This window comes from Elgaria multicarinata, chromosome 7 (genome assembly GCF_023053635.1).
Source record: "Elgaria multicarinata webbii isolate HBS135686 ecotype San Diego chromosome 7, rElgMul1.1.pri, whole genome shotgun sequence".
NCBI lineage: Eukaryota > Metazoa > Chordata > Lepidosauria > Squamata > Anguidae > Elgaria > Elgaria multicarinata.
In genome coordinates, this window is record NC_086177.1 from 35665733 (window position 1) to 35809911 (window position 144179).

The 144179-nt window shown below is 41.3% G+C and overlaps 2 protein-coding genes and 1 long non-coding RNA gene across 6 annotated transcripts; all 3 read right to left on the minus strand.

Annotated features, from left to right (window-relative positions):
• Positions 1-1401: 1401 nt before the first annotated feature.
• On the minus strand, positions 1402-62292 carry CAP2 (cyclase associated actin cytoskeleton regulatory protein 2). Of its 4 annotated transcripts, XR_010025656.1 has the most exons (15): positions 62215-62292; positions 49448-49577; positions 46523-46623; positions 36295-36372; positions 28243-28386; positions 27661-27746; positions 24030-24135; positions 18301-18502; positions 17188-17363; positions 15319-15442; positions 15067-15149; positions 10782-10922; positions 8612-8702; positions 6457-6531; positions 5870-6218 (listed from the first exon to the last, which is right to left on the minus strand). XR_010025656.1 is itself a non-coding variant. In XM_063130403.1 (13 exons), the coding sequence occupies exons 2-13, from the start codon at positions 49566-49568 to the stop codon at positions 1601-1603; spliced, it is 1446 nt and encodes a 481-aa protein (XP_062986473.1). In that variant the 5' UTR covers position 49569; positions 62215-62292; the 3' UTR covers positions 1402-1600. The 4 variants fall into 4 exon arrangements, 3 of the variants coding, with proteins under 3 accessions (XP_062986473.1, XP_062986472.1, XP_062986475.1); XM_063130403.1 differs by lacking the exons at positions 5870-6218; positions 6457-6531; positions 8612-8702 and adding an exon at positions 1402-1684 and having other exon boundaries at positions 49448-49569; XM_063130402.1 differs by lacking the exons at positions 5870-6218; positions 6457-6531; positions 8612-8702 and adding an exon at positions 1402-1684.
• Positions 62293-80089: 17797 nt separating this feature from the next.
• Positions 80090-98071, minus strand: RBM24 (RNA binding motif protein 24). The gene is made up of 4 exons (XM_063130408.1): positions 97544-98071; positions 96351-96474; positions 93030-93084; positions 80090-82621 (listed from the first exon to the last, which is right to left on the minus strand). The coding sequence occupies exons 1-4, from the start codon at positions 97709-97711 to the stop codon at positions 82279-82281; spliced, it is 690 nt and encodes a 229-aa protein (XP_062986478.1). The 5' UTR covers positions 97712-98071; the 3' UTR covers positions 80090-82278.
• A 30446-nt stretch (positions 98072-128517) lies between these two features.
• On the minus strand, positions 128518-138533 carry LOC134401065 (uncharacterized). Its single transcript, XR_010025636.1, has 4 exons — positions 138448-138533; positions 133373-133520; positions 130723-130871; positions 128518-128716 (listed from the first exon to the last, which is right to left on the minus strand). It is a non-coding gene; the product is annotated as an uncharacterized LOC134401065 (long non-coding RNA).
• Positions 138534-144179: the final 5646 nt, after the last annotated feature.

Below are 144179 nucleotides of genomic sequence, written 5' to 3' on the forward strand. Positions count from 1 at the left end.
TGTTTTTGAAGATTTGCATGCATACCTTACAAATGGAAATAAAAGCAGAACTACAACCAGCATTACCCCTTACACAAAGTAAAATCTGTAACTAGGATTGTTAACTTCTGTATTATTAGCTGTCACTAATCTCCAGATAGGAGCAGAAGTGTATTTTATTGCAAAAACTAGCACCTTCACAAATGGTCAGGCTGTATAATAAAATTGGTGCCATTCAGCAGAACAGGTTTCACAATTATGGAGCATATGTATGCAGCCATTCCTGGGCTATTACATTAAAATGTTAAGAGAAATGTAACATTAAAGAGTGGAATAGCTCTCTTAAAAATCGGAAACATCCTATTCCTTGCATGTGGGATTAGAATTTCTTACTATGGCCTTAGCTAGACCTAAGGATTATCCCAGGCAAATGGAGGGGTCGTTCCTGCCTGCTCCCGGGATCCCCTGTGTGTCATTTGGATGCACAGGGATGATCCTGGGACAATCCCAGGATATAGGCCTGGTCTAGCCATGGGCTATGTTTTGATTAATACTTGGTAAATTTCCTAGAAGCCAGATTTGGCTTATGGGCCAGCAAGTGGTATCCTTGGAATAGATTGCAATTGATGATCTTTTGGTTCTTTCTCAACTAGTGGTTTTATGGAAATACTTAGCATTTGATAGATCCAAGGGAAATTATGTTTAACATTTAATAAGACTGATACATTATTAAATAAATGTTCAGATGAGGTTGCTAAGTACTATTTGTAAAGAGAGACATGGCCCACTTTAAAGTAACTTTTTCTAGAAATTGCTTTGAGCTAATTTGAAACAAACAAAAGCAAAGAAAAACAAAGATACCAGTTAACTCACCTTGTTGAAAATAGGGCATAGATTATTGTTAAGGAAAATATGTAACTGAACTGTAATTGAAATATCTAGCTTTTCTTTTCCATTAGCAAATGTAGTACTGAGAGTTGCACTTTAGCTTTTAAACGCACAAAGCCCTATATGAACTACAGACTTTCTGGGGTCCTTCTGCACAATATGTTCAATGAATACTATCAAATCTAAAATGAACATTTCACATATTAAGAGTTTTCCCCCCAGCTGGAACATAAAAAAAGGAATGCACTGAAACGTTACGAAGTGTATCATGCAGACATTTGGCTTATAGTATGTAGTGAAAGAGCCAATAACCTGAATGGTTATCTTTAAAAATCTGTATACATTCACATGACATTATGTTAATCTATTAGCAAACAAAGGCAAGTTGTGGACATTTTAAGAATATTAGGATGACTACAAAAAGTGTACCAGGGCTGCACAGCGTGGTTTCTAAACACATGTAGCCATGACAAAATAAATATTCATGCCTTCTTCAAACATAACTGTGTACATCAGTTTATTCCCCCACCCCACCCCATCTACAGCGATAATCTCAGTGGAGGAAAAATAGCACATGTAATGCAGCCTATGGTTCTAGGACACAGAATAGCTGCTTGAAGGCCTATCACTGCAGTACAAACTAGTGCTACTTCTAGTTCTTCATGCTGCTGTTTTCTTCAGGCTGAATTTCTTTGGAGATTGTGGTGAGTGGTTTCCATATGGCCCTAGGAAGTTAACCCACAATCTCTGCAGGGCCAGTGACCAACTTGGAACCATCCCACGATGTCTTGAACTGTTCAGGAACAGGAAATTCTTTCTGTAGGAAGACAAGATTGACAAATATCAGTTGTCTAAAAAGTGCCTGTTATGAAAACTGATGCAGTACTATTGGTAACAGATGAGTAAAGAGGTTTTTATAACTCAGGCATGTCTGGATTATAAAGGAGCCTTCTTCATTCCAGTCAGTAAAACCCTTCAGTAGCACACAGAGAACAAGTGTGGCAATTTTGCAGTTTCTGTTGTGCTAGTAGCTTAGTGATGTCTCTTGATTTAATTTGATGGCAACTCTCCGACCCTTTTAAGCATAAGGTTAAAACATAAGGTTAGAGTAGCATAAAAGAAAGTAAGTACCTCATCAAACAATTCCTCCCTTCTATACTATCATGATAACCACAACTCTGTGCTGCAATACTTAACTACTGTTCTAGGCCACAATTCAATCAATCTAGGAGAATCTTGACATTTTGGAAAATCAGAATTTTCAATACACAGGAGAGCAGCTTTCATGTGGGTGGGAGACACTGTAGTCAAGTAAATATGAGTTTAATATTATTACCTGTAAAACGCAATACATCTTTTAAATACTTTTGAAACATAAAAATTATAGAAAAATAGTGATATGACCCCGTAATCAGTAGATTTATACCTAACCATAATTTACATTTACATTTTCTGAGAGAGACACCATTGTGGTCAGTAACCATAGTTTGTTTAGTGGCAAATGCAACACTAAACCATCTTTCAGCCAACAAAGGAAGGGGAGAGAAAATCTGAATCAGAGAGGGAAGAGGAAGGGGAAACGAAAGCACACCCTGCTGATTCCCATATTACATTTGTACCAGGTTTGTGTAATTGTTCTACATTTTTTTTCTTTGGACTTACCGGCTAAGAAGCAAGCTATAATTAACATGCGCTCAATTTTTAAGTACTCGTAAGTAACAAGAAGAAAGAAAAAGACAGCAACGCTCCTGGATTGTTATGTTGCTGCAATGAACAACTCTATGTATGCATCACTTTTCAATAAAGCAAAATCCTTCCAGACAGAAGGGTCCTAGCATTAACAATCAAAAAGCATTGTGCAGCTATTCTGACTTTTCTTCCTTAATGGATTTCGTGCAGTAAGAAAGAAGATGTATAAAGTGGTGGGAAAACATGGAATTATGAGTGGAAGACAATGTTGTCTGGACCTCCTGTAAATTCTATGAATGAGCAGTATGATGACACCATCTTACCTGGAAGTGATGTTACAGAACCATTTAGTAAAATTAAACAGTGACTTCCATTCAACTCTGAAAAGAGTGGTAAGTAGTGTATATCATAATATCCAGCAGGTAGACTGTGGCTTGGCTATAAGCTGATAGAAACAATATTTAAAAAGTAGTGCTTTCTGAATATATAGGCCAAGTTCTAAAGACTCATACAACTAGTAACATGCATCCAATGGGGTTTAAACTTTTCAAATGACTTTCTGAACAGGTTTCCACAGCATTGAGATATGCCTCCCCTCCAATCCCATGCCAGAGGGAAGACGTCATTTATTTCACGTGAAATAATTTCTCAATTGACCATGGGATTATGCCCAATATTAGTGATGAAAAAAGTGCCATTTGGATTTTCCATCTTGCCCCAATATACTCTGAGCTCTCCATGCAGCATTGCAAACTAGTTTTGAAACTCTGTGGGCTTTCAAAAGCAAATTGTGATACAATATGGGGGAGTGATGTTCAGAGATAAAGAAGTAAAAAAAATTCCGCTGGACTGTGCCCCAAATAGGGCCATTTAAAACAAGTGGCTATCTATCTTACATTGCCTTCTTTGAGTTTGTTGACCAAGGCCAGATCTACACCAAGCAGGATATAACACTTTGAAGGCAGTTTGAAAACGGTATATGAAATGTGTCATGGGCCCCAACAGTTGTCAGTGCACTTCAATACCGTTATAAAACAGTAGTGTAGATCCTGCCCAAGTCTGAAAAACTTCCCAATGTACTTTGTTAATTTCACAAATGTCAAGTTATGTCTCAGGGTTATTCTTCTTTTAACTATTGACACTTCTAATACTTATTTCTTCTCTTCGCACCTTAGGTTTTTGTGATCTTGGCTTCATTCTCACTTGGCTTCATTCTTCTCTTTCTAATACTTCCTTTATTGTTTCTGTTAATGGATCCTCTTTCTATTCTGAAAAGGTTCTATTCTCTGTCCTTTTTCATTTACTTCCTTCGTGATCCCTTATTTTGTTCTTTCATATCAATTATCATTTTTATGCTGATGACATACACGAGTATCTTTCCACCCCAACATCTTCTTTAGCTAATATTTTTTCTTACTACAGCTATTTCTCCATGAATGCCCTCTCGTTTTGAAACTGAATTTAGCAAACACGGACCTTCCTATCTACTTCTGCATTTGTTTCTTTTTTTCTTTGAACTCTATTTGTCTTTCACAGTTATTTAGTTGTGTTATTTCTGCTACAGCTAATTAGTGTCATTTCCAATTGTTATAACTCCAACAGTGTGTCGCAATGGGTGTCCTGCTATGGCTGGGTCAAACTCAATTCTGGGGCAAACTATGGGGCAAATCCGTTCAGCAAAGTCAGAAGGCAGGCAGAGATCAGAAGCACAGTATTACTGGTCAAGAGGGCGGGCAGTCCAAAAGCAGGGTCTAAGGCAGAGCCAAAGTCAAGCACAAGCAGGCCGTCCAAATCAAACACAATTCAAGGGAACAGGAACTTATCAGGAATCCAGGGTTCAGCAGCATGAGAGTTCAGTCCAAAGGAGAAGCAAGGTCGGGAAAACTAGGTAGCAAGGTACTTGGAGATGAAATAAAGGTGTCATTCCAGCAACCAGGAGGTCTTGCCTGAGAGCTTATTTGGTTAAGTCTCCCAGCCCACACCCAGGTACAACTGCAAGCTATTAGTCTTGGCTTCAAAGTCTCCCTACATTCAAGGAACCCCCTTGCTCTTAAGTACACCTTTACTCTCATGTGGCCTGGTTGCTAGGGGTCCCAAGATGTGTGCTTCACCTCCGAGTTGTGGACTGTGCTTCCACCATCTGGCACCAATGCTATCTAGAGCTGGGTGGATGCTTGGCCTCTGACTATGTGGGGGAGGTACAGGCCTCATCTGGGAGTCCATCAAAGTCCACCTTTTCTGGAGAACCTGGTGTAGCTTCTCCACCAGTGCTGGAGGTGCCTGGGCTATCACTAGTGTTAGGGGGACCCACAGGGTTTTTAGACTCTGTGGTATAGGAGTCTTCATCTGAACCGTCATCCTGGTCTGGGTCAGGCATAATAATGGGACTGCTACACCAGGGTTTGCATTTGTGAAACATTGCCATGAACCTCTGCACTCCCAACAGCAAAGAAGAAAGCAAAACAAAGGCAGTTCAAACATTGACAGCTACTCCCACAATGTCCTTGGCAATTCCACCACCACTCAGGAGTCATGAGCATCAGTGATGCCCCTAAGTTAGCTGTGAATGGATGGGGGTCTTTGTAGTTTTCCATGGGCCTTGGCAATGATACACCACCTCTCCCCCTCCACAGCCCCATAAGAAGAATGGAAAGTAAATCAGCAAGCAGGTGGCAACACAATGAACTGCTGACAGTCCGTAGGAAAAGGCGATGCAATTGGAAACTGATGATGTGGGTTCGAGGCCAAATGCACATGTGACTCTCATAGAATAAAACTATCATTTGGGGGTCCTGCTGGCAACAAAGTTAGATGGACAAAAGGAGATGAAGTAGGCCTAGAATGTAGGCCTTTTGCACCAGCAAGCAATGCCCTAACCAGACAAATGGGGACTTTGTAGCCTTCCTGGGAGCCTTGGCCATGATACACCACCTTTCCCCCTCCACAGCCCAATATAGGTGAAGCCATATAGCCCAGTACCAAGGGGCCTCATATGCAGTTATAGCAGAGTATGGTCTTAACAGGATGAGATGGGTTCAGACCCTCAGTACAGTCATCCAGGGAAGAGATGCATGAATGTGTGCACACCTGGAATAGTACAGTTCATTAACCAGAGTGACTCGCATATGGGCCCACAGCGCCATTCAACGACATTCAACTATCTAACCCGTTATGTCTCAGGATGCCTTTCATTTTGCCCAGTCCCTAACATGAAGTCCTTTCACACACACCTGTCTCTATTTTGTGAATAGTCAGTATCTGCTTGTGGTAGTTACCTAGCTGCTAACCATCATGAGAACAGAGACGCAATGGAAACAGTCACAGCTTTTATTGAACAATATCATTTTTGCACTGACGGCACCACAGAAGAATTGGATTGACAACCCTTTCGTTTCTACAGGGCTCCTGTGCCTTTGAAAACACCCACAATAGAATGGAACAGGCGCAGCTGTCTCCATGCTAAATAATGCTGCTCTTGTTACATTACTGCCTGTGATGTATTCTGGAATGGCACACGAACCCTGCTAGGACATAAAGGTGGCAACCCTACAGAGGAACAGCTGGCTTCTCACTACTGCTGTCATAGGACTCGCTTGCGGTTTGCATGGCACTGAGGGTGCAGAACATCCTTGTTGCTGAATACTGAATGGCTGCCTGGTTGCCTGTGGAGAGACAAGAGGAACATGGTGGGGGTGCTGAGCAATAAATAGTACCTGCAGCAGTTCTTCTGATTTATTAGAAGTTGTTGACTTAGCAGAAAAGAGGCGACCACCCCAGTACTGTTCCATTCCAAATGCTTCAGCCTAGGTCCCCACATTACCATCAGTGGCGTACCTGACATATATATTTGGGAAGTCACTTGTTGGGAGGAGTTAATGTGATAATCAGAGCAATACTCACCCATCCAGAGCAGAGAGCTGCGCTGGAGCTCTACAATTTCTGTTTGATCAGCTCCATGAGCAACTGGCCTGTATCCTGCAAAGAAAAATGAGTCACAGATGTTTATCCAGCAGTGGCAATGAATGGAATGGAGCATCTCATGTTCACCAACAAAACTGCCTGGGCTCCACCCTGGCTTCAGTGCATGGAAGGAGCTTACCTATATTTGTGCGGTGACCTCTGTGTGAAGACACTACTACTACCTGTTGAGTAAGGTGTAAACAGCTGTGACTGGAGAGCTTCCATATCTGGCATTCCCAATGCCTTTTCCTTCCTCAAAAAGTAGTCATGGGTGGAGGGATTTGGACTGGGATAGCAGCATGGGAGAGGAGGAGAACACTTTACCCTCATGCTGATCCCCCAATTTAAATCACCCCCAAGCTGCTATTAATTGTAGAGGGTGAGGCTCACTGTCTTAAGCAGGGGTGGGCAACTTCTGGGGGTGGTGGGAGACAATTTCTTATCCCCCTGATGGAACCCAACATATCCCACCCCCCAAAACGTTACATACAAGGTCTGCAGGGAATAATACATATTTCGTTCACAAATATGTCAGAGCTAATACAGCGTTAGCCTATAAATGCACAGAAATCTAAGAAATGTGCATTCATCCCAGCCACTGCACTGCTGAATTTTGGTGCAGCAGTGGCAGCAGCAAAAAAGCGGAGATTTTTCTTTAAAACGAAGCACAGGGGGAGCTTCCAATTTTGCTTTAAAACACTCCCTGCAGGCCTTGTTTTTTAAAAAGAGATCACTGCTTTTTTGTTGTTGCCATGTCGTTGAATTTGAGTGGCAAATTCAGCAGCACAGTGGCAACAACAGTGGGGGCAGCAAAGTAGGGTGGGTGGGTGGGTGTGGACATGGCCTGTGGTTATGGGTTGCCCACCCCAGGTCTTAAGCTTGAAAGTTCCCCCTTTGCAACTAATTACCAGATGGGGGCAGCGATGGCCTAGAACAGGGCCGTGGCACAGGGACAAAGGGTTAAACCATCCCCATCCCCCTGCCCTACCACCAGTCCAAAACCAGGCCCTTTCCCAGTGGCCCATTTTTGAGAAAGAAAAAGAATTCAGGGGCTTCAAACACAGAACTCCCATGGCATACGTAATTTGACCCTAAGGGAGCCATATTAGCTCAATACACCAATTCCACAATTTGGGGGGAGTGGGGCACACTCTGTAATCATATGTGTATGCATTTTTTTACACATCCCTCTCTGTTCCTGGGGTGTGTTGTGGCAGGATCGTTGTGCCCTGATTGATGGCAGGAAACCATGGGATTTGGGGCGGTCGGGCAGGGAACTGAGCTAACCATGGTTAGTATAACAGGTAGCTTGGTCAAGATGAAATTGCAGAACATCAGGCTGCTCCAAGCAGAAAATGTGTTCCAATGAGATATGGAGCCCGACTGAGCCCATATGTACTCCATAGCCCTGACTGGGGCTCCACCCCTGTACTGGGGTGTAGAAAGCCTCAAACAGGTAACCATCTGGAGCCTAGCATTCGCATCACCCCTCCATGGCTTCTCGCTGGGCACTTTGCCTGTGTTGGCAAGTGGGCTATCTGGAGCATGAGGCCTGTGGAGCAGAGGGTCTCATGAGGTTGCCAGTCTCTTGGTGAAATCCAACTCAGAGGCAGCAGCCTAGGTTTTACCTGGCTTGCGGGAGGTGGGGGGTGTTGTTTCTGGTTCAGGGTTCTTACAATCAAGCAGTGGAGTTTGGTGGTTCCAATTTCAGTGGGGCTGTGACTTCATTCTGGTCAGAACCAACCAGAGCTCTAATGGAGCTTGAACCTTATCTCCAAAATACTTTCATCACCTCAGATAGAGTTTAGAGTTCTGGCTGGTTCTGAGTGAAACCCAGAATGGATTCACAATCCCACTAATATCAGAGCCACGAGCCTCCACTGCAATCAAGGCGGTCCTGGTGTTGGAACACTGGCCTTAACGCCTCCACAGTCTGCACTCCTAGCTCTCCTGACTCAGCCGATAATCCCTGTGTCAGGGGCCAGGTTGCTCCTTTGAACTGGGAACATGACATGGAGAGGCAGAGGAGGCGCAACATTTCTGCACTGAAGCATGGCATCATAGTTCCTGGCAAGCCCTTCCCCCTCTTGCTTACCTTTGTGGGGTGCCCCAGATGCATCAGTGAAGTTGAGGATCTTGGCGGATGTTTATGTTTGGAGTCATAAGGCTGGATAACTGTAAGGGTTCTGAGAAGACAGCATTTGAAGACCCATTTCTGTTCCCTGGCCTTTACTCACTCATTAATTTTCTCCCCTTTCCCCTTCCTTCTGTGCCCCTTCGTTCGTATTCCTGACTTTTTTGTTATTCCTGTAAGCAGGACCTGTTTCTAATTTTATTTAGAGTGCAGCACTTAAGCTTTCAAACTGCCTTAGAAATAAAAACAGATTGGGTAGTATTCAATATTAGTCCTACTTAGAATAGACCCACTGAAATGATTGGGACTTAAATAAGTCATGGCTAACTTGCCCTATTCATTTCAATAGGTCTAACTCTAGGTAGGATAAATACCCATTTCTTATTTGTTAAATGTATTAAGTTACATTTGTATCCTGCCTTTCCAGCAAATGGTGCTCAAGGTGGCTAACGGCAATAAACCAAATGCAATAAAACATAGTAAAATTACAATAAGCAATAAAATGCAATGTAAAACCCAAAAGAAAGCTGATAAAACATCATAAATCAACCGGTTAAAACCATTTACAACATATTCATTAGTCAGCCTACGGGCCAAAGGTGTGTCTAAATAAAAGTGTCTTTGCATGTTGATGGAAGATCATTGGAGATGGGGCAAGCCAGGGGTCCCTTGTCAAGGAGTTCCAGAGTCAGGGGACAGCCACCAAGAAGGCCCTTGAGGGAGCCTTGGGTAAAGTACACTTTGGTGGGCACACTTGTACAAAGGTGGGTCCTGGTGAACTTGACTGACGGTGTCTTCTGGAGGTAGCCACCATTTTAATTTCTCACAATGTCATCATAGATTAGTAGAGTTGGAAGGGGCCTATAAGGCCATCGAGTCCAACCCCCTGCTCAATGCAGGAATCCACCCTAAAGCATCCCTGACAGATGGCTGTCCAGCTGCCTCTTGAATGCCTCTAGTGTGGGAGAGCCCATGGCCTCCCTAGGTAATTGTTAATTGTCCCTAAACTAGTGTTGTCCCAGAGCATTATGGGGAATTTAAATAATGGCTAGGCCCAGCCACTGGTGCTGCTTGGAGTGCTGGGCCAGGAAAACAAATTAAGAGTGGGTCCAAGGCCCCAGCAGCTGCCCAAGGATATCTAGTGCTGATACCAGCTCTGGTCTTGAATTTCCACTAAATAATGTGGGCAGGACAGAAAGAAGGGCCTCTTCTGAAAATCTTAAATCCTGGTCATGGGAGAATATGGTGTTTCAGAAAACCTGGTCCCAAGTCATGTAGGGCTTTGTACATTATAACCAGCACTTTAAATTGTGCCCAGAAACAGACTGGTCTGTTGTAGTTTGGAAGTCAGACGCTCTATATAAACTGGGGCAGTCATTCTGAATCACATGAAGTTTCTGAATACTCTTCCAAGGCATAGAGCACATCACAGCAGTCCAAACGAAATGTAACTAAGGGTGCAATCCCATGCTCCCAGCAATCCTCTGACTCCCAGTATTCCCTAGCCAGCAAGGAGTTGTAGGACTTTTTTCTGTCTAAATTTACACCGGACACATTTCCAGGTTCAGGATAACATCCAGTACTACACCCAATAGGTTGAAACCCTATTCCCTGATCTGCTTTTCAATTGACCAGGAACATCTCTAACTTATCTGGATAAAGTTTTAACTTCTTTACCCTCATCCAGTCTATTACCAGCATCCGACACTGATTTAGAACTTGAACAGCTTCCTTGAATTTAGATAGAAAGAAGAAAGAGAACTGAGTGTCATCAGCATATATATTTTTGTACAATAGCACCATTTGAACCGCTTGAGATAAGTTTAAAAAAAATATTTAATAGGATACAGCGTAGCTTCTTATTCTGTTTGATTTAATGTGTTGTGTTTTACTGTTGTGTTTTTATGTTATTGTGCATTGCTCTAGAACCCAGTCAGATGAAGCGTACTATATAAATATATTAAATGAAAAATTGAAAGATGAATAATAATCTGAAGATACTTTATGGAAAATGACAGGAGGCTCCTTTAACCCAGAGAATTGTTTTGAGCAGAGTACTGTCTTATCAGTGATAGAGTACATGGTTTAGTGTGTATTTTGCTATCAGATGACTTAAAAATACCACACTTACGTAATCACCGTCCTGTGGGATAAGGATGTTCATTTCAGATGACTTAGCGCTCACAATCTCACAGTCTAATGATTCCTTACTGAGGTATATATGGCAGCCTTCAGTCTTGTTAATTGAAATGGTTGGCACCTTCCCTAGTACCTACAATCATAAAATGACTTTATAACAAATCAGGACAAAAGAAGTGGTTAACACTAACACAATCTTCCCCTCGCCTCCAACCCCTGTCATCCTAGGCAGGGCTCCATTAACGCTGGGAACCTTCCAATGGTAATTCAAGATACAGGTCAATCCCCTTATGTCATTGCCAGCATGTCACAAACAACTGAGACAAGGAGATAACATTCCATAAAGAAGTCACCACCACAGAAAAGGCCCTGTTCTGGTAGCCCCCTGCCTGACCTCAGAGGGATCCAGAACAGGGTCTCTGAAGAAGAGCTTAACAATTGAGCAAGTCTGTATGGAAGCACTTCAGATAAAGCACTTTCATACAGTGACCCATCTCTTTTCCAAAGGTCCTCTTAGGGCTCATCTACACCAAGCAGGATATTCCACTATGAAAGTGGTATGAAAGTGGTATATGAAAGGCAGAGGCCACACTACTGCTTTATAGTGGTACTGAAGTCCACTGACAACTGTTGGAGCCCATGACACCTCTACACCAAGCAGGATATAACACTCTGAAAGTGGTATGGAAGCAGTATATGGTCTGTGTCAATGGGCCCCAACAGTTGTCAGCGCACTTCAATACCACTATAAAGCAGTAGTGTGGCTCCTGCCTTTTATATACCACTTTCATACCACTTTCTTAGTGGAATATCTGCTTGGTGTAGATGAGCCCTTAATTTGGCTCCTAAAGGAGAAGAGAAAGAGAAACGAAGGACCTCCCTAAGGAGGACATTCGATAACATGGACCCATTTCTTTGATATCTATATATTAATACTTTAAAAAAACCACCTTGGGGAGGGCAAAACAGATGGCTACTGTAGCACTGGGGTGGGGAAGAGTGGGAGGATTGTTGATCTTTTCCCATCTCCACAGTTCCTTCAACTTAACACCCCCTCCCCGCAAAAGATTATAGTAGCCCCACAGGGGGGAAAGATAGGTACCCATATTCATAGAATCATAGAATAGTAGAGTTGGAAGGGGCCTATTACCTTTGCTCATTGCAGGAATCTACCTTAAAGCATACCTGATAGATGGTTCTCCAGCTGCCTCTTGAAGGCCTCTACTGTGGGAGAGCCCACAGCCTCCCTAGGTAATTCGTTCCATTACACTTGTTCCTCCCCACCCCAGCTAAGAGAAGCTTCAGTGGGGCATTTGGGGGAAACCATACCAGGGGGAGGGGGTAAAAACCTTCCCTCAGCACCATAGCCCCAATCCAATCTACTGCATGCCCACTTCCCCCCCCCCCATCACAGGACACAAGTCGCATCTAGTTTGGCCTGAAAAGAACTGCTATACTGTACTTTTGTTTTGAAGCTTCAAATATTTTTCAGGTTTTTTCCCCCCCAAATAGAAGTCTTCAGAGTCATAATTCTATAATGATGTTTTTAAATGCTCCTTTCCTTGGAAAGGTGCATTTCCTTATCTAATTCTTTTTGCCAACAGAGAAATACATATAATAAAGTCAATATTCTGTGAATACATGTATGTAACTAATAACTACCACCGCATTTACTGGAAACAGCAGAGGAAGCCGTGTATTCTAATAAAACACTGATGACTAATAGGTAGAGGCTCATAGCAAGGAAAAAGAAGGCTCATTACTTCTTTAAAGATCATACTACTCAATTTAAACTAACCCCACTACTTTAGTCAGATACAAATGTAAAGAACTCCATGGATAGTTGGGCTGAGTCACTGCTTGTCAACAGCTATGCCCAGTGCTATTTCTACCATTCCCTCGCCTTTCTGAAAAAGAGCAGAAGTTGCCTGAGGCCAAGTGCGTATGTGTGTATATAAAATGGAGACTCAATATATATAGGAAAGGAAAGGAACCTCTCATGCAAGCACTGAGTCATTACTGACTCTGGAGGGACGCCAGCTTTCGCTGACATTTTCTTGGCAGGCCTTATAGCGGGGTGGTTTGCCGTTGCCTTCCCCGGCCGTGATTACCTTTCCCCCAGCTAACTGGGTACTCATTTTACCGACCTCGGGAAGATGGAAGGCTGAGTCAACCCGAGCCGGCTGCCTGAAACCAGCTTCCGCTGGGATCGAACTCAGGCCGTGGGGAGAGTTTCAGCTGCAGAAACTGCTGCTTTACCACTCTGCGCCACACGAGGCTCTCAATATATATAACATGTGTGGATATAAAACGGAGACCCAATGTTACAGTTGTACGGTAAATGCCTGTTACTGACAAAACTACGAGCATAGATCCACAATTTAATGGGCAGGCTCTGCTGTAAAAGAACACTATTGCTTATATTAGGCTGAGATTGCCTTCGAGTCTTGCTTGCGGACTTCTCAGAAACAGCCGGTTGCCCACTACTGGAAACAGGAAGCTATACGCGATGGACCACCGGATTTGATCCAGCAGGACACAGCAGATCCCATATAAGTTCTTACGTATTCTTTTGTTCACACTGCTTTTCCAGTCAGCAATCGGGGTTGTGAGAGAAGAGAATGGGCTGTGCTTTCTTACTTGGGAGCAGGTTTCTAGTGTTGGAGGAGATGCAACGTGTCAGGGTTTCAGTGCTTGTCCTCCAACCCAGTAAGCGGTGGGAAGTGCAATTGCTGTGAGAGGGAATGAAAGCAGTGACTAGGTTCACGTGACACGATATCCCATCGTGGGTTGTGGTGTCATCTGAACCCAGACTGCTTCCTGCAGGCTGGCAAGCAACCCATAGCTTGTTTTAGAGGTGGTTTTACCCATGATGGGTTGCTGTGCTGTCCAATCCTAGCAGAGCCAACCCATTGTGGGTTGTGATTATCAGGCAGCAAGCAAGAGCAGCAAAAACTCCTGCTGCTCTTCCTAACTGTGCCACAGTGGCTGCCCCTCCACAGATGCCCAAATGGCACTTTGGAGGGGCTGTCATTTGTTTGCCACCCTTTCCCCCCCCCCACTCTTGAGATTTGTGCAAATGTGTCCGTAATATGTATTTTTTTTAAAAAAAGTTAGGTCCCCAAGAATTTGTACAAATGTCTTCGTAATTCTTCTTATAATTTTGTATTGGTTTTGGTCTTCTCAGTTGCATAAATACTCATTTGCCGCTGTCAAATATATTCAGCTTTACCTTGTCAATGTCCTTGTATATGTCAAAGGGAACGAAGTACAATATGAAATATACAAGAAAATTGACAAGTCGAGACTGAATATAGGGTGATTTGGCAGCCATTGGTAGTGTCAGGAAACGGGGACAAGATCGGCCACTTAGCAAGGCGATCCCCAGGGTTTTAAGTGTTGGGGTTGGCACTTGAGGGTGCCCTGCTTCCATTCCATATTTCCCCCAAGTCTCCAGAAAGCCCTTTAAAGAGAGATCTAGCCTCCCCTCCTTTTTGTGGCTCCTATTACTGTTCCAATATTCACCGAATGCGCCAGGGAGAATTGCGCCTGATGGCTGTGCCCCCCACAGCCATGCATTTGGCATTAGTATGAAGTTGGCCTACATGCATGCAGATAAATGAATTGAGGGGATCTTGTACATGAGCAGAAATCATGGTTGAACATGTGGCCGCTGGGAAGCACAGTCAGTGTATCAACATCTGGGGTATGCACAGTGGGCGCAATGTCCCCTCATATGTTCAGGGAAGAAGTGGGTGGGTGGGTGGGTCTCCTCTACAATGCAGAAATTAGCTTTTTAGGGGGTAGGAAGAAGCAATTGTCGTGAAGTGGCAAAACCAGGTAGGAAGAGGATGAAATAGCATATTCCACTAGGCTATCCAACTGGCTAGGTTGTATCCTTTCCCCCATCCTGCTTATGCCTAGCCTCAGGGCAGTACTTAAGAAGAGCCAACGCTGGATCAAACCAAGGGTCCATCTAGTCCAGCACTCTGTTCACACCATGGCCAACCAGCTGTCGACTAGGGACCCACAAGCAGGACATGGTGCAACAGCACCCTCCCACCCATGTTCCCATGTTCCCAAACAACTGGTGTAGATAGATTTACTCCCTCTGATACTTCATATCAAGCACACCTAGGGATAGAAGAATGGTTTCCACTAGCTGCACAGCATTGTGACAGGGCATGCTCTCCCTCCCGAGTGAAGATCACTTGACATATTTTCCTGTTTTGGATTCCCAACCCGCTCCAATATAAGTGTTATGCATGAGCATTTACCTGAATCTGAATATCCCTGGAATTGATCACTTCAACAATACCCACAACATTGACAAATACGAGACCAAACTTTCTGCAGTTGTCTGGGGAAAAAAGAAACAAAGAAATAAAACATCTTTGCAGGATGTTCAATGCAATCCTGTTCATTTTTACTCAGAAGTAAGTCTCACTGGGTTCAATGGGGCTTGCTCCAGGTAAAAGTGCAAAGAACTGTGGCCTTAGTCTTCATATACTAGGAATAAGCAGACTTACCAACCGTAATGGAATTTATTTTTCCTTTTATCTGTAAGGTAGATTTGTTGCACTTGAAAATGTAAGCTACTTGCTTGAGTTCAGTGTCAGTAATTAAAAGGTCATTCTTGTCCTCCTGGTATTCCTGTATTTTTTTTAAAAAAAAAAGTTTATCAAACCATATATTAGTTATTAGCTCTAACAAGATAGTAATATTTTCACTTTCCTCCCAATCACTGCTATCTACAACAGGGGTCAGCAACCTGCAATTCTAAAGTATTGGCCCTAGCAGGGGAAATAACTGCCCAGCCCTGAGCTACAGACAGAGAGAAAGGGAGAGAAAGAAAAAAAACATCTCACAAAAATGGGTGAAAAACTAACTTGTGATTACACCCTCCAAACGTTTCATGTTTTTCCAAGTTGCAAATGGCATAAGAGTGCTTTGAAAATGGTCAGTGCATGTTCACAGGAGTGCACGGTACCAGTAATTTGTGTGTCTGTGTTGGTTAGTTGATTTTGTTCTAAGATTTTGACATTTAATTATTTGATCATTTTACCAAGTAAAATATGTTCAAGTCTTAAGTTTCCAAAGAAGGGTTTTTTTGGTGAAATTTAAATGAAGACAATTCAAGAAACTATTTGTGGCTGATACAGAGACAAACAAGGAAGGACAAATGTGCATATACTGAAGGCACAAACTTGGGATAAGAAATGTGACATATACTGGAAGTATCATTTTATTGAAATGTTACTGTCACACGCAAATTCTTGATGAGATTTGCAAACGCGCAATTTTGAATATTCTTCCACAAAATGACATTATTTTTGCTCACTGGTACATTAAGTTATGTCTGCATCACCTGATCCAGAATGTCCCATGAACAAGTGAACTAGCAGGTCATTCCAGGTCATTCCCTGATCAGGGCTCTACTTCCTCTCAAGTAAATTTATTCCTGTGGAAGGATGGCAGTGTGCCATTCCATGCAAAATACAGCAGTTGCCAAGGAAGCCTGCTTTCCCACTATCTTTTCACCCAGCATTTCGTCTCAAAGCTCTCCATTTTGCCTGAGAAAATTATGTAGCTTGGAACTGATCATGAAAGGCAGAGTGGGTTGTAATTGTATGCTGCTTTCTCTCCATTAGCAAGTACAAAAGGAGCGGTTCCCACACTCTGTTCAGGCAGCATAGAAGCTTTGGAGAACATAAATACCCTACTCCTGACTTAGGGGGACCCTATGGAAAGGATGCCAGGGCTCCTTTATCTTTAACAGTTATATAGAGAAAGGAATTTCAGCAGGTGTGCATGCAGCACCTAGTGAAATGCCCTCTTTGTTACAACAGTTAAAGCTGTAGGAGCTATACTAGAGTGACCAGATTTAAAAGAGGGCAGGGCACCTGCAGCTTTAACTGTTGTGATGAAGAGGGAATTTCACCAGGTGTTGCATGCATGCAAATGACAACCTGCTGAAATTCCCCTTTCAATGTAACTCTCCTCTACTGGGCCGCTCTAGGGACAAACCATTTCACAATTTCAAACAAGGCAGTGCCTATAACTATTAGAATACAACATTGAGCTAAATTCCTCCAAGCTTTTGTGTTTCAGAAGACCAGACGCAGACATGTTTATTAATATGAGTCCTAAATACGTGGGATAACATGCACCATCTAACATTGTCACGCCAATGTCTAATGATATTTACTCAAAGGTAAGAGGAGCAGCATACTGCTTGAATCCCAAAGAGTGAAGGCTTCTTCCTTCCTTTATGTTGATACACTTCAATATGCTGTTTCATGCAGCATATTACTACTGTTTTTGTAGAGTCTATTTATTCCATAGAAATGTCAGCAAGGTGTCATTTTTCAAGTTACTCATAGGTGTGCTGAACTTACCACTCTCCATTTCTTTCCCTCAAGTTCTAACACAGGGCAGTGGCTCTGAGGAGGAGGCATCTTGGGAGTTGTTGGATTTGGAGTATGGCTTCTTGTAGGAGATCGAATCGGCACCCCTTGAGCACGAAGATTGGGGTTCTTATGGGTCTTCTGGTCATCAGAGACATGGCGAAGCCCTAAACAAACCACAAGCAGCAGTACAAAAATATCAGCATTGTGTACCTATAGACATTACCTGGGTCAGATTGGCTGATATGATGCCTGAACTCCCACAATTGTATTGAATTAGAGAAGTCCGCAGACAGTTCTATTTTTAATGCCATTTTTTTTTTATCTGCGGAAAAGCCTTGTGTTTGGTCCATTTCAGAGCTTTATGTTTGATTAAGAGTGTAGACAGTGCAAAATTTAAATGTTTCTCAAAATGCAAGCATCAACCTTAAATGAGATTCCTAAACCAGCTGACTGGTGATTCATATTGCAAGGCTGGTGATCAGTCCTTAAATGTGAATGAAGTTCTTAAATGCTGTACTACCTCAGAGAAAAATCTTAAAAGCCATTTTGTTTTGCTTTTACTAGCAAAAGTATACTTCCCTTCTTCTTCTGGGTACCCTTCTATATGTCATAATATGTTGTCCATGTATGAAGCCCTCAGTCTCTTTGGGATATTCTCTATTTAGCTACTGCCTGTGACTTTGTCCGCAATTCATCCCCATGTTTCTATAGGATATAGAGGCATTTAACTGTTAAGTTGAGAGCATGATGGCTTACCCTTTGAGTCATTTGTGTTGGGGTTCATTGTGTAAGGGTTCATTTGTGACCAGATAGAAAAGAGGGCAGGGCTATTGCAGTTTTAACTGTTGTGATGAAGAGGGCATTTCACCAGGTACTGCATGCATACAAACGACACCTGCTGAAATTCCCTTTTCTATACAACTGTTAGAGGTACAGGGGCCCTGTCCTCCCTTCCATATGGTCACTATAGCACTGTCAGTCTTCCAAGTTAAACATATTGGCATAAAGTTGTATGGCATACAGCAAGATGGTTTTTTAAAGAGATGTCACAGAAAGCTAATGGCTGTTTGAAGAGTCGCCAATGTACTGCTTTCTTCACACCTTTGGTGATCGTTTCTCCCTGGTTCAACTGGGCAAATAAGGCTGAGCGAGTTGCAGTTGAATCGTCTTTTGCATTTTCTGTATCGAAGACAGGAGGAGGTCCTGGTGGTGGTGGTGGTGGTGGTGGTGGAGGAGGAGGAGGAGGAGGGCCTTGGTTTCTTGCCACAGTAGATAGCCCAGATGCTTCTGAGGCAATTGGGCCCTATAAGAGAAAGGAAAGAGGTGATTGGGAGTCTATCAAATAGGGTGACAAATGTATTTCTTTCATTAATTTAAGAGAGAGTTTCCAAGAAGAGCTATGTTGCTACTATATTACTCCATGTAGTAAATCTGAGAATTTATACTTGTGGAAATGTAATAAAGGCAGATATGGTAGGAGCATCTGGTGAAAAATAGGGAACTGTTCCATGTAATTATATTTATAGTACAATGGGATATGGATTCCAGAATTTCCCTGTGGTGCACATGTTTAAAGAAAACGCAATGGTTATGCAGACGTTTCTAACAGCAGCCTCTGGAATCAAACAAACAAACTCCATGCAATTGAGCATCATGTGTGTTTGCCCTCTGTCTCCAAGCCAGAGTGACATGGCTTGAGAAGGTTGCACATTAAAATCAGACACCAATTTATAACTGGGTTCTGATATTCTAAGTAAGAACCATCTGAGATTCTGGTGTGGATATTTGCTCCCAGTTCTTCATTTCGCCCCACAAAAGCCTGTCTGTTTGAGTACGGCATGAGGGTTGACTTCAGCATACAACCTCTACAAAAAAAGACAAGTTGTAGGTTCCCAAAAGTTTATCTTCTCTTAATCCAGCAGGTGTTTGCTATTGCAAACCATTCTTTAGATTAAGTGTGAGCAGATGCTTTTAACAATATATCTTTATAAAACACATTTAAAATGCTACTTCACTAGCACAAATGGTGACAACGTCTGTCTTCTAGGTTTATGTCAGCTGCCTTCTTCCAGAACAGCTGTTGCCTCATTGCTGCCCATTATATCATATAGTCAGTTAAACAACCTATGAAAGCATTTGTAAGTAACTGTTGGTGGTTGTTTTTGTTTGTAAGTAAGATCCATTTGTTGTCAACCGTGAAATTGTTTGCAAGGAATTAATTCCAAGGAATATAAAGGGAAAGGGGGATAAAAATCATGCAAAAGGAAGGCTTTATTTTGAAAGCAAACACACTGCATTTTAATGCCACATGTATCATTTTTATCCTTAATTTTCAGAGAAGTATTTATGTAGAAAAGTTACTAGATTAGTTTTGTCACAGCTTAATTGGTAATAAATCCAGCAAACGAGAGCCAGAGTTACAAGTGCTTGCCCTTGGAATGAATTGGTCCACATTTGTAAACTGCCCAGACAGCTTTGGCTATGGGGTGGTATATAAATGTAACTAATAACTTAATAAATAATAATAGTAATAATAATACATTTCCCAGGTGTATAGGAGACAAAAAAGAAAGCTTTCCACGGGTGAATGGTTTGCATCTCTGCTTTTATCTCTTGTCGCTGGAGATCCAATTAAAAGCAGGGGGAGATGTGCTACTTACAGGCACTGTGATCAACAACTCCGTTATCAACGAACACTTGCTCACAATGCAAGTGGACACTGTGAACAATGGCACAGTGGTACATTTTAGTAGTGGTACAGGCCATATCCTGGGACACCTCTTCCACAATGCCTGGCTCTGAGGAAGGACCCCCTCAGAGCCAGGCATTTGGACCTGGCCAACTCTCTGAGGAGCTCTTTTTCTGCCCAGCATGGCTCTTCAGACAGCCTGCCCTTTGGGTCGCCTTGAGAGGGCCCGGCTGGTTGTTTTCCCCATTAGCTGCAGCAGGAGTGTTTGCCACTGGGCAGGTGACAGCTCCAGAGGGCCCTGCCAGCCCTACTCTCCCACTGCAGCAAATGCCGCAGAGGAAGAATGGCCGGGAAGGCTCTCTGGAGGACCTGGTATAATTAGGGTGACCATATGATACCTGCACCCAAGTGGTTAAAACCTGGTAATCATGACTTTCTTATGTCCCACTGATTTCAATAGGCCTCAGCCTGGATCCAAGCCATTCTTATTTTCCATGAATGTTTAACTTTTAAAAGACTGTAAGACAAAAAAATAAATAAATGGAATGTTTGTGTTTAAAATAATAATAATTCTGGAGAGTGGATGCCAAATGCCAGTATTAGTTTCCTATGCTAATGATCGTACGCTACCGTATTTCTTCGATTCTAAGATGCACTTTTTCCCCTAAATAAGCAGCTCTAAAAATGGGGTGCGCCTTAGAATCGATGGCGTCTTAGAATCGAAGAAATACGGTACATTTTATGCAAGTTTGCATAAGCAGCATATAGACATTTGAACTGTGAATGAGGGAGACAGGTGGTGCGGACAATGACAACAATGAACTGCAAATCCACACACACACCACCCTGCAAGACAGCCAATTACTGGGAGTCTCAAAGGAGAAACTTTCATTCTCCTAATAAAAAGACACCAGCACTGCAAACTCTTCTAATCCTAGTTACATGCTTAATACGATTACAGAACTCTATATTGTCCTGTTCATACATATATACACATACATAAAAATGAGGATTGTGAAGCTCAAAATATCATGTAACAGTGTACAGAAACAGGTGGACTACGGCAGAGAGACATAGATCTTTTGTTAAGGTGTTTCTTCTGTAAATGTATACTAGTGTTGTCTCTGTTAATTACAACATTTAGACCACCTGTCTGCATGCATTCCTGCTACGCAATGATATGCTAGTTACAAGGTGAAACAGCTGATGATTGCAGCCTCTATGGAAAAAAAAATCTAATCCATTTTGTCTATTAGCTGGGCTGTTTATCTGGTTGTCTTAAGCCATCCTAAGGGGTGGGGTGGGGATACTACTGCCATTTATCACCTGTTCAGGATTTACCATGCTGTCTGTACATCAGTGACGGCTGTATTTAGCCACACTATTTAGATCAGTGAGCCAGTATTTGGCCTTGGGATTGTAAAATGGCTTCAACTGTGATTAATTCTACCACACATGGCAATTTCTGTAGCCTAGCTGCAAGGGGAAAATGCAGTGATAATTTGAGACACTGGCTTCTCCACAATCGTGGTGTTATCCTTTGAAAATAAAAACAACTGAACAATATATTGAGATGGAATTAATTCCCATTTTCTCATTACATATTGTTTGTTAATAGTGATCTGATAGTGTTAAAATGTTCCTTTTGGAAAGGAGGCATATTATCAGAAGTCTTTGATTCGGAGGACAAGGTATAGCGTGAACTAAAATACTTCGCAATCCTTAGAGGCTATTGACGGTAAAGTTGCTTCTTGCAAATGTATTAATAGTTAACACTATTGGGTTACACTCCCTCTGAAGTCCCAGGCTTGCAGTTTGGGTGTACTCTCAAACTTGGCCCTAAACCTGGATGCCCAGGTTTTGGCAATGGCCGGGATTCTGTTTGCATAGCTGAGGTTAGTATACCAACTTTGTTGATACTTAGGGATGTCTGATCTGGCCACAGTCATGCATGCCTTAGTTACATCCCTTTTTGACGACTTTAATACATCCTATGTGGGGCTGCCTTCAAAAACTGTTCAGAAACTTCAACTGGTCCAGAATGCTGCAGCCAGACTGCTGATTGGGGCAGGTTACAGGGACTATATGACTCCCTTGTTACAGCAGCTTCACTGGGTACCAGTCTGTTTCCAGGGAGAATTCAAAGTGCTGGTTATGGCTTGAGACCAGGCTACCTGAAAGACTGCCTTCTCCATTAGGAGCCTGCCCAGTTTTTAGGACCTTTGTGAGAGACCCTTCTTTTGAGACTGCCACCTTTAGAGGCATGTTTGGTGGTGATACGAAAGAGGGCCATCTTGATGACCACTCCCAAGTTACGGAACTCCCTCCCAAAGGAAGCTAGGTTTGCTCGCTCTCTGCTGTCCTTCCAGTGGCAGGCAAAGACCACTTTATTCAAGAAGCCCATTGGCCTGCAAATGAGTCTTGTGTGCTGCTGGGTGCTGTTTTAATGCCACCCACCCTGTAATTATGTTTTTATTGAATGTTATTATATTGTTTAAATCAATTTTAATTGTGCCTGTAGGCCACATTGAATGCCGTTTTTTGGGTAGAAAAGTGGGGTACAAACAAAACAAATAAATATAATAGAGCACCGTATAGAAGACAAAAGATAATGAGGCATCTGGATGAGGCAGCATACAAACTCACATGAAGTTTCTGGGTTTGAACTCTTGAAATATTTTCAATCTGCCACTTCCAGTAATTTTACTTACATACAGATGCCTAAGCTTCAAAATGCAGTCAGTTTCTGAGTCTACTCTGCCTCATCTGAGAAGGCCAGGTCCTACACTGTATGCAGGAGCAGTTTGTGCTTACAACATCCCAGCAGATCTGTAGAAGATTTTGTTTCCTTCAGAATCTCAGGGGCAATAAACAGAAGCAAACTGCCATGACACTACAGTGTTAATCCAGGCTGAGGGGTCAGGTGACCTGAAGGTCCTGTCCTCCCAGTTCTATGTATCCAGACCCTATTATCCAAGGCTCTCTTCCAGGTGACCACCACAAAATGAAATGAGGCAGGTGGTTATATAAAAGAGAGAGCCTTTTCAGTGGGAGGGCTCATCTTGCACCTACATTATAACCTTTTCAGCATCAGGTTAAGACCTTTTTATGAGACCCTGCCTGCATTTTAGAACTGTTTTTAGTGCATTTAGATCCTTGCATTTCAATTAACTGGTTTAATTTTGGTTTTATGTGCTGCATTATTTTTACCCTTTCCAGCAAGTTATAACTGGTTGTATTATCTGGGTGTGTGTGTTTTTATCATTGTGTTTTATGCTTTTAATGTACTCCACCCAGAGAGCTCCAGTAATTAGACAGACTAAAAGTGCAATAAATAAATACCTTGAAGAGTGTGGGTTGAGTTACACTATGAAGCAACAACATATCTGCCTTTTATCTCAACCCATCTATGCACCTAGTCAGCCTTCTAAATGATTTGCAAGTATCTTTTTTTTTTGTAACGGAACAAGCCACAACCCAGCATATTATCAAGTGTTATGCCTGCTTCCATTCTATAGGAGCTTGTAGAGAGCCTTTGGAAGACTTTAATGAGTATCAGAAGCAGGGCTGGTCCTACCATTAGGCAGAGTGAGGCAGACACCTCAGGTGGCAGATGCTGGGGGCAGGGGGATGCAGAGCAATGGCAAGGTGATGGGATAGAACTGTGTGTGCGCCACACAGCCTTGCTTGTGTCCCTTGAGCTGGCTTGTGGCCTTCAGGGGCAGCGGAGAATGCTATTCCATCACCAATGTTGATGAAGATTCAGCTGCCAGTCCAGTGAGCTCTGAGGGGCACCATCTTTTCCTTTGCCTCAGGCAGCAAACTGTTTCAAGCCAGCTCTGATGAGATGCCTGCACTCTGCAAGATTTATCTTAGTGCTGATTGAAACCGAGTATGTAGAATTCAGCTGTCAGCATTATCAATTATTTCATTCCCCATTTAAGAGAGAGAAGCAATTATAGATCTACCAAGAGCTTCTTTTACCTCATGGTAAACTTCTCCAGAACAGTATTTGCAGTTAGTTATTCCCAAGAATCAAGTAAAACATTGGATCATACCCTGGCAAAATACTTCAGTGTAAGAGAGAGTTCGTGTTGTTTGACTTTTCTCACAATGAAAAGGCAAGAAATAAAGCACTTACAGTTTTACTCCAGGTGAGGCCAGTAGTATGATATTCTTTGATGTATGCTTGAAGCTCTGCCCAAATATTCAAGAATGACTTCACCCAATCAACATGACGCAAGTCACTGTAACATAATGAAAATATTTGTACATGCATTTAACATTTTAAAGTCCATTGTCACCATTAAAATCAACAAAAATGTTCCCATTGTCTGTAGTTGGGAATGGCTTGAATCATATTTAAATAGATTCATGAGGCATTTCAATGAGTAATTTACCACAGCCAATTTAATAAGGATAGCAGTGGCTTGAAGATTTCAGCCTTCATTAGAAAATATGTCTAGGATCAATTACTCAGGCTACATATATGTGTGATGTTGACTTATTCATTGACGAGGATCCATGCTTTCTTCTAGATAACATTTCTGTCATAGGATTATATTTTTCCAGCAGTCAAACCACAACATTTTGATTCTGAGAAAATCTTATTCTCTCCCTCCCCGGCGCTGCCCAACAGTATAATTGCGAGTGCTTTTTGGAATGTGGTTACATGAGTTTCATAGGCCTCTATTGGACAGTGGTTGTAATATTATTAGTACTGAGTTAAACTGGAGCCCTGGGGTCTCCCCATCACTGTGGGGAAGAATGGGCTCCTTCTACACCTGTCTCTCATGGCGTTTCTCCCTGCCCCCATCAACTTTTGTGCTGGGTGGGTATAGAATACCGACCAGGGTGTCTGTACGGCTTTTTTACCCCGACCTAAATGTGCATATTTGCGTTTTAGGTTACATAACGCAGTCATCCATTTGCCTCAGTGCTGGGTTTTAACTGCAATAATGCGCATATTTGCATTCACGATTTACCGCAACTTTTAGATCGGGTCCAAGTTTGTACCGCGTTATGGCAGTGTGTCTTTGGGGGAGTTATGTCAGATTTTGACATGTGGGTGGAGCTTTGAGGGTAGGATAACGTGACTGGCCCATTTCCCAATTTTGCACCAATCGCTGCCTCCTTTGTTCATGCCAATTTTAGTTTGAAGTCCCTCTGCAGAGCTCCGCAGAGAACGCTTCTTAAAACAAAAGTGAAATTTTAGATTGTTTTTAGGATGTTTTAAGGATGTTTTAATCTTGTGTGCTATGTTTTTAATCAGTTTTTAATGAGTTTTATATTCATTGTTGTTCCCCGCCTCGATCCAAGTGGAGAGGCAGGTAAGAAATAAATAAATAAATAATAAAAATAATAATAATAATTCCTATACTGCATTTCTGTACCACCCAATATGTGAAGCTCTCTGGGTGGTTCACAAAAAGGAAGAGAGGGAAACGGGCAGCCGAACAAGGAGACGTATTCTGCTGCCTCCTTTCTTTCCCTCCGTAGCCTCGTCTGTCCCCTTCTCCTGGTTCGTGGAGGCTGTTTCTTTGAATTTCATTACGGGCAGCAATGAGAATAAAGCGGGAAACAGTCAGCCAGCCTCCTTCTTTTCCCTCTGTAGCCTCATCCCCCCCTCGCTCCGCTCCCGCTCGGTTTGTGTGTTATATAAGTCTGTGGAGCTCCGCAAATAAGATTTATAGCTTTGTTGTCTTCTACTGTTTATCATCATATATGGGATAATGAGATAATGCGCATGTGCACATTAATAACTCACTATAAAAATAATAATTCAGGAAATAAATCGCTGTTGCTGCTGCAGTGTGACGCTCTTTACCTACATTCGAATCAACAAAAAATCGGGGTTTTATTTAATGAGGAGCAATCCCGCTGTTGTATAGACAAGGGCCAGGTTATGTCAGTGTCGCCACAGTGCAAGTGGCTCAACATAAGTAGGGCCATAGAATTGCTCGCCCAATTGGAGAAAAATGGCCTCACTCTTTGACTACAAATTATGAAATCTTCAGTTAAGCTATGCCAATATAGCAATACACCTTATGAAGCAAGGCTTTACTCAAGTGGTTCAGGAGAGAGTGAAGGGCTTGCTTATTATGCATTGTTCTGCTCCCCTGCAGATCTCCTAGAGAGGAATTGCTTGGTCTATTTTGGCCAGAATAGTACCCTGACATTTGCAGAACAAGTTACAAAATATATGCAAAATTATTAGAATAAATGCAAACATTTGAAAGTAGCCTAGTTTTCTGGCTTAGTGGTTAAACATAGGCAGAAATTTGTGAACAAGAATGCAGTAAACTGTACTGGTAATGATAAGAATATCTGTTTCCTTTCTTTCTCCACCTTTCCTTTGTTTTCTTTTGTGGCTAATCTGTCAGGATTGAAGATACTTTATATGTTTTACAACTGGGGAGGCAACCTGGTACCCTCCAGATTTTTTGGATTACAACTCCCTTAATCCTTGACCACTGGCCATGCTGGTTGGGGTTCATGAGAGTTACAGTCCAAAATATCTGGAGGGTACCAGCTGCCTTCCCCATTATTATATTGCAAATGCTAATTGCTTACAATAGGTATTCTATTGACTGACATTAGTGCTGAGTGACCCAACTAACTACATGGTGCTTAACTTGCTAGATTGTTCCCATAATGTTAAGCACTTTGTCCTTCTGATTTCAATGGCAGAATTAAACATATGTTTAAATCTCTTTCATTGAAATGAATGGGTCTTAAAACATGTCCTTTGTATTTATGTACTTGTTATTGACCCCATTATGCCTACACAATTTTTTACATGTTAACATTTCTTTTTTTAATTTGTACTTCATCAGATAGAGCATTTGACCCATTGTAACACTTGACCATTTATTTATTTATTTATTTATTTATTTATTACACTTATATACCGCTCCCACAGCCAGGGCTCTCTGGGCGGTTTGCTCGTGTAGATCTATAAAAATATAAGTAACCAAGTTCAGCAGGAGGATAATTTTAACATTTAAAATGATCTGAGAAGCCTTTAGGCTGTCAAATTTAGAAAAATATTGGCTGCATTATGCAAACAGTGGATTTTTTAATAGTAGATTTAAATAAGATTATATTTTTTGGAAGAGGGGTGGGGGCTCAGCAACCCTGATGCAGCCTGCAGGGGCTCTCCAAATGGTCCATAGCCCTGACCCCTCAGGCTTGCCCCTAGAGCAGTTAGGTGTAGTGGTTAGTGTTGGACTGGGACTTGGGAGATTTGGGTTCTAGTTCCCACTCGGACATGAGCTCACTGGGTCACTTTGGTCCAGTCACTGACTCTCAGCCTAACCTACTTCACCGGGTTCTTCTGAGGTTAAAATGGAGAGGAGGACCATGTAAGCCACCATGAGGGGAGAAAGGTGGGATATAAATGTAATCATTAATAAATAATAAATAAAATAAATGGGAGCCAATGGATTAAATGTTCCCTCAGTGCTGCCATCCCCCCTCCATCCCGCGAAAATCACATGGCAATTAATCATTTAAACACCTCCTACTTGCTAACTGCTGTGTGGGGGACATCTCTGTGCCTGCAAAAAGGGGAAGTGTGTGAATGGGGACAGTGTGTGGACAGATGTGTGAATGCGGCCTTGGCCTCGCCCAGCACTGGCATGAAGCCTCTAGAAGGTCACCCACGAAGAATGTGGCCCTCTGGATGAAGAAGTCTCCTCACCCCTGATTTAGAACTTGCTAAAACTTGTTCAGATATAAAAGTAGCAATTCATCTTGCGGGGATAACTTACCTATGTTTGTAGTCTTTTAACACCCTGTTAGTATAAAAGGTAGCAGCATCATTCATCTCCTTGACATAAGGCCCTGGCTTAGGAGACTAAGGAAGGACACAGGACCATCGCGCAAATACCGCAGGAATTGGTTTTAAAAGAAAGAGAGAAAAGATGTAAGATCACAAGGCAAAACCTCCACCACATTTTAGTTTCTAGACATGAAGGTTGGATCCAGAGTTAACAGGGTTGGTGAAAGCTGAGTTCGCTATACTAGCCCCCCTCAAAATGCTCCATAAAGGGTGGGGGCGGGGACTGTGATGTGGGGGTTGTGCAGAATGGCAGATCAGGTAGAAATGCCATCTGCAGGCAATCCCTCCTGGGCCACAGTCCATCCCATTCATCATGGTCCTCAGCCCTCAATGGAGCATTTTGGGGGGCTACTTTGGGGAAGAAGGGGAAGGTAAGTCAGCTGCTTCCAGTCCCATTAAACATGTTTGACTCTAGATTCAACCCAGATTTTGAAATGGGTGGGGTGGGGAAGCATGCCTTTAAAAAAAAAGAAAAGAAAAAAAAAGTCCACATCTAAAGTTCAGAACTCACGACTGCTATCCATCCAAGAGCTGGAACACTTTCACTGACAGCAGAGAGATGATTAAACATGTTACTTCCTCGATTTCTTTCTCTGAACATCTGGATTTCATGGATCATGTCTGATATTGGTTTTAGAAGAATGGCCACTTCATGCTGCAGTATTAAAAAAATAAATAGTTATTACTGTTGGCAGAACAAAAATATACTTGACCTGCAGAAAGAAGGAATACGTTATACTTTCTGGGCGAAGTATAAAGTGTTGGTTATCACCTTTGAAGCCCTACATGGTTTGGGTCCAGGCTACCTGCGAGATCGCCTTCTCCAGTACAATCTGCCTTGCACATTCAGGTCTTCTGGGAAGAACTTCCTTCAGCCAGCCAAAACTAGGCTGACAGGTATTACCCAGAGGACCTTTTCTTCTGCTGTTCCCAGACTGTGGGATGGCCTGCCGGAGGAGATTTGACAACTTAACAGTCCTTTAGCATTTAAGAAAGCTATAAAGACTGATCTCTATCCAGTGGAATTTTAGGATGCTTTTAGGAAGTTTTTACAATGTAGTGTTTTGATTAATATTTTATGTATTTTATACTTGTTCCCCGCCTCGATCAGGATTGAGAGGCGGGTTAGAAATAAAATTATTATTTTATTATAATAAAATAAGGCGCATCAGAGATATCTGTGGTTATTAGGAGGAATCATATAGATTTGCCAATTCCTACTTATCAATTACCTACTGGCTCCGTTTGGACAACACAATAGTCAATGGTGGGTTAATAGTCAATTCCACGTTTGATTATTAAGGGGGTACTCCCCACACAACATGATTACAATCAAACGTGGTGTGGATTAAGGCCAGCGTTGAGTTGTGTTTGATTGACACCCCCCCCGCTCTCTCCCCACCTCAGTCCTCTGACTGGTATCCCATCAGCCATTGCTAGTTCTGCTGGTTGGATTAGAGCAGCAGCCTACGCTTTGGTCGCTCTTGCCAGAGGACTCTGTAGTTGCCGAAAATAAGCAACTGTGTGCGACAAAATAGACAACTATGCCTGACAGTTGTTCAAATAATTAACTTTGCACAGCGATGGTTATTTGTGTTGGTTATTTTGGATGAATAACCAACTATTTGCTGCCAAAATCAGCTGCGTGAGATGGCTGCTGCACTTGTTTAATGGTAACGGATGGTAATGGAATTTAGGATTCCTTTCCTAAATGCAGTACTGTTAATGCCAGCATCCAAAAGAGAATCAGAACAAATGTTGGGGATTGGTACTATGTGCTCATGGAAACTTGACCTCAGTAGGAGAATGACCATGTTTAACTAGGCAATGAAAGAAAGAAAGCAATAAAAAATCCAGCTTAATGTGAGAACTGTTGCATCATAAATCTGTCTCTCAGACAATGCCACAGCTAAATAGGCAATGCTAATGAATATGGAACAGAAAATAATCTTGCTGAGTAAGAAGTACTTATTGAGTAGGAAGTTTTCATCCCAAATTACATGGGCAGAATCTAAAAGTTTCTACTAAGATGTCTAAATTGTTAATTGTATGTCTGCATGTATAATGATTCATAACATGTACCTTCAAACGCTAGGATTTGTTCTTATTTCAGTTCACTTTGTTGTCATTTGGATTTGGTCTTTTATGAGAAGCCTGATTTATGAATAAAGCATATTAATGACAGGTATGTTTGTCAGGAGAACTTCAATGTCAGACCAGCTGGGTTATTGATAGGTATGAATAACACATTTTTGATGAAGAGAAAATATTTTTTACAGCATTTGTACTTCCAGTGGCATTGGCTCCCAGTCTTATTATGTGTGGTTGTGCCTCTTGGCAAGGAACCAGTTTCTGCCTCTGATAGTATTTGTGGAAGCTGGCATTTGCAAGGTGCAGATTTAACCCTGATCCCCCATTCATAACTGTTTACTTATTATTTATTATTTTTATTTATTTGTTACATTTATAGCCTCCTTTTCCTCCCAGGAGCCCAGTATGGCGTAATGGGAGAGCAAGCGTGGTGTAGTGGCTGGAGTGTTGGCCTAGGAGTCAGGAGATCCGGGTTCTAGTCCCCACTCAGCCATGAAGCTCACTGAGTAACTTTGGGCCAGTCATTGGGCATGGCTAGATGGGGCGCTATCCCAGGGATGGTCCCTGTGCATCCACATGACACACAGGGCATCCCAGGAGCAGGGAGGGACGATCCCTCCCTTGGCCCGGGATATCGCCCTACCCTTCAATTCCGATTTTTCCGCAGTCTCGGGATGATCCCAAGGTGGCAGGACATGTGGCTCACCATCGCTGTTTTGTCCTGGCTCCTCACGAGTAAACGCGAGGAGCCAGGAACTGGGCATGGGGCAAGGAGCTCCTCAGGAGCTCTGTGCCTATTGGGGGTGGGGGGAGCATGAGGTGTTTTTTTTTTAAAAAAAAACCCTCACAGTTTCATTTGAGTGCTCATGCACTCCTTTAAAAACAAAACAAAATGGAGGGCATGACGTTGCACACCGCATGTGGATGAGGGGGCGATCTCGTGAACATAAAATCATGAGATCGTCCCCCTCAACCCCCCTCGTCTAGCCATGCCCACAGACTCTCAGCCCAACCCACCTCACAGGGTTGTTGTTGTGAGGATAAAATGGAGAGGAGGAAGATTATGTATGTCACCTTGGGTTCCTTGGAGGAAAGAAGGTGGGATAGAAATGTAATAAATAAATAAAATGGATTGCTCTCCATTTTATCCTCACAACAGGTTAGGCTGAGAGTCAGTGACCGGCCCAAAGCCACCCAGTGAGCTTCATGGCCAAGTGTAGACTAGAACCCGGATCTCCTGAGTCCCAGTGCAAGACTCTAACCAGTACACTACATTGGCTCTCAAACGACACTGAGGGCTCAAGTCAAATAGCACACATACACACACCAATGGTTGGAGGATTTGAGAAGAAAGTTTTAAAACCGTTTTAGTTTTTTAAGTATATGAATGAGTGAGTGCTTGATTAGACCAGATGTTCTTTGTGATCCTGTCTAGAAAAAATAGATCAGTCGATTCCTGCTCTGTGCAATTTTATATATGTTCATAAGTACTGTATATTCTGTCACATTTCCTCATTCATCAGTGGATTTTTGAAACAATGCACAAAAATGTTTATCTGAATGTATATGTTTTTGAACATATATTTTATCTTAAAATATACATTTATAAATGAACTTTATCCTAAAATATGCACTTATGTACTTTATCCTAAAATATGCATTTAAAAATGCATTTTGGTACATTTTTTGAACTGAACGATAGTTATATACAAATCTGCACATTAATCCACAAGGTGGAGATCAGGTCAGTTCCGAACCCATAAAGATTGAACTCCTCAAGCATGCCTAGCTATATCACAACTCAAAATGACCTAGGGTCCAACTGCATGATTCATTAAACAAGTTGCATGCAGCTGCCCCTCTGTTTGTTTGTTTGTTTTTACTCACAAGGGCCCAAATCCAGATCAGGACTAGTGAGTATAGGTTGGGGAGGTTTAAATCTTCCTCTCACCACTTGTTTTCCATATGGAGAAAGGGGGGGACTGTGAGGGTGAAATAAATTTCAGAAAACAAGCTGCTAGTGGAGGTTTAAACCTCTCCTATACATATGTATTGGTCCCAATCCTAGAGCCCTTGTGAGTAAAAAACAAAGAGTAGATCAGCTGCACACTACATATTTACCGTATTGTGTAGTTGTGATCTAATACAGGATTGTGGGAAGCAACTGTATCTTGGACTAGTGCCACAGAAACAGTAAAGCGGAAGTCACTTAAGATGCAATCCTATGCATGTTTAGACATAAAAAGTCCTACAATTCCCAGCATGACTGGCTGGGGAATTCGGGGAGTTGTAGGACTTTATTTTTCTGTCTAAACATGCGTAGGATTGTGCCCTTAAGCATTGTAACATTTCTTAAGTGGAATTTTTAATGAGTGTGCTATGATGAATATGACATTTTTGACATTGAACTTGCCCCAATGGTTACACATACACACACACACACACAGCACCCCAACGAAAAAAGGGGGAAAGCATAACAAAAAGGGTGTGTTATAAAATAATTATTCTCAACTATTTCTACTATATTTCTGTCAAATATCATATTTATCACAATGCAAATTTCAAAAGTCAAAATTATAACATAAGCATGCATAAAGTAACCCAACGTTTTTCAGAAATTTGAAAGCAGTAACAAAATTCCCTCTTCCAACAATTATGCTACAAAATATTTTATCTGGTAAGAGTTAGGATCCCAATAGAAACTTTTTAATATCTCACATTACTTTATTTTCAATTTGTGAAAAGTTTCCCAAATACTTTAAAAATAACTTCATACTCTTATTTTCTGACTCCAAAGTATAAGCAATTTACAGTGCTTCCCCCCCACCAATATTTGACATGAAGCATCAAAAATAAATTCAAAATAAGTGGTTGAGTTAAAATCACTGCTTTCGAAAGAGTGATTCTGCAGGCAACAGCCACTAGCTGGTATACATAATCTGTAATATCAGATGATGGTTTTGTCATGTGATCGCTTGCACTTCACATTCAAATATAGAACATGACCATAAAAAGTAACAGAACATTCATGCTGCTAAGTAATTTATTGTAGTTGATGTAGGATTGGCATACCAGCTGGAATTATCTTCTCTGCTCCTGCTATTTTTGCATATACAGAAAACAAAGGGCTTCAAGATGGAATAAAATGTAAGCGTTACTGACAAAAGTAAATCTCAACAAAACTGTATTGCAGTGGCACATGTTTGTTACTCGCTAGTTATGAATATTACATCTGGACTGAAGAAATCACTAAAATTAATGACAAAACATTTGAATGAAAGGAGATAAGGGAAATCCCAGGTTCTTTATAATACTGCTACTTTTGTGTTCTCTTTTGAGTTGACTCTAACAGTAATGCTCTTAAAGTTTTCTTCTGAGTTCACTTGCATCTTAAAGCTGAGGACAGCTCGTTACCCCCAGAGTGCTCCCCCCTTCAAAATAGGCACCCCTGTGTCCAATATGACAGGAACTCTGTAAATCCCATCTGTCTCTGCAGTGCTGTTTCTGAATATCTGCAAAGCTGCTATGCTGCGTTCAGAACTAGCTAGCTCATTCACAGCTTTACATTACTAAAGCAAGCCGTCTAGACAGCTGAATGGCACAATTACTCGCTTTTCTGTAACATTTATATGCTGTCATCTTCATTTGCTTTTCTCTGCTCTGTGAATTCTGCTAAATTAACGGTCGGCTTTCCTGTTTGGATTCCACATTGCCTTTGTAGCTTTAGGTTATAAGTCCAAGCAGACACAGATGACATCACATTGACAAAATCATGGGGGAGCTCCTTTTCTTTTCTCTTCTGTTCTGTTCTGAGTATATCAGGTTTTCTTTATGCTGTAGAAAGCCATCTGCAAGCCTGAGCACTATTTTGAAATCAATGAGACACATTTCTTGCTTTCGACATGGACAAATGAAAAGCTATCACACTGCTTGGGTTTATGCTTTTTGCAGTGGAAAATGTTACTTAAACAGCTGTCATGCTGAATGAATTTTGCCCAAAACATCTTCAGCTGTTTTCAGTTCACACTATGGTATATTTGAGTTTAACCTAAATCCATATGAAAAAATAGAAAGCAATTTCATTTTTAAACGTACAATAAAATAACTACCAGGTATTAGTCAAGCAGGGTTCTTGCATAACTAAGTAGTTTCTAGAAGGGGTCTTTCTGATTGTTTTTCTTTGTGCATGAGAATGGGTTAAAGTTGATTCATCAATGGCATTTGTACTCATTTAAGCTACTAGATAGGATTAACAGACTCTTATCACCGAAGTGCCGAGCTGTTGCAACAAGACTGGCACGTAACTATAAGCATAAAGAAAACCTACTGCATTCTATATAGGACAAACAACCCAGTATTTATGTAAAAGAATATATGGACACAAATCTGATATAAAAAATTGGAAATGTTTTTTTAAAAAACAGTAGGAGAACACTTCTGGGACATTCTGTCACTGACCTTAAAGTGCCACTCGTTAACAAAGTAACCTTATTTTAATAAAGTAACCAGATTTTGACACAAACTGAGCTGCAATTCATCAAGAGATTCAACTCCATGTCCTGTGGCTTGAATGGAGACACTGGGCCTGTTCAGACAACACGCTAAGCCATGGTTAGGCCACTAACCCTTTTGCAGCAAACGGTTTGTGAGCATGTTTAAATCGTGGTTATGTAGCCACCATGGTTAGGAATGGTTCACATGACGCGCTAAGCCATAATGTTTAGCTCAAAATGCCTAACCATCGTGGCTTAGCGTATCGTCTGAACAGGGTCAAAGACTTTTTATCACACTTTGGCCTGGTTCACATGTAATGAGAACTCACTGTGAATGAATTTCCCTGCAGTGTTTTTCGTTGCGGCGGCTGCCACCATCATTTCAATATTCAAGTCATGGGGGAGGTGCCACAGGTTGTCGTTACATGTGAACCCAGCAAGTGTGGGTTGTTGGGGTGGTTAACAAGCCACTCACAACCCTAAAACAGCCCATGGGTTCTGGGTGTATTGTCGAACACCCCAACAATCCATCCTTACTGGGTTCACACATAACTACAAGCTTCAGCACCACTTGCCATAGCTCAAATATTCAAAATGGTGGCAGCTGCCACAACAAGAGGACCCACAGAGAAATTCGCCCCGGGTCACTTCTCCTTGCAAACCAGGTCTTCAAGTGTTAACTCACTAAAACAAAGATGTCTGTATTATCACATAGCACTGTTTTGCCAATGGCCACTGTTCAGGTAATGGTCGCTATCTGTCCTTTCTGCATTTCAATTCCCTCAGACCTTACCGTTTATAATCCTTCACTATCATGTGTATCATGCGCTCAACATCTAAGGCTGTGCTCAACATCTAAGGTCCTCCTCTGAGTGCCTACTCCAAGGGAAGCTCGGAGGATGGCAACAAGGGAGAGGGCCTTTTCAGTGGTGGCCCCCCGACTGTGGAATGATCTCCCCGATGAGGCTCGCCTGGCGCCAACATTGTTATCTTTTCGGCGCCAGGTCAAGACTTTTCTCTTCTCCCAGGCATTTTTAACAGCATTTAACAACGTTAAGTTTGTTTTTAATGGACCCCACAATTGTTGTTTTTAAATGGATACTGTTGTTTTTATACTGTTTTTATGTGTGTGTGTGTGTGTGTGTGTGTGTTTTTAAATTGTATACTTTTAATGTTTACTATTTTTAAATGTTGTAAACCGCCCAGAGAGCTTCGGCTGTGGGGCGGTATATAAATGTAATTAAATAAATAAATAATAAATATGTGTATATATTTGCGAATTGTGAATAGCACTTCATGCATCTGAAAAAGTGAACTATAGTCTATGAAAGCTTACGCCCTAACACATTTGTTAGTCTTTAATGTGTCACAAGACTCTCTGTAGTTTTTTACATATGTGGGGTAACTGTGAGATAGTTGAAGGTAGTCATTCAAAAGCTTAGTGCCATCTTAAATAGACTTGTTTTACCTAATCAAAAACTGGCCTACATTGCATCTCTTGTGGGAAGCTTATATGGTTTACCATGCTAGTGCAAGGTTGGAAGTATATTTGCACTGAAAGAGTTACGGTATGCCACACATCAGGGAATGGGAAACACTACTGAAAAACCAATGAACTATGCATTTGACAAACTGTACTATGATAATAGTACAAGAGCAAAACAACATTTGCTCTATAGTAGGGGTAGGCAAGCTGGTGCCCATCAGATATTTTGGACTACAACTCCCATTAGCCTTATCTAGCATGGCTAGTGGTCAGGGACTGTGGGAGTTGTAGTCTAGAATGTCTGGAAGGCCCTTCTCTAGAGTATGACAAGCAAGCACATTTGTGTTGTATTTAACAGGCTTGTTTTGTACCATAAATTAATTTATCTTTTAATATGTGGGACCTGCACAGCACTCATAAATGCATAGCCTGGACTATAACTTCAGGGGATCAGGGAGGTTCAAAAATGCCAGTTCTCACCCATATATCTTACCTCCTGAGGTTCCTGATATTGTGAGGTCAACAGTAGAAATGCTCTTTGTGCTTGGAAAGCTGCTCGAACCATTTCTGCCTGGGGAGAAAAAATGGGAAATGAACCTAGCAACGAGTATGAAAATTTCACTTGGGATTTCTTTATTATTATTATTATTATTATTATTATTTATTTATATAGCACCATCAATGTACATGGTGCTGTACAGAGTAAAACAGTAAATAGCAAGACCCTGCCGCATAGGCTTACAATCTAATAAAATCATAGTAAAACAATAAGGAGGGGAAGAGAATGCAAACAGGTACAGGGTAGGGTAAGCAGGCACAGGGTAGGGAAAAACTAACAGTAGAAAGTAACAGTAGAAGTCTGCACAACATCAAGTTTTAAAAGCTTTAGGAAAAAGAAAAGTTTTTAGTTGAGCTTTAAAAGCTGTGGTTGAACTTGTAGTTCTCAAATGTTCTGGAAGAGCGTTCCAGGCGTAAGGGGCAGCAGATGAAAATGGACGAAGCCGAGCAAGGGAAGTAGAGGCCCTTGGGCAGGCGAGAAACATGGCATCAGAGGAGCGAAGAGCACGAGCGGGGCAATAGTGTGAGATGAGAGAGGAGAGATAGGAAGGAGCTAGACCGTGAAAAGCTTTGAAGGTTAACAGGAGAAGTTTATATTGGATTCTGAAGTGAATTGGAAGCCAATGAAGAGATTTCAGAAGCGGAGTAACATGGTCGGAGCGGCGAGCCAAGAAGATGATCTTTGCGGCAGAGTGGTGAACAGAAACCAACGGACTGATGTGAGAAGAAGGAAGGCCAGAGAGAAGAAGGTTGCAGTAGTCCAACCGTGAAATAACCAGTGCATGAACAAGCGTCTTGGCAGAAGAGACAGACAGAAATGATCGAATCCTGGCAATATTATACAGGAAAAATCGACAAGATTTAGCTACTGCCTCAATATGAGGAATAAAGGAGAGCGAGGAGTCGAAGATAAAGCCAAGGCTACGAGCTTCCTTGACCGGAGTAAGCGTAACATCATTGACAGTAAGAGAGAATGAGAGATGAGGAGAAGGTTTAGGAGGAAAAACAAGCAATTCAGTCTTTGCCATGTTAAGCTTCAAGCGACGATGAAGCAGCCAAGCTGAGATATCTGAAAGACATGCCGAGATACGATCGTGAACATCAGGAGAAAGTTCCGGAGATGACAGATATAGTTGTGTATCATCGGCGTACAGATGATATTGGAGGCCATGAGATTGAATAAGCTTGCCCAAGGGCAACATGTATAAGGAAAACAACAACGGGCCAAGCACCGAGCCTTGCGGAACCCCTACTGAAAGGCGAAAGGAGGAAGACGAGCTGCCATTAGCCAACACGCTGAAAGAGCGACCCCGCTAGATAGGAGGCAAACCAGTTATAGACAGAGCCACAAAATCCAAGGTCATGAAGGGAATCTAAGAGAAGATCATGATCAACCGTGTCAAAGGCTGCAGTTAGATCAAGGAGAATAAGAACGGAATAATGGCCTTTAGACTTGGCAGTAAGGAGATCATTGGTGATCTTAGTAAGGGCTGTTTCGGTGGAATGCAGAGGACGGAATCCAGATTGAAATGGATCCAAAGCAGAGTTACTAGAAAGAAAGTCAAGACAGCGAGAGTAGACCGCACGCTCCAGGATCTTTGAAACAAACGGCAACAAAGAGACAGGTCGGTAGTTAGATAGAGATAGCCTATTATTATTATTATTATTATTTATTTATATAGCACCATCAATGTACATGGTGCTGTACAGAGTAAAACAGTAAATAGCAAGACCCTGCCGCATAGGCTTACAATCTAATAAAATCATAGTAAAACAATAAGGAGGGGAAGAGAATGCAAACAGGTAAGGGTAGGGTAAGCAGGCACAGGGTAGGGAAAAACTAACAGTAGAAAGTAACAGTAGAAGTCTCTTGAGAATGGGAGAGACTGTAGCATGTTTAAAAGCAGAAGGAAATGAACCAGAGGACAGAGAAAGATTAATAATATGTAGCAAGGAAGGGAGGATAGCAGGAATAAGATTAATAAAGACGCGAGAAGGAATCGGATCACGAGAACAAGTGGAAGGCTTCGAAGAGCGCAGTATTGTAGACAGTTCATCCGCAGAGACCGAAGAAAACGCAGAGAAATTTGCAGGAGGAGCTGACAGATGAGGAACAGGAACTGGAAGAGGAGCAGAGCTGGCCAGATCAGAGCGGATAGTTTGGATTTTAGCATTGAAAAAAGAGGCAAAGTTATTAGCAGACAGAGAGGCGGGGAGAGATGGCGGATTAGGCTTCAGAAGAGAATTGAAGGACGCAAAGAGCCGCTGAGGATGCCTAGCATTTGATTGGATCAGCGTTGAGTAGTACTGCTGTTTGGCCAGTGAGATGGCAGAAGAGAAAGAGGAGAGTACAAATTTGTAATGGACAAAGTCTGCCTGGTCCCTGGTCTTCCGCCAAAGGCGTTCAGCTGCCCGGGAACAAGAGCGAAGGTAGCGGAGGGAAGAGGTGAGCCACGGTTGGGGTTGAGAAGGGCGAGCTATCCGAGTTGTAGATGGAGCAAGATTATCAAGAGTTGAAGATAAGGAGGAATTAAAGAAGGAGACAGCTGAGTCCAAGGAGACAGCCGAACAGACAGAAGGAAGGGAAGAGGCTAGAGACTGGGAAAAAGCCTCATAATTGATAGATTGCAAGTCACGACAAGAGCGAGAAGCGGGACGTGAAGGAGGAGGATTATGAGTAATATTGAAAGAAACTAGGTGATGATCTGACAGCGGAAAGTGAGCAGTAGAAAAGTCCAACACAGAGCAATTCCGAGTGAGAACAAGATCCAGACAGTGTCCAAGGGAATGTGTGGGTGCATCAGACCAAAGCTTAAGATCATAAGAGGAAGATAATGAGCGAAATCTTTGTTTGGAGCATTTATGGTTTCCTAAGTAAAACTACCCCAATCCCCTTTGATTTGCAAATCCTATTTATCTAAACCCATCCTATGGTTTCCTTTAACTCCAAACCATGCAGCCTACTTCCTAGTAGCCCCGTTCATTTGTTTCTTGAAACACACAGAGGTGTGATTATAATCTGGACAAAGTTGGGGTTACCATCACAACAGATGAATCTGGCACATTGCACACATGAATTGCAAAGACAATTTCTTGCTTTAATCCATTGCTGTTTCATGGACATTCTGTTTTCTGCTGTTATATGGACATTTTGTTATTTGGAGGAGAGCTTAATATATTTTTGTACACACTTGACGTATGTATTCCCCCGCCCCCCAATATGTTTTAATTGTACTTTTATATTGTGAGTTAAGTTTTATACTTTAAGTTGTACTTTATGGTTTCAATTTTTGTGAACTGCCCAGCGAGTTTTGGCTATTGGGTGGTATAGAAATGTAATAAATAAAAATAAAATAAAATAGCAATTGGTTTAAAAGTGAAATAAAATATCAAGAAAATATCCACAAAGCCAATACATGCATCAAGAGATTAAACAAGATCTAGGTTAGAGAGGTTGTAGTTTGTTAAATTAGGGGGGGGGGAAATAGGGAGACATTGCAGATGTATGTTTTTGTAGTACAATTCATTCACAGAGAATGGTCAGAAAAACATTTTTTTCCCTGCCTCATAATATTAAAACTTAGGCTGTAGCTAGACCTAAGGTTTATCCCAGGATTGTCCTGGGGTCAAACTTGTTCATCTAAGTGCCACACAGGGCATCTAGTGCTCAGGCAGGGATGAACCCAGCATGATCCTGGGATAAACCTTAGGTCTAGCTACGGCCTTAGATTCATCCAATAACGTTGATTGATAATAGGTTCAGGACAGACAAAAAGGGAACACTTTCCCCACAAACTAAAAGAATTAATTCCCATCATCACAATCTGGGCAGGATCTACGCTACTGCTTTAAAACGGTTTACAACAGTCGTGACAACTGCTGAGACCCAGGACACACTCCATATACAGTTTTCAAACCTTTTTCAAAGTGTTATATCCTGCTTGGTGTAGATCTGGCTGTCTTCTCCATTCAAATTCTATGGTATGAATAACAACCTCTCTCAGCCTGAGGGTCAAATTCCATTTTGGAAAAGTCTTGGTGACCACATTCCTGTGGTGGGCCAAGCCAAAGGCAAAAGGAGCAAGGACAAAGAATACCAGTATTGTAACTTAAAGCACTTATTGCCAGTAACTAAAGTCTTAAAGGCAATTCAATCTTTTAGAATGGGGGGAAATCTGCACTAAAACTGGGAAACTACCAAATGATTGGGGCGGGTGGGGGAGGGCACTGTCTTCTGGGGCTGGTTTGGGATCCCTGGAGGGTTTAACACCCCTGTTCTTAGGTATACTCTACAGCATAGAGCATCATCACTAGATTATTCTGCATTCCATGGAGAATTTCAACATCAACACAAACTTCTGTCAAAGACAATAGTGACGTAGAAACTCTCCATTCCAGGGGTGGGTGGAATCGACATGGTTAGCCATTCTATATTACAGTAGCAATGTGGAGAAGGCTCCATGTGTAGGTCATTTCAAATAGCCACCACATGACAAAGATACTGAGTAGACTGGCTCTGTGATGGCTTTAGAAAACATTACACAAATCCATGCAAAATAGATCGATATATGTTGATCATGTGTCAAACCCATGCAAGGCAAAGATATAGCCCTAAACAGCTTGGGGTCAGGCTACCTGAAGGAATGCCTCCTCCCACATATACCTGTCCGGACACTAAGGTCATTCTCAGGGGTCATTCTCATTCTTAGGGGTCATTCTCATTCTCCGTGAGCCCCTGCCAAAGGAAGTGAAACAGGTGGCTACTAGGAGGAGGGCCTTCTCTGCAGTGGCACTCAGGCTGTGGAATGAGCTCCCTAAGGAGGTTCGCCTGGTACCTACACTATATTCTTTCAGATGCCAGGTGAAGACTTTTTATTCTCTCAGCATTTTAACAGTCTATAAATTTAATTTTAACTTCGCTGTTTTAAATCGGTATCTTAAATTTGTATTTCTGCACTGCTGCTGGTTTTATCCTGTTGTGCTTTTATATTACATTTTATATCATGTTTTTATACTGTTTGTTTTATACTTTGAATGGTTTTAATTTTTGTGAGCCGCCCAGAGAGCTTTGGCTATTGGGCGAAATAAAAATGCAATAAATAAATAAAATAAAATAGGCAGTCGGTATTCAAGAACAACAGGTCTCCTGTTCGCCTGACAAAGGATTTTTTATAGGCATCAGGGAGTTCCACCTGACCCACTGGTACAAATAGATTTCCTTGACTAGCAGGGATGTAGTTCCTTCCTTTAGTCGATGCTGGCTGAGGCACCCCGGCTGGCTGGTCACCAGTTTAAGAACTGGTACAGGCTCAAGTCCTGACATCGCTATAGCTTTATGCTCAGAGGCAATATTTATAAGTAACCAACCTAAAATAGATCCAGTAAGTTAAAGTGCTGGTTTAGTCAATGAACCATGGTAGAATTGCATTAGATTTTAAAATGCAAGTCCCAGGGTCATTATTAGGCCTGGGCCCATGGAGCCCCAGCTCTATTCCTGAGAGTCCTACCTGTCTATTGGTGCCAATAGAAGGGTTTATTCCTCAGCTTAATTGCCATACAGGGGGCAATTTTCAACGGGGATTGTAGTGAGGTATTGTGCAAGTGAACCCATCACATCTCAGCACACATTCACTATAACCTTTGCAGTGAACACCATTTAAAAACCCTGTTGATTTTTTAATTGTTCTTTTAGTTTGCACTAAACCTCTTTTCTGGCCATATTTTAAAATAGTAAAATAGTAGCAAAATACAGCTTCAATGAAAGTGTATTCTAATGCTATAATACTATAATGTTAATTTGAAAAAAGAAATTATTCTGATCACTGCCATATTTTTTCCTAATTAAGGTCTTCTAATCTTCCCATTCCAGTTCATAAAAATGTGAAACAATTTGCTTTTGGGCATTTCACGGATAGTAATGGGAAATCACATTTAAATGAATATACACTTAGCATTAAATTATTGTCAAGGTTGCTTTTTTTTAAGGATTAATGGGATTTCCCACCCATCCCAACTAGCTACCCAGGTGAATTGGGCCTTCCTTACCTGCAGGAGCTATGTTATGCCCATTGGTCTCTGGACAGAATATAGCACAATGAAGATACAAAAAAGTGCTATATTCTCCGATAGTGTGGAAAGTCAATTGTAATTCCACTTGTAGCTTACAACAATAAATAAAATGATTTATTAGCACTAGGAACCACATGTTTGGAAGCAGCCACAGAGAATGGCTGATTGAAGAATCAATGAGATAAGGAGGAGAAAGCCCTCATCAGCATGAAGAAATAATAAATAATGTGCAATTGTCACAATGTAATAAGCCAGTCTTTCCATTCTTCATAAAAATGCACCTTTTAAAAAGAGTCCCACTACAAATACATGCCTTATAGACATGTTTCTGTTTTCAAGCACTTGTTAAAATTAATTGTTTTTCTCAAGCTTGCTCTGCCACAGACCTAAAGGAAGAAGCAGATAAAAAAATAATAATAAAGCTCTGATGAATGATGGACAAAGAAACAAAGCAAGGCAGCTGCAAAGGCTATGTTATTATGTTGCATTGATAAATACGTTGGCAGAAAGGGGCCCTCGGACTTCTTATTGCAAGGACCCCTGGGCTTTGCTATTCTATGTAACTTTGGGCTTTGAGCAAGGATTCTTTGCTCTCAAGGGTGTTTCATGCGGACTAAATGTTTTCATCTACAATTACTAATTTGAGATGGGGAAAATGGAAGCAAAGCAAGCTAATGCTTTCCCGCTGCTCTAGATATATGAAACCCACCTCGCGAAAATGAATTTGAATAATTTAATCATTTAGAGAAAAGATTCCTAGGTCTTCCGCAAATGCAATTAAGACAAAATATAAGGAAACATGACTTGGTTGGCAGAGCGTATTCTCTGGTGGGTCTATTGGCTCTGATCTCAGTGCAGTAATTAACATTAACATCTGATGTACAAGAACACTGTAAGCACAGCTCTATTTCATGCTCTTGCCCTTGTTAACGTGAACCTTACTTGGGGTGTATAATCCATAAAAGTCAAATAGAGGGGTTAAAATCCTGTGGATCAACTCTCTACTAATATACGATATGCTTCATTTAAGCATCACTTGGAAAACATCAACCCCTTGGAATTACCTCATTTTGGAAAAATCGTAATCGTTTGCACTGTATTATGCTGTTCCCTGGGCTTTCAAATAACACGTTTGTGTCATTATTTCCCCCCTCATTGTATACTGCCTTACAATAGAAACCGCTCTCTCTAATGCTTACTTTCAAACACCAGAAAACGCTCCTCATAAAAGTGCAGATACAATTCCTTTCTCATCTGGGATAATGACATCATGTCCTGACTCAACTGTTAGCAATATGGCCTAAAAGCCAACACACGGCCTTTACACATAGCCAGATCAACATCAGAGCATGTACATTATTGTGCCCTCTGAACGTACACTGCTGTGCTCATCATGAAGTAGCCAAATAATGGATTTAACAGCCTGTGAGGAAATAAAGCAAGATCAATTGTGACAATATTTTCAGGCATTTTATATAAAGCAAAATAGGCTATTGATCCAGAACTTCAACTGTTCATTGTCTATGAACAGTTTAAACAAAACTGCCACAAAATCATTCTCTTAGTTGGATTGGGCCTTTGCAGAACTTTTCCCCATTAATCTAATTCTCCCCCCTTCAATATACAGTCTAGTAAATGATAGTTATTTAAATATATATGCATATATCCCGCTGTCCTACGCTTGAGGCTTACAACGACAGTTAAATCACAACACTTACTGTTCCTAAAAACATTAAAACAAAACTTCAAATAAAAAAATCATCAACATCAGTAGCAATTAAGTACCCCGCTCAATTGTGCTCACAATATAAGTAAGCCGACTACATACAGTAAATTAAACTCATGATCTTTGTCATAGCAGCTTACATTTGTTATGGCCATGTTCCGCTTTCTAACAAAAACAGATACACAACATTTTTTGAAAAGCTTCCAAAAACCAGTTCAACTTTACACTGCAATCCAATACACGTTCGCTCAGACATGTTCAACCCTTTACACTGCAATCCAATACATGTCTGCTCAGAATTGAGGAAGCACTACAATGGAACTTACTCCCAAATAAGTGCATATAGAATTCAGCCTTATTCATTTATACTTGTGCTGATGCTCCAGAGTTAATGTGTTAACAGTCCAATCCTATACTTGTCTACTCAAAAAATAAGTCCCTTATGGGACCTCCTTCCAGGTAAGTGTGTGTAGGACTGCAGCCTAAAGAAATCTAAATATATAACCATATAATGGTATTTTGGTGAGCTCTCTTGCCTATTACTATTCTACTCAGTCAGGTATGTGACAATTTTCTAGGCAACAGGTGTTTTCTGAAACCAAATACAACCTTCTTTTCAACTCTGTGTAAAGAAGGCAGCAGCTGCAAATATAATGCAAAGGACACATGGCCTATAAGACATGTAGAAGAAAAACATTCATTGTCTGACTTGTTAAGGTAAAGCACAGATGTTGGAACAGCACCAAGTCTTGTAAGGCCACCATATAGTCTCTGTTTCATGATGCAGATTAAGACAGTAAGCTCTCCGAAAACTTAACAAGGAGTAAATACACTCTGTAGGACATCTGTAAACTATCATTCTATTATGGGCATCAATTATAAATAGTTATGATTAATATTCATTTTCTTTCATTAAAATAAATTCTGTTCACAACATCAAACATTAACAGACATGCGTTGATATACTCCAATATTGCAATATCATCATTTATGTATACATTTAAAGCAAACGTACTCAGTTTCCATAAAATGTTAGATAGTTTCCCATTTGTCTTGGTAGAGTTTAGAGTATTGCACTTAGGGTGTTTATAGAGAAGGCTTTTATTGTGCAATAGCACTGCTTCATTCTCAGAATTTTACTAGGGGTCCACGTGTAGCCCCTCCTGTATTTTCCCACTGCTGCTTCTGTTTTTTTTCTTACCAGAAAAAATCTATTAAGGAAGATAAGATGGAAGACCTGCACAATGCCTTTTGCTTGTCAGTGCTAGGAACCCCCCATCTGCAAATATTCTCAAAACAGGGTGACTTGGATTCAGTTTCCTGCTCAGTCACAAAGTGTATTTTGAGAAGTTGAGCCAGTCGCAAGGGCTGCTGCTACGCTTACAAGATTTGGGATTCAGGCCCATGGGATCCAAATCTGCATAAAATCTGTATATATTCAGAGGGATAGTGCCTGACACTGGAGGTAGCATATAGCCATCAGGGCTATAAAAAAACATTATATTATGTAAAGGAATACATTTGGATTTCTTTAGGCTGCAGTCCTATGCACTGATGACTCTTTTGAATATATATCAGGAATTATTATTGTATTTATTTTATTTGTATATGCAAATGTAGAAATAATGACAAGCTTTTATCTAAATTTCACAGTTGGCCAATTCATTTCCCATCCCAGTCATCTCATATAAAATAAATTCTTCAATTAATTTGCACCCTGCCCCATGTCATTCCAAACCAATGGATTTTTTTTGTCCTAAGCTTAGTCACCATGCAGGGAGAGATGTGTGGGGGGGAGGGGTTTGCAACAAGTGTGTGTGTGTGCTGGGGAGAGTTAACCCCTCCCTCCCTATCTGCATTTCCCTTGGAAAATTGCCCTTTGCATGGCAATTAAGCTAAGAAAAATAACTTCCATTGGCACCAATGGGCACTCAGGGCTCTGGGAAATAGAATCAAGGCTCTGGGGAAGAGATTTGAGGCTGGGATCCCATGGCCCCAGCTGGAGCAACTCCCCTGCCAATCACCCTTTCTTAACCTGACCTATCTCACAGGTTGTTGCTGTGTACAGTATAAAAGGGGTGCGGAACCACACAAGGCAGGTCCTAGAATAAATAGCGCCTTGGGCGAAGAGTGCCTTTGCTGCCCCCACCTCATATTCAATTTTACAGGGCACCCAGAGGATTTATGAGGCCTAGTGCAGGTGTGATGTCCATCAAGAAAAACATCGCCCCAAAGCTTGATCTCTCAGCCACTGCACTACAGTTTGTAGTAATAAATACTACACAGTACTACAGTCCATCAAGTCAGATACCCACATTTTTTAAGAAAATCAGTTATGCTGTGAGATAAAATGGGAAGAAATACTTACATGTGTCTTCACATCACCATCAAGGACGTTGCTATTCCTCAGAAACTCAGCTACACTCCCTTTCACAAGTCTATCAAAGGCTTCAACGTGTGGGGCTACATCTGTGAGAGAAAAGAATTTCACTAGAGCTGGCTGATAAGGTTCATAAGTTATGAGTGCCTTACTTTGCCATCCAAGATGAAAAGGAAATGTGACTGGAAAATATTTTGTTTAAATAGCTCTGCAACAGAAACTGATATGGCAAATCTCTTTCATGTCCACAAATGTACTATTCTACAATTGGCCTGTGGCATCTTTTTTCATCCACACTAAGACTTACTGCATGGGATGGAAATGCTACATATCGCTCCTATACCAAATACAATGGAGCAATTTCATTTTATCCATTTTGAAACATGAAATTCTAATACATTAACCAGATGTGGGCAACTTTCAGTCTTGAGGCCACATGTAACCCTCTGGCTCTTTTTAAGAATCCTCTTGCGTGTTTCTCCCTAAAATATTGCTGGTGGCCTATGGAAATTGTGTGCCACCAGCTTTTCATTCCTTTTGTTTTATTTCTTAAGTAGTAACAGGCAGTGATTCTATGCAGTTGCCAGAAATCTGCCATTTTTCTGTGATTTCACTTCAGATGCAACATTTAGCTGTAAATTTGAAAAGGAGAACAGAAGTTGTCCATCTCTAATAAGTAGCCTTATCTAAGGCTGCTTATCTCAAAAGGCTATTTATTTATTTATTGTATTTTAATGTAATCTATCTCAGAGCCATCACACCTTTTATGTAGCACTAGTACACTGGCATTCTATCAAATGTGAAGGGGAGAGGTCTGTGTGCTCCGAACATCCATAATATAAAGAGGGTTAAAGTAGATGTCCTATCGGGTTCTTGGAGGCTATCTATCTCTTATATTAATATTCAGCAATAATGTTTTGAATTAACTATGTCGTTGGTCCTATGTGTGATCCAGTGAAAAATGGAATCCACTTCGAGGGGTGGTAATTAGAAGATGCCCTCCACTATTACTTATTTTCACTACTTAGCTTACAGTCTGTCAGTGCTACTTGTGAATAGAGTTTATCCAAGTATCTGAAAAACCCTTATCTGTTTCCCCCACCCCCGCCAATTGAATGAATTGTACTTGAACCAGCAAATTGTACTTGGCCTTTGACAGCAAATGCATGTGTAGCAACGAGGAACAGAATTTGCTTCTCTCACACACCTTTAAAGCTAAAGAATTTCTGGGCTTCCATCCATCTGACTAGTGTATGTGCTTGCACAGCCTTTTCTTGTATGATCCTCATCTGCATGGATTTTAATAGTGGAGGGCAAAACATTTTCCAAACTCTCTCATTTGCTTTTAGAAGCATGTGCTAGACTTCACAGTGCACTCAAATGATGGTTTACCAACTCTACTTCCCACTTTCAGTATTAACCACTCTTAATTTATGACAGCATACTTTGGATTCTGAGAAAAGAAAGAAGAAGAAGAAAGACCGAGGGGACAGGAGCAGGCGGAGGAAACATCAGGGCCTGCTCCTGTTGGACTCTTCCCCCGCCCCCACAGGGCAAACTGCCATCTTGGCCCTGTGAAGAAGAAGACTGAGGGGACAGGAGCAGGCGGAATAAACATTGGGGCCTGCTCCTGTTGGACTCCCCTCCTTCAGGAGCAGGACAATCCCATCAGCCTGTTCCCAGTCCACTTAATTTCTCTCTCTCTCTCTCTCTTTACCTCTTCCGTCCTGGACTCCTTTTCCTTATGTGACATGTCTTTATTAGACTGTAAGCCTGAGGGCAGGGACTGTCTTTTTTGCTAAGTGTAAGCTGCTCCGAGAGCCTTTTTTGGCTGAGGAGCAGGGTATAAATACGATAAAAAAATAAAAAAATAAAACCACTCTGTGGTTCAGCAATTAAAACCAATTTTAACTTTAGTAAGAGAGGGAGGATGCTACTATAGATATTCCACTAAACCTTTGGAAAATAGAATGAGGTAAACCAAATGGGATAATTCAGTAGTCAGAGCTGTATGCCAATTGTGCAAAACTACCCAATTTGTATGAGACAAGACAATGTAAAATTAGGGGACAGAGTCATTCTAATCTAAAACGCAATAAGCATTCTCCTTCTCAGCTTTCTATTAGATCTTTTAAAGATTTTCTTATTATTGGTCCTTTTGGTTTTTCCTCTTAATTTTCTCCTCTCTACTCTTTATTTAAAATTCTGCAATTTCCTCATCTATTCTTGATTCTTATGCGTTTTGATAGGAATGGTTCATAAAATCAAATTGGAATGGTCCATAAAATTAAAATAGAATAAGGCCATTGCTGTGATGAGACAGGATAAGAAAAAATAAAGCAAAACAAGGAAATAATAAAAATTACATCAACTATTGTAATATTAAACAAAGTAGCTGTGTAAAATAAATCTTTGAAAATAAATGCAGTATTTATGTTGCTAATTTCTTCTGCAAAATTTATATTCTCACTTTTCCAACATTTATTTCTTCTGCTAATTTCTGTCTGACTAAGCAGACATTCATTATACTATATGAATGAAAACAGTAATATTATTTATTTATTTATTTATTTATTTATTACATTTATATCCCGCCCCATAGCCGAAGCTCTCTGGGCAGTTTACAAAAGTTAAAAGTTAATGTTGGAAGTTCAATAGAAACATTGGCAATGTATCTAATAGACTAATATAAATCTTTTCTGTGGCCAATTAACTTATGAGTAAAATGAAAACTGACATTGAACATTTTCTATATAAGCCCACAAAATACACTTAATTGCTAATTTAAGAGCAGGATGGCGGTGGTTGGGTATCGTTCAGCTTCTTTTAGAACAAATGCCACCACATGTCATTTAGGTTCAGTTCCCAAAATACCAAATAAGGAATAAAGTTTCTGAAAAGAAAGAACCATACCTCCATTGACTCCATTGACAGTTCCACATTCCATTCCAGCAGCCCTGTGTGAACCTGACAATAACGATTCAAGCCTAATGACAGCGTTTTCCAACCTCTCCATCAAAGCCATCTCTGCCATTCTGAGAAACTAAACAAATATACAAATTATTCATTCATTTCAAGTGTGGATTTCAGAGAACTTCAGAACTGAATTATCTAGTCTCCAACTAGAAGTTTCTAGCTATTGTGCAAATATTGACTCAATAGATATTGACTCTCCCCCCACTTTTTAAAATTTATTTATTTATTTATTTGGTGGGTCCTTTTTGGAGCGCTTACTGCTGCGGTTACTGATTGAGGGGAGACATGATAGCACTCTTCAAATACTTAAAAGGTTGTCACACAGAGGAGGGCCAGGATCTCTTCTTGATCCTCCCAGAGTGCAGGACACAGAATAATGGGCTCAAGTTACAGGAAGCCAGATTCCAGCTGGACATCAGGAAAAACATCCTGACTGTTAGAGCAGTACGACAATAGAATCAGTTGCCTGGTGAGGTTGTGGCCTCTCCCACACTAGAGGCCTTCAAGAGGCAGCTGGACAACCATCTGTCAGGGATGCTTTAGGGTGATTCCTGCATTGAGCAGGGGGTTGGACTCTATGGCCTTGTAGGCCCCTTCCAACTCTGCTATTCTATGATTCTATGATCCCCAGACAGTACTAGAAAAAACCCTGAGAAGGCAGCTGCATGGAATGGAGTGAACGGGGCCCCATTGGGGGAGGGGGTTGTAAGTAGAGCTGGTGCTCCATTTGCTCTGTCCCATTCTGCCACCTCCATAAAGTCTTGGTTTTTTTAAAAACGATTGGAAATATTTGCACAATTTTTCCAGACTGAGTAATATACACAAACTTAATAGTTGGGAAATAAACAGACAGGAAATTTGTGTACATGGAGTAACAGCCGTTAATGCAGGTGCACAAATTTCCCCTTCACTACTTCCCAGCCATAAAAATGTGCACACGTTTCTGCATATATAATATATACAACAGTCAGGGAACTGCATTAACCGTAGCAGTATGTACTCCAAAAAAGAGTCACGAAAGGGGGGGGGACAGTATCTCCCCTTTCTGGAATACTCGGGAAAGTGTTGAAAAAGTGAAGGGCACTCAGAAGTGTCGGTTCAACACTTAAGAGCAGCAGGATCACATTGCCAAAGGGAAATATGCGCCATTTTGATGAACCTACTTTTGTAGCTTCTCCGTGCTTTTCAGCTGACAACTTGGCAATTGCTCCCTAGCAACTCTGTGCAAGTTAGCCTCTAGGCAGTCTTGCTTTGTCAATTTCCATGTATGTTGCCTACTCCTTGGGGCTCCCTTTGACAGCTGAATCATACAAGGAAATTGACCAGGCAAGACAAGACATATGGGACAGCTGTAATAGCACACTTGTGAAAAACAGACAATGTGAGTGTGTGTGCATGCATATATATGTGAGTGTGTGTATGTATAAATTATGAACACAATTGCACAATTTTCTAGGACAGAAAAAAACAAAACAATGACCCCATTTCTGAGGCTCCAATTTAAAAACAACAACAACTGGGGGTGAACAAAAAGGTTTAGTAATCAGAGCAGGAGGAGACAAGGTAGGTTCTGCCACGAAGGACACTGATATATTGGCTGGAGGACTGAAGGGGAAGAAAAGGAGAACAAGCCGCGGTGAACTCGAACATTTGTGAAGCGGTTGTGCATTGTAAAACCCACACTGCGTAGCTTATTTGCAGGGTGGCTTAGCATGACGTGTGAACTCTTTTTATTTAGGTAGGCAACTAAGACACAAAGTACTTATTACATGCAAATATATATTACAATTAGACATGTAGAATGTTTGGAAATTTTGAAGCCAGAAGTGAGAAAATGTTTCTTCCTGGCTTTGCTATGAGTTGTTGGAGGCAGTGGCCCGGGGTGGGGGGAGGTTTGAAAAACATGAAAATTCGGGGGAAAGTAAAATACGTGTTATTTACTAAATGTGTTATTTGTGTTTACTAAAATGTGTTTACTAATGTGTTATTTATTAAAAATGTAATAAATAAATAAATAAATAAAATACTTTCTTATCAACCTAAACTTACTTACCACTTGACATATGTATAAGATTTGACCTAGATTCTCTATTACATGAAAGAAGGGGTCCTTCCATTCATGGAAGGCACTGGGAACCAGCACAGACTACCCGACAGAGGAAGGGAGCAATTCGGTCTTCCCCCTTGCAGACCTCCTCCTTCCCCCATATCACCTCTCATGCTGCTCTTAAGGATCTCCCTGCCCTCCAGAGCAGTTTTCAGGATGACTATTCACCTCCTTCCTCCAGAGCAAGAGGAACTTTACTAAGAATTATTCTAGACTGTGGGTGAACAACTGTGGGCCACACTCCATGGGTTGCCATGCAGTCTGTTAATCATCATTTTTTAAAAATTGGTGACTTGCTTCCAAAATTCAGCAGCAATCTGATTTGGATCATTAGAAGAGGTAAATGTACCTTGTTTGCAATGTCAATTTGACCCTTTTAGACCTCTGAAGCGCTAAAACCAACTATTTTTTAAATCACAATTTCTTGCCCGGCCACTGCCAAATTCAGTGATGTGGTGGGGAGGGCTGCATGTGGCATGCAGGCCACATGTTGCCCACCCCCTGTTCTTGACCAATCCATAAAACTGAACAAATGCAATTGTACCATTTGGCATGTTTATTAAAATTATAATTGCCTTTGTTTTATTAAAATCATCATTACAGTTATGCCCAATATTACAGGTAGAGCTGCTGCATCCTAAGAGTAAGCAAATATATCTTAGTATTTGCCTAAGTAGGGGGGGGAAATCAAGGTTGAAACAGAAAGTTTCATTGTAATAAACAAAATGAAGGTTTTGTGGAAACAGTATGCAGACCGATGCAATATAATGAAAAAACGTGGGTGGGTGGGGGAAACCTTATATTTTCTGCCAAAAACTTGCTTCTGAAAATAAACATCCTTACAATGTACCTAAGTAGTAGCAATACATTTGGACAGTTAACATTTTATAGGAACACTGAACCCTTCAATTATATATCATCACAATACACAGCAAATGTCTTAGTAACAGAGGACAAAATTAGTTATCTTGAACCCATATTTATTTATATCTGACTCCATCCCTGAAAATACTATTATAACTCACATTTATTTCTCTAATCAGAATTGGTGTCTGACAGTGCAACTGTATACTCCATTTTCACTAGCTGGATTGCTTTAGGTCCTAAGATCTTAACGGGCAGAGCAATCTCAACGTCTCTGGAGGCAGGGGGGCTAGAATGAGATAGAAGTGCCCCTCCATCAGGAAGTTCTTCCAGTGAGGTGGCTTGGCCATTGAAGAGATCCCTGGTACACCCACGGAAAGTTCCATGGGTGCAGATCTAATGCTAGCAGTATTCCTGCTGGTAGAAGTAGCCCTAACAGAGCATTCCAGGGATGGGTCGGGAGAGGCTTTGGATTCACTAGATTCAAAGATCCTTCACTCCCTTGGCACAGACCAGGATCAGGCCCACAAACTAGTAATTTCCTTTTCTATTAGTTTCAGTGGGAAGAAAAATTTAAGGGGAAAAAATAAGAGGGAAAGGGGGGAAAGCCCCCCCACCTTGTCACAGTGAGCTATCAAGGTTTTAAAAGTGTGTGTGGGGAGAGGGGGGAGCTCCCTACCTCACTTAGTATTGCTCTGAAAGTTACAGCAATGTTGTTGCACTGATGTTAGCAAACTGCTGATGTAGTATTGGACCTCTCTGTCCAAGATCCAGAGTTCCTCATTTTAAGCTTCATGAACTTCAGAAAACTAAAGATTTGTATGAACTAAAGCAACTCTTCCCAAATATCTCAAATGTTGTTTATTCCTAGATTGTATGTGTGCTTTCAACCATTCGTCAGTTTATATAACTTGATGCAAAAAGTTGGAGAATTGAAACAAGTGAGGGCCACACGGGAGAGCCACGATCAGATCCTCCCATGACTGCTTTTAAGAAAATGTAAACCATTTTACATTTTACATCAGTGGCTGATGTTGTCCTGCCTAGCCTGCGGAACCTCCAACTGCCTCCTAGTAGACTCAGGCTCCCAGCAAAGAAACATCTCAACCCAGCTGCAACAACTTTGGGGGTCTGGGAGCTTGAGAGGCAGGCTCCTGCTACCTGGGGTTTTGACCATCTGATCCAGCCAGGAGAGGAAGGCCTGCAAAGCAAGTGACCAATCAGTGGCTGCTGTTGTCCTGCCTAGCCTGCGGAACCTCCAACTGCCTCCTAGCAGACTCAGGCTCCCAGCAAAGAAACATCTCACCCCAGCTGCAACAACTCTGGGGGACTGGGAGCTTAAGAGGCAGGCTCCTTTGGGGGCGGGCTTGCCACCGGCGGGGTCGCCGCCGAAGGGGGCGACACCAAAGGGGTTTGCCCCTTTGGGGAAGCCCCTTCGGGGAAGTAAACGAGGGCGAGGGCCTGTCCCCTTGTTTGTTTTGTTTTGTTGTTTTTCTTTTCTTCCCCTCCCCCTACTTTCGGCCTGCTGGACTGCCTCCTTTTAATTGTGTGAGGGTTCTGCCAGCCTGACATGAATAGCTGCTTTCCTGGGAGTGGAGGAGGTGATTGGAGTCCAGGAGCAGCCATCACAGTTATACAGGGCAGGGGGAGATACAGGGAGGGGAGACAGTTGCACTGTAATAAGAGATGGTGCAACGTCAGGGTGTTGGTTGTCCCCAGTTCAAATAACCTGGATGGCCCTGGCAACAGACCTCCTGGGTTGAAATTGCTGCTGGTGAATGCCAGGTTGGTTAATAGGAAAACAACAGCTATCCAGGACTTGATTCTGGATGAGCATGCTGACTTGGCTTGTATCACAGAGACCTGGTTGGATGAAGCTGGGGGAGTTAATCTTTCTCAGCTTTGCCCACCAGGGTTTTCTGTCCAGCAGCAAGCAAGACCTGGAGGGCGGGGAGGTGGAGTGGCAGTGGTCTATCGGGATTCCATCCCCCTGACCAGATGCCCTGTCCCACAGTCTGCAGGGTTCGAATGTGTGTATCTAAAGGTGGGTGCCCAGGATAGAATAGGGATTCTGTTGGTGTACCGTCCACCCCGCTGTTCAACAGTCTCCCTTCCTGAGCTAGCCGGGGTAGTCTTAGATTTGGTGTTGGAGTCCCCACGGCTTGTTGTTCTGGGGGATTTCAGTATTCATGCTGAGGCTGCCCTGTCGGGAGTGGCTCAGGACTTCATGTCCGCCATGACAACTATGGGTCTGTCCCAAGTAGTATCTGGCCCCACCCATGTTGCTGGGCACACTTTGGACCTTGTTTTCTGTGCTGGATGGGGTGACAGGGATCTGAGAGTGGAGGAACTTTCTATATTTCCGTTGTCATGGACAGATCACTACCTGATGGAGTTTAGACTTGCTGGCACTCAAAACCTCTGCAGGGGTGGAGGACCGATTAAGATGGTCCGCCCCAGGAGGCTGATGGATCTGAATGGTTTCCTGATGGCTCTTGGGGATTTTCCTGTTGCCTCGGCAGGTGATTCTGTCAAAGCCCTGGTTGATCTCTGGAATGGAGAAATGGCCAGGGCAGTGGACACGATTGCTCCTGAGCATCCTCTCTCACGTTGTGGAGCCACACCAGCCCCCTGGTTTTCCAGTGAGCTGGCAATGAAACAAGTGAGACGGAGGCTAGAGCGATGTTTCCTGTATTTTCTGGATTAAATGGAGTAGAATCTTTACAATGAAATTTCATTACAGATACACCAAAATCCAGAGAAATGTTGCTGAGATGTGTGAAGGGACTTCTTTTTCATAGCTGTAAAAGGTATTCCAGGAATAGTCTTAATACTAGAAAAGAATATGAGTAAACAGTACAGTCCTGAGAATTTCAACTTTCATTTGAAAATGATGGCCAAAATACTAATAGATCAGAAAGAAATATCATAGATAAACTAAGGGCTAAATTAATTCTCCTAATCACACATAGCTCCTGTAAGCACACACAGCCCTGATTCAGGTTGGGACCATGGCACTTTGGGAGAGGAGGGCTTAAGCTCTCTCACCCCCACCCCAAACAAACATCTGTTTTGCAAACAATGGAGGCTCCCAACCCCATTTTTATCCCCCCTTGGGAGAGTGGAATTTTGGGACAAGAACAGCTGAGGCGGAGCTTAAGCCCTTCTCTCCCAAAGTACCATGGTCCCAATCAGAGTCTGTTTGCAGGAGATTAGGGAATACAGTCACACATAGCCCCACTATGCATGATTTGGAGAAACTTTAATTTGGCTGTTAAAGAAAGGGCAGGGAATTCTTGCTTAGGGATCCTCACCTCACAATTGCTGATGTGCCCCACCTCACAGTTTCTTTCCTTTTGTTCATGGGAGAGGGAAAAACATCAGGGGAGGAGTTGGGATCCACAATGCACAGGTCTATTAGTGCAACTAGAATAAAATTAAATCCAAATTCATTGCGCTTTTCAGCTCTCAATGTAATTTCTAGGGTCTATGAGATATCTATAGATCTGGTTCACTGAAAGGGTGTTTCCACATGTTACATCAATCAGCAATGGCAGCAAGGAAACAGAAAGCACCGGCTTGTTACAGAGGCAGAGACCTACCATCAGGGTGGATAAAAATCAATGATTTAAAAAAAAAATTTTTTTAATGGGATTTTTTGGCTTTAAAACGGATTTTTAAAATTTAAATTGGATTTTTTAAATTTAAATCAGTTTTTTTTAATAAAATGCTTTTTGAGGAAAAAATCTATCTAAATATAGTTTTCTTTTTAAGATACATTGTAGTCCAAAGGTTATTCATCATGAAATAAGGATTAGTTTTTTATTATGTAGCATGAGGCTGTTTAAATTTTTTGGTAAATGAATTCCATTAATCCATTCACAATGTCATGCTCTTCCAGAGGTTTCTGTAAGATTATTTTTCTCCTTCCAATAAGGTACAGCAGAAAAGTTGTCCAAATATGAATGATTAACCTATTAAACTGGAGATAGTTCACCTCGCAATAATTTCATAATTATCTATCTATGATCTGTTTCTAATAGTAAATGAAACCTTCATCTGGTTGCAGATATTAAGATTACACCAGCAAGAATGAGTCTTTGGTAATTCTGAGTTGTATAAAATATAGCGAGGGTGTGTGTCACATGATTAAATTGAGTCTTTCTGCGTAGTGATTTAAATCGTGATTTAAATCAAATTGATTTAAATCAAATCCGCCCTGCCTACCATCACCGTTTTGGTGTAACAGGAGCACTTTGCCAGTCCTGATAGTCCTTGTGAACAGCTATTGCATGGAAATCCCTGCCCACGCACATACACAATGCAAAAATACATGGTTTGTAAATGATGGATGTTCTACTTTATAACACCATCCAATTGTAAACACATTCATATGGATGTGCTAAAAAAAGGGGGGGTGCTAATTTTTTCCACACTTCAGTAAAATATCTTCTGATACTATAGCAACCAAAGTGTTCGTCTTTGTAAGAATGATTGACTGGAAGTTACTGAGGCAACTGTTCCCACTCATGTTTAACGTTGCTTTTTATACCATAATGCACAGATGCTTCTCTTTTGTCTTGTTTTATTTTTCTTTGCAAACAATGAAGTAACATTTTAAGTATCTCTTCCACCAATAGTCATGAACAGTTTAGAATATCCCTTTTGCCACTCACTAGCATAGGATTTTTCATGTAATTAAACACTCTGAAGTGCTTGCAATCCATTTAATTACATGCCACTAGTCCAATTACTGGAGAGAAGCAAATAGCCCTACTGAAGTCAAATAACAGAGCATACACAAGTATACCTTGTATCAGACCTGGTAAGGCTTAGAGCCCAGGTCACAGAAGAATGGTTGGTAAATCTGTAATGTGTCCTGTTAAGAATTCAAACAAATGTAAATGACACATTTGCAATACTATTTGAAGACCCATAGAAAAGTGTTTTGCACAAATGATTATTGGAAATGAATTATAATTAGGTTACATCATGGGTTGTATCCAATGGTTGGTATCCAATATAAATCTAACTTAAGGCCTTAGCTAGACCTACCTGATAATTCAGTATGGAGGAAGGAAGATCTTGCATTGCGATTAACGCGTTACCCCTCCTCCATTTACACGTGAGGCGCAACGACCTCAGGAAGAGAGGTGTCGCGCCCGCCATTTTTTAATTTTTAAAGGAAGAGGAGCGCACGAACGCTCATGCGCTAAAGGTAGGTGCTTTAAAAAAAATAATTTCATTTCCCCGCTCCCCCCACCCTACCCCTGATGGGCGCAGCTCCCGGCTCCACAGCAACGGGCCACATGTTCTGCAGTCTCGGCTCAGCCCAAGACCGCGGAGAAAGCAGGCCCAAAGTGGAGGGCTCTATCCCGGGGCAAGGGAGGGATGATCCCTCCCTGATCCCGGGATCCCCTGTGCATCCTGTGGAGCCGGGAGCTGCGCCCATCAGGGGTAGGGTGGGGGGAGCGGGGAAATGAAATTATTTTTTTTAAAGCACCTACCTGGATAAAGTTTAGATAAAGCCTGGTCTAGCTAAAGCCTAAGTCCCATTCATTTCAATGAGTCAGCTCTAAGTAGGACTAAGATTGGATCCATCCCCACATATGGAAAAACAGGCTAAAGATCATTGTTTGAAAGATATCAACATAACATCTGCTCCACATTTCCAGAACTTAAAGAGTGTTTCTATGAGCTCCATCAGATGAGCGTTTTATTGCACACCAATTGCTGGGCACTCAAGGATTTTCATGGGTTATTCTCACAACGTCATCTTTCTCCCATGTGCCTCCCGTTCCTTTTGGCCTTCCTTGCACCACAAAAAAACACCCAGAAAGTCCGATATTTTTTTTTAAATGGAAGTTGCTGCTATCTCCTGATCTTTGAAGGAGAAGCAGCGCAATCAGAACAGCCCACTGAATGGGCCATGTGCATGTTGTTTACTTCCTTTTTTGAAAGAGGAAGTATCAAGCAATGAAAGCGGGGGCGGAGAAGTGATGTAGAGAAGCGAGATTCCCCCCCGCCGTCTTATGGAGCTCTTTAGCTGCTGAGACACCTTTCCCATATAAATGCAGTGGCTGTCTTTACATTATTTCTGAAATTGCCACAGAACTACTTGACCATACTCCAGTAGATTTCACAATTCATTGGCAGTTTTATGCTACTGACTTCTTCATGGGAAATCCAGCAGTACTTCTGGAGAACTACTATTTAAGGGATAGTGTACAATATTACAATTCAGGGTATCTGGACTCCTATTTCTGAACAGAAACAACCTAAATTATTCTGTTGAAACACAACAACCTACACACCCCTCCTATTTGCCAGGAATTATTGTATGGAACATTTTGCTCAAATCACAAATGGAGGGGGTGGATCTCAATTAAATTGCGTGTTTATAGAAGTGGCACTCAAAATAATTACCTCAGGACAATTAATTATGTAAATAAGCAAATAAACCTCAAGTGACTTGCCAATGGCCATGAATGGAGTCTGCTCTATATCAAGGAAGAGAAATAGAGCTCTACCCTGCTCTATTCATACAGGCAACGCAGCCTCCCAAATTTAGAAAGTTGACTGCTGTGGCAAACTGTGGGACAAAATTCCCTCTCCCCTCCCTGACCCCACACCCCATCTGTCTCATTGTCAAAGTGGTGACTGTCTGACAATCACAGAGAACAATCCAGCACAAAAGCCTGATGGGAATGAATGAAGAATGTTCCCACTAAGGAAGTCATGTTTGTCAGTTCTCCGAGTTTGATAAAGCCTTTACACCTCAGCAGCCTCTAATCCATTTCGAAATAGCCCACCATACTATTCACAGTAATAAATAAATAATGACATACCTTCAGTCCCTAATAATTAGTGTGTTGTATCTTTTATTATTTTCTATTTACAAAGGCTTGATTTGAACTGACAATTCAATTGGCTTGCTAAGCATATGCAGTCATATTTTGTCCCTCAGGTATATTATTTCACATAAGCTAGAACCACAGCTTAGAGTAGATGCTCAAATCAAGTAATGCATTAGCCTTAGTGCAGTGGTGAATAATGCAAACTCCCTTTTCATTTTTATTTAATTAAGAGAACATCTTTTATTCATGTGCCAGCATTGGCGACACATCTCTTACCTCTGAACATCCTTCAGAAGGAAGAGGTGACTGAACCACAGAAGTACTAGCGTGACCATGTGGCATTTGACTAGAGACACAGGAGCTAACTTTTCATATTATTCTTTATTTGTATAGGGGAGAAAAGACTGATACAAATTATGAAGTTGCAGGAAGAGTTTCCAGAATTTTAACTGCATTTATAATCCCATCCTTTAGTTGAATCTTTATTATACAGTTTAAAAGGAAAAAAGAAAACTTCAGACATAACCAATTTTCCAATCATTTAAAGAAAATGATGTGTTTGCAAGCAAAGACAATTTTAAGATGCTATATGTAATACTATACAGTTCTCTCCAGAATATATATAATTGGCTTTGTATCTCCTATACTGAGGAGAAAAGTGGGATGCAAGTTTAGTAAATAGTTATCATTTCACAGAAAACTGACTTGAGTCATTCAGTGGCTCAGAATTACTTTCTAGAATTACTTTTGTTTTATTTTATGGTATTTTAAACAGCAGCTCATTGTTAACCAAATGTCTGTCTTTCGCTAACCAAGGTTTTAATCTGTTACATATTGTCACATTAATGGGAGTCATTCCACAATGTCTTTCTTCTAAATTGAATCTAACTTTTCTAACAAACCCTACTCTCTATCCCACTCCTGAAAAACAACAAGCCCTATATTTTCAGTATGTGGGGGAATGGGAATTATTCCAGATACTCTACTGAAATTATACAGCATGCGTATCTCCTTAAAACACCATGATTTCAAAACGAAATATTGAAGCATTGGAAATTCTTTGAAATTACTATTGTTCTATTGTACATCCTCTCAAAATATACAGATAGGCTGCAATCCTATGCACAATCCTATGCATATAGTGGGTTGGCCTTATTTCTGAGGAAACACATATAGGATCAGGTTGCACAATAACATTTTGTCCCTCTTAATTCTTGAATGGGCTAATTTCTAAGCTTTGTGATCACAAGCCAAACCTAACTGAATTTAGTGGCAAGGTTTCCATACATTTTAGGATTTCACCTCTTTTTATTAATTTATTATTCTAGTGAATGTATTTATTATTCTAGCGAATGCTTTGCACAGGTTGGAATGGCCCTTAGAGGGATACATTGAATCTTCAAGCCAAGTTATGCAACTGTCAGAGTTGGACACATTGAGTCCACCTGGTCCGAGTGAAGGCATGCCCACTGGCACCCATAGGCCGAGCACATGCCATGGTGCACCCCTACAGCCCACTGAGGGAGGGGTCTGTCCACTCTCAGTCATATAACTCTGTCTCTCACTCTACTCCCTCCTCCCACTTCAAACTGTGTGGACTGCAAAGCTATGCACTGGTTAGGGAGTCTCCCACCTAGTGACTTAAGATACTACTGCAGGTTTCAAACACATTTAGAGATACATTTAAATTAAATAAAACCAATTAATGCAGTTTAAAAACCAAATAATCCCAATGTGCACACTCCTAGGGTCCCTTTAGTGTGCATGCCAAGTTTCAGATATCTAGGTTTTATGGTCTTGGAGCAATGGCTCTGACAGACAGACAGTCATTCCTTTATTAGTAGTATACATTTGAGGCCCTTTGTGATTCCCATCATATTGAGAGTCTAATGTTCCTAATCAAAATTCAGAGACTGTCTAATATAGTTAGTCCAAGCATCACTTGTCACAAATCTCAGCAAATTGCCAGCTGGTTTTCTTATAAAGTGTGAAGAGTATGCTATCAGCCACAGTTCTGACAAGACTGTCATCCTGCATCAAATGGTGTGTTAGAAGGCAAATCCTAATGACAGCTCTAAGGATAACAGAAATGCCTCTATTTCCACCACCAACACCACCCCCTAAAGCTATGGACATTTGTCACCTGGTGGGGGGAAAGGTGGGCACGGTGTGTGTGTTACTGCATACAGGTGGCTTTACTAAAAAAAAGGGGGGGGGCTTCGCAATGCTGCAGCCTCAGAACAGAGTAAAATCCCATGAAGTGGAAGTATCTCCTCCTTGCAGGTAAGGGGGCTGTCGGCCAGATCAGATCATCCTGCTCTCAACCACCAGGAGCAGTCCTACCTATTCCGTTCTAGAGGCGAGGTGGAGGAAGAACAAGACCTGCGGTCCCCCTTCGATGGAACCAGGGCGCTTTGGCAACTCGAGCTGCAGGCCACTGCTTCACATGGGCGGGGGGAGGAAAGCAAGGGGGAGGCGATGACCCAAATGGCCCTCCTCGAGGAAAGCACGGAACGGTGAAAGAACAAAATCAACCCCACCCACCAGCACCGCCAGGAGCTCCCGCTTGGTCCTCCTCCTCCTCCTCCTCCCCTCCTCCTCCTCCTCCTCCATCACCGCCGCCGCCGCCGCCGCTCTTCGGCCTCCCCCTTTCAGTCATGCCAAATAGGAGAGGTGCTGCGGGCGCACCGCTAGGCAAGGCCCCTGGGCAGAGTTGTCTCCTCTGAAGCCGCCCAGCCAGCCTCTTTCCTGCACCTCCTGCACTGCCCAAATCGCCCCCACCCACCCCCGCGGCCTGCCCGTCCCTTTGGGGCCAACCCGCACCCACAGGGTCGGTTGGCTTCGCCCCTCCCCGCCCCTGGCTGCGCTTGAATTACCTGTTTCGACGAGCCGTGGCGGGGAAGTCGCGTTCTCCTCTCGGCAACGAAAATCCGTGGCTGCTCACTCGCTCCCGCTCCCCCTCCCCCCTAGCCTCCCTCCCCCCTGCTCAGAGTGAGCTGGTGTCACTCACAAAAGCCACGCAAGGGAACAGAGATGCAGCCCAGGCAGTTTCCGGGAGCGCCAAATAAAGAAAAGTCCAAAAGGAGACAGAGAGAGAGACGCCGGCAGAGATGGAGAAAGCAAGCAAAAGGGGGTGGGGTGTGTGGAAAGGCAGAGAACACGGAAGGCGGTGGGGGTGGGGAAGAAAGATGCTTTCAGCAGGATCAGCTCCAAGACTGACCCAGTCCAATGTCTGAAAGGAAATTGGGAGTGGAGGAAGCTTTTCATGGAGCTTTTGGGAACAGACACCATGGAAGGAAGCTTGGGAAAAACAAGGCTCAGAGGCAGGAAGGGCCTATCATTGGGTCAACGAATGAAGATGAGACAAAATTCTGGATTAATAATAATGATGGCTTAGTGAAAAGTGGGGAAGAAAATTTTCCCAAGGTGGAGCCTCAACAAGGCTGGACTCCTCCTGAGTTTCATTTCACAGTCTCCCAGGACATGCTGGCCCTCCCATCACCACCACGGAGTCCAGATTATCACCAAAACTGGAGCACTACCGACATATGCATTCTGTGCGCTTTGGTGAACCCACTACGTCATTCTGAAGCCAGGGACAGGCAGTAATGTTATGGGAGATGACTTGTTATCAAAGTAAGGGCATCCTTTCAAAATAAAAGATTTGACCACAAATAAGGACTAAACAGAAATCTTAAGCTTTTATGGAGTCAAAGGCACATTACACCAGGTATCATCAGTATGTCATTTTGGTTTGCACAGCATTTTCCATCTGTGGTCTCCAGTTACTTTTGCTGAACCCAACAAGATCAGCACCCTATTTTCAGTAGGTCTTTTTATATTAGATGTTAGCATTTAACATTTAAAGCAAGGGTGGGCAACTTGTGTCGCTCCAGGTGTTTTGGCCTACAATTTCCGTCAGCCCTAGTTGGCATAGTAATGGTTAAGGATCATGGGAGTTCTGGGCCAAAACATCTAGAGGGGCTGATTTAAAGGAAAGGGTGTGTGTGGAGGAAAGAGCAGTTGGAATGAAGGTGAGAAACTATTTTCAAGTTTATTAGCAAAACAATTCAATAGAAATTGAAATGTCTGTCTATACAGTACTACTTTATACTCTTTTTAACAAGTATTTAACACAATTTAGGATTAACAGCATAATATTCTAAGGTAGGCTTGGAGGAACATAAAACATGTTTGTAGAAATGCACAAATCCTAGATGAGACATAAACATATCAAATATTGCATGTTAATTGCATTCACACAATTAATGCTACATCTAGTTTAACCCCATTTTTATTTGTTTAGGATAATTTATACTTATAGTTTATACCCTATACTTTGTTTTCAACGCAGTTTACATTCTTCAACAAATATAAAACAATTCGCTTGATGCAAATCCCATATGTTTATAGTTCAGGTAGAATTTGATTTCTAATCCCTGGAAAACAAAGCCTTTGACAGCTAGGTTGTGTCTATAATAACAGTTCCCAGACCCACTGTGGGAGGAAAATATGTTATGGTACATATCTAAATCTAGAATGCTGCAGCACAGAATGTCCTAGTGCCAAGAGTCTTCAGTGCAAACACCTATGAAATGTCACTAAATGCAGGAATGATGCAGACTTATACACATAAGCCTTATGCCACCATTGTACCCTATACTAATTCATCAAAAATAACCATGATCTTCTATGTCTACTCTTGGTAACACAGATGAAGATCCATGCTTCACCCATAAGCATGCTTTAAAGAGGTGAGAAGAAAAGTGTAAGAAATTAATATTCTCTTATTATTTTAAGCAGATGTTTCTAAGTGTGTTCATGTTAAAAGGTTTCCTGTTTGTTTGTGACAAGTTAGGGCATCCCTGCATCATACTGGGTTATGAGTTCCCAATTCATTATCTCTACCCTCACACACACATATACACGATTCCTTAACCTGTGCAATAGTGCAAGATCATTGAGGCCTGAGCAAGATGAGTATCTTCCTGCTCACATAACTCTGAATCTCAGTGGTCCAGCACTGTAAAACTGATGGTTGAGGTGTAGGGCTCTGTGAGCTCAAAGGTGCTCATCTAACCCTGAACCCTAGTGGTACAGTGTAGGAGGAGAGTCTTTTTACCCCTTCTTCCCTACATTGTATGGTTGAGTTGGAGGGAACGATTGGGATTGGGACTGAAGAATGTATGCCTCATGGTGCAAATTCCCTAACCTTAATGCCAATTCTGATATACTTTAAGGCCTTAGGTAGACCTAAGGTTTATCCCAGGATTGTCCTGGGGTCATCCCTGTTCATATAAATGACACACAGGATATCCTGGGAGCAGGCAGGGACGATCCTGGGATAAACCTCAGGTCTAGCTAAGGCCTAAGAATGCAATCCTATTCGTGTTTAGCAAAAAGGTTTTACAACTACCAACACTTCCCAGCCACCATGAAGATATTTTTGTGTTTTGCTCCAGCCACCCTGCATTTTCACTAGATGGATGATTTTGCCTGTCTAGCCATGTGGCTTCTGAGCGGGAGGGAAAGAGGCTGGGGTGCACGTAGAAAGCTATGTAAGGCAGCTCCCCTGGTCTCCTCCGCTCCCTGCACCCAAGAATGCCCCCCTTTCCATGCTCCGTTTCTGAGCATGGAAACATACTGTGCCTCCTGGAGGGCAATTAACATGATCAGTCCTCATTGTGCCGTTTTGGTTTGGTTGGTTTTTCCTTTTCCTTTTTTAAAAATTTATAAACTAGTATTTTTCTGCATATCAGGGGAGTCCTCTGAGTATACAGAAAACCCTGCCATGTCTGTGGGTAGACCCATTTTGCTGTGTTACTGGTAGAAGCAGAATTGAAAGGATGATGGCAGGGAGGGAAGCAAAAGCGGAATTCAATGACATTCGGACGTGTTATCCAGGCAAGAAAGAATAGTTGTAAAATTACTAGTTAATGTGACTCTAGAATTATCTAGAGGAGCCTAGCAACTCAATTTCCTAATCTAAGATTACTACACACAGACATACACATCATTACAGAGAGATTTTTTTTATAAAAACTCGTTTGAAACAGACTCTGCAGGGAACTTAAGGCCACATCCAACCCTCTAGGGGTCCCAATTCAGCCCTCAGAAGGCCATGACCAACCATGGATCATTTGGTGGTTTCACCGCTTTTGTGCAGTTTTCCCCATCATAAAAGGTTGAGATGCCTCGAGGTCCTGAGGCTTAGCTGCTGGCAGTAAAAGCTTTAAGCTGCAATATGCTGGCATTTTTGGTATTTTGGCCCCTTCAACCACTGGAATGCCCCCCTCCCGAGAGATTCACTGAAATTGAACTCAGCTCTCAGGCTGGAAGAGGATCCCCGTCCCTGCACTATGTCAATAAAATGTAATACATTATGAACTCTGCCAAAGCTACGCACTTTTAAGTCCTATTGTTTTCAATTTGAGAGTTTTGAGTCTAATAATAATAATAATAATAATAATAATAATAATAATAATAATAATAATATTTCTTACCCACCTCTCTGTTTGGATCGAGGCAGGGAACAACAATAAGTATAAAATACATAAAACTGAATTAAAAACAGTATACATTATTAAAACATCCTAAAAACATTCTCCCATAGAAATTAATGTGATGAAATTGCATACATTTGGTTGGATTATGCCCGGTGCAAATAAAAATCATTTGTGCATATACTTAACTTCAGGCCTGTTGTTTGTTTCATTTAATTACATGAGGTCTAAATTCATTTAGATAAGGGGTGGGAAACCTGTGTGGCCCTCAACTTAATTTCATGGGGCCCTCAGCCTAATTGAAAAGCCCTCTGCATTCAGTCAACCTCTGTGAAGAGCGATCTGTCTCTTCCCTAGCAGCACTATGTGTGGAAAGGAAGAAAGAGAAAACGGGGTGATCTATGCATTATAGATCAACATGCTTTCATTTGTGTTCAAGGAATCAAAAAAAGTCAAACAAGATGCAGATCATATTGGTTCCATGTAAACATTACATAGAAATCTTTCCTAATGCTCATATGCATGTTTAGTAACCACAGCATTTATTTTCTGATGTTTTCTTCTATGCACTCTACTCCTGCACTTCAGTCTATTGATCACATGACATAACATATAGTTAATTGGAGACTTGTCCACAATCGGAGTATATTCATATGGATACTGTTTACGCTTAGTATAATAGTATAATATTTATGTATTAAGCACTAATAAAGTACAAAGCAATGGGATTTTTAAAAAGAAGTAAATATGCGAACTAGAAAGATATTGTCAGAATTTACTAAAGAGCATTTTATTTCTATCTAGTAATACTTTAGTTCCTCCGACACCCTTCTTCTATTGCTATTTGTTGGCTTTTGTAAATTGCTAGCTTTTGATGCTTTGATTTTTATATATTTGCTCAGAATTTCACATCAGCTGCTAAATGTGAAGCTCAATCCTGAACATGTTTACTCAGAAGTTGTTGAACAGCACCATCTTTGTAAACAGTGTAGTGCAGGATTGCGGTTTTAGGGATGCGTGATGGAGAGAGGGGTGGGAAAGTACCCCATTGATTGGATTCCACACAATCCAGCCAAACCTCAGAACTTCTAAATCTCATTATTTTCCATGGGAGATACATCAGCATGTGATTAGCTTTCCTATTGAAGTCAATGGAGAGGGAATTTATTTTTGCTGGATTATGCCCATAGGGATCATAAAAGTAACACTCAGTAAATCCATTATTAATGGTGGTCTAGCCTCCTGATTAAATAAATAAATAAATAAATAGTTTACTTAATTGAAAGGGCTACAACATGCCCTGACCCATGTGTTTTCTTCTTTTTTAATAGTAATGCTAACTCCTGGTTATAATGTGATGTCACTTTTCTCACCAAAGAATCTAGGGTGTATTCAGAGCCTCAGTGATCTAATCACAATTTGAACCCAATACTTTTCACCTTCATCTGATCTTGATACGAGACATCTTTAGAACCCTGCCAGTCCTGTCATCAGCTTGCCAGCAGTTTGCCATTAAATAAAATGAAGCATTCCTCCCTTGAGTGGGCTTGTAGCCAGGTCACAATCTATCCATAAATAACTATCTCCTACACAGAGAGAGTGACTAATCTTCAATTGCGAAAATGTTATTTGATTCACCACTTACGCATAATATTATTTCAGATACAGTGTTCATCCAAATCAGTAAACAGATCAACAAACAAACCTAGAAAAGAATGTTCACAGTTATTTTCTTCGAAAAGCAAACTGTAAGGGAAAGAGCACTGCAAACTTTACTGAAGTGCTTCCAGATGAGGCTTTTCTTTATGGGATTTTATGGGTGGGTGGGTGGGTGTCCAGACATCATTGTCTTTCACTTGTAACCCTTCTGTGTTTTCTCACTACTTCTTTAGTCCTTTTTTGTACCACATAAAATCCATTAAGGAGAAAAAGATGAAATAGCTGCACTGTGGCTTCCAATTGGTAGTGCTAGGAGCCCACTGTCTGGAAATACCTAACCTTGCTTCCATTTACACATCTCGACCAAAATGTCAAAAACTATATCTGGATAGGAAGTCAAAGGCATCTTATCTCAAATATTTTCTCTACCGTTCTGGTATTATGAAAAGTAGAATGGTGCAGTGGATTATAGAGTTTAGGAGATGTGGAGGTTAACTTCATAACCTTTGTCACCAAGGAGCAAGTACAGAAGGCAGAGATCGATGATGATGATCTCTTTTTCTACAGTTAAAAGCAATAAAATTAATAAAATCAAACCACAATGACAATTATACAATATAAAACAGAATTACAACCAAAACATAAAATTAGTGCTGCAAACTGTTTAAATAAATATGAATCAATCATACGGATTTTACTCAGTTAATCAATTGATTAAATTTGCAAATAGCTACAAACAATGTTTCTGAAGCAAAGAATATACATCTTTTGTTTTTAGACAGTGCACACATGTCTTGCTAGGCATCATCTTAGAAGGCACATCCTGTTCTGTGTGAAAGAAAAGGGAGAATATCGTGTGTGTCTTTTAAAAAATGGTAATCAGTGGAGCTGGTAGTGGAACCAACACAATGTGATCTGATCTAATGGCTCTGCTCAGAGCATTGGGAGCCATGCTCTGAACCAGTTCTTCAAGGGCAGCCCCATGTTGATGGCATTACAGTAATCTAACCTAGAGATTAAAAAAAACTCATGAATGACTGCAGGACAGCCTAATTTCTACAGGAAAGGACACAATTCAGACAGTTGGTAAAGCAACTGTCTCTCCACCTAACCTGTTTCACTCTCAGTGATATTGCGAAAATAAATGACATAGAAATGGTAAAACACTGCACACACTACCAAAAATGATGTAAAACAGCTTACATAGAAGGTTTACCCATGATTTAATAAAATTACTAATATCGATATGTATATTATCAATTTAATTACAAAGTTACTGGAACAGCTGGTGAAACAGGACTTCACCATCTGCTCCTCCCCCACCACCGCCCCGCAGCCTCCAGTGTTCCCTCAAAATCTTTTGGGGGACACTTCTGCTGGTGAAACAATATTGGATCTAGTCCAAGGTTTCCTCATAATTCCTTCATGGAATGCCAATCCAACAGTTTGTTTCAGTATGACACCTTAATAATGAGAATTCACTATACTTAATATTGGTAAACAAAGAGGAACCTCTAGGCTTTCTGTCACTCCCTAGAGGCTTATTAGGGAAAGGGGAAATCTTATTCCCCTTTCATTCCCCAACAGTTTCATGTTGGGGAAATCCCCTTTCATTCCCCAACAGTTATTCCCCTTTTATGTATTCCCCTGCAGTTCACTCTTATTATTACTACATTTACATAGGATGGAAAAAAAGGTTTGCCTTCCCTTTCTATGCATTATTGAAAGGGTATCTCTTCCTCCCCCAATTTTTTTTTTAAAAAAGGTTCCACCATTGCAAACCTCAAACTTCCATTGCTTATACAAATGACACCTGTAGATCTGATAACTTGAAATTTGGCATCCATAATCTACCTGATGAGGTCTACAATTGTGCAACATTTAAATACAGTGAGATAAAAAGTGCTAAAAACTGATACTTTTGTATATTTTACTCAAGCTCTGCTTGGCATATCATATATTTCTTTCAAATTCTGGAGGAAACAACTAAAGTACTTCATTCAGGGTTGTTGAGGTGTGTCTTTCATTGGTTTGGTGAAATTCTGAACAGCTGCTTAAAAGTTATCAAGGCTTTTCTACCCCATGGAAGCCTATGACAGCAACTGTTGGCAAAATTATGTTGGGCATGCTCAGATTCACTGTGAAACTAGAACATTGCCAGTACATATCAATGTTTTGAATTCCAATGTTCCTGTCAGCATTCTGAGGGTAGCAAGGAGATAAGAGCAAGTTAATTCGGAAGGCTGAGGGTATCTCTCTCACTGATTGACAAATCACTGATGAAGAGAGAGAGAGAGAAAGGAAAAAGGAGGGAACCCTGTGCAGGCTTACTCAGAAGTAAGCTATTCTGAACATATAGGAACATATCTATTAATTTCTACACATCTACTCAGTTAATGGCTTGTTTGGATTTTATTTTTAATTATTGATGTTTTCCCTGCAACTGACCTGGCATTAAAAAGCAGAATCTTTAGGCTGGGGGGAAATCCTTTGCAGTCACCAGTGCTTATTTGACTAGGGGGCTGTATTCACGGCACCGGGTTGGCACCGCTCTGCCACCAACACCATTTATGATGTTTCCTTTTTAAGTGTCATCTGTTTTGAAAATGATTGACATGTTTCTGGGTGTTCTGCCCTTTCGTAGCCCTGGAATCAAGCCATTCATCAGGAGGACAGAGAAATATATTTATCAGTCAGGTTTGTAAGGGATTAACTATATTCTTTTCTCACAGCAAACATTCATGTTGTGTTAGTGGTGAGGATATGTGTTCTGAGCTCAAAGTATTATTTTAAGAGCAATTGTTAGCTTTTTTAAAAATTAGAAAAGGTTTTAATTGGGTGGCTGGCATATTGCAAAGGCATTTTTAGAAAATAAAATGGCAGGCATCTACAGCCCAACACGTGGTTTTGAAGTGTGCTCAGCTGCCGCCCCACCCCCCCCCAAAGGATAAGCTGGGATGTGATGACAAGAAGCATTCTGGGGAGCTAGAGGGGGCAGTGTGGAGTAAGGGGGTGTTTTGCCTAGCTTTTTGAGGTGGGATATGTGTATGTTTCTCTGAGCGTTACCAGCTTGTCTTCAGTGAAATTGTTATTTTATTATGCTTTGTGGGAGCAAATATGTAATCTGGGGCACAGAATCCACCACTGCTTTGCACTCAGTTTGTTGCCCAAGTTACTTCATAGAATCATAGAATAGCAGAGTTGGAAGGGGCCTGCCTACAAGGCCATTGAGTCCAACCCCCTGCTCAATGCAGGAATCCACCCTAAAGCATCCCTGACAGATGGTTGTCCAGCTGCCTCTTGAAGGCCTCTAGTGTGGGAGAGCCCACAACCTCCCTAGGTAACTGATTCCATTGTCGTATTGCTCTAACAGTCAGGAAGTTTTGTCTCTGAGCCTTATACATTTATACACTTGTCTTATACACTTGTCTCTGAGCCTTATACATTTGCTTTCTGTGAAATAGGTGTTGGAGCAGAAAACTGTGGGTTCAAGAGTGATTGAAACTCAGACCAACCCGCCCTCACCACATCTGCTTTGTACTTAGGTTCTGGGGCAAGCTACGTAGCTTCACCACTTTGCCTTCTAGGAAATGGGTGTTTTATGATCGGCCACAAGCACCGCAGCAGACATTTTGTGAGAACACCCACAACACTATCAAAATTTCAAATGTGTCTATCAGCCAAAAAAATAATAAAAATAGTTGGGGACTTTATTTTAATAGCATTGTTGCCTTGCTGCAAATTTATTTCAGTTTAATGTAAATTTAATGCACTTCTTACCTGTTCAAAGAGATTGCCCTAATCCCTTTAGGGTGTAATCCTATGCATGTTTAGATAGAGAAAAGTCCTACAACTGGGAGTTGCTGGGCGTTGTAGGACATTTTTCTGTCTACGCAGCATAAAATTGTGTCCTTTGTCTCCTCATTTTAAACCCATTTCAAACTCTTAATTATTGTTACTCTTCTGTATAGTCTTTTTCTTGTGCAGTAATATATCATTTTATTTCAGTTTTTTGTTAATAGGATTGGAGTTATATTTGGAATTATTATTATTATTATTATTATTATTATTATTATTATTATTATTATTTCAATATCCAGTGTCCCAATTTGTTCTCATTGCTTCCAATGTTATGAAAATGTTTTGAAGTTCTCTTGTTATCATGTTTTTCATCCTTGGGAATTCATTACTCTTCTCTGTTTAGACCACCTTCCAGAGTTTGGCTAGTATGAGCTTGTCACATTATAATTTCTGTGTGTCAAATATATTAGATGATCTAATGTGGAAAAGTAAGATGCTGTGTCACAGTGAGTATTCAGTTTCTTTGGAACTAGGACACCATGGTCTTCGACTTTTCCACATAACAGCATTTCTTATTAATAGAGTTCTACATGTTGTCATGGATTATTGATAGCATATGATAGTTATGCAGAGCTCCATGTTATCCTTATTGCAAACAGTAACTCAAACTATGTTTTTAGTAACGTGATTATACACACATTTCCCCACATAAAGCAATAGTCAAAGGTTGAGTAGAGATGGTGAAACTTATGTTTTAGAAAAACATTATATTATAGGACTGATATAGAAACTCATTTAACCATGCTGTTGAATGCATGCAGCTGTCTGTTAAGAACAACTCTTCATTTGTGAAAGGGTTGCTAATGAGAATAGGGGGCTGGTGCCACTAGCCAGGGATAGGAAGGATGCAAAGGCCAACTAGATCATGACCTAAGATAGGTGGGGAACCTTTTTTAGCCCACTCAGGATCTAGTAACGGAATAGGAAGTGCTGGAACAGGAGGTCTGTGGGAGGAGCTCTTACTTATTGGAGTGGGCCTACATTTCCCAAAGATATGCCACGTTAATCTCTTAGGCTGTATTCCTATACACACTTACCTGGGTGTAAGTCTAATTGAACTCATTGGGAATTATTTCTGAGTGGAACTGCATAAGATTGTACCATTAGTGAGATGTCACAGTACATAATGATAGTATAATGGTAAATGACTTGAAGCGTTGGAGGCCATTGGCTACTTTAGGGTAATGGATGTAGTGGGCTAAACAAATTTGATTAATTGGGGAAACCCCATTCAAACAGCTCCAAATATGCATTAATACATTAGCACCCTATGTTTTCTCCCCCACCTTCCTAAACTTTGTCTTCAGTTCTAAGGAGCTCAAATAGTTTTCACAGTAACAGTGAAGAACAGAAAATGTCATTGTTACATACAGACAACACACTAAACCATGGTTAAGCCGCTAACCCTTTTGCAGCAAATGATTAATGAGCGTGTTTAAACCATAGTTATATAGCCACCATGGTTAGGAATGGTTCACACGACATCCTAAGACATGGATCACACGACATGCTAAACAATAATGTTTAGCTCAAAATGCTTAACCACCGTGGCTTAGTGTGTCATCTGAGCAGGGTCACATTATAGTCAGAAGAGGAGAAGCCCGGGCCAGTTAACCCATGTCATCAGTTCCTGAAGGGACCATCAACAGCTTGAGAGGACTGTTGGGACAGCACCTCCCCCATCTTCACTGGGCCTGTTTAAAATCTGTGTGCCCTGAGGGAAGACAGAACAGGAGAACACCAGGCTGGGGAGCTCATGCCATCAGCACCTGAAAAGACCTTAAGTCAGCCTGAGATAACTATATTCTGATGTTTGGGGTGGGGTGGGGTTGTAACATTTGTTTGTTTCATTATTTTGACATTGTAAATAGCCTTGGAAGATAGGTAGTAGATAGACAAATGTATTCAACAAATGAAAAAATAATAATATTGGGGAAATGAATTCCCATACAATGAAAATCTGCATAATTCAAAATTAACATCTAATAATCACATATGTAAAAGCCAATACCTGAGTTCCGACACTTTTTCTCACTCTGCCATAATCAGGAAATAAAACCTAGGGTGAGGCTGTATAAACAGGCATGGACATAATTCTCAATGGCTCTAATCAAGTGATATAGGGAAAAGAAAACCAGCTACTTAACGGTGGTGGTCTTGAGCAAGTCAGGTCCTTTTCTCTATAAAGGGACATTCTTTAAAGCACGGATCCCCAACCTTTTTGGATATTTAGGAATTTAAGAAACTGCTATGGGCACCATCACAAAATGTCATTTACCTGTCAAGTCTATGGCTCTTGGGCTACACCTTATTCAGTAAAATGTTTGCTTTGTGTCTATTGGACACTGCAACATCTCTTTAATACTTTTGTAAGCCGCCATGAGAGCCTTTTTTGGCTGAATGGCGGCATAAAAATACTTAAATAAATAAATATAAATAAATAAATATTGTCTAATTGCTGGCGGGGCAATACAACTAATGCTTCTTTTAAACTTATGTTTTGGTAAGGTCTAGTAGTTGCTTCTTTTTGGGAGGAGGTTATTATACTTTTTTGTACTGGAACCACCTTTAATATTCAGTGATGTACATACTCTTTTATATTATTTACTTGCTTCGTGGAAATTAACAAATGGTCAGCGTAAATGGATTCTTCGCATCCTTTTGACAGCTAAAAGGCTGATATTACAACATTGGAAGGATAAACATACCTCCTATAATGCAATGGAGTAGGGACCTTACAACATTTCAATATTTGAACAGGTGCTATATAAACACCACTGATTTGGATATGGTCTGCTATTGTTGAAGCTTATGTATAATTGCTAGAATATTCTATGCATTTCATATGTATACATCACTATGCATATATAGAAATTGGTGTATGTATATTTTTAAAAATGGAGAAAAATGTTTTTTGGTTGCCTGAGGGTGCCACATTGGGGTTCCCTTCATAGGCATCATTGGAGGTGTATGCAGGTGACATTTCACCCAAGTGTGCTCTGTTAAGGACGTCTGCTTTAAAGGATGTTGGAACTACACAACTTTGGCCTCAATATTAACCGTTTGGATATGTTGCTCACTAGTCCCATGGCTGATGGCTGCCGGTTCGCCTTTCTTATAGTATTTACACTAAATGACTTGTATGATTTTCTTCAAATCACTAAAATGTGTTATTAATGTATTATGACAAATGTACATCACTGAAATATTAGTAAGCGCTGTATTTTCTTAATTGATGTGAAATAATTGAGAATGGGGCAGTTTTTCATCCTCCCCTCCATATTTCCCCCATGCATAAAATGATAAACTTGCAAACTCAAGTGTGATCAAATACAGGCCCTAACTTTAAAACTAGCTAAATATGTTTGAGGTATTTAAGACAGCTTGATACTATGTTTGATACATTGAGAACATTCCACTTAATTAATCTCACCTAGTCACTTAGCATCTGAAGTGCTTTAAATTCTACAGGCCTCAGGCTGAATTAAATGTATAATGCATACCTAAAGTAAACCGCCCAGAGAGCCTCAGCTATGAGGCAGTATACAAATGTAAATAATAATAATAATAATAATAATAATAATAATAATAATAATAATGTGTTAACACAGAGTATCAGTCTTAGACTATAGCTTTTGTTGCTTGTGTAATTAATTAAAAATTCAGTGGGATAGGCATCAACAGATGGCCTCCTTCAGGAAAAAGGAATTCACCTTCTTTCTGACCTAGTGGAATAGTAAAAAGCAGCAGTGCAATGCTCATTACAAATGAGAAATTTGCTGATAATGTTAAATTATATCATATAGAAGCTCAAAATGCACATTTCTGTTTTCACACTTCACTGCTGCTTCCTGTCAGTCTCAAACTTTATTTTCATTTCTTTTAGTACTTTTCCAGATGTTGTCATGCCAGACAGTATATATAATTAATGTATATAAGATCTCTGGAAAGACAAACTGTGATACTGAAGCTATAAGTAGTAATACTGAAAAGTGTGTAAAGTATTATCTGCCATCATAGCTTCCCTTTTGCTTGCTATAGAATAGAAATGTGGTTAATTTGAAACCTTTTATCAATTAAAGAAGAGTCCTAGGTCAATGAATAACAGATTAAAAAATATTTCTATACTACAAAAACCAAACAAATGAGCACTAGTAGCACATTCAGTTTTTAATTTTTCTAGATTTGCATCACTAGTATGAATACGCAACTAGTTGTTTGTTTTGTGTTTGGAATTCTGTATCATGCGCATCACATCACCTGCATATCAGTTGAATCGGAACTACAAAAACTGTAGGCAGCAGGCATCATCTTAGAACGGTGGGGAACCTGTGGACCATGCCTAGTCTCATGCGGACCTCGGCCACTTTCCAAACTCTACCCACTTTGCAAAGCCCACCCATCTTATTTGCAGTTCCGCCCATTGCAGGAAAGCAGAACCTTAGGCCTTAGCTAGATAGAGCTAGGGGTCGTCCCTGCCTGCTCCACCAGGATATCCCGTGTGTCATTTACATGAACAGGGATGACCCTGGGACGATCCTGGGATAAACCTTAGGTCTAGATAAAGCCCAAGAAGCATTCTCTTCTAAGGGCTTTGCTAGACCTGCCGGGATAAGCCGGCAGGGAGGCGGGGCCAAGGCGTGCTAACGTTAGTGCGCGCCGCCTCAGCTTCCAGACGCCAGACGCGCAGGGATGATGCAAGCCCTGCAGTGTCTGCCATTTTTTTTTTTTTGTTTAAAGGGGCCACGTGCAGCCCGAAGACTCCGGAGAAGGTAAGGATTTTTTTTAGTTAACCCCCCATCCGTCCCCCCTCGCCATCTCCTGTTCGTTGCCCCCCGCCCTCCCTCGCCATCTCCTGTTCGTCGCCTCCGCCCTCCCTCACCATCTCCTGTTCGTCGCCCCCCTCCCTCCCTCGCCATCTCCTGTTCGTCGCCCCCTCCCTCGCCATCACCTGTTCGTCGCCCCCCGCCCTCCCTCGCCATCTCCTGTTCGTCGCCCCCCGCCCTCCCTCGCCATCTCCTGTTCGTCGCCCTCCGCCATCCCCTCTCCTGCCGGTCCGGCCTTCCCTCCCCCATCTCCCCCCCGGATCCCCCCCCGGCACGATGGGCACAGCGCTCGTATGAGCGCTGTGCCAGGTCCGTGGCTTTTCGCGGCTACTCGCGAGTAAGCGAGTAGCCGCAAAAAGCCACGGACCTTCTTAGACATTTCTCAGCCCTGGCCTCAGGCCGGGGCTGTGAAAAAGGCGCGCCATAAGCAACTTCGCTTATGGCGCGTTAGAGGAGGCCTCAGTGCAGCCTGGCGCTGGATTCCCCTGTGCGTCATCTGGACGCACAGCAGGGAAACCAGCCCACAAAGCGCGCTAAGGCCTTGTCTAGCAAGGCCCTAAGATGGCATTGCGCTATTATCATCTTTACTGTTATGGCACCAGAATTATCGAGACATCAGACAAAGAGGCCGCAGCTAGCCACTCACTGACTTGGTTCTCCTCTCTGGCCTTCAGTAGAGCAGCAGGAAGGAAGAGTATGTACTATTAATGCTCACTGTTAAAGACATCAGCAGTGATGCTGCATTGGTCATAAATGCAAATGCACTTTGATGAAGGCTTCTTCATAAGTAATAGGTCTGGGAGACAGACTGAGCCTATTATTATTATTATTACACATACTTACCTGGAAATAAGTATCATTTAACTCATTGAGGCTAACTTATTAGTAAACATGTGTAGGATTGCGCTCTTAAAGACCTGTATGTGAGCTCTCAGCCATGTACTTGTGAGCAAATTTTGGAGATGCGATTACTCTAGTCCAGAGTAATTTATTCACTGAAACTGAATCATAGATGTTATTTATCACCATTAAACTTTAACCACATATAAAAATATATTTTGTTTGTGAGGCTGCAAATTTGCGGGATGTGGTGGAATTGTAAATAGCTTTGGGATTTGGGTTTATGAGGAAATAAATAGCATGTATTATTTAATTTTAAACCCTAAGATATCCTTATTTGGATTTTTTAAATATGCGAGCGTTAGGTGATTTGCCTCACAAAGACACGCATTGCAATCCTATACACATCTACTCAGATGTAAGCCCCACTGAGTTCAATGGAACTTACTCTCTGATACATATAGGATTGCAGCCTAGGGACGCAACCTATAAACATTTTCCTTGGAGTAAGTCTCATCCATGGGGCCTACTTCCCAGTGGACATTTATAGGATTGCATTATTTGTCAGTTTGGTTGTTGTCAGCACATTTAGAAATTGCTCACAAATGGGGAAAAAAATACTCCACTTACCCCTCAGTACTATACATGTCAACTCAGAAGTAAGCTTCATTTAGTTCAGTAGAGCTTACTCCCAGGTAAGTGGTATAAAATTGCTTACCACTGAACAAACATAAGGCTTCAAAGATACAAGATTTGTCCTTGATGGACAAATTGACTGAACAATTTCAGGTGTCTGGCAGATGAACATAATCAAAAGTTATTTATTGATAAATGATTTATGTTTTTAACATATATAAACAATAATAGTTCAGTAGAGCATTTCTCAAGTCAGCACATACCTTTTAGGAAGGACGATCATTATATGAATGTTGTTGTATGATAGTAGATTCTAATTTAATGACAATGTTCTTTTTGGGTTATAACATGTTTTTCCTAGATTTTTTGGATTTGTTTTCATTCTCTTTGCTTTCTTGAAAAAACAATCATTTAAAAAACACATACAATAGGTCTGATCTAGAACCTTAAATGAAGATTAAATTGAGATTTATTACCATTTTTTTTCATGATAAGTAATCTATTTAAGAAATGGAATGAAATTGTGAACATCACTTATTAATTTTGGTGTTAGGCTTTCCTACACAAGTGTAGCCCTACCATTAGGCCGAGTGAACTGATCACCTCATGTGGCAGATAGAAAGGGCCAGCCCTGGCAACCCCCCAGCTGTTCCTCCTGAGGGCCCCCCCCATGGTTGAGGGATAGAACTGTGTGTCCCCTAAGGATTCTTTCCTAGCCTACCTGGGGATGTTGGGGATAGAACCAGGGACCTTCTACATGCAAAGCAGGCACTCTGTCATGCTGAACTACAGTCCCTCCCAAACTTCTGTACATGGTATAGGGGAGGGGGTGCCCTCTTGTCCTTCACCTCAAACAGCAAAGAGTCATGGGCCAGCCCTGTTCCTTCACCATACTTGTTCCTCACATCAGTGTCATTTTCAAATTTATATCAAGTGTCTCCACTGAAAACATTTGAGTCATTCAAATGAACTAGAACTGTGAGTGGTTCAAGTTGCACCACTTTGAAGAGGGACAAGTGTTCCTATTAAAGCTTTAAAAGATGAGGGCGACCGGGGGGTGGGGGGTGGCGGCGGGGGGAATCACAAACGCAGCTTAGTATGTCCCTAGTCCTAGGTGCCACATTCTAGAGGGCACCAACAAAATCTTCCACCTTGACTTCCCAGATTTTTTTTTACTAATAGGCCACACAGAGATGGAGACATTAAAACACGATGATTGTCTTTCCCCCTATTTTTCAAACAGGGTTTCTCTATACCATTCAAACCTTTTTACACTTTGTTTTACCCTTTCTGGACCTAAAAGCTTAATAATCCAATATTGAAGAGAGATGGGGGAGAGGTATATAAGGCATTAGCAAATAACATTTGTGGTATAGTAACTGCTAGAACATGCTTCCCTTAAAATGTTTGCAATGTTGTGGAAGTTGCATCATGTTCTTATTGTTTCGGATTGTGTTTATCAACTATATGTACAAAATTAGTGCTGTGTAATCTCAAATTACCCCATAGTTGTTGTACAGTGGCCAAAGAGTTTTGTATACATTCTACTGCTTTTCTCCCACCACTTATTTTATATGCTTTTTCTCCAAAAAGCCAGATGTCCTCATGAATCATGTCATACATCTTGTTTAAAATGTATGAATTTCCATAACCTGTGACACACGATGGAATGATGTACACCAGCATATTAATTGGCTGCCCCTAATTTGCTCATTCTCAATAGGCCTGATGCGTTCCATAATCTTCCCTCATTACTGGATCAAACCAAGGTCCATCTATTTATTATTTCAATATACATACCTTCACCGAAACCCAAAGGTTTCTTGGGGCAGTTTGCATGCTGTTTCCAAAAGCAGCCTGACAGATATCCTTGGAAACTCAGAAGCAAGACATGAAAGTGTGGCCATCCCTTGTTTGATTACCAAATGCTGGAGACAAATTGTATGCTATTTCTGAATATGGAAGTTCAGCTTTATTTATAAGTAGATGCTGATAGGCCTGAATCTGTCTAATTTTTAGAACTACCTATACTGTTACTACTACCACATATTGTGGTGGCAAACACCACATTAATTATGCACTGTATGTAATAATATTTGTTTGAGACCTAAAACTGATACCACTGTATAATACAGCAAGTCCAGTAATATTTCATTTGTCTTGATTTGCATCTTTGAAACAATTGGACTTGTTCTTCTCACAGTAGAGCAGCCTTCCCCAACCTGGTACCTTGATTACAACTCCCATAATCCCCAGCTAGCATGGCCAATAGTCATGCTATCTGGGGATTATGGGGATTGTAGTCGAGCATATTTGAAGGCACTAGGTTGAGGAAGGCTGCAATTGAGGAACTACAGAAAAAAGATTAAGACATCTTGATATAGTAAGAAACAGGGGTGGTTTTTTTTGGTACAACTCCAAATCGGTTGGATTCAACAATGTTTTTATTGTTTTTCTTAATACAAGTGTATAGATTAGAAGATTTGAAACATTATAAAGTAATATACATAATAAATAACATGCACATGAGAGTCATGTTATCTACCTTATATAACACTGGCTAGTATTCAAAGAAAATCCAGTGACATTGGATAAAGTCCATAAAAATGCTATCCTGTCTTCCCTTGTATGAAATTGTTCAAGTATAAAAAGATTCCAATACAGTGTAAAATATTAAATTCCTTTTTAAGTCAAGAATAAAAATTGCAAGTTATTGCAGTTTCACAGGACAATGTAAAGCAGCGTTTCCTAGCAAAGGAATAAGAGTTGATCTATTCAGAGATGAAAGTGAAAAACTATTTTTGTTGGAGAAAATACTGGCAACCCACCCTAAACACATTGTGTGGATCGATTTATGGGAATTTATTTCCACATATTGCATTTAAGATTGGGGCTTCAGATCTAATTTTCTATATACATTCTTGGGACAAAGTCCCATTACAATCAGTGGGACTTAGGCCTAATTATATGCTATTATTGTGGCATAAGAACTCTTTCCATGCCGTTCAGTCCCATGTGGCACCAGTACTGCCTGCAAACAGGAATTCCATGGACTGGACAAATCACATGGTTATTTCCAACACCATTCATCTGATTCACATGGTGCCCATTTCCAGGCATTATTGGTGAGCTATGTTACCAGACCACACAGAAGCAGTTCCTGTTCCACAACAGCAATGCATTAATAGCAAGTGTGTGGAGTATTATAACTTTATGGCCCAATCCCTTTACCAATTCCCACTTCCAAGGAAGTAAGTTTCACTGAAAATCAATAGTGCTTTCTTCCAAGAAAACAGTTTTTACGGTCAAGGAGATAAAGGGAAAATCATGAAACTAGCATTTTTAAGCTCAAAACCTTTAAAAACGTGTTTTTAAAAGTACCCTTATAAAATTGTGTATTTATTGAATTTAAATAAACCCATGTCAGCATCTTTAGTTCATTAGGTTAATATTTTATATACCATAGCTAAACCTGCTAAATAACTTATACCATGAGATGAATACATAATTTTACAGTTTCACATCTAAGGTTGTTTTCTTTAGAGCGCAGCATAGTAGAACTTTCAAAATAAATATTTCTTTAAATAGCATTACAATTAAGGCACAATATAACCCACATAGCATTAACCCTTGAAGAACTGCAATCTCCACAAGCTGTCTCATGAAAAGACCTATGTTTTGCAAATAAATATTTAAATAGGTATTAAATTGTATACAAATCATTCCTCCCATCCCTTAACACAGTTCTTAAAGGTTTAAATTCAGCAAATTTCTTCCTGCCTTTATTCGCAAGCCATGAATAGATACAATAAATAAAAAGAGAGGGCTGTTGTAGTAAAGAGCTGATCCTATTTCAGAATCAGAATAGCTGACACCAGCAGTCAAAGTTTCCTAAAAGTGAAACAGGATGGGGGAGAGGGATTAGAATGTGACAAGCTCATCAAACAAGCACAAGTGATGAGTTCTTTCCAGAACGGTCTGTGTTATTGATTGTCTGTACAGCTGTTGCACCCATTAATTCCACACCACTTGCTCCATAGTCCCATTCATACAGAGGACAGATGAGAAAATAACTTTGGTGCCTGTCCACCCTTTCCCCCACAAAGGCCACGTTCCTTAGTTTGTTCGATGCCCGTTATGAGATCATCAGAAAACATTTTCTTATTATTCAAAGAAAGTTCTGTAGGCCATAATGAAAAGTAGCAATGACAGTCAGTGCTTTCAACATTTAAATAGTCATCTTCAACTTGATACAGGCTACATATTGCTCACCTGGACTTTTTTCCCTGATATTGTAAAATGTATCTTCTACAGGCTTTTTTGTTTAATATAAGCTTCTTTTGTTACTTCTGTCATCCTTTCATGATAGGATGATGCCTGGGCTGATATTATGAAACTCTTACAAAGATCCACCCCACAATACCACCCATGATATGGATGTATACTGTACAAAGACAGTGGCATTTGCTTTTGTAATACTATATTGCATTGCAGCTTTCCTTAAAGCTGGAAGAGTTATGGTTAATTGCCTCTTTTAAAACTATTTCTATTGGAAGGCTGGAAGGTAAAAATATAGGAAGAATAAGAAAGAGAACTTTCTTCACAGGTCCTTCTGTTATTGCATACGATCTGTTTGCAGCTGTTGTGGTTGGTACTGGCCAAAAGCAGCAGCAGCTGCTGCAGCTGTCCCAGGTGCTGCTGCAGTGATTGGTTGCTGGACTGCATAGCCATAACCCCCAGCAGTGACATATCCTGCAGCAGCTGGGGATGCTGCATAGGGATACTGGTCATAGGCTGCAGCTGCAGCGGCGGCGGCAGCAGCTGAATACTGAGCATATGCCGCTCCAGTGTAGTCAAGGTAGGGTGTGGTGGAGGCAGCAGCTGCTGTAGGCTGGACATGTGGAATGACTACTCCTGGTTGCACAAAAGCCTGTGGATATACATAATGAGCAGGGATCCTGTTGAAAAATAGAAGACAAAGTTAGATCTCACAAGTAAATCCCACTTCCAGATTCAGAACTAAAAAACAAACAAACTCAAATTTAGTTGTTGTTATATGCATAGGGTTGCCACAATAACTAGTTCCAATAGACAAATTGATAGGAGCCAAAAGGGAGAGGCATTATTGAAAATAAAATAAAAAAATTAGTGTCACCATGTTAGCGCTGACTTAACAGCAATTTCCAATAATTTTAAAATAGTTAGAGGGACCCTGAGATGTGTGGTACATCTATTAAAAAAATGAATAAATGAGATTTCTAACTACTAGACTGGAGAATACAGAATTTAAAGTCACACCAAAGTGACTCATTTCCCCCTAATACTTGCTAATCTATTGAGAGTTTATAATAGGCTTCACTCCACAGAACACAATTAGTTTTTGACAGTGCAGTATTAAAGGTTTCCAGGACTTTTATATTTGTTTGACCACATTACCCGTGTTACACAAATGTATTGATCTAGGGTAATAAATGTTTTGTATCGTGGCAACCCTACTTGAATTGCTATGCAGACTCAGCACACATTAATTCCTCTGCAACCTCAGTCACCCTTATTAAAAAATAAAAAAAACACAGGCGACAAAGGAGTTTAAATAGAAGTTCACAAGTGTGGTAAACACAGCAAGAATCACACTTTTCAAACGAACTATAGTGCAATTCACTCCGTCACAAAAGGCCATTGAGGGGAAGCTACATAGATGCCATTAAAATACACAAGTGATCCCTATGTAGGTGTGCATCACACTTCTGAAAAGGTTATAAGGCCATGAAAGTCAAACCTGCTGTGACCTATCAGGCCACGGGTCTCCTGCTTTGTGCCAACTTGTTTATTTCTATACAAGACATAGCTTTGGAAGGGGCGGGGAGAGCTGGGGCAGGATTATGTTCGGGTAGATCTAGTGTTTAACAGAAGCAGAAACATATTTTGAGCAACAACCCCACGGTTGTTAAGTACATCCTTCAATATCCTCCACATCATGAAATGTTACTTCTTTTTGTGCGCTTAGTAGCACAAGCAGGCTAATCTTGATAGTTGTAGCCACGCTGTCACATCTCAAAATACAGCATTTATGTAGTGCTTTGAGTGTTTAAAGTGCTTCACATGTATCATCTTGGTAAAGCTTACAAACAACTTTGCAAGGCAGATCAGTGTTGTTGCAGGTGGAGGGCTGAAGCTGAGAGGTGATGGTTTGCCTAAAGGCCCACTATGTGAGTGTGTGGCTATGGTAAGATTTTAAATACAGACTTCAAAGCTCACACCCTTGAGCCACGAGGTTACATCAGTTCTCAGTTCCCCACCTGCCATACAAATATGAGCATGGGTTGATCCCTCCCATCACATAGAACCCAAAATGTATTATTTCCACTGGCTTTTAACAGTACTATCTTCAAAGTTTTGAGCTGCAGCTCAAACTATAGGGGAAACAAACCCTCTCTCCCACATGGTGCAGCTTTAATGAGATCCAACACACACACACACGTGCGCACACAACGCACACACACACAGCTTCAGATGCAGAATAAAAGCTTTCAACTTCTCATGCAATGTCAAAAGTTCTCCTTTCCAGCTGTTGCACAAGTCAGCTCCACCTGGTCACCCTATATAAATATAGTTAAGATTAATAAAATGTGTTTAAATGAAAGTTACTTTCAAATGTCATTTAATGTTGCCAAGCAAGAGAATATTTTCAGTTCAACCATGTTGACAACTCTGAAAAGTAATTTCTCAAGACATTAAAAGCTAAGATTTGTTTGTTTAGCAGCTAATCACTCCCCCCCTTCAGCGTTTGCAACTCAAGCATTGAAATATTACAAAGCTAAGAAAAGTATTATTAATAATAAAATAAAAAGAATCTAAGTAAGAAAAAGTATTTATATCATCTATCTCCCACTGTTCAGGATGGGAGAACTGCAGTGTGTTAGAACGACACATGGGGTAAGTAATAAAAGTGAATCTTATTTAATAATCGAGGGCCCTTACAGCTTTTCAAATATATTGGTAATGATTCATCACTTCTAATGTTGAGTCTACATTAGAGATATTTCTGTGCTTTTAAAGTCCATATCAATAATAGCTTTGTGGGCTTTTGTTTTAGACCACACAAGAAGTTCCAAGATCATTTGACTATATTATTCACTTCAAAACAGATAATTCCAGAGGTTTGCTTTGGTCAAATCTAACAGAGAGGGATCTTTAACTATCATGTGAAGGTCAGCTTATCATAGCAGTTGGCAAGAGAGAGAGAGGAAAAAACCTGCCCTCCAGCTTTCTGTGCCTACAGAAGCACCGACCTCATGGATTTTAGGACTTGCATCATTCTTGTAAAAAAACACACCAAAAAAAACCTGGGACACATAAAGGAACGTAAAGCGCTTGTGATTTGTTTCTTTTAAGCCAAGAAACTAACAGGTGGGGAATTATGAAACTTTAGCCCTTTAGAACCTCTTAGTCTACAATATGCATGAACTCTTTGCAGGCGCCCCACTATTATGCCATTTTGCACATGGTGATTGACAGGACAGGCTGCAGCGGGGCTATTTTTGATCATCTGTCATGCGACAAGGGCTTCCAGCTGAGTAAAATGACTTTATAAGGCCAAAGTAAACTTCCATCTGTTGGAAAGGCCAGCGTGCAGAGATTGCCATGATACCGAACTGCTAGCTCCTTTTATGCTCAGCAAGGTCAAAAGGTTAAAGAGCAGTTTCCCATTCTGCTGCTGAGGCATCTTTATTCAATAGTTTGAAGGGTGTTCTTCTGAACTTATTGTGTCGTGAATGGTGGTAGTAACAATGGAATTGTACATAGTTTCAGATTTCTTTCATTAAAGGAGGTATTTTTATTTTGGTTTTTTTAAAATGTTCTTTTCTATTACACCAATCTTACCCTAAGGTTGCAATACTAAACATGTTTACCTGGGAAAAAGCCCCATGAAACACAGTGGGCTTACTTTTGAGGAAACATGCATTGGGCTGCACTGCAAACTTGGAATCAGGTCCCACTGACTTCAACACAGATTATTTTTTAAGTAAGGTCCTTTGGATTCCATAGCCTGAATCTTTGCATATTTACTCAGAAGTAACTCCTGCTCAATACGCTCATTAATTGATATTCATCTAAGCAATATTTCATTGGTTTTATGGTGAGAGCCATCACAAAGTTAATAAACTACATCGTATATATTGTACAGCATAGAAAAACACTGAAAAGATAAACATCTACCTTGATCAACATAAATATGGCTACAACAACAAAAAAGTTAGTATCAAAGTTTCATACCTTGGCTTATTAAAGCAGAAATTCTTAATGAGGGCCTTTTCTGGTAGCTAGTACATTCCATTCAAAATCGAACCAGGAGCATACTCCTTATATCGGAGGTTGTGCATGTATGCAAGAATCAGAATAGTCCTTTAACTTTCACTCTTTACTGTAAAAGGTACTGTATCATTTGCATTTTATTTTTCTATTATTCCCAAGTTCCTAACCGTAACCAGATATTTTAGTCATGATCACACATTGTGCAACGCACCCACCGCCATCACCGTTAACAGTTGCTTAAAACCGGTAACTGAAGTTTTGTGGAAGCTCAATTACTGTTAACCACTTGTTAGTGAGCTTTTATTAGGCTTAATTTTGTTCCTATTGACCACAGTGGAAGCATTTCCAATGGAATAAGAATAAAGCCTAAGTAAAATGAAAATAAATATATTTAAATAAAAAAAGTTACGGATAAGTCATACGTAAAACTACCAACACCACCTCTGATACTGGTTCACTCATTATAACAAGCCATGTGACTAAGTCTAGCCTCCTGCCTCTCCTTCCCTCTTCCAGTGTGTGGAAGAGCTTTGAAGTTTTCACTTCTGATTTGGATTAAGTATGGCTTGTCGTGTCATCTGAACCTAACAAACTGTAGTTAATCTTACTATGGTTTGTTCGAAACACGCCAACAGCAAACCATGGATTATGAAACAGGCTAATTTCAACAAAACCATAGTGAAAATTAACCACAGTTTAGGGTTTTTTGACACATCTAACTGTGGTTAATCAAAAACTGAAGCAAAGCTTACAATTTCCTCCCCACATCTGTGCCAAAGAAGAGGGGAGGGAAACTGCGCAAGCCCGGGGTTAATGCTACCTTTGTTCCCATCACATTGAACCATGGTTTATTGGGACATCCAAATGCAGCCATTAAATGGAGAATGACCAGAGAAAGAAAAGCAAGCCACAGAGTGGCTGAGAGTCCCTCATCTTGAATTTTACTAGAATTTATAAATTTCACTAGAATTTATAAAGACATTATACGTTATACCCTTTTCCAGAATAGAGTAGCTCTTCATAACATAACAGACATTCTTTCTTTCAGAACATTTCTGCGCACTCTCCATTCTGTATTGAACCACCACCTCCAATCACTGTGGGGTGGGTTTTTTTTAATGTGTATGTGGGGTGGGTGGTTGTTTGTATTAAAACCCCTCTCATTTGTGTAACACCACCAGCACATTTTCTAATGTTATATCTCCTTACATGGGCATTCCAGGAAATAAATATATATATATAAGAAAATAAATAGGTCAGCTCTGTGTGTTAATCTCAATTTAAAATGAATGTGTAATGGGCAAGGATTCAGTAGCTAATTTTAGCAGGAACCCAAGAAAGAGAAAAGCAGCAAAAAGTGCACATAATGGGAAATAATAATAATAATAATAATAATAATAATAATAATAATAATTTTATTTATTTATTTCTTACCCGCCTCTCCCTTTGGATCCATTTGGAGTAGGTACAAAGCCATGAGGTCACCATTTTGTCTTAAAGGACTACAGATTTTTTTAATGATTCCAGGAGGGTTTACATGGGATAGGGCATGAGGTGTGAATAACATCAGCTAATGATGGTGACAAGGACAATGGACCGAATGAAACACATACAACCATATCCTTCAAAACTGACCTCACCAGATCACTATCCTTAATTTTAAAGTAGTGATTATTATCCAGCACCCATGAAAACAGCACTACAGTTATACTAAGATTTCCAAAAGATGGATTAAGCAAATGTTTTTGAACCAAATATAACCAGCTTGGAGAGAAGAAACTGAAAATATAAGGACATCCATGTTGGACCAAACCAAAAACCTATCTAGTCCAGCATTCTGCTCCCAAAGTGGCCAACCAGTTGCCTTTGGGAAGCCCACAAGCAGGACATGAGTACAACAGCACCCTCTCACCCATGCTCCCCAGCAACGGCTGTACATAGACTTAGTGTTTCTGATACTGGAGGTAGCGCATAGCCATCATGACTAGTAGCCATTCTTATCCTCCTTTAATTTGTCTAAAGCTATGCACATTTGTGGCCCTCACTCTATCTTGAGGTAATGAATTCCAACATTTAACTATCTGGAATTTCCCACCAATCAGTTTCATTGGATGACCTCGGGTTCTAGTATAAGAACCTCTCTCTATTCACTAATTTCACACCAAGCAGGACTGTTCAGAATGCACTAACATCTGACTGTCAGCGTTATGGAAGCATAAGCAGGTCCTCTTACTATACTTAATGTAAATAATACACTTTAAAAGCATATTGGACCTATAGCAGAGCAGAGCTGTTGAGGGCAAAATACTGCAGACTTTCGCTTTTCAGTTAATACAAACTTCCTGAATTCCAGCAATGGCAGGCTATTAGGAAAGAAGATTTTCATCACTCTTATTTACAAAAAGCACTGTAGCAAGATCTACTATTATCTTTGCATAATATGCTAAGGTGCATCTACTCAGCTAATAGTAAAAAAAAAACCTACTTTAAAAAGTTTTTTTCCTCCATTGAATGTGAAATATCTCCCCATCATACTATACATTTTCCACCATGAAAACAGTAAAGTATTTATATATGATCACTTAAAGGGCCCAACTGATCTCTCTACTATTAATCACCTGCAATATCTCACACTTGCACTGCTGTTACACACACACACGAAATAAACTGTAAGAAAGATTCTGAAAGGGAGCTTTCGATGAAGATTTTTTTAAAAATATAATCCTTGGGATTTCCACATCACAGAAAACGTGATGAAAAAAACTGTTAAAATGTATATTTACAGTGTTGCATATTCTGATTATCTTACAGCATAGAACTTTTCTGTAACTTATTCATACATGCCACATGTCAAAGAAATATTTTATTTACCCAGTTACAATATAGAGCCGCAAGTGGCTTAAACACGATTCCCTTACAGCACAATTCTATCTATATATACTTTGAAGTAAGACCATTGCGTTCAGTGGGGCTTGTTCTGAACAGACAGATAGGATTGCACTGTCTAGAATAAAGGATAGAAAGATCGAAAATTCTCTAAAGCTGGAATCCTATGAATGTTTAGACAGAAAAAAGTCGTACAATTCCCAGCATGCAGGGAGTTGTAGCACTTTTTTCTGTCCGAACATGCATAGGATTATGCCCTATACTAGTTGAAATAGAATATTAAAATTTAAGACAATGGACAACTTAGTCCTTAAGTTAAACTCGGAGCTGAAAGGCAGGTCTAATATATAAATGAATGTATGTCATGATTTGAATTTCTTCCAATTAGCCATGCTCAGAATTAAGCAATTAGGATGCATCCATTTTCCAAGCAAGTGTATTTAAGATTGCATACCAGTTACCTTGACTGCAGTAGTACTCTGACCTTGAAGTTTTTGTGCTGGGGTGTCTTACTTCAACCCAGCAATTCCTTGTAAGCATGGGAACTTTCCTATGCGTGCAGAGTCCCGCTCACCACCCCATATACACACTCACACACACCCCACCAAGGCATTGATGTCAATGGTGAAAGCGGCTGCATATGCAAAAATTACTGTGTACATGGACCTGCCCCATCCATATAAGCGACTGATGGAACACATTATAACATTATGGGTCCCTCAAGGATTCTGCAACACCATGGTAATACTATGACCTGTGCTAGTGCGCTAATGGAGATGTTGGTAAACATATGTACTGATTAATCAAACTTTAGGTCAGTGTGTAAATTGACGAAATATCCGAACGCTCTTATCTTGCATAACTTGTTTGTAGACTGCAGCTTAATATTAAGCTATTATTAGATTGTAAGCCTATGCGGCAGGGTCTTGCTATTTACTGTGTTATCTGTACAGCACCATGTACATTGATGGTGCTATATAAATAAATAATAATAATAATAATAAGCCCAATCTTATACATACTTAGCTGGGAGTAAGTCCCATTGAACTTCTGAATAGACATGCACAGGATTCTGCTGTTAGACCAACTGATTTCTGACCCTCCCATCTCAGTGGTAGAGGGACCAGATGCAAAAGAGGACAGGGCTTCTCACCTTTAATAGTTTATTATCACTTATTTGCTACACCTGCCAAAATTCCCTCTTCAACACAGCTATTAAAGGTGCGGCCACCCCACTCAATAGACTAGCTGAGGACCAAATTAGACATGGCATAATGTCTAGTCTTTAGAATGTAAATAGCAACCATGGGGAAAGAGTTCAGGACCATAGGAGATGGGATGGGAATGAAGTTAACCCTTTCCTCCCATGCTGTGGTCCTATCGAAATTCCTCCCGCAAGCTGTTATTTGTCCTGGGAGGGAAGCTGCCAATGGAATCATCCTTTTGGGGGTGTATATACACTTGGGATAGTATTTTCACTGGGACTGCAGTGGGAGGCCAGGGTTCAACCTTTCTCCCTACGTGCTACATTCCTGATCTCTCCTCCCATGGCTGCCATTTATATTTTTAATTTTAAGAATTAGAAACACACATTGCAATTACAAAACCAACAAACCACATCTGGTTTGTCCCTGAGCACCTCCTCTTGTCCTACCATAGAAAGAGAACAACAAATCTTGTGGCACTTTAAAGGCAATTACAGAATAATCCCTTTCTTACCCCCTTCACCTATTTAGATCAAACTACTCATTTTGTGAGAGTAATATAGTATAACATTTTCCTTCAAAAACAGTAACAATATTCAGGCAATTATTTAAGTGTTTACTTTGCAAATAATGTTTTACAATATTTTGGGAACTATTTGTAGACTAGGATAAATGAAAAGAAACCAATCCAAAACAAATGGAAGGGCTATATTCGACGTTCTCTGCAAAAGTCAATAAAATATAGTATGTTGTCGTTTTGGAAGCTTTGGAAGTTTAGAAAAATAACACTTAATTATTTGGAAGCTTTGGAAGTTTGGGAAAATAACACTTAAGTATGTATGAAACTACATACATTTCTAAGTTTTCCTCAACAGGTCTGTTTGTTTTTGTCAAACCGAAAGCAGCAGGCTGCAGATTTAAAACAGAGGAACAGTGGAGGGGAAGGTACGTTTAACTCTTTACCCCCTGTTTTCTCACACAGCCTCTCCACCACAGTTACTTTTTCCTTTATGGGGAAAGGATAAAGATCTGAGTACCTTTGTCCAATGGGTGGAAAAAAGAGCTGGAGGGAAATTTGAGCAGAAAATAGCCAAAGAGAAAAGGTTTAAGCATCCCTTCCTCATGCCAATCCTCACCGTAAGTTTGCAGGTTTGTGGGGTCTGGATTTGTTTCAAAACAATGCCTGCAAGTGCATGCAATGGGTGAATCCAGAGTTGCACGGAACATTGTTCCATGAATCGGATGATTCTGCAGGCAGAGGGGGAATATTCACCGATCCCCCTCTGGTGAGTTGAGAAAACCTCCAGAACAGTGTGCCAGGTAGAGCTGGGAATAGCAGGGGAAAGGAAGAATTGGTGAAAACTGCCACCCTTCCCCTTTCTTTTAGTGGGGAGGATCCACTGGATTATAGTTTCTTCCACCAATGGAAGGCCTCCTTCTATTCACAGAGGGTCAACTCTGAATCTAAGTCATTGGGCCAGTTTGCATGAACGCTGCAGCCCACCACGGCTTATACAAGCCACGGTGGGTTGTGGCAGGTGCTGGTGGCCATTTTGAATACTCAAGTTGTGGCAGGCAAGCAAGCTGTGGCAGGGTTGTTTAACCCTCGCCTAAGCCACCCTCACCAGGTTCACATGGCACAAAAAGCCACGTTGGCTGCCTGCCGTGGCTTGAATATTCAAAAGGGCGGCCAGCATGCCCTACAAACCACGTTGGCTTAAATAAGCCATGTTGGGTACAGTAATCGTGTGAACCTGATCATTGTCTATTTGGGGCTTTAGTTAGCTAGTTAATAGTGTAACTGCTGGTATCTCACAATAAGACATAATAATCCTAAATTATTCTTCAGTAAGTGTCTATATTATGATGTATTGCCCTTGCTTTCTTGTTAAGGATTTTTCTAGTACGTTTTGCCATGACTCTTACTCAGCAAGAATTAGAAAGGATATAGTGCAAAGGGAATTCAAGGCAAGCAGACTTCACCTGCTATTTTTATGCTTAATTGTAGAATAAAAGAGCAAAATGACTTTTAGAGTAGCAAAAGTTTAAAGAAATACTACATATTAAATCTGATAAAGACTTTAAAAATTATCTAATAGGAGAGTGCAGGTGGACGCATATTGTTAATAGATAGAGCTCCACACCCTTCCCAAGAAACAAAACCAAAACTGCAACATGCAAGCAATGTTGATTTTTCTTTTTTACAAAAAAAAGAAATCAAAAAAGAAGTCACACAAATTTAGCACTCACTACAAAGTACGGTTAAAAAAAAAAAGATAAAGAATTCACAGGCTACAGCTCAAAAGCAAGAGAGAAAAAAGTCCCTTTGCTCCCCATGGCAAAGTCAACACTTCTCAACAAAACCAAAATGAAAAGACCACCAAAAACTTTCACTATAGCTCTTTCAATTAAATAAAAAGCACACAGTTTAGCTATCAACACCACTTCATTACTGTAATAAATAAAAAAAAGCACACGGATAACTATTGACTATATAGAAAAAACATACATGCATCGTTAATCACCATTTTAGCTTGTTTGTGTCTACTGGTTACAGAGTTTAATTCCAAACAGAACTATTCCACCTCTTATCATCATATCCTTTTCATCAGTTATCTTAACTGTAAACGATCCCTGTCAGATTAGAAAGAGATAAATAAACATTGAGTCAAGCTGAAGAAAAATGGGGCACAGTGGGATGTTTATTAAAGGCACACCTTCTTCTTTTACCACATGATCTTACAAGCAAAGGACTGCTTAAGTACAAGGATAGCATGCATCTTAACACCACTTGACTCAGTTGAAGTACTTATTATGAGAATTATTAATAAAGTGATAGCATTTTAAATCTGGAAATTTGAAAAACATAATTTTACAGCGAGCAGCCACATTAGAGGCCATCGTCATGTACACACTATCTTTTTCCCCACCCCCGAAGACTAGTTTAAAGCAGACTTACCCAAAAGGCCTCTGTATTAATGCTGGATGAAGCTGCTGAACACCAAAGGCAAAACCTACCAACAAAACACATCACATTCTCTATATCAGCATTCTGTCTACTGCATTTTATAGTGCAATCCTATACAAGTCCAGTCAGAAGTATGCCCCATTAAGTTCAAGGGAACTTACATCCAGGTAAATGGGTATAGGATTGCAGCCTTATACATTCTAAGAAATTATTATTATTACTATTAGTAGTAGTAATAGTAGTAGTAGTATCCCGCCTTTTGCCCAATACTGGGCCTCAAGGCGGCCTTACAAAATTTAAAACATACATTTTAAAACCTAGGAAAAGAAATGTACAATTTTTAAAAAAATAAATTACAATATTAAAACGTTAAACGTTTAAAATACATGACAATTTTACAAATCTGTAACATAGATGGAGGACCAGATTATACCACCCTGGGATCAGTCTTGATGTATAAATTACCTAAAATGAATAAAAATGTTAATACATAATACAGATTTTAAGGCATGCAAATTAGAAAAATATGATCTAATTTGGTTTAAATAAGATCAGCTGTACACAGAACAGTAGCCTTTATTCCATAGTACTGTATCAATGAGTGAAAATTAATGAGAGGCATTATTTCTCACAAGTCACTGTAGCTTGGGGCAGGAATAATGTTCAGAATCTCCTACCCTTGGTTGGTACGGGCTTGTGTGCACCCTTCCCTCTCCCCAACTCCTGTATGAATTCCCCCTGCCTGTCATTGTTTGCTTTAGCCATGATGTAGGATTATACCTGCACTGGCACAAACCATGGTCCAAACTAACCAAGTTTGTGTTCTTAAATAGAGTTCAAAGTGGGTTTGCAAAAGCATGATCACAACACGTTGTTAAGCTGGTTAGTTAGAGCTAATGCAGAGGTAATGACACTTCATTGTTAAAACCAACTATGGAAGGGAGGGATGAATTCATGCAGAAGAAGGAAGGAATTTGTGAGCCTATGGCACATTCCCAATCTTTCTCTGCACCAGGCAACAGTTCAGTTCAATAACCAGAATTTAAACAATCCAGAGTTCCCTCCCAGTTTGGACATAATGATGAACTTTGACTAGTTTAAAATGAGAAATGGACACATTCAATCTCTTCTTGTGACCATGCCAGAAGAGGGAAGGAGAATGCAGAAGTCAATGGCCTGGCTTGCACACAACAACAACCCAGGTTGAATATGGGTTGCCATTGAATTGTGGGTTGTAATTATGTGCAAAACCTGCACTATGGCTTAACTATGGGTTGCTAACCTTGAACAACCCAGAGTTCACAACAAACCACGGGTTCTCTTCATGGTTAAACCATAGCTAAACCATAGTGCAGGTTTCACACAATTCAACAAACCATACTCACCCCGTACTCTGGATTGTTACGTGTGAACCAGGTGTGAGACACTAATCATGATTTAGTGATACATCTGAAATGGGGCAGATTGAGTAAGTAACCATAGTAATTAAACACGTAGTTTAGATGCTTGTATCTTCCATCTTCTCATTTTCATAGATTTGGCCCCATCTCCACAGGCTAGTAGTCTTCAGAGGTGGAACAATGGCCAAAACTATCATTTGTCAATTCAGACACCATGCCAAACCAAAGCACAAAGTATAACTTGCAATTCTGGTTTACCAGCTAATTGCAAAACATGGTACATCAATTCAGACATCACCCCAAACTATAATTAAGGTTGCTTGACCATGGTTTGGCATAATTTCTGACCTAAGCCAGTGTACAGAACCATATTTGTATAATACAGCATGCTTCAACTTCATGCCCTCCAGACATGTTGGACTACAACTCTCAGCATTCCTGATCATTGCCCTTGCTAGCTGGGGCTGATGGTAGTTGAAGTCCAAAACATTGGGAGACCACCAAGTTGGAGAAGGCTGATATTATATACAAGTTGGATCAAAATGTTCTACTAATGATAATAGAAGGATTAAACATAGAGGCTTCAGAGAAGATGGGTATAAATAAATTTTAATGCTTTCAATGGAAGAGGACCTTAGGAATGACTTGGTGTGTTAGAGGAAACAGAACATGTTGTCTGAATTGTTAAAATTCTGTGTGGTACAGCCATTCATTCTTCCTTAAGATACTAAATCATAATCTAAAATAAAATAATTATTTTAGAAATAATTTTTAAAATCAGAAGCACAAGGAATGGAATCCATTTTACTAATTTGGGGTGCATGAGGGCTGGCCATGATTACTCAGTGGTGTGGGGAAAGCATTCTGCACGTGCTCAAAAGCTTAGCTCCAGTACTAAGAGAGGTTCCAAGGCTAAACTCTGGCCAGCCTTTACTTAAACAACAAATAGCATTTAGCTCATGAATACGAATACCGAGCTTAATGAGTCAATGCAGCCAATAATAAACGTTGCTATTCTTATCAACCTGAGAAAACATATTCCTGTAAATACAGAATGAGACTTTGGTCTCATAAGGAAATGGGAAGCCATTCTAGTAGTCGCTTCAGCTTATACCAGACAAAACCTCTGGCAGAAATCTGCTATAAATGGCAGTGAGTGACCCAGGTGACTTCTTGAAGCTGTCAACTTGTTGCACCAGAACTGATAAGCCCAATATTACAAGAGCACATTGTACAAATGGATCTCCTTTGTTTCAGGACCAGACATTTATGTAAGTCCAGGATTTATATTCATATCATATAGCGGAATGAATCTTCAATAAATGGTAGAGCCATTGTAATTTAAATTTGCTTAAAGTATCCAAAGAAGGACATTACTGAATTTAATGAATGTACCAAACAGAATAGATATATAAGAAAAGATCCTGTGTATCTACTATCTGGATATCTACTATTCACATACATTGGCAGCTTCTCCTTCCATTTGTTTCTTATAGAAAGCATGCAAGAGGGAGTAACACCCAGCCACTGCTCTTCTTCTGGCAATGGTAGATCATTCCACGTTCTGAACACACAACCCTGCACAGGTGCCTTGTGTCTCCCACCTACCCCCTAGGAAGGTCTGCCTCACAGTTTGTGGCTTAGGCTCAAAAGGCTGTAATGTCACTTCGCCAACTATGTCATATCTGTCTTGGCTGTCCTCATGCATTGCATTGGCAAGAACCATCTTTCACATGCACTGGTTGGCATAAAAGCCATAGAACTGGGTGATAAAGGTGTTGTTGATAGTTAGACCACAATCCTCAAACTACTCATTCCAAAGTAGCTCCACTGAAATATGATAGGATTTAAAATTTCCATTCTCTGTACTAGCAATGAGAAATCAGCTACAGAAGAGAGGGGCTTTTCTTACCTGGCTGCATTATTCTTGGTTTTGCTCCTAGGTATGCTAGATTCACATTAGCCTTTCTTCCATCAATGATTGGATTAGGATCTTTGCAGGCCCTTTCCGCAGCCGCACGGTCAGCCATCGTCACCTTGACAATAAAGCAGTGCAAAATGTCAAAACTGTTATATTAGACACAACTTGGCCCAATGTTGTGCTTCCACATTTTTTATTTATTTATTTTTTATTTTTTATTATTATTATTATTATTATTATTATTATTATTATTATTATTATTATTCTATCCCGTCTTTTTCCTCTTGCAAGGAACCCAAGGTGGCTCACATGTTTTTCCTCCTCTATTTTATCCCCACAACCCTGTGTAGTAGGATTGGCTGAGACAGGCCCAAAGTCATCCAGTGAACTTCATGGACAAGTGGACTAGAACCCGGACTTCCAGCACTCTAACCACTACACTATGCTGGCTCTTATAGCAAAACACTGCCATGTGAAACTCAACACTGTTTCCATTAGACTCTTTAGGATCTCTTCATTCCTCCTCATCGAAAACACTGCCAAGTCGCTAACTTTAGTCAAATTAATAAAGAAAAAAAGCACTGATCAGGCGTTTCTGTGTCTACAAACTGTGCCGCAGGAATTTTGCAAGCAGGCACTGAACACCAGTGACACAGGAGCATGTGCAGGAGCAGATAAAAATACTAGCATGTCGTATCAGTCTGAAGCCAGCTGGCTTCATCTGATGCCAAAAATTTTCTAGCAACTTTTCATATGCAAGTAGGATGCAAATCTCCGGAGGACACGGCACCCAGCTCTTCCTCCCACCGCCGTCCCCAACATAGAGAAGAAACAACCCGTCAAAATACACAACTCCTTCGAAAAGAAATAGGAGACACCCCCCTTTTTTAAACTTGGTATTTATTGCGTATCATCATTCCAGTTGGTTAGCTGCTTTTCAGTCCGTTGCTCATAAGCTTTACTAAAGTTCCAGGAAGTTGATCGCTCACCTGCCTCGCCCATCCCCACGGCCTGACGGTGATCAGATCTCCCTCCTTTTGGGGCGGGGGGGGGATTGGACGACATAAGATCCAAAGTGCCACGAATTGCCTTCCTCCTAACTTTCCATCCCCCTACTACCCCTGGGTACCCCACTCTGGACGTTGCTGCGCATACGCACATCCCCGCCGCTCCCTCGGACTTACAAAGCCGTATCCCCGGGATTTGCCCGTCTGCCTGTCGGTGATGACGACGGCTTCCTCGATCTCCCCGAAGACCTCGAAGTACTTGCGGAGGCTGGAGTCCGTGGTGTGGTAGGGCAGACCCCCGACGAAGATCTTGGTGTACGTGGTATCCTTCTGGGTCGTGTGCATCTTCCAAAAGATGCCGCTTCCACGCCTGCGAGCCCCGCGCAAAGACCAACAAGGAGCGAGGTGCGGGCGAAGGAACTCCCGCAGCAGCAGCTGCTCAACGGCGGCTCCGCGCGCGCGTGCCCACTCACGCCCAGCCAACTTCGCCCACCGGCCGCTCAGCAAGCCCCTTTCTTTCCCCCCCTCAAAGCAAAACAGCCGCCCTCGCTCTCTTCCGACCAGCCCGTTGCCTTCAGGCGGACAGGAAGCCTCGCAAGCTGCCTTGGAGAGGTAGATGGTGTCAGGAAGGAGGAGAGGGCGGCGGCGGTGGCGGCAACTCCGGAGGAAGCACCGGGCCCAGCCGCAGGCGATTCAAGAGCCCTCACCCGTCTTTGGCTTGTCTCTAAAAGCCACCCGCGCGACCTCCCCGGCTCCTGCCGCTCCGCCCTCCCTGGAGCAGAGGGGGCGGGAAGCCGGGTGGGGGCGGGGCGCCTATTGGCCGCTTCCTCGGCCGGCGCTGATTCCCTGCCGTTAGCAAAAACGGGAGCGAGGGGGGGGGGGAATGTGCGGGCTGCGAGGCACGGGGCCTCCCTGGCAAGCGGGCCCTCCACGTGCGCCTTGCAGGGGCAGCGGCCGGCTCGCGCCTCCCTTTCCCTTTTGTTCGTCAGTGCCCAGAGAAAGAGGCGGCCGGCGGAAAAGCCAACGCGCCTCTCAGGTGAACGAGACTCTCCCCGGTGGCCGTTCTGCTTGAACTCGGACGCTGCGAAGTTAGAAGCCGTCACCCCCCGCGTGGAGGCTTCTTCGTCGCAAGCGGCCGGGGCCGCCCGGTGTCATGTTAGGGTTGCCGTGGGCACCGCCAAGCAGACTTTCGGAGGGAGGGGGGTATCCTCGCCCCCTCCCCAAGCCAGCTCGTGCCTCCCCACAGTGCGTCACAAAGAGAGCGCGCGCCAGGGGGCAGAGATGGTGCTCCGACTTGGGCAGTTTAAGTTGGAGGGTTGTGGCTGTCTTCAACTGGTCCAGGCCCAAGATCCACCTCAGACTCTCAACCTGCAACATAGGATCCATTTCCACAATTTTCTCCATGCTCAACATGGCAGCAACCCATTGGGGCTGATCTTAAGACCCACTTTTGGCCCAGGACCCACCAGTTGAAGACAATGGTCTAGAAAAAGAGCATAAGGAGCTGCCATCTTTGCTTTGTCCCACTGTCCCTCCACTGGTGGCACAGTAGGGAGAGTTGGGCCTAGGTGGGGAGTGCAAGTGGGCAGAGGTGGCTGTTTGCTTAAGGAGCAATCCCCTCAATTCCTTGGCCTACTCCACCTATGGGAGACACATGCAGCAATGGGGATTAGGAGAAGCAAACACAACACAACACAATACGACATGGCATACTCAAGGCTGATTATGGGTTGAGTGTGGGTTGTCATTGAACTGTGGGTTGTTGTTGAGCCATGGCTTTTTGTGTTGTGTGAATTCAGCAGTTAACAAACCATGATTGTTAACTATGAATTAGCTACAAAGAGAACCCATGATTTCGTCTTGGCTTATGAACTGTAGGTTGCTCATGGTTGACAAATCATGGTTGTTAGCACAGCTGAGATCACACAACCCAAAAAGCTATGGCTCAGCAACAACCCACAGTTCAATGACAACCCACACTCAGCCCATAATCAGCCTTGAGTATGGCATGTCGTATTATGTTAACTCAGCCACAGAGTTCATCACAATAGTTTACTAAGGCATGGGTAATTGTGGTCAGGTCTGACTTCTCCAAGAACAGATGCAACTGATTATTGCATTCTGAACAAAGTTTCATCAATGAAATACATGTAATATGTCTACATGAGTTCTTAGTATGCTTGACATAGGTTTTCATCTTACTTCCTGCTAGAAAGTCCTAAATACTATAGAAATGTAGCAAGATATCTGAAAAGGAAACTGTGCATGTGGGGAGGCAAGTCTTCATATTCTAAAGAAAATTGTAATTAGGTTTATTTATTTTAAATTTCAGAATTTAACAACCATCAAAAGCTATAGTAGCTTGGTATAGTAGTTTTTAACCCAGACAAAAAAGGGCATAACATAAGCATAGTGGACAAGATGCCAACATTATTAAAGGTGCAAAAGTCTAGAACAAATTAAGAATGTAGAAAAAGAAAACTGCCACATTAATTCCGAATCTACAGTAAAGCAGGTGAACAAGGAAATGATTGCTGATAAGATTAGAAACAGGAAGCTTTTGGGAGATAAAAGAGTACTCAGGAAATTATAGAAGAACAAAAATCCTGCATCATACGCAAGAGAAATACAACTGAACCAAGCATGATGTTTGGAGAAATGCACACAATTGGGTTGCATCAAATAGGCATGATAACATTTTAGAAGAATTTGACAAATGGATAGTAATGCATGATCTGGGCCAAAGAGCATTCTCCCTTCTCAAAAATGAAAACCCATTCAGAAATTCCAAAATGTATCAACTAAAATATATAATGTTGATGAATATAAGCATTCAAAACTCGCCAGCCTAATATATGCAGAACTTTAGAGAACCCCTATATTCTGATATAGACCAACAGTGTTATCTAGAATATCTGTAAATAGTCTCTGCAGAAAAGCAATATCCTTGACTTCATTTCCAATTCACTTTCCCAGTTTATTCCCCCCCACCCATTTTTATAGTAGTAGGGTAGTGACTCTGCTCTGAGTTTCCATCAAAATCAGAACTCTGAAGGAGCTTTCCAAGGTGATAGCTCCTTTAGAGTTCTGACTGAAAACTGAAGTGGATTTACTGCCCCACTGACACTGGAGCCACTAGCCTCCACTGAGTCCAACTGGTCTGAACTGGCTAACTCTTGTAATATAAGTTCAAAACCATTAGGGAGGTGGAACAATCCTTGAGTACATTTCTGACTGGCTACCTAGACCTCTAACTTCAGAGATAGGATCAAACTACACTTCGCCTGAGCAAAGAGGCTGACTTTCACTGGTCTGAAATTCCCCTAAATATGTCTGTTATATCCTCAGTAATTGAGTTCTGCTTTGGGACCAGCTTGTTCAGACCTTTTCTGGGAGGAATTCTCTGAAGCCCAAGACTCCTGCCATCTGTCGGAGCAGTATATATTGCAAAACACTAATTATTATTTTTTTGAAGGAAACTGCTGCCACTGTCTACTGGCCCTGTAAATTTACATCGCATTCAATTTTGGTCCTGGAGAAAACAAGGAATGCTCACGAACTGTTTGCATTTTGGGGTTAACCTAAAGCCAAAGGACCCTGACTTCTCTTGTCATGTCTAGACCTTGGGAGGAAGTGAGTTCCCCCGCCCCTGAACTTGAGGATATCATTGTGGTTTTATCTATGCTATTATTTTTGACATTGTTGCCATTTGTTAATTGGCTTTGTCATAGCTCAGGTGTGTATATGTGGCGGGTGGCGGGGCGGGCAGCCAACCAGACATCGAAGTAGCGGTCCCAGATTTTCCTGGATGAGGGCTCAAGTCATAGCTGAATGTCAAAGAACGGTAATAACCCCCAAGAGAAGGGTTGGGGCACCTCTTTCAGCCCAAGGACCAAATTCAATTTGAGAAAAGCTCCCAGGAGCCATATTCTAGAAGTTGAAGGCAAAAGGTATGGGTCCAGAAGTACCAAAACAACCCCCCTAGAATATTTTAGCTTAATGCTCTTAATGCCAGTAACTAAGCCTTGGGAGTGGTATTTCAACCTTTTAGAATAGCTCGCGGAGTAGGGGGAGAGACAGCACAAAATGCAGAAAACACCAAGGGTGTGGGGCCAAGGAAAAGGGGCGTGGTCATCTAGGGGTATCAGGAGAGCCGGACTTGGGCCCCCAGCCTGAGGTTCCCCACAACTGCCATAGATGTTGAACCTGGGCCTGGGTTCTGATCCAATGGTTATGTATACACAACAGAATCCTTTGCAAATGTACTCAGTAGTAAATCTGCCTGAGTTGAAAGGGGCTTACCCCTACATAAATGTGCTTATTGCATCCATAGTGGTATAAAAGGTATCACTGGTGTGCTCAGCATGTGTAAGGTATAGGAAATGCCACAAGGCAAACTACCGTGGCTTAATATTACTGCAAACCACAAAACAGGATGATTCCTTATGAGTGATATTATTATCATTACTGCTATCATTAAATTGTCAGCAGCTGAAGCCGGGACCCAAAACATCCCTGTATTATTCCTTTGTATAATTAAGACTGTTATGGTCTATGTAATATTTTATGTGCTCTGAAGGAATAACATGCTCTACAAATATGAATTACTGAACATCTATATATCAGTTTTGGATAGAAGTATAGACTGATACACTTAGACAAATATACTTTTGTTAGCAACCTTTTGTAATCTTGAACAAGAAAAATACAGACACAATCTCTACATGGCCGATTTAGTGTAGAGTGACAGCACATCAGGGTCATTTGTGACAAATGACACGGTTGCCAATCCACAGCAGCCCTGCCGCTTCCCTTTGGAAAAGGTGCATTTTCAGAAAGACCTTTTAGTATATCTTTTTTCCTTAAATGCAGCTCCCAAGCAGTTCCAGTGCAGTGTGCCCCTGCATTAAATCCTGGGTGTGCCTATTTCTGTGACCTGGCAGTGACCTGATCAAGGAATGCAACTGATGCACCAGCTGAAGCTGGTAAACCATGGTTTCTAAAAAGCAATTACTCTCAGACTGCAAACCTGATTCTTCAGGAGGAGTGCAAGCCTGTCCATAACAGCTGAACTCCCATTTCTAGATCAGATAGAATCATAACCAAGTCCCCACCCCCATTCAGTCCTTCACAGCTGTCAACCAATGGTTCAGGGATTCAACTTCCTTGAAGCTGTTGAAGATGAGAGAGAATAGCTGTGAGTCTCTGAAGCCTGAATATTTAGATAACTTCTCCCAGTGGCTTCATATAAATATTAAAAAGCATGGGGGCAAGATGGAAACCTGTCTTACCCCATAAGCCAAAGGTCAAGGACAGACCAATATTCCGCCAGCATCACCGTCTGGGCCCTGCTTTCTGGGAATAAGTAGAGCCACTTAAGCAAACTGCCCTGCATCCCATCCTTGCAAGGCAGGCCAGAAGAATGTCATGATTGAACACAACTGAGATGTCTAAAGGCATCCTTAGGGTCATGCACCATTGCACAATTCATCCATTAGAGGTCCAAAGGCAGCTTCTGTTCCAAAACCAAGCCCAAAAACTCAGCTGGAAGGGATCTAGATTAACAGATAGAGAGCTCTAAGTAGTATAAACAGCCCATACAACTTATAAATTAGTGGCAATCATCTCAGTATTCATAGGGCATTCTTCCTTCATACTGCTGTATTGTTTTACTCTTCACATAGATCCTGTGCAATACTTTGTTATTCCCGTTTTACAGAGAGGCAACAAGCAAATTAGTCCATAGGGTTTCCCAGATTCAAGTCTAGGCGATAGGGCCTGTTCAAACGTGCATGTAGGGTGGATGGGTGGGTAGGGGAACTACAGAGAGGAGAAGGATAATGGAACCATGACAAGTGCCACATGATCGTGGCCCACCATGCCATACTCCATGGTTCTGCTACCCCCTCCCTCCTCTGTAGTTAGATCACTTACCGCTACACATCCCATCATCTTCCCTGTGCCAAATGGGTGGCCAGCAGCCTCTCCATTGATAAAAGGGGGAATGGCCGCTGACCATGGAGAACATCTGCAGCAGCAAGAGCATCACCAGAAGTGGCAGCCGCTCTTGCCAGCAGACTCTGTGATCACTACTATTTTATTGATCTTTCCGCCAAAATGAGGCCTGAACCCCATGTATATCAGATGACATGGAAAACACCGGGGAAGCCTGTTAACCATCCTGTAGCAGGTGGGTAGTGGGGTGTGGGTATTCTGCACATTGTGGGGGGGGGGGGAAAGAATTCAACTTATGCACTGTGGATTGTGTGTTTGAGCGATCCATGGTGGGTTAATGTATCATCTGAATAGGCTCATACTGGCGTGCATTCATGGCAGGATTTCCCCGTAACTGCAGCACTTTATTTCTAAATTTAGAGCTTCATCCCACATACCTGTTTCCCTCGAATTATCCCTACAGCGCTAAACTGTCGGCGTTGTTGCTACCGGGCAGCAAGATCCTTTGCATACCAGGAAATGGGTTTAAGAGGGGATAAAAAAATCAATGGATGACCCAATCCGATTCAAATTTGGTATGTTTAAAGCTCTCCTTAATATCTATTACTGTGCAAATTTTGATGTCTTTATCTTTAAAGCTTACGCAGATGTAAGCATTTGTTTAATTTTTCTTCAAATCCTGCTCCTGCACCCCAGTGGCCGCTTGGATGATACGCTCGAAAACTAGTAGCAAAATATGGCGAGTCTTTTGCCTTATTATTATTATTATTATTATTATTAATTTACTTCACAATAAAAGCAGATATAAGCTGGAAAACTTTGGAGTCCTTTGCACGCAATTCACAGTGATTGCACACTATAATGCTGGTGTGATAAAGCTCATAGAGATCATTGCTGCAAACTTTGCTGCAAGGGCTACAAAGTACGTTTTCTTCTCTGCATGTGAAGCCAAACATCAGCTGAAGTCTTTTTTCATTCACAGCAGCCCAGGAAAAGTGGCATGTATTCCTAGTAAGTCCAAAACAAGGACAAGTTGTTGTTTTTTAAATTACTTTTGATTTTGTTTGGCACAGTGGGGAAAACATATCCTTTATCTTCAACAGGGAATAAAAGTGAGACACCCGCTCCTATTTTTACATGCTACCCCCACAATAGTAAAGCTGACATTTTAACATTAGATACTATATGATTGGTGGTACAATGGTTTCAGTCCCAAAAGGCAGTTCTTTATGAGCTTTATATTGTATAATTGTACGTGCTGCTCTACTTACCATAAGAAATAGGAAACAGATGTCAATCATCTTTGCCAGACAACCATCCCTAAGGAACTACTCTGGTCAGAGCAACAATCTTATGCATATTTACAACACCGTGCTGGGAGTTGTAGGACGTTTTTCTGTCTAAACATGCATAATATTGAGCCCTTACACTATATCGGGCAAAGGTAGATGGATCCTGGGATGCTGAATATGCACTAATCCTGAGTAGAGAAAAAGCTAAAGGGCTTACTTGCATTAAAATTGGATGTTTGGGATTTTTAATACTTTATTTTCCCAGAGTTTTAACATCAGACAAGGGTTTTTAAACATCTGATGATAATGTAGTTTTATTCTAATCTTTTATTGGATTGTTGTTTTAGTGTGTTTTTATGATCTTACTATTTCTTAAGAATTGCCCCAGGAATACTTTCTGAAGGGTTACATGTAATATAAGTATATTTGAACTGAACTCATCTTTTTTGGTGTGTTTTGTGGCTTTATTGTGTTAATTCTGTTAATTGTGGTTGTTGTTTCAATAAGCCATTAAAACAGGAAAAGATGCTATAATGAAATTAACACCAACAACCATTTTAATGACATAGAATGGTAATACTGCCTGCATGTATTTACTTGCATCTCCACAATTAAAAGGCTAGAGTGAGAAGCTGAACATTAAAGGAGGCAGTCTAGGATGGCCATTGGCTAACAGTCAGCTAGTTAGCCAATGGCCATCCTTGATCAAAAAGCATATGTCTATCACATACATCACATTTATAAATATTACATGCATTCTGAAAGCATGCATTCATTTCTGGAGTATAGTTTAAAATTCCCTTTTTCAAATTTAAGGATTTTTAAACCGTGTGATGGAGGCTTGTGCCATCACAAGGGAATCCTACATACACTTGTGCGGGAATAATTCCCATTGAACTCAATGGGACTTATGTGTGAGTGGACATGTATAGGATTGCACTGTAATTGCCATTGCAAATCCTGCTTCCCAGTTTCAAGTTTAAAAAATACTATTTTCAGATTTTTCTAGAAATCAGGGTGTTTACTATATGTTTAGTAGATTTCAGCTTTATACCTGCTGTGGAAGACCTTAACAATGGTGGTACCATCTTGAGCACAGCAATGAGACTAAGCAATTTAGACATTTTTCAGTGAACAAGCCACAACTGTTCCTGACTCAAAATCATTTGTAATACTTCTTATGACTGTAACCATTTGAGAGATGATTCATGAGATGTGACTTTAAGATGTAGGCCTTTGTAACCCAAGAGAGAATAATTAGCTGTCAAGTGTTCTTTAAAAATGTATTATGAAGCAATAACTACATCTCTTACTTGTCAGGAGTCATTCACTTACCAATAGTTTAGACTCATTAGAGAGAGAGGGAGAGAGAGAGAGAGAGATCAGTTATTGATAGGCATAAGTAGAATCAAAAACCGAATCCTGACAGATTTTAAGTTTCCTACTAATGTTCTCCTGAAATCCTGTACTCATTTGGGGCCACGTAAGTAACCCAAGTCAATTCCAATGATAATGCCGAGGACATTAATACAAATGTGTCAATAAGGATTATTTCCTATTGCAATTTAAATAAATTATCAAGATCCATGCAGGGTATAAGTTATACTGTCTAATGTGTCTTTTGGGAATACAATAATATGGCTTCTTTGAAGCAGTCTCAAAGGCTATCACTTACAATGCATAGTTTTCAGTGATACACTTTATTATAGTCTTCCTGTCCGGGTAGCTATGAGCAGACAGCTTGCCAGCTTACCAATTGCTACTGAATTCAATGGTATTAACATTAACTGTATTGTCAGCCTTTTTATTTATTTATACACACCAGATGCCTGTCATGTCAGAGAGCAGTGGATGTCATGTAGTCATTCAGTAGGCTGCTGGAGACAACAAAGGCCTTCTGATTATATTCCACTCTATTTATTCCTAGCAATGGTTTATTTCAGTATATGATAATGACCCAGAAGGACATTTGGAACAGGGCTTTATGACCTAACAGCACAATCCTATACATGTCTACTCAGAAGTAAGCCTCATTAAGTTCTATGGGACCTACTTCCTAGAAAGTCTGTATAGGATTGCAGCCTACATTGAATTTTCTTTGATACTTGAAACTGAGACGGAGTTATCAAGAAGCGTTCCATTCACATGCAAGGATAAAACAAAAACACATTAAATAGTCTAGTAAAGCACCCTTTTGGCTCATGAGATCTATGATATGATTTCATAAAGAGTTTATAGTTGTGAGCTTGTAATATTAGATAATGCTTTATTGTGAAATTATTGCATTCTGAACAAAGTTTCATCAATGAAATACATGTAATGTCTACATGAGTTCTTAGTATGCTTGACATAGGATATCATCTTACTTCCTGCTAGAAAGTCCTAAATACTATAGAAATGTAGCAAGATATCTGAAAAGGAAATTGTGCATGTGGGGAGGCAAGTCCTCATATTCTAAAGAAAATTGTAATTAGGTGTATTTATTTTAAATTTCAGAATTTAACAACCATCAAAAGCTATAGTAGCTTGGTATAGCAGTTTTTAACCCAGACAAAAAAGGGCATAACATAAGCATAGTGGACAAGATGCCAACATTATTAAATGTGCAAAAGTCTAGAACAAATTAAGAATGTAGAAAAAGAAAACTGCCACATTAATTCCGAATCTACAGTAAAGCAGGTGAACAAGGAAATGATTGCTGATAAGATTAGAAACAGGAAGCTTTTGGAGGATAAAAGAGTACTCGGGAAATTATAGAAGAACAAAAACCCTGCATCGTACGCAGGAGAAATACAACTGAACCAAGTATGATGTTTGGAGAAATGCACACAATTGGGTTGCATCAAATAGGCATGATAACATTTTAGAAGAATTTGACAAATGGATAGTAATGCATGATCTGGGCCAAAGAGCATTCTCCCTTCTCAAAAATGAAAACCCATTCAGAAATTCCAAAATGTATCAACTAAAATATATAATGTTGATGAATATAAGCATTCAAAACTCGCCAGCCTAATATATGCAAAACTTTAGAGAACCCCTATATTCTGATATAGACCAACAGTGTTATCTAGAATATCTGTAAATAGTCTCTGCAGACTCCACTGAGTCCAACTGGTCTGAACTGGCTAACTCTTTTGTAATATAAGTTCAAAACCATTAGGGAGGTGGAACAATCCTTGAGTACATTTCTGACTGGCTGCCTAGATCTCTAACTTCAGAGATAGGATCAAACTACACTTCGCCTGAGCAAAGAGGCTGACTTTCACTGGTCTCAAATTCCCCTAAATATGTCTGTTATATCCTCAGTAATTGAGTTCTGCTTTGGGACCAGCTTGTTCAGACCTTTTCTGGGAGGAATTCTCTGAAGCCCAAGACTCCTGCCATCTGTCGGAGCAGTATATATTGCAAAACACTAATTATTATTTTTTTGAAGGAAACTGCTGCCACTGTCTACTGGCCCTGTAAATTTACATCGCATTCAATTTTGGTCCTGGAGAAAACAAGGAATGCTCACGAACTGTTTGCATTTTGGAGTTAACCTAAAGCCAAAGGACCCTGACTTCTCTTGTCATGTCTAGACCTTGGGAGGAAGTGAGTTCCCCCGCCCCTGAACTTGAGGATATCATTGTGGTTTTACCTATGCTATTATTTTTGACATCGTTGCCATTTGTTAATTGGCTTCGTCATGGCTTAGGTGTGTATATGTGGCTGGGGGTGGGGGGCAGCCAACCAGACATCGAAGTAGCGGTCCCAGATTTTCCTGGATGAGGGCTCAAGTCATAGCTGAATGTCAAAGAACGGTAATAACCCCCAAGAGAAGGGTTGGGGCACCTCTTTCAGCCCAAGGACCAAATTCAATTTGAGAAAAGCTCCCAGGAGCCATATTCTAGAAGTTGAAGGCAAAAGGTATGGGTCCAGAAGTACCAAAACACCCCCCCCTAGAATATTTTAGCTTAGTGCTCTTAATGCCAGTAACTATTATTATTATTATTATTATTATTATTATTTATTTATTTATTTATATAGCACCATCAGTGTACATGGTGCTGTACAGAGTAAAACAGTAAATAGCAAGACCCTGCCACATAGGCTTACAATCTAATAAAATCTTAGTAAAACAATAAGGAGGGGAAGAGAATGCAAACAGGTACAGGGTAGCTTAAGCAGGCACAGGGTAGGGTAAAACTAACAGTAGAAAGTAACAGTAGAAGTCTGCACAACATCAAGTTTTAAAAGCTTTAGGAAAAAGAAAAGTTTTTAGTTGAGCTTTAAAAGCTGCGGTTGAACTTGTAGTTCTCAAATGTTCTGGAAGAGCGTTCCAGGTATTTCAACCTTTTAGAATAGCTCGCGGAGTAGGGGGGGAGACGGCACAAAATGCAGAAAACACCAAGGGTGTGGGGCCAAGGGAAAGGGGTGATAGCTCCTTTAGAGTTCTGACTGAAAACTGAAGTGGATTTACTGCCCCACTGACACTGGAGCCACCAGCCTCCACTGAGTCCAACTGGTCTGAACTGGCTAACTCTTTTGTAATATAAGTTCAAAACCATTAGGGAGGTGGAACAATCCTTGAGTACATTTCTGACTGGCTACCTAGACCTCTAACTTCAGAGATAGGATCAAACTACACTTCGCCTGAGCAAAGAGGCTGACTTTCACTGGTCTGAAATTCCCCTAAATATGTCTGTTATATCCTCAGTAATTGAGTTCTGCTTTGGGACCAGCTTGTTCAGACCTTTTCTGGGAGGAATTCTCTGAAGCCCAAGACTCCTGCCATCTGTTGGAGCAGTATATATTGCAAAACACTAATTATTATTTTTTTGAAGGAAACTGCTGCCACTGTCTACTGGCCCTGTAAATTTACATCGCATTCAATTTTGGTCCTGGAGAAGACAAGGAATGCTCACTAACTGTCTGCATTTTGGGGTTAACCTAAAGCCAAAGGACCCTGACTTCTCTTGTCATGTCTAGACCTTGGGAGGAAGTGAGTTCCCCCGCCCCTGAACTTGAGGATATCATTGTGGTTTTATCTATGCTATTATTTTTGACATCGTTGCCATTTGTTAATTGGCTTCGTCATGGCTTAGGTGTGTATATGTGGCTGGGGGGGGGGGCAGCCAACCAGATATCGAAGTAGCGGTCCCAGATTTTCCTGGATGAGGGCTCAAGTCATAGCTGAATGTCAAAGAACGGTAATAACCCCCAAGAGAAGGGTTGGGGCACCTCTTTCAGCCCAAGGACCAAATTCAATTTGAGAAAAGCTCCCAGGAGCCATATTCTAGAAGTTGAAGGCAAAAGGTATGGGTCCAGAAGTACCAAAACAACCCCCCTAGAATATTTTAGCTTAGTGCTCTTAATGCCAGTAACTAAGCCTTGGGAGTGGTATTTCAACCTTTTAGAATAGCTCGCGGAGTAGGGGGAGAGACGGCACAAAATGCAGAAAACACCAAGGGTGTGGGGCCAAGGGAAAGGGGCGTGGTCATCTAGGGGTATCAGGAGAGCCGGACTTGGGCCCCCAGCCTGAAGTTCCCCACAACTGCCATAGATGTTGAACCTGGGCCTGGGTTCTGATCCAACGGTTATGTATACACAACAGAATCCTTTGCAAATGTACTCAGTAGTAAATCTGCCTGAGTTGAAAAGGGGCTTACCCCTACATAAATGTGCTTATTGCATCCATAGTGGTATAAAAGGTATCACTAGTGTGCTCAGCATGTGTAAGGTATAGGAAATGCCACAAGGCAAACTACCGTGGCTTAATATTACTGCAAACCACAAAACAGGATGATTTCTTATGAGTGATATTATTATCATTACTGCTATCATTAAATTGTCAGCAGCTGAAGCCGGGACCCAAAACATCCCTGTATTATTCCTTTGTATAATTAAGACTGTTATGGTCTATGTAATAATATTTTATGTGCTCTGAAGGAATAACATGCTCTACAAATATAAATTACTGAACATTTATATATCAGTTTTGGATAGAAGTATAGACTGATACACTTAGACAAATATACTTTTGTTAGCAACCTTTTGTAATCTTGAACAAGACAAATACAGACACAATCTCTACATGGCCGATTTAGTGTAGAGTGACAGCACATCAGGGTCATTTGTGACAAATGACACGGTTGCCAATCCACAGCAGCCCCGCCGCTTCCCTCTTTACTAACAGTACAGAGCTACAGCCTAGCAAATACCAGGGGTTTGAGTCCTTTGGTAGTAGAACACAGACACCCTGCAATGCACACAGGGCCATAAGGGGGGGAAAGATGATGATGATGATTTATTGCATTTTTATACCGCCCAATAGCCGAAGCTCTCTGGGCGGTTTACAAAAGTTGTTGCCCAGAGTCTAAGCTCTGCATCTTAGTTTGTGAAAGAAGACAGATATGAACAGACACTGTTCCACAGATAAAACCTCCTTGCACTTACTAAGGTAATTAAGCAAGCATACATACACAAGGAACTGAGAGATGTCAGTCCAGATATATGCTCATAACAGCCGATGATGGTTTTGGACAGAATGATGGACACCAGAAGATGCAGCATCTCACCTCAGTTTGTCTAATTACTCGATGATGATGATGATGATGATAATGATGATATTTTTTGTATCCCGCCTTTTGCCCAATGCTGGGCCTCAAGGCGGCCTTACAAAGTTTAAAACATACATCGGGGTGGGTGGGGAGCATAGTTTAAAATACATAACAAAATTATAAGACATTAACATAGATGGAGGGCCAGATTATTCTCCAAAGGCCTGATGGAACAAAAAAGTTTTAGCCTGCTTCCAAAAGCCCATCAAGGAGGGAGCCAGCCTAGCTTCCTCGGGAAGAGAGTTCCAGAGCACTGGAGCAGCCAACGAGAAGGCCCTCTCCCATGTTCCAAGCACGCCTGTGAAGGGGGAACTGAAAGAAGGGCTTCTCCAGAAGATCTCAAAGCACGGGTAGGCTCATAAGGGAGAATACATTCTTTCAAATAACCTGGACCCGAGCCATATAGGGCTTTATAGGTCATAACCAGCACTTTGAATTGTGCCCGGAAACAGACTGGAAGCCAGTGGAGCTGTTTTAACAGGGGAGTTGTATGTTCCCTGTAACCAGCCCCGGTCCACAATCTGGCTGCAGCTCTTTGAACCAGCTGGAGTTTCTGAACACTCTTCAAAGGCAGCCCCACACAGAGCTCCAAAAGCTGAATGAAAGAACGAATAACAGGAGGGTTGTTTCTGGTTGGCACGATTGCAGGAGATCAACTCGATTTCAGAAAGTTTTGGAAAGAATGAACACTAATGGGTACTCATGGCAACTAGCGTTATTAAAAAGAAATATAACTACCAGTCCCAACCAGAGTGGCCACTTCTGCCCACTGTATGGCTCAGGCCTTAGCTAGACCTAAAGTTTATCCCAGGATCATCCCGGGGTTGTCCCAGGATATCCTGTATGTCATTTACATGAATCAGGACGATCCTGGGATAAACCTTCGGTCCAGCTAACACCGCAGATGCTGTGGACTGATAAAATCTCTGAGAATAGGCAGGCATACTACAGGTGCAGCTTTCCACCACCAGCAGCGCCACCGGCAAACAGCAGGGGTGGGTAACTTGTGACCGTCTGGTGTTTTGGCCTACAACTCCCATGAGCCTTAGCCAGCACCACCCACAGTGAGGGTTCATGGGAGTTGTGGAACAATACTACTCTTTATTTTCCCTTTTTATTTGGGAAGAAGACATGATGTTTCACTGTTTATTTTCATTTCTTTTTGTGAGAAAATGCAAATCTTAAGCATTACTAAAAAAGAAGGTGCCAGGAATTACTCCTGGTTGCTCCTTGTTATCAGATACCTGTTATTAAACTCTTGATGTAATGGTGGTAAACCCATTCCAAATTTGGATTGGATTCAGTATAATTCTAATAATGTGGATGGTGCATGTAATTAGATCCTTATGACAAGAGTAATATTGTAGGCTGTTTTAATTCATGCTCGGGCTACTGAGGAAAATAGTTTTTTCCTTCACTAAGGCTGTAATCCTATACCCATCTACCTGGAACCGAATGAGATTTGCTTCTGAATAGACATGTATAGGATTGCATCATGATATATTAATCTCCACAACACAAACAATTCAAGCTATACTGATGATAACACCCCAAAATATACCAAAAGGGAAAAAATGGAAAGGATAGAGTAGGAAAATATAGTAATCATTTCCCTACAGTTCACAATTTACTTCTCAGCCCTTTTATAAACCAGGTGGGGAAAACTCATTTGTTCATTAGAAAAACACTCCAATACGTTTAATGATTGTTCATGTATGTAACTACTCACAGGTTTTGCTAGTACAGATGCTGTTGTTCACCAAAAACATACTTCGTCTAGCCTAGTGCCATTTGCCATCATAGAGAAATTAGCAAGACATTTGGAGTCATGAGTTACAGTAGTTGCAGTTAGCTTTCTGTTTCATGTCACATTTTTTTCAAGAAGTGTGTCTAAACTAGCCATTGTATTTTAGACACACCGCTTATCACACCACTTATCATGCTTTGCTGATTGTATAATGTGCCTGTCTCCCTTTTTTTGTGACCTTTTCTGAGTCTTGAGTATGCTAAGAGTGAAGGTGCTTCAGAAAATACGTTGCATGCTTCATAAGTAGACTATAGTATCACCAAGACTAGTTTTATTCTGAGAGAGATTCCTCCAGGCCTAAGGAAAACAGATCCTCTCTGTCTGACACAACCAAGATTGAGATAGTAAGCGTAACATGATAATGCACAGATGTTCTGCTTGGCATTTTACATGACAAAAATAAAGACAGTGCCCGTATAGAGACTTGAAAGTCACCCCAGAGGATATGCTATCAAGGTAGTTAAGTAAGCACTGCAGCTCATGGGCACCTGTTTATAATTGGACAACTTTAACACTGATATATGAAGGCAGATTTGATTTGAATGCTATTTAGAGCTTGAACACACATGAAATCCTTAACAGGTGTGAACCCTTTGACATTTTTATACAAAGAGAAGCATGGTAAAGTAATATCTACATAGAATGATGTGTTTTTCAATCATGCAGCCTGCTCTTGTACAAATTTACTTGGAATTAGCTCCACTAAGTTCAGTGGGACTTACTCCCAGGTAAATAAGCATGTTTTATATGTTTTATACATTTTAAATTGTTTATAAATACATTCATGCAAGAGTTTTATTTGAGAATTTTCTTGTATTGAAAGTTTTAATGTATTTGTGAATGAATATTGTTGATTAGTCTATGGCATTTTTTGTGCAGTATACTGTATCTTATGTATGTATGTGTATAAAACTGTCATATATTGACCCTGTTCGAATAACACACTAAGCCACAGTGGTTAAGCATTGTGAACTAAACTTTATGGCTTAGTGTGTCATGTGAACTATGACTTAGCGTGTAATGTGAACTAGGGTGACCATATTTGGGAAACCAAAAAAGAGGACTCCTAGTGTGTGTGTGGGGAAGCAGCTTTCTGAGTCCTGCAGAAAGTACATTATTCTCCCGCCACCTTAAAGAACCCGATTGGAGTGGAGGAGGGGAAAGGATTTCATTCTGCACCACCACTGTCCACTCCAACTGGGGCCTTTTCTATAATGTCCACGAATGACCCACTTTCCCCTTTAAGACCTCAATTGGAGCGCGGGGTGGGGGAATGATGTGCCTCAAGAAAGCATGTCACTCCCTCCTGCCATACTAATGGCAGCCTTAAAGGGGAAGTTGTGTCATTCCAGGACATTATTGAAAATTATAGAAAATCCCCCCTGACACCATGGAAAGAACAAAAACCAGGACAAATCCGGGGAAATCCTGACAGTTGGTCACCCTATGTGAACCATTCCTAACCATGATGGCCACATAACCATGGTTTAAACACGCTCACTAACCATTGGCTGTAAAAGGTTTAGCGGCCTAACCATGGATTATCATGTTGTCTGAACAGACCCATTGTTTATTATGTATTATAGCAAGCCCCCAAGGAAGGTAGTTATCTCTGAAACATTGGGCAAGTGGCACAAAATAAACTGGCACACAAGTGATCTTGCACCACTTTTAGGTTTTTTGTGTGTATTTTTGATGCCTCCCTGTTGTTGACTGTTGACAAGGCAGTAAGACCCATTGACCTCAGTGGGATTTACTTCCGAGAAAACATGCACAGGATTGCATGGCAAGACACTTCTTGTTGCTGTATAATCTTTTATTCTGCTATTTCACTTGTGAAACTGAATATGGAAATAAGATACAACCATGAATAAATCAACAGGAATAAACTGAACAAAGGCAACAGTATACTAGATGGTGTTTACTTATTGATGGCATCTTTGTGAATACTAGATTTTAGGAAAGAACTGGCGTCTGCTTAGTTCTTAAGTGTGCCACTTGGATTTTGTGACAATTGAATCTATACCTTCATTGTTTCTGTTTCTACTCTTTTCCTTTATAAACTTTTAGAGAGCGATCCAATGGCCCCTAGACAGTGTGGGGGGTGGGGTGGGCATAGGATTGTTTGGTTTACAGGCTTCGAGGTCAGAGACAGCATTCTGATCTCAGAGCCAGTAAACTGCGCTCCCCATTCTACCCCCTCCCCCTTGTAGCCAGTGCGGAGAAAACCATGGCAGCTACTTCTCCGTGCTTGGAAACCTGAGCGTGGAGACAGGAAAAGGGGGCCATCCCGGGGAAAGGGAGGAGATCAGGGAAGCTGCCTTATGTAGCATCCTATGCTCACCCCCAGCCTCCTTCCCTCCTGCTTCAAAGTGCCGCAGCTAGATGTGCAAAATCTAGCAAAAATGCAGGGTGGCTGGAGCACGGAGGCAAGGTTACTTGGCAGCCTTTGCCAACTATCAACATAGGGTTGCACCCTTAAGCACTTAAAGTGCTTCCATATTGTATTCAAGAAAATGTTAGAGATTATTAAATTAGGAATAAAGTAAGAAGATTTAACATATGGAGAAGATAATGGGAATCCTGCCCTGAAATGAATACTAGAATTAATGGCTGTAGGGAAAGACTGGCTCTGTAACTAATGGTGCTTTCAAACATGAGTGTTAGAAGTTTTCTACACGAGTCATTTATTGTGTGCTTGTGATTCCTTATTCAGGGTTATTAAGGGTTCTTTAGACAATATTGTGATCCCCCAGTTTTGCTTATGTTTTTTTTTACAAGCACTTTCCTGCTTTGTTTTAAAGAGGGGAAAATGGAGTAATGTTTCTGAAAGCGAAAGAAAATGTATTTTCCTACTTGTGTAATTGCAATTTTTCACTATACCACAGCACAACCTAGAGGTTATGTAATGGAAAAGCAGGAAAGGAAAATCTTTTTGTGTAGAGCACTTAATTCTGCAGTGAAACCAAATGCAAATACAGTGATTAACAGCCTGATGTAGAAAAGCTCTTAAATTGGCCCTTGTTTCAATTAAGATTGTAATGCAAATGTACTAAGAATAGCTAATTCAAAGTGCAGTTCAGCTATGAACTGAATGGATGATCTAGGGCAAGCCATGAGCACCACACACACACATACTTGCTTTTCCCCTTTATGGGGAAAGGTCAATGCTCCCTGTATCTTTACTCCTCTGAGTGGAAAACAGCTGGTGAAAATTTTGAGCAGAAAAACAACCAAAGAGGAAAAGGTTAATTAGTGCTCTCCAAAGTCAATTCTCTCCATTCACTTGCAGGCTCTCAGGGTCTGCTTTTGATTTGTAAAAATGCCAAAAGAAAGTTACACGCAACTGCATGCAATGGATTGAATCCAGAGTTGCATGGAGCAGAACTCTGCAAACTGTATGATCCCATGAAAGGAGGGATCCCACCCCCAGTTTCTCCTCCCTCCAGAAGCCCTTGAAGATCTGCTTGGGAGGGTTGGAGAACCTTCTAGAATAACATGAGAAATGGTGCAGGAGAAGGCAGGAGAAATAAACACATCACTGAAGCAGAATAAAAACAAATTCAAACAATATTTTAAAAGGCCTATGAGGTAAGAGTAGGCATCAAGTGAATCTCTATGGGGAGAGCATTCCAAAGGCAGGTGTCACAATCAAATCCCCTCATTGGTTGCCACGGAGCCCTGCCTATTCAGCACCATGTACATTGATGGTGCTAAATAAATAAATAAATTAATAATAATAATAATAATAATAATAATAATAATAATAATAATAATAATAATATTCTCAGACACCAGAAGAAAGGCTTCTGAGGATGACCTTAGTATATGGGCAGGTTTCTGTGTAAGACACAATCCTTCATGTTCACAGGTCCCAAGCCATATAAGGCCTTAACAGTAAGAGTCAACACTTTAATTTTCAATTGGAAATGAACTGGGAACCAGTGCACTTCTTGAAGAACCCATGGGATGTGTTGCAGTTGACCAGTCCTGGTTAGTAATCTCTCAGATGTATTTTGATGAAGTTTCTGAGAAGTCTTCAAAGGCAGGTCCTCATATAACACTTTACAGTAGTCTAAACTGGGGGTTGCAAGGGCACAGCTAATTATGAGGAGGCTATTTCTGTCCAGGAGCAGTTTCAGCTGGCACATCAGCCCAGCTGGTGGAGGTCACCGTGTGCCACAGATGCCACTTGGGAGTCCAGTGACCAAGAGTGCTTCCAGATGGAGGGGTCCTAGCATTAACAATCAGAGGGCACTGTGCAGCTATTCCGTCTTTGCTTTCATAACAGATTTTCCACGGTACGAAAAAATACAGAAGAACTGGAGGGGAAACATGGAAGGTTTATGACTGAAAGGTGGTGACGTCTACCCCCACCCCACCCGCCACTCCCATATATTCAGTGAATGAGATGATAGAACCATGAAAACCTCGTCTGGAAGTATCCAAACCTGGATTCATCAGCACTCTCAGACAATGAAGCTATCTCTTTTAGGGAGAGTGCAGCCCTGTACAGAATAGGTTGAACAATCGGGAAATGGTACTTCCTGTGCCTTCAGCAGCAGTATGACAGGAAGTGCACTACATTCTACGGCTGTGTCTATCACCAAGCCGCTGTAATTGGGAAAGGCAACACTTGCTGTTCCTTTTTCTGCCACGAAGCTCTTGGAGGCTCAGGAGCATCCCTTAAGCCAGCAGAATGCTCCTAATAACATTCCGAAGCATTCTTGTATTTGGACAGAGCCAGAAAAGGACATGTTGCAGGCTGCAGCTTGGCCTGGTGTGGTGGCGGAGAGAAGACAGCAAAGGCTTATGCTTGATATTTCATACACAACGGTAGCTAGACTTGGAGCTGGAATTGTGCAGGCCTGCCTCTAGCATTCTGCAGTTGTCTGGCAGTGGGCATGTTGTTATGGCAGCTGTTGGAAAATGTTATGTCAGACTGCCCCCTTTCCCTCTCTTCAGGATTAGGTATTGTGCGTCTGAGTGTGTATTTTAATGTACTTAATATAAACTCAACCTGCTGCACCTCCAGCAGATTAAAAGTGACTACAAGACGCTACACTAAACGATCAGGTAGCTGAACTTCCTCAGATGTTTTTCACCTGCTATATAGTGCAGCACCTTTCTGCTCAGCCTACATTTATCTTTCATCCCAACTCCAAAACTGCACTACTTGCTCTAAATTTTGAGGAGCAATTCAGAATTCAACAAAATGGCTGAATAATGATTTTGAACAACGATTCCGAGAAGGGGGTAGTTGTTGTTTTAAGCCAGCCTTCCTCAACCTGGGGCGCTCCAGAAGTGTTGGACTACAACTCCCAGAATGCCCCAGCCAGCTGGGGCATTCTGGGAGATGCAGTCCAACACATCTGGAGCGCCCCAGGTTGAGGAAGGCTGTTTTAAGCTGAGGACATACTGATGTTTACAGATTTGGTTCCTTAAGGCTGAGTTTCATTTAATAAACTGCATTTTTAATTTCATGGGTCTAAATTCCCCTTTTGACTGGTGAAATTCTTAGAATGTTTCTATTTAAAATTTATATGTATATTATTAGCACTGGATGTATATTGTCTACCAACTAACCTCATCTGGGTGCTTAACAATAAATTGTTTAAAAACATAAAATTAAACAATGATTACTCCAAATAAAACAGCCAAAGTATAAAAAGAAAATAAATAAAAGTGTGTTAACTTTTTCACACTTTATGGGAAGCATTGCTTATTACTTGTTAGACAAAGGAAGTGTGAATTAATCCCATCTGCTTCACTTCTTTATTCCTTAGCACAAGGAAATCTACTGAGTTTAAGGAATATCCAGATTAACCCCCCCCCCCACTTAATTTCCTTAAAATGGCAAAGTCATTTGGATGTAATTCCCCCAAAGAATACAGACAGATTCCCCCAAAGAATACAGACAAACATAACTTCTAGTTTGGGGCTCCTGTCAGTAATTATATAATGTATAATATTCATTACACCTACCATTACACCAAAAAGTTGCAAAATATGGTTACTGTTAAGGAAGGTGTAGATGCACCCTTGGGCTACAATCCTATACCTAATTACCTAGCCATAAGTGCCATTTAATTCATTGGAAGTACTTCTGAATACACATGTGTAGAATTACTCAGCTATTCACAGAAGATAAGGCAATATGATGTCTTTCTTTCTAGACCAGTGTTCTGGCTGAGCTTTTAACATCACAAAGTTCCTTGATTATCACTTGTTGACAGGAATGCAGGCCATTTTAGACATTCCCCTTATGTCTATTTTAAGGCAAGCTGGGCGGCCATATTTTGGAATTCATGCAGAATTCAAATGCATGGATTGTGGGAGCTATGTTCTTATTTGCCAAATGCAATGCACAATATGCAAGAGATGTCTTGGCTACTGTGACAATGCTCTAAAAATACTACCACACAATTCAAGCAGAACCTTGCTGTCATGACTATACAGATATCATAACAGCATTAAGCAAAAGAAAATTCTTTCCCAGTAGCTGTTTCCTAATGCAGTGTAATGGTAAGACATCTACCTTTGTTTCTTAGTTCCAATGCTCTCTGTTTAGTATGTTTCTATTTGTAAAGTAGTATATATAGGGTGACCATACGTATAAAAAGGAGGACAGGGCTCCTGTATCTTTAACAGTTGTATTGAAAAGGGAATTTCAGCAGGTGTCATTTGTATATATGGAGAACCTGGTGAAATTTCTTCTTCATCACCACAGTTAAAGCTGCAGGTGCCCTGTCCTCTTTTAAATGTGGTCACTCTAATATAGCTCCTGCAGCTTTAACTGTTATGATGAAGAGGGAATTTCACCAGGTTCTCCATATATACAAATGACACCTGCTGAAATTCCCTTTTCTATGCAATTGTATATAACCCTAGTATATAACATGGTGTTGGGCTGGCACATCTCATTGTAAAAGTATGTCAAACCCACCCACCGACCCCAGCTCTTCCATAGCCTCTATGAATGGATAGACCACTGGGTAATTATACAAGTGTTTTATTTATGGATACTGTTGTTGTGGATCTGGGAGGAGGGATGATTTCCTGTTGGTGGACTCATTCTTTACAATTTTTTTTTAAATGCTGATAGCTTCCACCAGTCAGTCTGAACCTCCTGGCACAACCTAGTCTGGTTAGGGTGAATACTATATGGAAAAGAGGACAGGGCTCCTGTATCTTTAACAGTTGTACTGAAAATGGAATTTTGGCTGGTGTCATTTGTATGCATGCAGCACCTGATGAAATTCCCTCCTCATCACAACAATTAAAGCTACAGGAGTACATCTAGAGTGACCAGATACAAAAGAGGCCAGGGCTCCGGCAGCTTTAACTGTTGTGATGAAGAGGGAATTTCACCAGGTGCTGCATGCATACAGATGACACCTGCTGAAATTCCCTTTTCTAGACAACTGTTAAAGATACAGGAGTCCTGTCCTCCTTTCCATATGGTCACCTACCTAATCTGCCTCATAGAGATTGCACATCCAGCCTGTGAGCCTTCCTGGATTCATCCAGGGGGCTGAGGCGTGTGGAGTTTCTGACCTCTGTTGCCAAGGATCCCTCTCTACATACCAGCCTTAGGAAAAAAATAAAAATAAAGTTGCTTTGGATTTCCTTGCCTAGAGCTGAGATGTACAGAATTTAACAACCTGTGTGAAAATTCTAAGAACACAAGTGGTAGTTTTGTAACCATACGTCCTTCATGTAGGGAAGGGTTACACCAATTCTGAAGGAATTTCACTGGTTCCCTGTTTGCTGCTGAGCCCAATTCAACGTGCTGGTGTTTACTTTTAAAGTCTTAAATGGCTGGGGACCCACATAGTAGAAGGAGCATCTCTTCCCATACCATCCTGTCTATGCATCGAAGGGGCTGTCTTCATGGTGCTGGGTTGGTGCCACCTCCCTCCAAAACTCTGCAGTTTCCTTCTGCAACGCTGGGTGGCATTGGGTAATCCCGATGCTGAGGAGGGAGTGTGGGGTTTCCGGGTGGCCATCTGGGTACTAGAGCCACCCCCGTTCTCTTCCTGGTGGAAGGCGACCACCAGGCACCAAACCTGAATTGGCCCTGGAGCGATGTCAGATGGCGGAACAACCATACTGATGTCACTCCAATTGAAAAAGTCGGGGTAAGTCCCCAACTTTCCCAATCTGCAGCTTTGCAGGAAAGCCCTGTGGTGGCTGCGAAGCTGCACCTGCATTGTATAACTGAAGCAGTTCAGAACTGCAGCCACCACAGGGCTTTCCCCATGTATGGACATCCCCGGGATCATCAGAGGTGTTCCATCATTAGAAATGCATTATGCATTTGCAAAAGACAGGGCCTTCTCTGTGGTGGCACTTCAAATCTGGACTGTCTTTCCAAGGGAAGTACGACTGGCACCAGCACTATTACTTTCAGCTGGGTCAAAGCCTTTTTATTTTCCCAGGCATTTTAAACTGATTCTGTTGTTGCTTTTCTTGTTGTTGTTGTTCTTTGCTGGTTGAATACTTTTATACCTCTCTATCTTATTGTATTGATGTTTACTCTTTTAATTGTTGTTATATTACCATATTGGATTTTAAAGCCATGTACACTGCCAGGACTCCCTATGGATGAAAGTTATGTTTTAGAAAATTTAAAATAAATGCATAATGTCACATTGGTAATACACATAAATAATACACATAAAAAATGGCTGTATCTGTGATCTTTTTTGCCCAGCCTGAAAGAACAAGAAATTCTCTTCAGCTGAGCTTTTAAGCACAGAGGTATAAAGAAGAAATCTGAGCAGCACAACCACCTATCTGGGTCTTTTCAGGATCCATTGATATTTTGTTGCAGAGATACAGACAGGAGGTTTAAATAAGTGTCAATAAGTGAGACATATTAATTGTTGGGGAAGGAGTTAAAGACCCAAGTGTGAGGAATCGGGGATGAAAGACCCCCACCAAAGATCTTTTGGGCACAGTATTATTTTATAATGTTGACTTCATGACATCACTATGTGAGAATGGCATGTTGAACAGAACGATGTCTGTCCAGCTCCCTGATATCTGTGGTGCCCCAGTTTTGACTGAGTATAAGCTTTTTGATGCTGATGTTCACCAATGCGCCATCTACTGTTCTTAGAAATTAACTGCATGCATGAACATTTACTATTTCCCCCTCCTACACTGAATCACTTTTGTTTCCTCTCCCTCCACCCCCACGCCCTTATGATCCCAGAATGCACGCGCAAGATGTGAAATACCATGGCTCTCTTTTGTTCTCATGCTTCCACACACTGATTAATTTAGATTGATATTGGAAGTATTGAAGAGTTTCAAAATAAATTTCATAATACCGTTGACATCAGCATTTCCCAACCTGATTCCCTCCAGATGTGTTGGACTACAACTCCTAGCATCCCTCAACTAGCCATGCTGGATAGGGGATGCTGGACATTGTGGTCATAAAGGTGCAAGGTCGTTGAGCATCCAAGGTGATCACAAAAGGACAGAATAGTCTCAGGATGCTATAAACAATTTTATTGATGAAAAGCATTTTGGTCTCTTTATTATGAGTCCTAGGGTTGTAATCCAACACATCTGGAGGGAACCAGGTTGGGGAAAGCTGTCTTAGATATACACAATCCTGGAATTATTCTTCGGACATCACATGGGTTGAACATACATTCATTTCAGTTAATATCCATGGTGTAAAGCAGATGCTTCAGGCAGTGGATCACTCCTACCTGTCTGTTTTCACCTGTTGAAAGGGAAGGAGGAAATCCCACAATTCACCAAACTATGGCTGGACATGACCCTGCTGACAGCACCAACCATCTGCCTGGCACTGCCTGGAGGATGCACAGCACTGGGTCCTGGGTGCAGATTTCCCCAACTCCCACTCTTGTCCAAGCAAAACTGCATCAAGAAGGGCAGTATATGTGCAGAAGCCTGTTTCTTCATGTACATTGCTTTTGCTGGATTGGTGCTTCTGTCTCATCTGTTTTCATGTTGAATTCTGGAACATGCATGTATAGTGTTGATCTGGGAACTATCAGCTGTTAGGCATCTCCTATTAATGTAGCCATAAATGGGCATGAAGTAATGCTGATTATGTTGATAATAAACTTTATGTTGATAAAGGTTTGCCTGTTTTAAAGACTGTTATTGTATTTACAGATCTTTATGGTGCTGCTGGTTTTTATTTTTGGCTTTACATTGTATTTTTAAACTATATATATATATATATATATATATATATATATATATATTGTTTTTATCTTGTTGTATTTCATGGTTTTAACTGTTGTGAACCACCCAGAGAGCTTTGGCTAAAACAAAATAATAAATAAGTTATGGGGGCACTTCCCCCTCTATATTTAGTGAAAGAGAAAGCCAGCAATTTTCTGTTCTAAAATATTACCTGCACTGGGAATTACCTGCCAATTTAAAAAGCAAACCAAAACTGCATGTACAGCTGCGCAGCTCTGAAGATTCACCGTGAAAAAATACCCTTTAGAAAAGTGAGACAGTTTATGTCTGCAAATCCCATCAAAATCCATGTAAAGAAAATTGAGGAGAAAGACATGGAGGGAAGAAGGTGGGGAGGTCATGCTGCTGTTTCAAGTTGCTTTTTTTCCTTGTGGTTATTCACAGCTGCTTAGCTCTCTAGGTGCATCGTGAAAAGGAGCCTCAAAACATATGCAAAAACATTTACAGATTTTCTGCCCCAAAATCCAATCAAAATCCACGAAAGGAAAGAGTCTGAGAAGGGGAAGAGGAGGAAAAAGATTGGGGGGTGGGGAAGGAATGGGGAATTTGGAGAAACAGGTTTTACAGCTACTCTCACCAGTAAGAGTTATAATACCACTGCATTAGAACACAAATGACTGGTAAAGCACAGAAACTGCAATCATCTAAAATAGGTTGGCATAAAAGTAGTTTGGAAAAAGCATATTGAGGGAGAAATAGCAATAGGACAATGGGTTACACATGTGTTACACATGTAAGCCAGACATTACCGTTCCAGGATAAAGCATTACTTTAGATTGGCCCCACTTTCCTCACCTTCTTTATTGATAGTGATGGGGCTAGTAACATTGGATCCAATGTCAGGATCTAGGCAATGCAAGACACATTGGCTAGAGTAGAGTAGACTAAAGATACTCTATTAAAAATATTTATTATTTTTAAGTATTATACCTTGCACCTTCATACAAAAGAAGATTTCAGTTAGTATTCATGGAAACAAAGGTACTTACAACAATAAAAACAGTACAATCCTAAAGAGAAAAACAATAAAATTAACTGGCATTTCAGTGATTTCAACCAGTTGAAAATGTAAATGCAAATTTTAGATATATTATTCCTCATTCTGTTATTGACTGGGTTTGGCCATCACAATAACCCACAATGAGTTAATTCAGCCACAATTGTATTGTCTGGTGTATGTATGTGTTTTTACCCACAATGACTTATTTGACCAAAATAACCCACTCTGATAACCCATGGTCTGCACAGTGGGCTGTTTAAACCACTGTGGTTTATTTTGGGCAGCTAGAAAGCTGTGGAGCAAGAGTGGTCAAACCCGTTGCTGCTCTGCTCCTTGTCAGCTGTCAGTGTTAGGGTGCAAGGTTTTGATGAGTCATTGGGTGCCTCCTGAGTAGAGGCGGCTGTGTATGAAGCTTTGGCCCGATTCTGCAAACCTCCAAGGTTTTCTAGCCACTTCCCCCTTTTTGGTCACTCAGGATTTTCCCTCGTGTTGAGTGATTATGCAGGGGTTTGATGGTGGATCAGTTGCCTCCTGACTGGAGGAGGCTATATATGAAGTTTTGTCCTAAGCCTCCACTTCAGAGGTGAAACAGCTGCTTGGGGCGGGAGGACTGCAGCAGGACGGGCCGAGGGAGGGAGTCAAATTCCACATGGTAGCTTAATAAGCTACTGACAGCAACTTATTAGCACACTCATGTAGTGGGGGATCATAGGCGATTTTAAAAAAATAAGCCACTGTAAGAGACTTATTAACCCATCATGGGTTATTGTGATGTCCAAATGTGATCAGAATCTCGGGCCTTAGCTAGACCTAAGGTTTATCCCAGGGTCATCCTGGGGTGGTCCCTGCCTGCTCCTGGGATCCACTGTGTGTCATTTACATGAACAGGGATGACCCTGGGACGATCCCAGGATAAACCTTATGTCTAGCTAAGGCCTCAGTGAAGGTGGAGAGGCCATGCTGTTGTTTCAGGTTGCCTTTCCCCCTGTGGTTATTCACAGCTGCTCAGCTCTGATACATTTATGTTAGGGTGACCATATGACCGGATTTGCCCAGGTTTTTGATGACAAATCCGGGAGGGGAGGAGAAATCTGGATTTTTTCAAAGGGCAGCTCTAATGGGAATTAACAAAAATGCTTATAACTCCGTCATTTTTTAAGATAAAGTCATAAAACTTGGCACGATGGTAGCTCTTAGGAAGGGCTTTAATCATACCAAATTTGAAACAGATCCGTTCATCCATTGATTTTTTAGGATTTTTTTTTAAATTGAGGTTTTAAAATTATTATTTTTAAAATCGTCATTTTTAAAGATAAAGAGATGAAACTTCACACCATGATAGGATTTAGGTAGAGCTTAAGCCACAACAAATTAGAAACATCTGTTCATCCATTGATTTTTTTAGGATTTTTTAAAAATTTAGTTTTTTACATTATTATTTTTAAACTGTCATTTTTAAAGATAAAGAGCTGAAAGTTGGCACCATGATAGCTTTTAGGTAGAGCTTTAGCCATACCAAATTTGAAACAGATCTGTTTATCCATTGATTTTTAGGAATTTTTTAAAATTTTAGGATTTAATTTTTTTAAAAAAAATATTTTTAAAGATAAAGAGATGAAACTTGGCACCATGATTGCTCTTAACAAGGACTTTAGCTATGCCAAGTTTGAAACAGATCTGTCTATCCATTGAGTTTTAGGACTTTTAAAAAAAGTTTGAGGTTTTAAAATTATTTTTTAAAAATGACATTTTTAAAAGATAAAGGGCTGAAAGTTGGCACCGTGATAGCTCTTAAGGAGAAATTTAGCCATGCTAAATCAGATCTGTTCATCCATTATTTTTTTTTAGGATTTTTTAAAAAAGTTCAAAGTTTTAAAATGATTGTGTTTTAAAACTGCTGGAGCCATATCCTTCAAACTCAGGTTGTCAAACCTCCTCTTTGGGGTTTTGCATATTGAGCAGTTTCAGCCCTTGGCATTAAGGGGATCTCCAGTCTTTAGGTAAACTGCCACAACACCCACCCTAATATTAGAGTAGAGAAACTTGTGACAATTATACACAAGCTTTTTTAAAAAAATGAAATTTAAAAAAGCCAGCCATCTGGCCAGCCAGTAGCAAACCCTGTTAACAACAACAGCAGCTTGCAATGAGTGAAGATACAGTCAGAAAAGATATTTGAGGGAAGGGGAGACTGTATCACACAAAGCATAGCAAAAGCTTCAAAGTACAGCAAAACCTACAAAAGTAGGAGTGAGTGAAGTTAATTTCAGATACATTGAATCTCTCACTTGTTCTTTATTTCTGTGATTTTAACATTAAGATGCTATGTAGAACAAATTTGTCTTAAATGTGTGCTGTAAAATCAGACATGTGACCAAGGCTATGTTCGGGTGGGCATGCCCCCTTGGTGTTGGACACGCCCCCTTGGGGGCCGACCATGTTGTCCTCCTTTTTGGTTTCCAAAATATGGTGACCCTAATTTCTGTAATGCTGTTAAGTGGAAAAATTGATAATGGGGTAAAAAAAAATCTACTTCCTGTTTTCTGTTTTCTCCCTGAACTTTCAATAATTTACACAATCCTGCTGAACTAATAGCATCATGTTCTCATTTGTCCCCGAAAGAAACCAATTACTTTACCAAATTAAAACACCATCAAATGTTCATTTTTGTGAACATTTGAAAAAACAATAGCATTTAATTAGATTAAAACTCCTGTAACTGATTATGTTTTAAAGCAGTTTTGCTGGTCAAAATACTACTTCTATTGTGTTATAAGTTAAATCTGACTCCACCACACTAAAATCTTCCAAACTGTTTACATTATCATCCATTTCTTCCTTCTCCATCCAACTTCCAGTCCTCAAATTATTTAAAGACTGTAATGGTGAATCTTTTTTAACTACAGAAGTTGGCCAGTCTATCTCATTCCCTGTAGCTCTGGTTTCATGGGAGATTATTGGTGAAGATTTGTCAATCAGCAATTCTTTCTCCACTTGCTCTTCTCTTGTCTGAAAAGAGATGACTCTTTAGATAGAGTAGGCATAACACATTTTTGGAGACGCGCATACACATACAATAGACCCATGTAGAAATTATTAACATGGGTATAATCAACATGTAGAGAGATTGCTGTGGTAGGTCCCATCCTGACCTCCACATACTGATTGTTCCTTTTTGGATACAGTTTACATGCATACAAGTTGCAAGTGCTAGTCCCTGTATATACAATCTTGCACCCTGCCTTTTTCAGGGTACAGATTGCACAGAGAGTACCTGTGTGCGTACAGTTTGTATGTGCAAATGCTCAATGCACAGATGAACAGTCAATTTGTGAAAGGCCTACCACCATCATCCTGATTCTGGGCCTTGCTAGACCTGCCGGGATAAGCCAGCAGGGAGGCGAGGCGACGGCGCGCTAACATTAGCGCGCCGCCCCGCCTCCTAGACGGCCGACATGCAGGGACTGCGGAAGCCCTGCAGCGTCGGCCATTTTTTGTTGTTGTTAAAGGGGCCACGTGCGCCCCGAAGACTCCGGAGAAGGTAAGCCATGTGCTCCATCTCCCTCCGTGTCACCCATGCTCCATCTCCTTCCGTGTCGCCCGTGCTCCATCTCCCTCCCAGGATCCCCCCGGCCCGTGCTCCATCTCCCTCCGTGTCACCCATGCTCCATCTCCCTCCGTGTCGCCCGTGCTCCATCTCCCTCCCAGGATCTCCCCGGCCCAATGGGCACAGCGCTCAGCGGCCGCAAAAAGCCACGGCCCTTGCTAGACGTTCTGCAGTCCCAGCCTCAGGCCAGGGCTGCAGAAAAGGCGCGCCATAAGTGACTTCGCTTATGGCGCGTTAGAGGAGGCTTCAGTGCGGCCTGGGCCCGGATTCCCCTATGCGTCATGTGGACGCACAGCAGGGAAACCGGGTCTCAAAGCGCGCTAAGGCCTCGTCTAGCAACGCCCTCTGTCTCCCCTCCATGCATGGATTGCATCCACATTAAGAACATCTGAACAGGACTATTGTTAAAATCGATCTTGATCATTCTATCACAGTTAAATGGGTCTATTAGTGCAATGAATGTTGAACTTAGTTTATAGGAAGAAATATATATATATCAGTATTTTCAAGTATTTTGCTATGGAATTTCTTGCAAATCACTTGTTTAGAAATATCTTCTGCGCAGCAATGAGAAGAACAAGGATGAGTAAAAAAGGGAATAGAAACTTCCCTAATTCAAAGATATGTTGCTGTGATAATACATACATTTTTGATTATTAAGTATTTAGACACTATAGGAAAGTGGGTCAGATTAGTGGCTTTCTTCTATTTTCAAGAAAAGTGGTCTTGTTTTCAGTGCTCTCTATTGTTAAATTATGTTCTTTCTTCTTTTTGTTTTCAAGCTTTTCCAGTTTGGCTGGTGGTTTCTGTAGTGGCCCTCCTAAATGTACCAACTGTAGAAATAGATATATACAATTTTATATATATATATATATATCTGTCTGCAAAGGAAGACAGTATTTTAAAGATGAATGGCCTATTCTACTTTGTATTCTTATGTGAAGGATTTAAATTACAAGCTTTGAAAATGACAACCTATTAAGAAGAAGGGAATGAACTACACCGTGATATTTCAACTGCAGTTCTACACAAACTTAACTATAGCCACTAAACATATTGGAACTTACATACATAAATTTACATACATCAAAAATCGATTGCATTCTAATGAACACGGACACATCTATGCGAAAATCTCTATATGATGAAGTGGAACGGATGTACTGATTGATATTTCACAAGTCATTTGTTCCTTCCTGTTCACTAGAGGATTAAACTTAATTGTTTCATTGAGTATATGAGATAATAGTTACATGTTGGCGTTCCAATGAGATCTAGCTCCCTGAAAAATTCGTAACATATACAGAGCATGGCATGAGAAACGCTACGATTGCCATGCTAAATAAAAGGTCACCTTTCATTTGTTGTGGTATAGCAAAACGGTAGTGACATTCTGGGAAATGGTTGTAAAACCTTATAATGACTCTTTTCAGCAAGGCAAAGCTCTTGGGCCAATCCAATGTTGTATCTTTTACATTTTGTCAAGAACTTGCTTATGTGCAGCACAAGTTACATTTGCAGTGCAACAACAAGACCTACAAAAACTACATGGTTAAATAAAATGGGATCTAATTAAATTAGATATATTAAATCAGATCAGATAATAGGTATCAGAAAGTTGGTATATACTAGAAACCGGTGGAATAATATATTTCAGGTGCTCTTAATGGTAAGGAGTTCTATTTGAATTTGGTCTAATCTGTGTTTGTTATTTTTAAATTTAAACTGTAATTTCAGAATTTATTAATTTATTACATTTCTATACCCTCCAATAGCTGAAGGCCACTGAGTGGTTGACAAAAATTAAATATGGTGTGTTTTGTGTGTATATTTATAGAGCATATCTTTGAATATTTTTATTGTAATTGGATCATTTTGAATTTTCATATATTTTTTAATGAATATATTAAGACTTATGAATAGGACTAGCCTGTTACTTTGGTGAGTTTAGATTACTTTCATACATGGAGCTATCAGAGATTAGGTCATATTTTTTGCTAGCCTATTACCAATGGTTGCATCGGGATAACACAAGCCTAGCCTGGGCTCACACACTCTCCCTTGCTCTCGCCTTCTCTTCTTATGGCTGTGAGAAGGTCAGAAGCTTTCAGTTCCATTTTTTATTGTTGTGTCATCTGAGCCTGACCACTGTGGTTAATCTTAACAATGGTTTGTTTCAAACAAACCAGGCTCAAATCATAGTTTAAGAAATGGGCTTGTTTCAATAAACCATAGTTTAAGATCAACCGTAGTAAAGGCAAATGTTTCCAATATCCTCCAATTGTGAAAGTTGCCCTGACCTGATTTTTGGGGATCCTCACTGCCCCCTCAGCCCCTGCACCACAGCCTATTTAGCAGGGTCTCCCCCCACAAATATCGGGGGATCCTCTGGGGGTGGGCTGGGAGAAGTGCCAGGGGAAGTGCCAGAGCAGAAACACACATGGGGCTTCCACCAACCCCACTTGTGTTTCTCTAGAGCCAATACAGTTACACATACTTATACTTAGTTTGAGTTTGGGAAGGGTGCTGAGGGATTGTGCCGAAGACTTCATAGAAAAGGTGGGTTTTGAAGATGGGTTGGAAAAAAGAGAGATGCGATATCATGAAAGTGATCTGGGACAGACTTACAGACTAAAGGCCAGCAATGAAGAAACCATAAAGCAGATTGAGAGAGGCAAGAGACCTTTAGAAATAAATTGAAGGAAATAAATAAAATTAATTCCCTGTCCCACAAGTAAGAGCCATTGTAAGAGTACCCCATAGCTGACAGCAAAAAACAAAAAACAAACATCAATTCAAAGCTGAAAGTATATTGCAGTTAATTCTGAAGGTTACTTACCATGGTGTCATCTGCTATTCTATTTTTAGAAGTTGCACCAGGGGTCTTGATTATTCCTTGCATCCGAAGCTCCTCCAAAATGTCAGATGATGTCTGTCTTTCGCTTTCTGTTAAGCTTACTGGTTTCATGGGAAGTCCAGCTCTGACGTCTTCACAAAGGGAAAGTTTTAAATGATATATATTATTTCTTAGTAAGGAAAAATCAGGTTGAGTTCACTGCTATTTTTAAATCCTCTGAGGCAATTCATGTAAGGTGTCAAATGCAAAGAGGGGGGAATTGTTGAGAGAAGGGGAAAGGGTTGTGTGCTATATCCTAAATCTATGCGAAAGCCAAACACAGGTTCTCTGTTTACAGATGATTTTTATACTATGATGGTTGAGCAAAACCCATCAAGAAATTATCCAGCAAAATACCCTTGAAATTAATATAAGCTCTTGTGAATTTCCAGTAATTTTTTTAATTTACCATTTTCATCAAAGATTTCAAAATATGATTATGTGCATAACCATTATCCTAAATTCCAACCATTAACCAATATTCTGTAGATACCATTAAATCAAAAATCCCCTTCCTTTCTTGAGCATTCTAATAGGGATCTGTTTTTCCATTGCCACAGTTTTCCAGACTTCTTTCCAAAACTTTCTATGATCTGGAACAGTGTTTAAAATTATACCTAGCATAATATTTTTTATAGCTACATATATATTAGAATTGACATCTTGATTTTATGTAGACTCATACTTACATACTTCTACATTTATAAACTGGAATTTCGTTATTACTTCAGTAACTATATTATAATTAAGAATGAGAGAACCATGTTCATTTGTCAAATGTTTTTTGGTTCATTTAACAGGAAAAGTGCAAATGTCTATGTGCATTTTTTAAAGTGTGCACTTTCCCCCAATGACTAAAGTATGAAAGTGCATATCTTTGGAAAAATGCATACTTCAAAATGCACATTGTTCAAAAAATACAGATTTTCCAAACATGACCACAAGTTTGGGAATGTGCAAATATTTTTCAATTATTATTATTATTATTGCTCCTATTTGCATTTGGAGTTGTGAACAGGGCAAGTCCAGATGATTCTCATACATTCCTAATTATAATATTTAAAATCTTTAGAGCAACTCAATCATTATTTATTTATTTATTGCATTTTTATACCGCCCAATAACTGTAAATCCTTAGTATCCATCACACCATTTTCAAGCAGCCAAAAACATTTGTCCTGTATATTCTATTTAATTTTGGTAGAGTGGTATACAATCTATAGATCATTATACTATGTATGGCTTATCTTAAACTGGGTTTCCTTTAAATGTAGATATAAGGACAATCCTAAAAAATCAATGGATGAACAGATCTGTTTCAAATTTGGTGTGGCTAAAGCGCTACCTAAATCCTATCATGGTACAAAGTTTCATCTCTTTATCTTTAAAAATGACGATTTTAAAAATAATAATTTTAAAACCTCAATTTTTAAAAAATTCCTAAAAAATCAAAGGATGAACAGATCTTATTCAAATTTGGTATGACTAAAGCCCTTCCTAAGAGCTACCATTGTGCCAAATTTCATGTCTTTATCTTAAAAAATGACGGAGTTATAAGCATTTGTGTTAATTCCCATTAGAGCTGCTCTTTGGAAAAAAATCCGGATTTCCCCTCCCCCCTCCCGGACTTGCCATCAAAAACCCGGGCAAATTCGGTTATATGGTCACCCTACCATATAACAATTATGGTATTATCCGACAATTTATCTTCTATAACTATAATCGGTCTCCATTTCCCTGGTGTAAAAGCATACCCTAAGCCACAGCTGGCTCCCATTCTGGTCAGGGTGGTTTGTGCAGCAAAACATCCCAAAGATTTATGCCATGACACAAACCCTCATTTAAGAAGGAAAGCATTCAGCATGCTGCGTATTTCAAGTTATGGATATTCAAGTTTAGCTTCCTTTACAAAACACCTTCAAGAATCTTCCACATAACTCAGAAGCTGCATGGTTTCAAAGAATCTGTATCAAAAGCTGCAAACCTCAACAGGGAAGCTACTAGGTCAACAGTGTAAAGACCTTTCATAGTGAGCCACAAACCACTTTAGCAGCTGAACTTGCAATGGCGTATTGAAAGAAGGATTTGAAATCTTGGTGTGCAATCTAAAACAAAGACTTTTGTGGCCAATGGATTTCATTCACTTTCCCATGTGCATATAATCTACCAGTATTGGGCTGGGTCCACATCACTACTCCTTGAGTTGTTTATGTTTGCTTCTTCTCATTATTCCTGTGCATTCCAGTGCATATCTTTTCTGTGCTTTGCAGTTCATGCATGCAACAGCTCAGCACAAGAAAAGTGACAGCTAGGCACTCTAACCATTTCAAGTGGTCAGGTGGGGTGGTTAGCCACACGTAGATCTACCGAAGAGTGTGTCTCCCCACCATCCCTTTTCAAGTGCTCATTAATGGACATCCATGATTCTTGCACATTTGGACTGTAAGTGTGCAAAGAACATGAAAAAACAGAGATAAATGACAAGAAGAAAAGGAGACAATCTCTGAGACAGCTAGAGAAACATTTTCTTTCTCTTCCTGCTACCAAACACAAAAAACTGCTTTTGTAACACAAGACTTGTTATAATCCACACCTATATTTTGTTCATTATTTTCTTCTTTAGCAGATGGTAACTGTTCTGTACAGTCTTCTGGCAATCTTCCTTCATGGGCATCATCTTCAATTCCTGACCCACGTTCAGAAATAACGCCACGTGTTCCAAGAGATGCTTCTTTTTTCGCCTACAAAATAAATTAAATGACACTAGCATTTATGTGTACACAATTTCTACCATATATATTTTGTTAAAAAAAATTGCAGTTTGTTGACGTTCTTTGCTCAATTGTGCAAGTCTGTTCTATTCTCCTGAAGTCTGCCACAGAGGGAGGGAAAGGCAGTCAAGGATGTTGTAAACCGATTGCTTCATGGAGACCCCTAGTTCTGTCATCCTTGGCATCTGGTCACCCTTGGTTTGTTTACATTGTATCACAAATTTGCGTAATATTGAACAGCAGTGCTTTGTATCTGCCCATATATTACTGTTAAGCAGACTCAGGGTTAGCACAGCAGTGAATTCTCCAGTACCAAAAAGCTAACCCAGGTCCTGTTAATACGATTTCATTTCCTTGCCTGTCAGCATAGTTTTTCCTTGCATTAGCTACCATTCTAAACTTACTATTGTTGTGCTGTTACTTTAAAAAAAAATCTTGCAGAGGATTGTACAAATATGCAAAATAAAGTGTGTTATTTATGGTGGGGATCAGAAAAGACAGCAGGGGAAAAGATGAGGGAGGACACAAGGAGGGACCACCATGTCCAATACATGGTGATAACCATGATCAAGATTACAGCTTAATTTGGTATTTCTCCAGAATCAATTTTGCTAAGTTAACTAAGAACGTTTTCCTCTCTTCACAGTGGTGCCAGGCAACTACCTTTGAGTTCTATACATTTTTGGCATAGGTGCTGCAAATCAGTCGTACTGGTTAAATCCACTTCAACCCAGTATCCCCCAGTATTGACAACAACCTGAACACTCAAAGGCCCACTGTGAACAATTTGCGGGACACTTTTCAGATAAAATCGCTCGTATTCATGCCGACTTGGATGTCATTGTTTTGCCAGAGTCCAATATGGACAGGGCTGGTGCACCATCTTGTCATGTTATGGATACCTTTCAGCTTGTGCAACCTGAAGATGTGGACAAACTGTTTGGAGGACTGAGGCCTACTACTTGCCCTTTAGATCCTTGTCCATCCTGGCTTTTGAAATCTGGGATTGTTTAGCTTGGAAAAAAGGAGGCTAAGGGGAGACATGATAGTGGTGTACAAAATTATGCATGGTATGGAGAATGTGGATAGGGAGACATTTTTCTTCCTCTCTCAAAATACTAGAACCCGGGGTCATCCCATGAAACTGATTGGTGGGAGATCCAGGACAAATAAAAGGAAGTACTTCTTTACACAATGCATATTTAAATTATGGAACTCAGTACCACAAGATGTAGTGATGGCCACCAATCTGGATGGCTTCAAAAGGGGGTTGGATAAATTCCTGGAGGCAAAGGCTATCAATGTCTACTAGCCCTGACAGTTGTGTGCTATCTCCAGTATTCGAGGCAGTAAGTCTGTGTGCACCAGTTGCTGGGGAACATGGGTGGGAGGGTGCTGTTGCACCATGTCCTGCCTTGTTGGTCCCTGGCCAATGGCTGGTTGGCCACTGTGTGAACAGAGTGCTGGACTAGATGGACCCTTGGTCTGATCCAACATGGCACTTTTTATGTTCTTATGCCAGATGTAGGATTATAGTAGGATCTTGACTCATTCAGTTAAAGGACATTGGACCCCTTAGTGAGATGATAAAGGATCTTTCCTCCAGTCTTTAACAGCAAAGGAAAAGCAAAACTATTTCCACAGTTGGGGCCATAGTGAGACTGGTCTTACCTGTTCAGTATTAGTGTATTCAATGCTCAGGCCCGGTGCTGCCATAGAGGCAACTCAGGCGGCCGCCTAGAGCGCCAAGCAAACGGCGCCGAACAGCGTACCCAGAAGCTGCTCTCCTAGAGCGGCTTCCGGGTGTGCTGTTCCAAAGCCGCCACCCCAGCCTCCGCCCAACCCCAGCGTCCTGGCTCCTTCGAAGCAAGGATGCTGGGGTTGGAGGCAGAGGCTTCAGTACTAGGCACGCCGCTTCATTTTTTTCTTTTTTTAACCAGCTGACTGCAGCCGGGCGGGGGGCGGCCTCGGCGGCCCCTCAGCAGTGGCGGTGGCGGCGGCGGCTCCTCCCATCCCGGAGGCGGCGGCGGCTGTGAGGGGGTCGGTGGGCCGGCCTGCAGCATTGTTGTCCCCACCCTGCGCCGCCGCCACAGCGCCTTGCCCCGGCCCGGCTCAGCTCTCACCCACGACGTGCTCCGGCTCCGCGACCCAGGCGCGCCGCTTCAAAGCCTCTGCCCCGCCCCCAACCCCAGCATCCTGGCTTCAAACCCGGGAGTGGGCGGGCAAGTGGGCGGGGGGAGCAGTGAGTGAGCGAGCGAGCGGTTGGGCAGGTGAGTGAGGGGGGGTAAGTGAGCGAGCAAGCGAGCGGGGGTGGTGGCTTTAGAACGCGCCTGCCTGGGGCGCAATATAGTCTGGCGCCGGCCCTGTCAATGCTATGGCTAACTACATATGTGCAATGAACCAGTTCATTCTAACAAAAGGGCTATAACAGCCTGGAATCTCCGGTCTTCTCTGCATTCAGGAAAAATCCCGCAGCTTTACTGGAGCTTCATCTTCCAGAGTCTTTGTGGAACTGTTAAAGATACAGGTACAATACACGTGCTTCCTCCCCACCCTTGTTTTTCCTGGTTCCTTTGTGGGTGTATTGCATAATGTTCCATATGTTTCATTTATACAGCCAGTATAATGGTGCTGCAAGATTTCTAAAATAAGGCACGATCCTTAAATTACACCACCTCTTTGATAGCGTTTTTGTTGTTGTTACTGTATTTTTGACAATTTTTAAAATGGTGGAATAAACTTAAAAAACAATGAGACAGGCACTGGAGGTTGATGATGTCATGAAAAAGACCTGCAAATGTTTGTGAGTGAACAATCACAAGCGTACAATAAATGCCTCGAGTAAAAATACCCTCCTTTGGGCATGTGCAATCCATTACTGTTGGAGCAGGGTGACCATATGAAAAAGAGGACAGGGCTCCTGTATCTTTAACAGTTGCATAGAAAAGGGAATTTCAACAGGTGTCATTTGCGTGCATACAGCACATGGTGAAATTCCCTCTTCATCACAACAGTTAAAGCTGCAGGAGCTATGCTAGAGTGACCAGGTGCAAAAGAGGGCAGGGTTCCATGCATATAAATAACACCTGCTGAAATTCCCTTTTCTATTCAACTGTTAAAGATACAGGAGCCCTGTCCTTTTCATATGGTCACCCTAAGTTAGGGGAAAGGACAGAATGAAACTAGAAGCAATACTTGTCTGACTTTGGACACAGACTGGATGATAGAGAGATTTGAGTTTTTGTCCGCACAAGTGCATGTTGTTGCTTTGGCAAATTTGATGCAAGAGGGGGGTTTGCTGTCTGCTGTAGATATCTTTTGGTTTCCACTAATGTCTGCTACAGGAATGAACAACCTTTTGGGGTTCCCGTCTTTGGAACTCACCAGGAGCAGCCCCCTCTGCTGAAAATGCTGCTGCTGACGCCAACATTCCCACTTCCGGGAGCATGATTCTGCACACTTCGTTTTCTTGTAAAATTACCACTTTCTTTCGGTGTAGTGGCAGCAGTTTGCAAAAACAGCCATCGGATCCGCATTCGGCCTGTGGGCCAGGTGGTGCCCGCCTGTGCCCTACTGGTATGTGTGTAAATAAGGCATACATGACAAAGACACACCTACTTCCCCCCCCCCCCCGATATGCACCCGTGATTTTGACCTCCGTTTCATTAGCGCAGCAGGTGCTGGTCACTTTTCATGTGCATGCATTATTGCACTATTTCATCTCATTACTTTTTCACTCTCCCACTCCACTCCACCCTGCCCCACCCTGCCCTTTCTCCTTCCCCCTCCAGTTCATTGGGCCATTGCCCCTCCCCTCTGCCTCACTTGGGAAACACATCAAAAGGAAATCAAAGCAGGACATAAACCTCTACTAGGAATTGCCTCCCTCTCTCTCTCTCCCCACAAGCCCCCTGTCAAATGAATCAGGGGCTCATCTTGACGGCGCATGGTGTCACGAGCCCCCAAACACCTGCATTTGCACTCCTTTGCAAAGGAGCAAGGGCGGGGGGTTGCATGTGAGGAGGAGCCCCGTGCATGTTTGTTTTTCTCCTTTTCTTTGGAGGAGGCACTGCATGGGCACGGGCACCAGTGCCTCCTTGCATCTTGTGCCTCCTCGCATCTCCGCAAATGCATTTGTTCAGAGCAGTCTCTTCTCTCCCCACCACCCCAAGCATAGGAGATCAGTGCTTGTCTTTTATTGCCAGAAGATTGAGCCTGGTTAGACAAAATCATTGATTCATTTCCTTTACTATGTTTAGCCTAATAGTTTTGGCTGAAAGAAATCAGAAGCATTTTAGAGCCATCTGCCAGGGGTGGGTAGAGGGGGATAAAAGGGCGGGGGGAGGAACATAACACACTCGGTTGCTCCTGCCCCTCTGGCTAGGAAGAGCCACCTTGCTTTCTAGGGCCAAAGGATGCTTGGAGCTGGAAATACTTTCGTTCCCATCCCAACCCATAAATCCATCCAGCCTTCCAGGTCCAATTGGGCAGCAGGGTTCCATTCGCATGCTGGAGAACAGCCCCGCCCTCCTCTTTCATCACCAAGACCTCCCTTCAAAGCTCACGCCCCCAACAAAGGACATTGTGTGTGGACGGAATGACACAGGGCGGGTTGACGCTTTAATCTCGCATGGAGGAAATAAACCAGACTTTCCCCACTCCAAAATAAGATGGAAAACAAGGCAGAAGAGGCGAGATGAGTGTAGGACAGCGACGACGTCATGTGAGTACTGCGTTGCAAAACGACAAACCAGACATGACAAGAGTGCGATTAAATGCTGGTGTGATCACTGTCATTTTCCAGTGATCTCTCCTCTAAAAGAAATGAAACCCTGTCATGCTGACTTTAGAACTTCTCCCTGTTGGCAGAAGTGGAGAATGCTTATCAAGGTATTACCTGCTTGTTGGCTTCTGTGCTGTGATGTGGACCCTTGGATGATGGCTCCTCAACAATTGCCCTGCTGGAAGTGCTGCATCCCATGGTGTGACAAGTGCCTGTTTGGAAGCAGAATAGGCGGTTCTGCCTCCTGTTTTGTACAGAAACTACGTGGCCACTTCACCATCACTATGGACTTAAGCTGTTGCCAAGGCCTGTTGCTACAATAAATCACACCCAGAAAATAGCCTTTGTCTGGTGCCGAGCACACGGCAGTACTCGCGTCTTAGCCCAGGTGACCCTGCCTATGCTTGAACAATTGCCTTGGATCTGGTCTAGACAGCAGAATGACAGCAACAAATCTTGGAGGATTATGTAAGAATCCTCGCTATCCCAATTGAACAGGAGAGAAGCATATTTTAATGCCGTCTTTTCTCCTGCATCAATTTGTGTCCAGATACTTTGTCTTAACTGCAAAAAAAGAAATAAAATAAAATAATAATACTAAAAAATTAAAAAAGTTTCCCCCAAAATTGCTGTTTGGGTGTATAATAATCTAATCTATCAGAGGCAGAAACCCCAGAGAAGAAGAGGCTTAGACAATATCAGCGGCTAGGAAATCTCTTTACATTGCACTGTGTAAACAAGCTGTTGTTCTGAGTTTCAGACAGGACTCATGCCTGCTAATTGCTCTTCAAACATAAAAGAAAGTTTAGCCCTATTGCTTCGGCTTTTTGTCATGTGAAACATGAAAACACCGGAAAAGTACAGGAAGTGAATAAAAGAGGAAGTCAAGACATAATTGTCTTGGGGAATGCCATGTTTTTATAAGCTAGCTGTCTTGGGTGTTTCTTCTGTATTTTCAATTTATAGGAAATGTAGATTGACATTGGTGCCGCGTTCCTTCAAAACCCTGTGGTTTCGCTCCTGCAGGGTTGTGATGGGTAACCCACATGCCAAGGAGCAAGTGTGGGGTTGATCGTTGCTTGTTCTTATCTGAGTTCTGAAACCTGCCATGGCTTAGTCTGGGTAAGGACCCCATAAGCCCTGTTTCTGTTAAAAAATGCCAAACTTTGAAGATCCGTTAGATGGAGGGGGTTAGGATAAGCTAGAGTGCCTCCCCTGGTGGAAAGTGCCCATCGCTGGGTCCAGCTAACTCCATCATAGCTTCACCTTCCACCTCCACCTGCCAACTCAGGCATCCACTGGCAGATCGACTTCACCACGGTGGCCATGCCAGCCAAGGAGTCAGAAAAGGGGGCTCAGCATTAGCAGGTTGTGGCCTCCAACATGGAATTTTATTTATTTATACATGTTATCCTCACAACAACAACCCTGTGAGGTACGTTGGGCTGAGAGTGTGTGACTGGCCCAAAGTCACCCAGTGGGTTTCCATAGCCGAGTGGGGACTAGAACTCGGATCTCTTAACTCCAAGTCCAACACCTTAGCCACTACACCACACTGGCTCTTGATTTAATTTCCTGTTGTAACACTCTTGTGCTTTCCCCTTGTTCCTTCTTTCTTTTTTCTTTCCGCAAAAATCCTTTAAGGAATGCAAGACAGAACAGCTACACCAGCCTTCCCCAACCTGTGGTCCTCCAGATGTGATTCTGGGAGTTGTAGTCCAACATATCTGGAGGTCCACAGGTTGGGGAAGGCTGAGCTACACAATGACTTCCAATTGGTAGTGCAAGGGACCATCTGTCTGAAATCACCCTATGACTTTTGCTAAAGGCTCCAAGTTGGCGGGTCTTGAGATTCTAGTAAAAAAAAAATCAGACCCCACAAGACTGAACTCTACCCACCCCTGGATTAAAGGGCTTCTCCACATTCATATTGTGGGGAACAGTCGCAGTACTTCTGTAATAGCAAGAGGCAAGGAGAGAGGGGTTTTGTTTTATGAATAATCAATGACCATGAACATCCACCCTACCTATCTCTCCATCTGTGCCTCTGCTTAAGTAATTTTGGTACTGAGATATAACTGGAGGTCTATCATTTTCCTTATTATTTTAATGTGTGCATACATAATAAAAGCCACTAGAGGGCAACAATATTACGGTGGAAAAATAATATCAACAAGAAATACATTGTAATCGTTCTAACATTAACTACAATCGCCCCACTATATTGTTCTTTTCACGTTGTATTTTCCACCATAATATTAGGATAAACATAATATTAGGAAAAATGACAAATAACTCTACAAATATTTGTTGTTTATTCGTTCAGTCATTTCCGAATCTTCGTGACTTCATGGATCAGCCCATGCCAGAGCTTTCTGTCGGCTGTTGCCACCCCTAGCTCCCCCAAGGTCAAGTCTGTCACCTCCAGAATATCATCCATCCATCTTGCCCTTGGTCGGCCCCTCTTCCTTTTGCCTTCCACTTTCCCTGGCATCAGCCTCTTCTCCAGGGTATCCTGTCTTCTCATTATGTGGCCAAAGTACTTCAGTTTTGCCTTTAATACCATTCCCTAAAGTGAGCAGTCTGGCTTTATTTCCTGGAGTATGGGCTGGTTTGATCTTCTTGCAGTCCACGGCACTCTCAGAATTTTCCTCCAACACCACAGTTCAAAAGCATCTATCTTCCTTCGCTCAGCTTTCCTTATGGTCCAGCTCTCGCAGCCATAGGTTACTACAGGGAATACCATTGCTTTAACTATGCGGACCTTTGTTGTCAGTGTGGTGTCTCTGCTCTTAACTATTTTATCAAGATTTGTCATTGCTCTCCTCCCAAGAAGTAAACGTCTTCTGATTTCCTGGCTGCAGTCAGCGTCTGCAGTAATCTTTGCGCCCAGAAATACAAAGTCTGTCACTGCCTCCACGTTTTCTCCCTCTATTTGCCAGTTATCAATCAAGCTGGTTGCCATAATCTTGGTTTTTTTGAGGTTTAACTGCAACCCAGGTTTTGCACTTTCTTCTTTCACCTTTGTCATAAGGCTCCTCCTCGCTTTCAGCCATCAAAGTGGTGTCATCTGCATATCTGAGATTGTTAATGTTTCTTCCTGCAATTTTAACTCCAACCTTGGATTCATCAAGCCCAGCACGTTGCATGATGTGTTCTGCATACAAGTTGAATAGGTAAGGTGAGAGTATACAACCCTGCCGTACTCCTTTCCCAATCTTAAACCAGTCCGTTGTTCTGTGGTCTGTTCTTACTGTTGCTACTTGTTTGTTATACAGATTCCTCAGGAGGCAGACAAGATGACTTGGTATCCCCATACCACCAAGAACTTGCCACAGTTTGTTATGATCCACACAGTCAAAAGCTTTAGAATAGTAAATAAAACAGAAATAGATGTTTTTCTGGAACTCCCTGGCTTTCTCCATTATGCAGCGGATATTGGCAATTTGGTCTCTAGTTCCTCTGCCTTTTCTAAACCCAGCTTGTACATCTGGCAATTCTCGCTCCATGAATTGCTGGAGTCTACCTTGCAGGATCTTGAGCATTACCTTGCTGGCATGTGAAATAAGTGCCACTGTATGATAGTTTGAACATTCTTTAGTATTTCCCTTTTTTGGTATGGGGATATAAGTTGATTTTTTCCAGTCTGATGGCCATTCTTGTGTTTTCCAAATTTGCTGGCATATGGTATGCATCACTTTGACAGCATCATCTTGCAATATTTTAAACAGCTCAGCTGGGATACCGTCGTCTCCTACAGCCTTGTTATTAGCAATGCTTCTTAAGGCCCATTCGACCTCACTCTTCAGGATGTCTGGCTCTAACTCACTGACCACACCGTCTGAGCTATCCCCGATATTATTATCCTTCCTATACAGATCTTCCATATATTCTTGCCACCTTTTCTTGATCTCTTCTGTTTCTGTTAGGTCCTTGCCATCTTTGTTTTTGATCATACCCATTTTTGCCTGGAATTTACCTCCGATGTTTCTAATTTTCTGGAAGAGGTCTCTTGTCCTTCCTATTCTATTGTCTTCTTCCACTTCCGCACATTGCTTGTTTAAAAATAATTCCTTATCTCTTCTGGCTAACCTCTGGAATTTTGCATTTAATTGGGCATATCTCCCCCTATCACTGTTGTCTTTTGCTTTCCTTCTTTCTTGGGCTACTTCCAGTGTCTCAGCAGACAGCCATCTTGCCTTCTTGGTTTTCTTTTTCTTTGGGACGTTTTTTGTTGCCACCTCTTGGACAATGTTGCGAACTTATTATTATTATTTATTTATTTATTTATTTATTTATATAGCACCATCAATGTACATGGTGCTGTACAGAGTAAAACAGTAAACTTCTGTCCATAGTTCTTCCGGGACCCTATCTACTAAATCTAGTCCCTTAAATCTATTCTTCACTTCCACTGCATATTCATTAGGAATTTTAGTGAGCTCATATCTAAGTGATCTGTGGGTCTTCCCTATTCTCTTTAGTTTGATTCTAAATTGTGCAACTACAATCTGAACTACAGTCAGCTCCAGGTCTTGTTTTTACTGTCTGTATAGATGTCCGCCACCTTTGGCTGCAAAGGATGTAGTCAATCTGATTTTGGTGTCGGCCATCTGGTGAAGTCCATGTATAAAGCCGTCTTTTTGGTTGTTGGAAGAGAGTGTTTGTTATGCACAGTGAGTTGTCCTGGCAGAATTCTATCAGCCTATGTCCCGCTTCATTTTGTTCTCCTAGACCATGCTTACCTGTAATTCCAGATGTCATTTGACTGCCCACCTTAGCGTTTCAGTCTCCTGTAATGAAAATAACATCTCTTTTTGGTGTATTATCCAATAGGTGCTGCAGATCCTCATAGAACTGATCTACTTCTGCTTCTTCAGCATCTGTGGTTATAGAGTCTTTAAAATACATAACAATATACTTAGCTGAGTGTTTAAAAGCATATTTGAACTCATCCCTATTCAGAGATAGATGTACAGCCTCATCTTTTCAGCGCATTTATTGTACACTCCCCATTCTCTTTTGTGGGTTCTTTAGATGACATCCTGATCCTCCAGTTTCATTCCTGTGTCTAAAGAGCACTTTTGGTGAGGTGTTTTTTTAGAGCAGGGGAAGTGCAGCATTTAATTGTTTTGCTGCTACAGTCTTTCCAGGGCCGCCTCACCCCTCAGTACCGGGCTCTGAGGAAAGAGTCTTTCATTGGAGCAAGGCATTGTGGGAAGCGCACACAATGAACACTGCCTCTGCTACCAGCACTTTGTCATGATGAAAGCAAATACTCTTTAAAAAGTAAATTTAAACTTGAAAGTAACTTTACACTGTATTTGCCACCGTTGCAGCAAAGTGGTGGTGCAGAAGCTCTTCAGGGCCACCTCACCCACAATGCTTTGCTCTGGAGAAGAACCCCTTCCTCTGAGCAAGCAGTAAGGTTTGGGGAAGGCACTCCAGGGAAGGCACTTCTACACCTGCCTTTTTTCCTAGGATCGTCCCTGAATCATTCCTGTGCATCCAAATGCCACACAGGGGATCCCGGGAGCAGGCAGGATCGATCCCTCCATTTTCCCGGGATAACCCTTAGGTGTAGAAGGGGCCCAAAAAACCCTGCCACTGCCAGTCATACTCTTGAAGCAGCAAGTGGGTGGGCAGGCACAGCAGCGACGTCAGCAGCCAGGGAGACGTGGATGCAGTTCTGGCAATGCAGGGTGGCAATATGAGCCACATTCAAGGGTGGCCTGGCAGCGATGCAAGCCAAACAGTGGGCAGGTGGCTGCACAGGCATGGCTCCTGGCCCTGACCTGCTGCTTCCCTCCTCCAAACCATCACCTAAGGCAAAGGCCTCACCCTGC

Bases quoted from the DNA above. Each gene is read 5' to 3' on its own strand.
- CAP2 (XM_063130403.1), bottom strand. From the start codon at position 49,568: ATGGCAGAGATGGCTTTGATGGAGAGGTTGGAAAACGCTGTCATTAGG. The intron at 27,747-28,242 runs GTGAGTTCTGAA...GTCCTTCCTTAG, and splicing joins CTCTTGGATGGATAGCAGTC to TCTCCTAAGCCAGGGCCTTA. The intron at 1,685-10,781 runs GTAAGTGTGGTA...GTCTTCCTACAG, and splicing joins TCCCACAGGACGGTGATTAC to AAAGAATTTCCTGTTCCTGA.
- RBM24 (XM_063130408.1), bottom strand. From the start codon at position 97,711: ATGCACACGACCCAGAAGGATACCACGTACACCAAGATCTTCGTCGGG. The intron at 96,475-97,543 runs GTAAGTCCGAGG...TTTATTGTCAAG, and splicing joins AATCCCGGGGATACGGCTTT to GTGACGATGGCTGACCGTGC. The intron at 93,085-96,350 runs GTAAGAAAAGCC...TTTTGTTGGTAG, and splicing joins ACCAAGAATAATGCAGCCAG to GTTTTGCCTTTGGTGTTCAG.